The 144,179-nt window shown below is 42.3% G+C and overlaps 1 protein-coding gene across 1 annotated transcript; it reads right to left on the reverse strand.

Annotated features, from left to right (window-relative positions):
* Positions 1 to 23,656: 23,656 nt before the first annotated feature.
* LOC139657807 (zinc finger protein ZFPM2-like) lies at positions 23,657 to 95,019 on the reverse strand (the record flags this gene model as incomplete). The annotated part of the gene is made up of 6 exons (XM_071535736.1): positions 95,013 to 95,019; positions 94,179 to 94,307; positions 63,220 to 63,378; positions 55,962 to 56,063; positions 40,588 to 40,712; positions 23,657 to 23,768 (listed from the first exon to the last, which is right to left on the reverse strand). Coding segments are annotated over exons 1-6 (634 nt in total), but the record flags the coding sequence as incomplete, so codon positions are not given.
* Positions 95,020 to 144,179: the final 49,160 nt, after the last annotated feature.

The following is a 144,179-nucleotide window of genomic DNA, read 5'->3' on the forward strand; positions in this document are numbered from 1 at the left end:
TCTAATTAGCTCTCTAAGGGCCACAGTTAGTGCAGCACTTTTCACAACAGCAGTTGGGAAGTTGTACACTAACTTGGAGGGCTCCATATGTTGCCCAGGAGGCCTGAGAGACAGGCTGATCTTGTGTGTTTCACATTATGAGACACTGTGTTCACTCCTGAAAACTGCTTTTCATTGTTCTGTAGATGGAGGGAAAAAGGTAGCCAAACCTACGAATGGATGCTGTGTTCAACATTATTTATCTATCTTTGGGCTGCCTTCATGTCAAATATTTCCTTTTAAATATGGGGGACTTGATGTATAGTAAATTGATTCAGACAAAGGTATACAGGAAAACTATACATGCAGTACATGAATATATTCATTCTGAAATTCAATTTTAACTCTGATAGCCAAAAAGCTCTGACTGAACATTTACCTACACATAGAAATAAAAGTAGTAAATTTGCATCATGTAAGCTATTAGACATGCAAACCACTGTAAAGCCACTGAGACCACTTAACAAGAAGTAATGCTGTTTGAGCATATGTAAACAAATGAAGTCTAATTTGAGACTGACGCTGCCAGCTCAGTCTGTATAGGAACATGGGCTACAGCATTATTCTGCTTCAGCACTGTCCATTTGAAGGTGCGGTTAAATCTACCTGAGCTAGACAAAAGACCTCATCAGCAATATCCATGTAGAATCAGCGTCTCCCTTGTAGGCCTTGGCTAACCTTCATCTCCAGGCACTTACTGGGCTTCTATTTCAAGGCTCTGATGATCAAATATCTCCTTCAAAAGCATTAAGCTCTCTCTTTTGCTTAAGAAAAACCTGGCGTATCCTCCCTCTCTTTTCTCTCTTTTTCTGAATTGCCATCTCAGTTTTTGCTCCCTTCAATCTCAATCTGTGCGCGTTCTGCTTTTGACCCCGGGAGCGCAAAAAAGACGATGTGCCTCATTAACTGAGGCATCACACTGGCTTTTTCAACTTATTGTCTCTCGCACCTTATCCAGCCCTTCATCTTAAACTTGGAATAAATTAGAACGATAACGATCGCGCGTGTGCCATTAGTCACAAATGAAGTGGTTAACGCAGGGGGGGTAAGATAAGGCTGAGATCTGATGCCGATTCATAAAAGGGAAGGCAGATTGTTGTAAAATGGCAGATAGACCGTGCAAATTGGGTGCCGACATCACGAGGCAATGTTATTACCAAATTAGCCTCTGTTTTTTCCCGCCCATCCTCATCCCAACCCCAGGAGGAATAGCAGAGAAAGGACACTATTGTATGGTGTTCACAGACATTATTCTTTGAACAAATAGTTCAGATTAAACAGGAGGCACTGATGCTGCCTTTACCTCCAAGATGTATTTGCTTTTAATTCATACATTCGATTGTGACATTTTAAACAATTTCTCTATTGGGACTCAAGGCATTACGGGCCAAATGACAGTACTGAGTAAATAGAAAATGGAAGGGGATGGGGACTTGATAAGAGAATACAGTGTTTGTTCAAGTTGAGGCTGCGGCTACTGTTGGCTCAGGAATGTCTTTTGTTCTGAGGTGAAGCTTGGGCGGTATCTAATGTTTAGTGATGGTCCTACAGCTTAATATTAGGTCGTTCCAATATTTGGTAGCGCAGGAATAATTTGTCCTATCACAAAGTGAGTTTCAACTTCATGTTACCATTTTCAGAGGAGGATTTTTTTGTCGCTAATATCACAAAGGAGAAAGAGGGCGATAATTCAATTCAATGCAGTCGACAATTATCAACGTAGGAGGCAACCAAGTGATACACGATAGGCTGAGGCAGCATTGCTGCTGTCTGAAGAAGACAAAATGGTAGATTGAAGGTCTCTTGAATCCGGGCTATCGCTGGGGGTAGGGGAGCTCTTGTAATTTGCAGAACTGAATCCATGGAGCGGGCATAAGGGAATAAGTTGGAAGGGGAAGAAGACAGAGAACAAACCTGGCAGGCACGTTGAGGCCATGCCAGTCCTGCCTGCGCCACGCGGTGTGGCAGGGGGGCAGTGCCAGGAAATGTGGCAAGAGGAGGAAAGATCAAACAACAAGGGCTGCAGATCTCCACCAATCTGCTCTGTATTAATGTCAGAGCCAAGGAGCAGCTGAACCAGACGTGATCCACAATGTGTGACAGTGATGCACGCGTGTATGTGTGTGTGCGTGTGCGCGCGTGTTCCTGTGTCTATATGGCCATTCACCACATACTGGACCAAATTAATACTGGCCTGACTACTGCACCTCAAAACTGTCACAGTATCTGAAACATTTGTCCAACTTGTCCTCACAAACTTAAGGAGAAAGGAGAAATTTACTCTTTTGATTGCATTCTTCACTCGTGTACAGCTACATGCGACAACAGTTGAGTCCAAACACTCGCTCTGCGGTATTGTGTGTGTGTGTCTCGGCGTGTCAGACAGACAGTAGCCCATGATGGAGTGGTGGGAACCTGGTGCCTGTATCGACACGCCTCTCAGCTCCAGTGGGCTGCACACCCGGGCCTGCATCCTGCTCCAAAAACTTGTTCTGTATAGCCGCAATAAAGCAAGCAGACGGCAAATGAGCTCCACGCTGCCATCTCTCCCTCTCGGACAGATGGCAAAATTAGACAATATGCTTTCCAAAATTACACTGAAATCACATGGCTGCGGGTCTGTCTGCCTGTCTGCCTGTCTGTCCCTCCGTCCGCCCGTCCGTCCGCCCGTCCGGCACGGCACCACGACCGTCTTTGCCGTGGCGCTTTGCGGTGTTGGGCGCGGCGTTGTGTCGGATGATGAGGAAGCCGGGCCAGCCTCATTGCTGTTGATTGATATCGGAGCGCTGCGATGGGATGTAGGGCCAGCAGGAGCATCGGTGGACATGGGGAGGGGGAGGGGGGGTATGTGTGTGTGTGTGTGTGTGTGTGGAGGGGTGTATGGGCGGGGGGGGGGAAGCGGGGGGTGGGCAAGGGGGGGGTAGCTGGGGAATGAGCCTGTTCTATGACAATGCATGATGAACAGCCTGCTATTTGGAGTGCATCTGCAGGAGCCAGTTTGTAGTGCGAGGTCCTTAGAGAGATGTGGGAGGAGAGCAAATGTTTGAGGAGCGGACTCTGCAACTGCTGAATCTCCCACCGCTCCATGTATTTTGGGAGTGACACAGAGCGTCTTATGACAATATTAGCCTCTATCGCTCCTTGTCTTTTTGAATAGAATCTTGAACTGCAGCCTGATAATGGTATCTTCCCTGATATGGGAGTCTCTGCTGCGAACTGGGAAGGTCTGCTGTTTTGGAGGAATCTCCGTCGAAAATCTTGTCTGAGGGAAATTACGTTATTCCTCTGCTATATGCAGCCTGAGATAGAATTGCAGAAGTTGGCAGTTTGACTATCTTGTCATGTAAATAATTGAACAGAGGGGCCATTCCCTCCCAAAAATAACTATCCCTTTCATAGCTAGCTATAACAGAGTAACAGAGTAGGCTACTTATAGCCTAATTTGGGTATTTTTGGAGTATACCAATTACAGATGTATGGATCCACGAAAGGTATAAGACTTGCTGGGAGGAAATAGTCTTTTGCCAACTTTCAGAACCAGAGTAACTTAAAATACAGGATCAGCTTGACACAACGTTTCCAAATAACAATGATGCAAATGAACTCTTTACAGCTTCAAAATACATTTAAAAATCACATTAAGCTCTTTCATACTGTCAGCTGTAAAGAATAGAGTATCAATTTGAGAGTGAAAAATGTCCTCTAATTAACAAAATAAACATAAACACAACCATTAGTGGGGGTGAATGTAGTACTACAGATGGCAGGATGGTCTGATTCTGGATTGAGTCATGAATGTAGCAGCCAGACATCGCAGCGTATAAAAATTAGGGAGTTAGAGAGTGCCTAAAATAGTGAGCGGTTTCTATATGACAGTTGGGAAGTTTCTGAAGAAACTAATGGTATATATTTCAGTAGAATGATCACAACCGCAGACCGCTCATCGCTGACTTTGCTTGGCCTCCTGGTCTGTCGCTTGGGAGATACCTCAGTCCCCTCGGTGAAGACTCTGTCTCCGTCTTTGTGCCCCGTTCAAGCAATTACGGCCGGCTACATGTTTTCATAGGGGAGTGGATGAGGAAAAGTGGGGGGTGGGATGGGGGGGGGGGGTGATGGGGTGGTGGGTGGGGGTGTCATGTGAAAAAGTCATTTTGGCGCTGCACTCTTCAGTTCCGGTCATGCTCTGTACCGACGCAAATTAAAACCTCCCCAGTAGCCTATGTAAATATGCTGCCTACTGCGCTGCGCTTTAATGAGCCATGATATGAAAGACATCTAAAACCAACGGAAAATAACTGGCCACTTAAAGGTGGGGTGCGTCTGACAGGTGACAGGTAGAACCAGGTTTAAGACAGGGTTGGGTGGGGGTTGGGGTGGGGGGTAGGGATGGGGTGGGGGTGGTGTGTGCGTGTGTGTGGGGGGGGGGGTGCAGGATGACGGGGGCAGACCAGCTCTGGCATTCAGGAATAATCTGGAGCTGTGAGCTGCAAGCCAGGGGAGAGTAACCAGCTTTTTAGCCTCAGGCATTTCAAAGAATTCTGGGTGGCGGTGGTGGAGTGGGAGAAGGGGGAGCAGGTGGGGAGCGTGTGTGTGTGTGTGTGTGTGTGTGTGTCTGTCTGCGTACTTGGTGTGTGTGCGTGCTTGCACATTTTGTAGGGGGGGGGTGGGATGTTGTTGGGAGAGGAGTGAAAGGAGACAGTTACTATGTCTACTGCCTTGAGACACAGCTCATTGTCACCAACTTAAAAAATGTACATAATTTCCCCCGCCACACACCCAGTCCTCAATCCTCTAATAACCTGTCTTCTAAAAACCTTACAAGGATTACCTATCAGGAAATCTGCTTTGTATGCAGAATGTGATGGCGGAATGGAAATGAGCGACTGTTCAAGATGGCGCCTACCAAAAAGAGAACCACATCTGCACCGACCGATTAATCCGAAACATTCAGAGGAATCTCAAGTCATTTACAATATCACAGAATCCATAATCAAGATTCGCTGCCAGAGCCTGAGTCTGCGGCACAGAGTCAATGCCCAGTTCAATGAGGGCTGATGGAATGTATAATTTCATGACAGATGCACGCATTCACAGGGGAACATGGGGTCATTTTAACATTCACAAGCAAAAAATACAACAACTTATCCCAGAAAGGAAATGCATACCCAATTATTATTGGGGAAAAGAAGCAATAGTAAATGAAATGTGTGAAATGTTTGTTCACTGATAGCACAGCATTCATACAATGCAAATTTTGTATTATGTACAAATATGTATGTTGCTTTTAATAGCAACATATCTATTTAGCTATTTAGAAACATGGGGTCCTATGGATATAAATATGCGTCTCTAATTGGACAAATCCCTGTGTATGCATAACATTAATTAGGATGATTATGTTTATTGTAAAGCTTATGGGCTTATTTGTTCTAACAGGTGACTCACAGAGAAGACACATTAGGAACAAACCACTGTGGTCTTGGACACATGGAGGGAGGATACCAATTTAATGTGTGTGACAACTTGAACGCAATGCATTTCAAATGTGAAAATGGGGCGAACAGATATGTAGATTTCTGAAAATCGGTGGTGTGGTTTGTTGGTTTGAGCCTTGCCAAGCCATGCTAAATCCATTCTTTAAAGCAACGCAGTGAGCTATAAAGGTAGGAGCTGGCTGATAGGCTGGTGAGATCCATTGTTGTTGGGCCATCTGACAGTCTAACTCATGAGGAAGGGGGAAACAGAGGAACGAACCAGTGGGGTGCCTTATGAATTTAGACTAAGTTGAGATTCGACATTTGGCCAAAACACTCTCTCTCCTGTGAACTGTCAACGAATGCAAACCAAACCCACCAAGAACCACACTGGCGAAAATGCATTCTGCCAGCCGCTCTTTGTAATCCGTCGTGTGGTTTTACACGGGGGCCACTTTGACAACATGTGTGAGCATCAAGGATCTGGGGTTAATGAATATAACAATATGCTGCGGAGGAATAAAAATACTATCATGTTCATAATATGTGTAAATCCATGTATATAGGGAAATGGAAAAAATATTCTCAAAAGAGTTGACACTGAACAACTCTGACAGCGAATTCGCTCTCATAGATATCAGTGAATGCACCGTCTTTTCTTGTCAGCCTCCTTGCCTGCCATGAATTTATGACATTGGTGAGAAAAGTTCATGGTAGCTGCTATGTGAAGGTGATGGGACCCCTATCTGACCAGACCGGGTCTCTTTTTATCCAGCGCCCCCCATCCTGATCGCGGGAGCGCTTTACAAGGAGCCATCTCTCGCCCCGGCAACTTTGTGTGACCTTGTGGGGCTGAATAAGACTGTAAAATTGATTCAGCTCCTGTAATAAAAGAGCACACACATTATCAGCATTCTAATTATAATTAATACAGGCAGCAGCGGCGGACCCATTATTTACGATGGGGGCCCATGGTAAGCAAACACAATAATAATCTGCTCCATATTTTTATTGATATGTTGATGAATGGCTCTCTTTCACACAAAACACCAATGGAATGTCTCAGTGGCCGATCATACAAGTGCTGATTATTTTACTGGCATTTTCCTTCACCCCCTCCTCTCTCTCTTCGCCTTCCCTTCTGCCTCTCCTCCTCAGTCTTTCATTAGCCCTTTGTTTGTATCACCTTAAGTCTCTGACTCCAAACCTCATTACTGAGAGCTGGGTCAGGTGATAGAGTCAACTAACCTCTAAGAGGTGAATTACTGTCAGAAATAAACAGTCCAACAGCAACCTCGCACCAAGCGCTGCCTGCCCTGCATAAGGATGTCTGTACACACTTCAAACTGCAAAACTGTAAAGGGACGCAGCCACAGGCGTTTCAAACCTTGTCTAATATTCAAATGTGAATCAATGACGGCTAGATGCATAATGAAGATGGATCCTCTTTTGAATGTAACACCAGCAAGGCCAAGCCACAGTCAATTGACAGCTGTTTTAAATAGTAGAATTGAAATATTTTAGCTTTCAAAATGTCCTTCCGTGACTTTTCCCAATACCATTTTCTGTACAAACCAGTGTTGTTACATTTTCTAAACCACACAAGGAAATGACACTCATAAATATATTCAATTAATGGCTTGTCGGCCTTCTCTTCGGCCCCGAAAATCCTCTGGCCTTTCTGATGTTAAAACATTCATCATGTGGTTAAAAAAGAGCTTGACTGAAATCTGTGAGATGCCTTGCAGTAAAAAGTTAAAATCATACCCGTTCTCTATGGAATATATAGCAGTTACACAATGTAGAGTGTTGGCAGAAAAAAAGAGAATACTACTGTGTGCAACCACTAAATAGCCTGTGAGGAAGACATCAGTGCTTTCTCTATCCAATGAATATCTGGTTTACTAGGCACAAAAGGACCCTACTGCCTCACAGTCAAAGTGTGTAAAATAAAAAGACAGCAACCTCCATATCTAGGTTATCCTTTATAATTAGGTGTCTATGTAGCTTATGCCATTTCCCCTGTTTGATAATTGTAGTCCATCCCTCCTAATTTTGCAGAGAGTCAGAAAAAAAATGCTTATTTGTGCCTATCTTCCTTATTAATTCTCCTCACAAATCCTTGATTATTTTCCAATCCTTTCCTCTGATATCTCTGGCTCTGTTTGTCTGTTTCACTCACTCCTCCACTGAGCAGTCTGCCTGCCTTCTCAATCGCCTGTTTTGTTTCCCGTTTTAATGAACAGTTGGATTCTTTTATTTCTCTACAAGTGCTGGATTTGCCTTATCACCCCCCGTCCCTTTGAGGGTTGCCAATTGGTTTTATCCATGGATGTATCATTTCTTAGGCTTCCTCTTTTTTTCTCCACAAAGAGAAAGAACCACTCCGTCAACAAGCCTCTCCGGAGCCAGAGATTAAAAACCTCAACATCACCTACCTTCCAGCGCTACTCCCAACTGGTTTGTGTAAAACTCAATTAAACTTGTCCCCACTGAATTTCACATTACAGTACATTAAAAGGAAATTCTTCAAGCGTGATGACAAAGCTCAAACCTAGCTTCAGAGCCGCTATTTAGGAGCTTTCCTAAACGTTGTAGTCTTCGGGGTTTTAGCCTCATGTTGATGCAAAAGGCAAAGACAAAGAAAGGTTTCTTTTGACTTGGGAGAAAAACAAACTTTATGATTTATTTATTTACAGACAAACTAAAAGTCGCAGCCTCCGCTTGATACGCTGCATATAAACAACGCGACAAGGTCTCAGTCTATCAATTAGCTCGCAACAAAGGTAAGATGCGGTCTTTTGACGATTAAAGGTAAATACTCTCACATGTAATCACAACATAACGATAGTTGTCGACCGTTTGACATTAGCCGTCTTTGTAAAATCAGGATGTTAATCTTTGGGGGGTTTGCAGATTTTTTGATCTCAATTTCAGAGCCCCGTCGAGTCGATATCAAATTATTCCGCCATCTTCATACAATCTGTCGGGGTGAAAAGGGAGTGTTCAGTCAAGCATCACGCTGACGGAAGAGAAACACTGCAGGTCGATGTGTGTGTTAACTTCATTCACATGTGATAATGTGCTTTCAACCACATGATAGTGAACCTGAGAATTTAGTGGGGGGGGTGTTTCTGTGGTGTGTGTGTGTGCGCGTGTGTGTGAGGGGGGGGGGGGGGTATTTAAGACATTGTGTCTTTGTGAAGAGCTTGTGTCTCTTCTTGTGTCTCCTTTGTAGCCCTGCTTTCTTAGTGAGAGGGAGAGAACAACCACAGCAGTAAATGTGGAGGGTTTTCTACAAAGCAGAATAGGAAGGAGACGGGGAGGCTTGGCTCGGCTCTTCACTTCAGCCAGGTCGGCTTTACAAGGGAGAATCTAGAGATACACTCCTCTTCTCTTCCCCTCCCCTACTCTCTCTCTCTCTCTCTCTCGTTCTCCCCCATGGAACCATTCCTCCTCATAGCCCAGGAATTTAAGGGCAGCTTTGAACCCTCTCAGCGCTGGGCGTTCCCTGACATTGTACAATGTGTGTTTGTGTATGTGTGTGTGTGTGTGTGTGCGCACGCGCCTCACGATCAGCCACCTAAAGGTGTTTTCGTGCTGAGATTAGTGGATGAGGTGCAGTCTGTGTTTTGGGCCAAACATGCCCATCCTTTGACACAAGGGCGGACTCCGACTCTGACTGGGCTACGGACCAAGATCACTCCCTCTTGTCTCCTTTGCTTCCTCCCCAATCCTCTCCAACACATGACATGTGTCACTGCCATAGATCTGCACTGGAAGATACTAGCAGTTCAAGGTCAGGGCAAATCCCCAAAGGAGAGAAAAGGGGAAAAAAAATCTCATAGGCCCCTTTTACACTGATCACCTATTTAAAAAGTTCATTTTTCTTATATGCTTAGCATATTTCATGGTACTATAATGTGAGCGCTATAATGTGAAATCTCCATTAGCCAAGACGGGCGCTGCAGTAATGCAATGGATATGTCAATTTTCTTGTTCTGTAAAAAAGATTTTTTTGGGGGATTTAAAATCCATGTAATATTCATATTTTCTATTCCACAGCACAATAGCCAATGAGGAACTAAAGTGATTATACATAGCCAGAGTCAAATTCCAGGGCTGTTATCTATTACAGTTAAACAAATCAACAGAGGGAGAGCAGGGCACAAATATTCTGTAACCACATTTCAGCCCTTTCCTCCCTCAAATATCTGTTTGATGAGATAAAACATGGAACAAAAAAACTATATTTAATATTTAATCAGGGGATTATTTTATAAGGCATTACATGGAGAGATGAATCAGAAAATCCATTGTCTACAATATCATCATGGACCCTACATGCACTGGTCTCTTTCCACATGTGTTTGTCATCCATCTGGCCCTCTGTTGCATGTCCTCAGCAACAAAAGTTCAATTAAGTTTCTCCAATAACAAAATGTTATTCCATCCAAATGCATTTCTGGGGCCAGGTTAACTCAAGAGAGGAGGGGACGGGGGCGCCATGTAATTATTTGGCACTTACAATGTCCTACACTTCAGATTTGTGAGGATGGTGAGCAGAAAATCTGTTTACTATGGAGCAGAATTCCCCACTCTTCACTCTTCTGTGGACGGAGCCTTTGAATAATTCATAGTGGTAGCCATAGGCATATGCAATGGAAAATGTTTGTGAATATCACACTAAAGATGGCATCCTCCATAATGCTCAGTGTGCCTGCCATACCCACAGACCTCACATAATGTAATTGGATAAAAGTCAGATGCTGAATATTGAAAAGCTCCATATTCTTCTGAGTCTCTGAAATGTGCTAATTGACTCAAAAGCAGCTACGGGAAAGGATTGCATGGCTTATTGTCTTCATATATTTATCTCCAACACCTCATTACTTTTTAGTGCAGTTACAAGAAATAAGTGGAATAAATTTACTAACTGAAACTTGTGTTCAAAAACCATGACCTTTCCCAAATAGAACAAGGAAGAAAAAAAAAAAAAACTCTTAAATTAGAATTTCATTATTCTGATTTGGTCCAGCAAAGATGTTATTGTTGTCATTTTACTTCTGTTGACAACTTGTCTCGTTGGGATATTACTGACTCAAACACTGTGACATGCATTTTACATATCAAAACTGCCAAGCCTTTCATTTAAAGGCACTTCATCTTCGGTGACAACACTTTTATTGACAGGTAAAGCCCCCGAGATTAGACACGGTGGTCTAATTAGTCCCTTCCTCCACTGTCGTATTTACACACCCAAACCCTCTGAAAGGAAAGTGGTACAGACAAAGCCAACACTTGGAAGTGGAGACGATGATGGATGCGGTGGCCATCTCACTGTAGAAAGGAGCGGGTAGGCTTGCTTAATTCCTGACATGAAATATTACCTGCGGCGCTCGACAGAGCGGACCTGCTTGGATGGCGGGAGAGATAGCATCCATCCTTTCAGTATAAGAAACAAACAAACAAACAAAAGCTCCAAGACCCCTGACCCGACACAGGAAGTACAACTGATAAGTTAGTACCAATTTCTTCTTCTCCTCCCGCTTCTCTCTCTTTCCTTTGAATAGCATTCCGCTGCCTTTGGCCCCAGTTTCACCTTGCTACGCCTGTGCCCTTCTATTAAAGGTGGTAATGGCTGCCAACTTCCCTCGGGCCTTTTTTTTTAATATTTGTCACTCATGAAAGAAAGAGGGGGGTTAGGGAGATGATAAATCTTACTTTTGCCAGCTAAGGGCTTCTATCTCCCCAACAGAATAAAATCCGGTCCAAAACACTGCTGTGCGCATTAGGAAGCTGTGGGTTTAAGCCTTGTCCGCCATGATCAAACCAGGATTTATGAAGCATCATAACTCCCGACAACATCCAGCGGCTTATTAATTTTATATATTTCTGTCCATTCCCTGATATTCCCAGCCTTGACAGTCACTCAAGATAAGCCAAAAGCGTTCTGACAGGATGGAGTGTATATATATTTTTCACTGTTCTGCCGCTCCCCTCCAGTTGAATAGGTTTAGTAGAAACCTTGAGACTGCTGTGGCGTGATTTGTCTCTGGTTTTTGTCTTCACTTGCAACCTTCCCATTTGTAAGGGCCCTTAAATCAGCCTTGCACTCTGCTGAGCCATGAGAAGAGGCCAGACAGGGAGGGAGAGAGGAGTTGTTTGTGTGTGTGTAAGTGCATGTGGCTTTGTGTGCATGTGTGTGTGCACATGCATGTATGTCTCAATGCATGTTTTTTTTGTGCAGTGAGAGAGAGAAAGAGAGGGAGAGAGAGAGAGGGAGAGAGAGAGGAGGTGATTGGCTCCAACTGAGTATCACACATGTGGTTGAATTTTAATCAAAACACTCACTAATCACCATTTACAGGCCGTCTATATAAAGGCCTGTTCTCCGATATGAGAGGGCAACATGCTGATAGGGTTTAATTTAACTAGAGTCTAGGTCGAAGGCTTGATTTAATGTGGCCCACAGGAAAACTGAGCAGGATGGAGAGAGAGAGAAATGGTAGTTCTTTATGCAATGATCACATAAGTTCACATCAATAAGGCCCTAACCCATTACCAGAAACACTACATGGAAGAGGAGGGGCGCTGTGTGAGAGCAGCTGCTCTTCAGTATAACGACAGAGCAGCTCTCAACTCTCCTGACGGCTTCTTTACTTTGTTGACAAGCTATGTAGAACCAATACAGGATCCTGACATGCTTTGTCAAGAGACCACCCACAAGACGAAAAACCTATGAAGCTAAAAAACTAAAAATAACGGGTAATTCCATTTTGCAATTATAATCACTGATGCAATGTAATTACGTATTTAGAATGTAATTAAAAGTAACTATTTAAGTATACACTAATACAGAATTGGCATTATTTTCAACACTATTTTCAACACGTCAGATGAACTTTCAAGTTTGTACTGTTTGAATTTTTGAAGGACTTCATTACCCATAAATCATGTGATGTGACGGCAGTTAATTGCGCCAGATAGAACTTTTTTTTATCCTTATTTAAGCGGGAAGAGTTGACTGAGCACTCTTGCTCTTTTTCAGCAACATCCTGCTTCACATTCACACAGTTCAAACCCATTCACACCTGGGAGCTGCCCAGTACACAGTCTTCTACTGCAGATGGCGGTTCAGTGCCTTGCCCAAGGGCACATGGACAGTAGTTGTCGAGGGAAGTAAGAGCATTACTCATTCACTTTCCCTACCTACATTTTTTTTGGGGGGGGTTTAAACCAGCAACCTCCTGGTCCATTTTCTCTACCCTCTAGGCTACCACCACATCCAAACTGCCCAAACAGAACTTAGTGTTTCTTTCACCCAAACAAACTTCCTTTTGAAGCGTGAACTCTCCTGAACTCTCAGGACGGGCCTCCTGCTGGCAGAAGCCTCTGATGCTGCTCTGATTTCCTACCCAGCACGTCTCCTGCTCGTCCTCGCTTCTCTTCCATCCCGTACTAAAAGAGAAGCCGCCTGCATCCCGGCCACGACCGAGCTAACTAGCCACAGCGGCTATCGCGCCCGGCAGTGTCCGACTAAGACCCTATAGCGCACTAGCCGGCTGCAGCCACAGTGACTGAAGCACACAGCAGCGAGGAGGCAGGCAGGATGTAATCTCCAGGGGCTGTTGATACAGGGAAACACACAGGGTTTGGGTCAAAGGGATTAAAATGGTGGAGGTGCTGGATGTAAGAAGGAGAGGGGCTGTGAAATAGTGGTGGGAGCAGCGGGCGAGCCACCCCATAACAGAGAGGAGTGGGGAGATTACAGGGAAAATGGCGCAGGGGGATTCCTGCAAGGAGAGGGGAAGCAGTGACTCCAAACGGCATTGGAACACAGCATTAGTAGCCACTATTCAACAATATGCAGGCTTAGCAGGACCAGGGCATCAGGAGAGGTGGCCATGTTTTCTCTGCTGGTCAAGTGATGCTCAGGCTCCTCCTGCAGTTTCTATAGGTGAAGGGAAGGACTAGCCCAAATGTCTGCAACCACATATTACAGCTTCACAGCCCACTTGAAGACTTTTGTCTCCCTTACTAAGTCCCCCTTTCTGTGAGTAGGACTGTCTAAATATTGTCAATGCCAAAAAAAAAAAAAAAAAAAAAATCTCAAATCTCAAACAAAGGAGGCCAAGTCTGCTGTGTAATCTGGAGAGAGGTGGTTTGAGGTTTTGACTGAGCCGTTCATGCCTATGCAAACCTCACATGGTTTGGATAGAGTTCCATCAACAAAACATGTCAATCACTCTCCGTGAAAAAGCGAGAGATATGAGACTGAAACATATCTCGCATAGACCCAAATACTGTACTCATGGCTTCCATTTCACAGTCTGTGGGAGAGCGGGTTCAAAAAATCTTACATCACATTTTTCAATCCAGCTATCCAAGGGCTCAGATTACGGTTACATTTCACATTGAATGGACTTGTGTTTCCAGCAGTCTAGCCCTCTTCTAGTATGCTGGCTAGTGGAGCGATGACAGATTGGTTTCCACTCACTGCATGGGGGAGCACAATAGAGTGGCTTTGACAGAGTAAGAGAAACAGTGCATCAATGCCCCCCCATCTCTCTTTTTCCCTACACACACACGCACTTCTCTCTTCAACTCTCTCTCCCTTTCTTCTTTCGCTTTCTCTCTCTCTCTCTCCCTCTCTCTCTCTTCCCTGGGGCTTAGAGAATGGATGGCCCTGTCTGACCTGGACGACACTGATGTCTAGTCCTCTACACTACTGTACCTACAGCACGCCTGTCTGCTCGCTCGCTGCTCTGTCCACTCTCTCTCTCTCTCTCACACACACACACACACACACAATATGCACCCACAAGGAACACAGGCACCCATCTCTGTCACCCGGGGCCGACAGGCAGAGGTCACCAGAGCTCAGCCTCTAAAGCAACCTGGGGGAGGTGGGGTCCAACATCGGCTTCAGCCCTTACTCAACCAATACTGCTGTCATGGCTAAAACAGAGACTTTCAAAATGTATAAACAATGCTGCTACTGTAACTTACAGTAAAACCACAACTGGGAGTACAACCTGGTTCTTTTGTGAGCAAAACATAGGGAGTTTTCAGGGTTGGCATCCCCAGCCAAGAGGGTCTCCACATGATTCAAACATGAATAAAGATGAAAGATGTTTTTTCATGCTTCTGGCTGGCGATCACACCGGTGTGAGTCAAGGTGCAACCAAAAACAAAGTTAAATAGGTGGAGTTAAGAGGCGCCACTCCTGCTTGCAATATAAATGTGTTTATTTCATCTGAACTATTCAAATCATTGACGTTTCGGCCCACAAACGCCTTAATCAGGATTACTTATAAGTTCACCAAATGCACAAGTACCATATGTCCTGCTATAAGTACACAGCTCATTGGGGAACCCACCTCATGCATCCCTGTGTCCTTACCCATGGCATTGGGCTTTAAGAGTCGTAGAATAGCTAAGATCCCTTGACCAGATCGCATGATAAAACAACCCATAGATAAGGCAGCGCCAGAGGTGGCTCGCAGTGTGTTCTCCCGCGCGCCGCAATGAGAAAAGAAAAACGGTGATATCACACTGATACCGCGCTCTAAAGACTATGAGGCTATGTGTTTTTTTGGGTTTTTTTGCCACGCAGGTGGATGTACAATCAATAAAATGGATTAGCTGCAAAGGTATGTATAAAGGTTATCGCCGAGTTCTCCTGCATGAACACAGCGGCGACCCCACAAAACAATTTTGTAATGTGTCTACCTATTTCTTCAAAGAAAATCTGATTATGTTTTGCCCCCCTCCCAAAACAAAATTGATTTGCAGGGGTATATATATTATGAATTCTTTGCCACGCGACCCCATAACGCCTTAATGGAATTGTAACTCTATTCTGTACGATCATAAGAGTCAATGCTGTATCTTTTCCTTTCAAAGGTGCATCAGTGTTTGTCTTCCACTTCATCTTTTCCCTCTGTCATGTTCTCTTCCCCTACTTTATTGTTTTTTTTGTATTTTTTCACAGTCCGATCGCCGCCTCTCCCCCTCGGCGCGTCGGAGTTGCACCTCGACTCAGTTTCACTTGTTTAGTTCCAGTCGCTGCAGTCCTGTGTCAAACCCTCACACAGACTTTTAACCGGGCGCTTTTCCATCACGCTGACTGACGATCTAAACACCCCTCCACCCCAGTGATTCTTCTATCTATCTCTCTCCCTCCATCTCTCTCTCACACACACACACACACACACTGTGACCCCCCTCAAGCCTGATAAAAAAAAGCCCCCCCCCCCCTCTTCCCAAAAGCTGTGTGGATGTGCAGAAAGGCCCCTCTCTCCAGCTCTCAGCTTTTGTCTCTGATTATCCCTGCACACACACACACACCCCTCCACGACCCCCCACACCCTCCCCCTACACACACATACACTCCTTCTCAAACTGCTCCTGGATCTTGTGTGTGTGTGTGTGGGGGGGGGGGGGTTGACTCTGACCAATGGCATCCAACAGCAGGGCTTTATCCCAAAGCACATTGACAATGCTTTTCACACCTACTTACCACAGCAGAGATGGGGGCGGTGGGCTGGATCATACCCAGGCCTAAAAGCAGGCTAAGGGCTTTTAGAAGACACACACAGAATGGACTCTTTAATTACTGACTCGAGATCCTGCAGTAGATTAAAAAACCTCGCGGAAGCTTATTTTCATATCCGAGGAATTTTTCAATGAATATAAAAATGGTCATTGATTATGCCGTTAAGGGAGGGAAGTTAAGAAGGGAAATATAAAGTACATATAATCACATTAACTTGCAGTGATTAATGGAATAAAAATGTGATCTTTTTTCCCATCTGTATTGAACACATTCAATACTGAAGAGACATGCTCCAAATATTAAGAAGCAGCTCCTCAAAATCCACTTAACCAGTTCAATGTTCAAAGACATCTGCGAAGGCAATGCAGAGAACTCATATAACATGCTTATACAGAGCAGATAGGGGGGAAAACGCACATGCGCACTGGCACACATGCACGCCGCGCGCATGCCCACGCACAAATGTGAAAACACACACTGAAACAAGTCTCTAGACAAGTTCAAAACATTACAAAAGCAATCACTCGGTTCTACTTTGGATGCCTGCAGCTCTGTGTACATACTGGGCGTGTGACTCAATTTTGTCCATGAGTGTGTGTACATGTATGTGTGAATATGTGCACCATTGTGAGTGTGTGAGTGTCAGCGTGTGACCGTGTATGTGTGTGTGTACCCCTCCTTTGCTCCCAGACACACAATCAGCCTTCCTGCCTGATCGATACCGAGGCATTTCTCATCATTGATTATACAATTATGGAGAAGTTAAATCAGTGACACGCTCTCATGTACAAGCACATTAACCAATCCAGCCGGTGGATGGAGGCGGAGAGGAGGCAAGCAGCTTCCTCTTCACCTTTTTTTTTTTTTTTTTTTTTAAACGTGGTGCTTAAAGCGAGCTCAGTGTAGTCCAGGTACTTCACTCAGATGATTATAATGCCACGAGGGTGCAATACATCACTCTTATTAGCCACACTGGAGCACAATGGTATCATAATTAATGGTCGCAGCAGGATTGAACGCTGCCCTGACATGGAAAAGTGGGCCTACTTAAGCTCTACAAGGCATTTAAATATGCAGAGTGAATGGCACAACCCAAACCCTCCTGCTCTAAGGACAGCCCACGCTCATTAGCCTGACACCCTCTGTGGCATTGATACAAGGACGACCGGCTGCACTCGCACACACACAAATCACAAGCACGCATGCATCTACACACACACACACACACACACACAAACACATCGAAGCGCACACTTAAAAAAAAATGCACACGCAGGCATACGTTAAAGCATGAACACGCATATACACACACGGACTCCAGCAACAAAATGTTAAGTACTGATATATGAAAAGCTTCAGTATAAGGCGCCTTGTCTTCTGCTCCTCATCAGTGCCCATCACTTCTTTTACATTCTCTCCCTGTATTGTTGTTTTTGTCTCAAGGCTTAGGCTATAGTGAATGCAGATGGACATATATGTGTCAGCAGCCATTATGTGAATTTTTGGTAATGGCGTTTGGTCTGTTTGTGCTGTGTGTGTTTGCGTGTGTCTTGTATTGTCTGTGTGTGTGTGTGTGTGTGTGTGTGTGTGTGTGTTTGCAGTGAATGTGGGTGCTGTGACAGAGTGTGGTGTCTGGTGTCTGTGCTATACTGTCTAGCAGAGGGAAACTGCCTGCACCACGAGAGAGAGCGAGAACAATGCACATAAAAGGCTGTCGGAGGAAGCGTCTGGAGCTGACGTCTTTCACATGCCTCTGAATGGAGCAATAACAAAGTGTGTGTGAGCGCTGTGTGCGCGGACGCCTGTGTGCGCCTGTGTTTATGCACGCCGGTGCGTGCGTGCGGGAGAGAAAGAAAAAGGAGAGTACGCCCTCTTGTATATGTTTGTGTACATGGGGAGAAAAACAGGGAAGAAGAGAGAGAGAGAGAGAGAAAATGTGTATGTGTGCCCTTCTTAGTCATGTGTGTGTTTTCTACGTAATCATGTGCATGTGCATGAATGCCCGTGCTCCTAAATACATGTGTGGGATGGTTAAGTCCTCTCAGATCGCCATATGATTTGGATTCTGTTGTCCTTAACCCACCACACACCCTCCTTCTCCTCCTCTCTCCTCTCTGTAAAGCCAGCTTTACAATTTCTCCTCAATTGGTAATGTGGAAGCCGCCGCTCCAACAACACAACGCCACACTACAGCTGCCAAACGCCTAAACCAGCCGCTCCTCGCTCCCCGGCTCACTCAGCCTGACCGTACCGAGTTATCGCGTGGCTCAGTGCAATCAATTATTGTTGCAGTGGAATCATTAATAATTTCCTAATGAAAACGATTCTGTTGATCTCTGTTGTATTTTAATTAAACATAATTAGTCCGCTGCTTGGAGCTGTGGTGGGGACTCCTTTAGGGTACAATTTTGTTTTAATACACTGATAATGAAATTTTTACATTGTGTCAGTTGTTTAGTTATTATTCAGTCACACTATTTCGCTATGTTCACAGATAACAGATAATAACCCTCGCACCTCCTATTCGCCGTAGTCATTTTAAAAGAGGAGGGTTGAAATGAACAATTACATTTTGAACTGTAAGAGTCCTCTCCTCTCACCGTTTAACGCTGCATGCTGCCACAGAACAGGGCAGAAAAGAGTGCAGTTTTATGTTTTAAATTCTGTTTAAAAAAATACAAAAACGAATGTGTATGATGCTGCAGTTGAAACAGTACATTGCAGTGTGGTTTAAATTCTGGTTTGATAAAACAGTGAAATAGACCTTACATCTATCCAGGCAGGTCAGGCAAGTTCATCTCATGCCTAAGAGGTCTGCAGCTCTGGAGCAGCGGACGGAGGAAACACAGGCGTAAAAACGGATCTGATGGTGAGGACTTAGAGAATATGAAATCATACAAAGACACAGTGAGTTAGCTAATTCTGCACTGTCCGGGCTTATGTAAAACGGCCTAGTTACATTGGTCAATTTCCGCACGAACAATGGGCTAAGTTGCTCTGGAGACTTATTGGACATGCTGTATCTGAATGTGGTCTGGCTTAAGAGGCTTACTGGTGAAAAGTTTAGGTGACCTCTGAATAATGCGACATAATATGGTCACACTGAGTGTGTATAGTTTCAATGGAGTCAGATACCAGGTAACAATGGCGCAAGCACAATGAAGGCTCACACTGAGAATAAATGGAGTCATATCTTATGTTAGCCCTCGACATGACACTTGTCATTTCTTTAACTGTACGCTCAGATCTGACTCATCTCAGTCAATATGCACATTTAACAGGGCCATATATAGGAATTAGAATTTTTGTCTGTTTATATACATATATGATCAAATATATTTAATGAATCCATTGTTAAAATTTTATTTTGTTTGAGTGGTTAAATTAAAAGTCCAGTCAACGCATCACAACTGGACTTGGATTTGATTGGCTCCCTCACTAAACAGTAACTAAAATCCTTCCAATCAGGCAAGTTTGCAGCATATGAACTGCACCTTCTCCCCAGTACTGTCAAATTCCTTCATTGGTAATGTGTTGATTCAACTGAATGACATTTGAAGAAAAAAATCTAAATGGTGTTGAATGCATTTTTCCTCTATTAAATCTCTCCTACTCTCCAACTATGTTGTTTATCAATCTGTTGTTTATCTGTACAGAAAATTCTCCACTGGTTTCTATGTCTCACACTCTCTCTCTCTCTCTCTCTGTGTCCCTGTCTGTCATTCTCTCTCTCCCTCTCTCTCTCCCTCTCTCCTCTGTCTCCAGCGTTACTGTAACATATAATTACTCTGCAAACTTGCTGCCTGTTTCTAGAAACTTCAGTGGTTCAAAGAAACTGTCGGAGTGTGGAGGAGAGCATTGTGGGAGTTCCAGGTGGATTTCTCGATAATGAGTTAGCGCAGTAGTAGAGTTGAGAGTTTTAGTAATGGCTGGCTGCTAAGGCTCTTCCTAGGAGTTTAATGTAAAACAAATAGGGCCATGCTGACAGCCTGGGAAAAACAGATATTGCACTCTTCCCTTCCACTTCAGGGCTCTCGCTGTCTCTCATTTTAAGAAAGGAATTCAAAGAAGAATTTATATTCATGAAATGACTCTGTGACTCATAATTTGAGACATTTCTACTCTTGTTCGTCTACTTCTAATTTTTTAATGGGAAAATGTTTCTCTCTGTCCATCTGGGCTAAATGATATAGACAGGAGAACCCAATGCTGACCGACAAAAAAAGCCAGAGTTTTGTCAGTGACAGGAACTGTAGTAACCCCAAAATAGGCAAAAAAATGAAATTTGTCATTTTACACTATATTGTTAGCTTGTCTTGGCGCTGATGACCAGGGGCGCCCCGTGGGGGACTCGACTAAACCACCCCGCCGCTTGTTACACACTCCACTGCATGTATTATACATTTCACACTGCTGAGATACAACTCTCACAGGAATCATTTTGCCGCATCCTGTCCTCTCTTCCTCTCCACACATTTTCCCGACTTCCTGAATGACAAGCGTCGAGGATTGAGGATGTGCGGCTGTACATAACGGCGTACACAAATCAAATGGCAGAGTGACCAATGCTAAGCTACAGCGTGAGCCACTCAAACCAATCACCAGTCCCTACACAGAGATACTCCCCCATAGATTCACACTGGCAGGCGTCCAAACCGAACCGCTACTATCTTTTCAGGCAGCCCTAAAGAAAGCCGAGACCACTGAAACGTGAGCCAAAACATATTCTGCAAACATACTGTGCATTGAGATATTCACTGTTTTCCATAAGTGAAGCATCTCAGGGAGCGACGGAGCAGCCCACAGAGGAGAAACAGCACAGGGGTGAAGATATAAACAGTCAGGGCCTCGGCTGCTCTAGGTGGGCACCTGCAGCAAGTTACTGCTGGACTCTGAAGCACTAAGTCCCTTTAGTCAGACAATCTGAACTGGTGTTGTCGCGATAAACAACACTTCGATACAAAAGATTGAATTCAATATTGATTTTTATCGAGGTTTGATATTTTTACCAAATGCTGAAACTCCATTTCACCGTCACCACCAGAGGGCGTATATGTGCAGATTGGAATAGTTAAATAGTTAACGTAGGATTGGAATAAATAGAGTTGCAGTGTGTCTCTTGACAGTGGACTGTAGCAGTCAGCGCAAAATTCAACCGAGTCAAACAGCTGAAAAACATTCAACAGCGTCAAATGGTCCACCACTTCTTGAACTGAATCCCAGTCCACCTAAACTGAAAGTGGAGCCGGGGGCGAAATGTGGAACTATTTCAGTTCCAGAGCTGACAAAGACGGACACCCAGCCGACACATCAAAACCCTCTGTGCAAAAGTTGCTACAAAGCTGCTCAAGTCAAGAGCGGCAACACCTTGCATGATGGTTTTTCTTGTGATATCATAGTAGTATCAAATTTTTTTTTAGATATTAAACATAGCTTTTGTTTCAAAGTCAAAAATTGTGGTAGTTCTGGAGAAGCTGGGAAAATGTGTTTTTCTTGTATTATTATTTGATAAAATGATCCATTTGCCTGGAAAAGCCAAGCTGCAAAGTATATATTACATCCATGTCTATACATGCTAAAAATATAGCAAAATGAATAGAACTGTATTGAAAGAAATAGTATGTTTTTAATGGTGTCTTTTTCATGTGCGGCAAACACACAGCAGTTGGATCCTCAGCAGCCATGACTGTAAAGCTACAGCAGTGATTGTCTCAGTTACTATGAGGTGACAAGAGATATTTAACTTCTACTCCGAGATTTAAATTAATTCTTTGTATTCAACATTCCCTCTATTATCGTTCATCATCAGTTGGCAAGCATGCAATGATTATTGTGGAGGATTTACCGTAATGAACTTATACTAATACACTAGAACACAGAACAACTCTCACAAGGGGACGACTGGAGATGTTATTCTGTTTAATTTAATAAGGTCAAATGGGAAAGTGACAAACAAGGAGAGATGGGGCTGTGAGTGATGCACAGTGGAGGTGATGCTGCGACTCTAAGGGAGAGCTGTGTGGCATGTATGTGCTGCTATCTGGAGGATATCTCTCCTAACATGTATGAAGAGTGGGAGAGGAAATTATACAGACTTAACAAAAAGTGAGAAATCCTGTTATTGCCCTTTTTTTTGTTTCATACAGTCAGTCTCCTAGCAAAAAGATTAGAAGATTTTAAAGAAGTGCATAATCTTCTTTAACAGCTTATCAAAACTTTAATGATTTGGTGATAAAGAGCACAAAGTTAAGTAGCCGGTTAAGAGGATAACTCCCCAGTGCAGTCTAGTGATTAGTAGATGAGAATTGGGAGACCGAAAATCCGGGTTGCAAATCCCACTCCTGCCACTTATTCACTTTGAGGGAGAAGAAGCTCCATTTCAGCTTTGGGGTATTGTCACGGGGTAATCATTTTGAAAAGTGATAAATGGAGCCCCTTTCCTTCACCCTTTGGAATCCAAAACACATCTTTATTTACTTATTTATTTTGCTGTGTCTCCCTGGTTAACACCCGTCAAGACCCAATTATAGCTGGAGAAGCCTTGTGCTTTCATGAGGAGTGAAGACACAGACTGTAGTGTCAGTGGCTCATACAGCGTAAGCATCTCCTCATACAATCTGCAACCTTACACCAACCAAGCTCTCTAGACATCCATGTTGGGCTTTTTTAATGAGGGTTTTCTTCTTCTCTGGACACAAATCAGCAGATTTGAGTCGAGTTTATCTTCATGCCAGTAAGTCATTTGGGTTTTTTACGAGTGCGCTTTCAGGGTCGCAGTTCATTCGATATTTGAATAAACAACGTGGATTTTTGACGGAGCTATTGTGGTTTTTGCGCATATCCATTTCTGGTGGGGCTTGTATGAATATGTCTAATTTATAAAAAAAAAAAAAATACACAGCTTAAGTTTTGCTGAATTAGTTAGAGGACAAATGAAGCCAAATGGCTAACCCGTCTCCACCCTCGCTTTCCTTGCTATCTATGTTGAGATAGGGATTCACTTAGTATAAAACAGCAAAAAAAAAAGGGGCATTATTTACCTTGTGAAATCTAAAGACCATTAACTTAGTGTGTCAAGTGATGTTTCTCTGTTCCTAATCAGAGTTTTAGTGATATAAATTACTCTTCGGATGAGAAAAGCAGATATGGTATGGGAGCGTGTGCATGTGTGCATGCGAATGTCTGTGTGTGTATGTGTGTGTGTGTGTGTATTTGTGTGTGGGTGTGTGTGTGTGTGAGTGTGTGTGTGTGTGTGTGTGTGTGTGTGTGTGTGTGTGTGTGTGTGTGTGTGTGTGTGTGCATGTGTGCGTGTGTGTATATGTCTGTGTGCCTTTGTATGTATTCTTGTGTGCATGCATACATATGTGTGACTTTGAGAGGCAAGTAGATTAAGAAGGAGAGAGGAAAACAGAGAGGGAGAGACAGAGAGAGAGAGCGAGAGAGGGAGAGAGAGAGAGGGAGAGACAGGCAGAAGTTGAGGGTATGGAGGACTGTCGGTGTCTTTGCTGTGGTGCGGTGCGGTGCTGTGGCGTGGTGTGTTGCGCGGCGGAGAGATAACAGGATGCCGGCGCTGCTTGCTTACCTTTGCTGTACACCACACAGTTGTTTTTGTTGTCTTCCGCTCCCTGCCAAGTCACATCCAGCAGCCACCTGGGGCCGGCGCTCAGCACCACCGGGACCGAGCTCTTCGTCTTCTGGACGGGGACAGATAACACACACTAATCATTTGCTTATTTTGGTGATTAAAGAAACATTAATAACCCCCGAGTTACGCTCTTCCGCCGCAGTGAATGGCCATAAACAGGCAATTTCAGAAACTATACAGTATGCAACTCAAGCCCTCTTCCCTCCGTCCCAACATCCCCTCCCCACCCCCACACACACACACACTTTTTTTTTTTTTTTTTTACATCGCTGAGAAGATTTGAGAATCACGAGGGCTTGTGTGTGTGTGTGTGTGTGTATGTGTGTGTGTGATGATATGTGAAGACCAGCAGGAGAGGACAGAGAAAGGCTGTAGCTGTGGTTGGAGTGCTGACAAATGGAGGGCCGCTGCATTCTAGGAATTATCATCCAGGATTGAACCCAGTGATTCAGCATCAGATCTACCAGATTAAGAAACATCTCAGGTGTCTGGGAATTACAAAAAAAAAAAAAAAGAAAGAAAAAAAAGAAGGCCGATGACTTTCAGAGAGAACGAAGCAAGTGTTCAGCGGTGAACTTTGGGCACATTGTGCCTCGCTATCGCCAGGATCTCACTATTTCCTGAAACAACCGGGGAAGAATTTCAGGAATCAGTATCCATTTCAAAGGGCGATTGAGGTTAGCGTTTTATAATATACCGGAAAATTATTCTGAATGTGTAAGGTCATTTTTCTTCTCGGTCATAGGTCGAACGTGGAGTTTTATTTCTATGAAAGGCACAAAAAAAAAACAAAAAAAAAAAAAAACAGGGAGATAGAGCACAACATCCACCATAATAGATTCACATGGAGCAGGGTCACCAGATTGTGGCTTGCTCTATTTATTCTCATATGATTTTCTATTCTGTTTTATTTTATTTTCAAATGGCATTTTTTTTTTTTTTTTTTTTTACAAAGGGGTAACGAAAGCCAAGAATACACTGTCACTGCTCTTGGAAAAGGGGGTGTGGGGGTGGTGTGTGTGTTTGTGTGTGTGTGTGTGTGTGTGTAAAAAGGGGGGGGGGGGGGGGGGCAGCAACATCTCAGGCAGCTGGGTACAGTAGCCTATTACTCAAAGGCAAAATGTCAGTATTTCAAGGCCATTACTTTTGAACCCCCGGGCCCTCCTTCATTAGGATGTTACAGAAATAGTTTAGCTAAGAGAAAATGGGTTGGGGTGCAATCTCGACACTTCATTTCTTTTTCCATCTGAGGCAGGAGGCGACAAGACACTGTCCATCTGCCTAATGCAACCGAAAAAATACCGGTCCTCGCTTATGCTTTTCACTTATTTCCCCTCCGCAAAAGGCAACAACCTTCAAGGATAAATGCAAATGTCACTTGAGCATGTTAAAGGTCTGAATTGGCACAGATATGCACAAGAGATGAGCACCGTGCTCCGGCAGCGCGTCCGCATGAACCCCCCCCCCCCCCCACCCACCCACCCATTTCTCCTTCCATGAACTCTATCTAGTCGGAGACTGGAGGACAAGCTGATTTTTTTTTTTTTTTTTTTTTTAGGAAGCATTATTTACAAACAGCAAATATATCTCAGCGAGACGATACAAATCTGATTTTGTCTGCAAATTTAACAAAACAAATGCACACACTAAATAAAGACAAATTTAAATAGTCCTGATATAGCTGTGCACATTGGCGAACTATACTGCCAGACTGATCAAACACGTTGCAGACAGTAAATTGTGATCGCTGATATTCTTATTCCTTCTCCTGGCATCTTCTTATCCCACCCTGGCAGCAGATGAGACAGAGTGAAGACCTCTGTAATTTAAGTCATCCTCTATTTCACATTTCAAATTAGCCTCACAATAAAGTCTTATATCTGGCTAACCTGAAAATCTCACACCCCTGTCAAAGGAGCAGAGCAGACCGGCTGATTGTTGCTAGGACGACTATCTGAAATGGGAATCGGATTAACCCTTTCTTAGATCTCCAGACTGGAGCCATCTCTTATTCAGCAGCAAGAGGCCTCTCTCCCGTCCCTCAGAGCCTCTGGGAATTCATGATATTCCAGCTGCACTTAATGTTCCCAACAGGGAAAAAATATCACATTAGCCAGACTTCTTCCCAATGTTAGGAATCACAATAAAGAAATTTGATAGACTAGTCATAAATTACTGCAGTTATCACCAGTACTGTTGTTTTTTTCTTTTTAGCTATTTTTGTGATATAAACTTTTGAAATAATGAAAGAGTAAATTGTTATTAACTAAAATTTCCCCTAAAAAGTCCTTTCTATATCGCTTGAAACTGAACAGAAACAACCCAGTAAGCCTGTATAAATTTACATATTGCATATTTATATACTGCATACTATACTGCCGATGCTTTATATGCATACTGCATGTGCCAGCCGTCCCAAAGACAAAGAAAGGCAGAGGAGCAACTGCGCACAACATATTTGGGATTAAGACACGATGGCGTCACTGCAGGGAGGAGCGACTCAAATGCAAATGAAAACATTTCTCTGTACAACCAAATCAGGAGGCCTAAGTGGCCGAGGCCAGAAGAAATACAGATTGACAGGCAGAAAATTACGATTTCCTGGAGCGAGGGAGCATGGACCAACTGGCTTATATAAACAAATCCTCTTCCTAACTAACAATCACAAGCAGGGATGTGACGTACGGGAGCTCTTTCCGGTCCAAAACACCCCATCGAGGGGACTGAGTGGCACTAGCAAAATATGCTGACCCCTATTGGATACTTGAATATTTATGTCAGTTCCAAAAACATAAGTATTCATGTATATATGAGTATATATATTTACTCTTAAACCATTTTATGTTTTAATTCCAACCTCCATGATCTGCAAAAACAAAGTATTTTCCTCAAAAAACAAGATTATATTCATATTTTTACTATCATATATTTTTGCAGATATTTAAAGTGAATATTCAAAGTGCAAATAAATATAACTGATACAATATTTGTCAACAGTTTATAAATATCCTTGTCAGACCTTGTAAAAAACCCTCTCGCCTCCCTCACTATGTGGTGTGTTATGGTTTATCCACCCTCTGCCTTCACTCCAGTGGTTTCAATACTCTCCCAGTTTTTTTTCCTCTTTCCTGAGCTCTGTTACCGTTCATCGTGTAAGAGATACAGTGACCAAAACAGTGTAGTCAGCGAGGAAGTGATTACAAACTGATGCTCCAAATTCGCTATAAAATGAAAATCAATATTTCCACAAGTTGCTGCAACATAAAAGATAACCTTCATTGATTTTTCTAGACTTAGGCCTCTGTGATAAAATCTAATATAAATTTTCAGCCACACGGATTTGGATCAGAGCGGAGCAGGAGCTGAACGATAAGTTCCGTGCACATCTCTCAGAGTTGGATTTTTTCCTCCCCTTTCCTTCTTCCAAGGCAGGGCTGTACTATTTATAATTGGCCCTGTGTGAGCAAAAGCTTCTATCAGGAATCTGTTCTAATTTTTATTACTGAGAAGCTAAAGCCTGTTCCAGATAATTTGGAAATTTCAGGGGAATTGTGATAGAGCTGATGGCACAGCCGGACTGACTCCAGAAAGGAGCTAACCTGTAATAGCCTCTGTGGCTGCGCTGATTAAATGTTGCCATAGATGAAAGACCTGCCATCACCGCAATAAATTAACCAATCACACAAATCCCAAGTCGCTACTAATCCCTCCTTGATACCATGATCCTCTGATCAGCTGAAGGAGGTGAAGAAGAAAGTGGCTTGTGACACTCAGCCTTCTCCTAACTCCCTGCTTCCCTGTGTAAACAACAAGCTAATGATATCACCGCTGACCATTTCACCACCACTGGCTACTCTTAACCCGCTTCATGGTCGGGGCAGGTGAAATCGATACAAACCTTGGTGGGAATGATTCTTTTCCTCATCCCTTTTTTTCCCTCCACCAAGGTCACTGACTGGTACTGTATCCGTCTTGATCCCACAGCTGCAGGATTTAGACAACTGAGAGATCAAAACCACTCCGTCTGAATATCTCAACACATTCATTGGGTTCATACATTCCGTTTCAACACCCACTCGGTATGAAGTAGTGCCATTTTGAAACAAAAACAGCAATCTAAATCTTAATAATGTCACAGCACCAAAATTATATAAAAATCTTCAGAATATTGCATGTTTTGGCTTTTTATATAAACCATCTGAAGCATTATTTTCTTGTTACACATATTTAAAAGATCTTTCTACAGTGTTTCTGTCAGTTTTTGCCAAAGTGAATTACTGATAAAGCACATTTATTTATTTCACTTCAGCACCGTCTCGCCTTTCTCTCCCCTACATTACATCTGACCCAGTATTAACACGCTGGCTCCACGTCACAAACAATTTTGATGTGCCATGTCCTTCTAAGACGATGTTAGCGGTATAAATATAACAAAAAAACAAGCTTATGTATGGGTTATGTCAAGTTTATATGTTCTCTGTTTCTAACATGGGAGTGGGGATAAAGGATTTGTACCTGTTTTACCAGTCAGTTTACAGCAGACAGCACACTCACACCTTGATAACGTCCATTGCAATTAGTTGTTCACTGCGATGAAACAAATTGCATGTGGTCAACTGGAAATTTCATTAAGGGAGATTTTCCTCTAGCCCTCGTTATCGCGCTGCGTATTAATATTTTCTTAGCCTCAAGGATGGATGGGTTGCAAGGGTCTTTTTGTTGAATAAACGGCCAAACCTACCTCACAGTCCGTGTTTGCCACTATGCATGTTGGGAAAGCGGTGTGTTCAGTGTATGCTTAGTTAGGTGCTGCATATTTTTCACTGCACCCTGAAATAAGATTCTCTGTCAACATCCTACATAAACTGGGAAATACCTCCATTTCTCAAGTCATGCTTTTGTGTCATTTTCTCCTCTTCTAAATGGCCGCGGTTACATCTGCTGAAATGAAAAGATACCTATACTGCTTTCATTCCTTTTTTCCCCCTCTCTCTCTCTAAGGCTATAGCATCTGCTATTGGGAGACTAAATAACAGAAATATGCAGGAATTGCACACTAATTCCCTTTAGAGATAGATCTTGGCTGGTGCCCTGTCATAAATCAGAGAATTTCGATATGAAATGAGGCAAGCTGCTCTAATCATTTCTGCATTTCAAATTGGATCACTGGCTCAATCGCTTGGCTTTTAAACTGCTTGCCTAAGAGCAAATGTGAGGTGGGAGATAATTCAGCTGAAATCTCTGCCTGCTCTGTGCGGCAGTTAGTTTACTGCTTGAGTGCAAGAGAATGCTTTTTTCTTCCCTTAGCCCATCTTTCTCTTTTCAACTTTGTTAAATTGACTTTTCATTTTAAAATCGATTAAATTGAGAGAGTCACTGCTGTTCCCGGAATCTTTAAAGGGACACCCATCACTGTGCGCATGTGCCTTTATTTGGCTGCCGCTATCATGGCGGCGCTATGGGGAATAAATATTTTCTCATTTAAATGACCTTTTATCCTGCTGACTGGGCTGTAAGCATCAAAGTTCATGTGCTGTATTAGCTATTACTTATTTCAGTCCATCGAAATGGTCACGGTGGTTATATTTATACTGACTATGGGTGGTATTGCATGATTACTGTATGTTCAGTAGCTTGTTTAAGATATACTGAAGTGATAATAAAGCTTTGTTGTCCGTATTTTGATTAAAGAGCGATGCTAAATGACATGCAACATTTACAATTCAACAAGCAATTATTTTGTGATGTTTTAAACACTGAAAAGGCTTTTGTTGCTTCCTAAATCTGGTGAGGAAAAGAGTGAAGACGAATAAAGATTCAGGAGGAAGGGGGGACCGGGGAGCTCCATCCATCCTCCATTCTTCCAGACCTTCAGGCACTTTGAGGTGCTCCAACTCTAAAGCCATCCAGTTTAGTGTAAGCTCTACCTGCCCCGAAGACAAGCACTCCCCTCCTTTCCTTTCCTTTCCTTTCCTTTCCTTTCCTCTCCTTTTCTTTAATATTTATACATCACCTGCACCGCTGTCTACTGATTCGGTCACAAGTTACACTATATGCATCATCTTAACTTTCCTTTCAATAAAACACCTTTCAGCATTTCCCGACCCTTCAGCAACATACCACAATGTTCCCAATTTCTTTGTAGTGCAGCATGTTTAATTCAACTTCACAAGTAAATGCATGTATTGCTGTAACTCAGTATAATGTGTATGTACTGAGAATTATTTGAAGTTGTAAACAAGAGAAAGCTTGAATTTGTAATGCATCTGCTCCAGGACTTAATCATGTCTTGGAGGTACGGCGCACATATGCACACATGTACTTCTTGTGTTTGGCTTTGGTCAGGGGACAGAGCAGCCCCTCGCTTCACTACTCACTGTTTGAATTATTTGAAATTTCCCATTTGAATTCAATTGGGTAGGACTTGTTTGATCTTTTGCATGTAAGTTAGGGTTGACTCCTGGAGCAGCGAGAAGCTGTGTGAGGGAACATAATAGGGAACCTGGAGCCAGTAATGTTCACCTGTATGGATATTACCATGGCCCTGGGGGTCAAGGTGGCAGGTGGCATATTCTCTGGACAGCTCCACTCTTTCTCTGTCAGGAATAAACATGCGGAGGGGGATTTCTTCAAAGAGGGAAGAAGAGAACCCAGGAGTCAATCAGTCAATAGGGTCACAACAAATCCCTGCTCTCATAACCACACATGGAAGACTAGGATCAGTCAGAGGCAGTAAATAAAGACAAACAATAAAATAGTAGGCATGATGCTTGAATAAAGCCCCTGACTTTAGATAAACCTATGTGCCCCCCTTTAGGTATTGGATTTTAATATTCTTTTGAACTCCTCTCTCTTTGCTGGTGGAGTCATAAATTTCATGATGCATTAGAATAGCATCGACTGTGTGTGGTTTTATATTTCAAGCGACTATCTCTGCGCAACCCACCTCACCTCCCGATTCATAAACGGGGCTCTAGCCATATCTTAAGTATACCGAATAATAATTAGAATAAATATAAAAGTCTGATGCAAAGTACGATGAGGTAGAAATCACTTGAGACTATATGCACAAGCACAAGAAATGCATTTCAAGCAGGACTTTGCTGTAATGAAGAACAAATTGAACAAAGGTATCAGATGATTTGCATACCGGCTGATCAGCTACACATGCCGCAGTGTTCAATAGTTTGATCTTTGCGTGGACTTCAGAGAAATGGGGTCTTACTAAATCCACTTTAAAGACCAACAATATTTACACCAAGTTAAGTAAATAAGATAAAGATGGTGAACTTGCCCCTCGCTAAATGCATTAGACGTGAACTCTCTTATCAGAGTCTCAGCACACGGACTGTTAAAAGATGGGTTTCCTGAGCTGGAAATGGTCTTTGTTACCCAATTAGTTTGCTGACGACCCCGTGGTGTAATATTCCTGCTTTGACAGCCTCATACACATACATCTAATGCGGCTCTGCTGGACCACCGGGCCTGAGGAGGGAATGGACACTGTCCAGGCCTTCATCTCCTCCAGCGCCTATCGGGTTTCTTATCTTCAAAGCTAACCTGACAGCATGACCAACCAAACCAGCGATTTTCCATTGTTTTTGCATAGAAAATAATTTTTCTAAGTGGCTGTTCGTCCATCTGGAGTCATTTGGACGGGGCTTTGTCTTTTTGGGCTTTGGCAGGCCCGGAGCCAAGAACTAGGCTGAGGGTCTGAGGGCTAAGGCCAGGACAGAGGACAGGGGGGACTTATCAAGGTCTAGCAGCAGGGGTTTGCCTCCCTGTAGGGCGGCCGTCCTTCTCTCTCTGAAGGAGGTGAAGCAAGCAAAGCCTCCGTGTTCCTCCACTTCCCCGGCCAATGTGACCGAGAGGGAAAGAGAGAAAAAAATGAAATGTTCCTGAGACTGACCGTGCTTATGTAAAACGGAGATGAGGCACTTTGCTGTAAATAATGTATGGTATTGGAGGGCGTTTTCAGATTTCAGCCTGGTCTCGTTCTCGTAATTTCTAACAAGCGGAAGAAACGTGGAGGGAGCCCATGTGCTATGAAGGATTCAAAATTCGAATCTTAAAACTTCTTCTTCAAAAAAAAAAAGAGATGATGAGGATGAAGGCAGCGTGTTTCTATGATCACAGACTGTTAGGGGGAACGGCCAGCCATCTAAAACTCTCACCAAACACCGCTCTGAACTGACTTTGTGCTGCAATGCCAGAGGACTATCAGGAGCTTGCAAATGGAAACAATCGAGGATTATCTCCACCACTTCTCAAGGAAGTTGTTTCAACATATCACAAGTACAGCCATGACAGTGACAGATGGCAAAGCAGCTGGCACCACTCAACTTTGTTTCACTTTTCTCTTTCTTTCTTCTTCTTCTCCTTGCTCCTTTGCTGCAATAGAGGTCTGTTGTGTATTGAAGTGTTGGATAATCATTCATTTGGGAAGACATATTGCGTACTGTAAAACAAGGCAGTATGTGTGAAGCCAGGGAGTTTTGAGCTTGACTATTGTTGCTTGTCAGAATAACATACTGTAAAGTCTGACTCCCAGCATTGCTTATTTGTTGACACCTTTGAAGCGAGGTATACCTCAACTAAAGGAGCATCTCCCCAAATCTGCTGTAAACATTCATTGACATTCAGAAAACTCTTGAGATAAGTGGGTAAGTGATAGTGTGTGACTTGTTTAAGTCAAGGTGTTATGTTGTTATCCCAAATGGAACATTTGTTCATGAATGTTAATGTTTATATCAAGCTGTTCGCATTGGGTTTATTTGGGACTTACAGAAACCATATGCATGCCGATGCCACATCTCTTCAGTGTGACAGTTTGCTATCCAGACTGTATCACTCAGACGCATGTAATTTGCTCCCTGATGGGTCCCTGGCAGACAGCAAACACCCAGAGGGTTGCAAGGGGACAGGGACACCCAGCTCCCACTCAACCCCGCGGGTGTGAGGAGTGGCCCCCCAGGACCGGCAGCCTCACTGGGGGTTTCAGCCATCACTGGTCCTGCTCTGCTGCCGCTGCCGAATGGCTGAACACACACTGCTGCAGGAAGACAGCTGACTGTCAAATACTATAGCAGAATGGCTCAGGCCACATCTGCAACGTCTGCGAGGACACAGCCATCTCATTTAGGAGAAATGAGCAATGTTTCCTAAGTGTGAAATCTGCAGAATAACCCATGTTGATCTCCTCTCTATCTATCTGTGTGGGAACAGGCGGCAAAGAACAACAAAATTACCGTATAAAGGCATTTTTTTTTTACTTCTCTTTTGTGAAGAATTCTCAATTTTATATTACACCTAGTGAGAGGAATTGAAATACACTTTTTATCAGGTTTTACAGCACATTTTGTTTTACAGGTGCTAGGTGCAGCATTTTAACAACAATAACTCATTACCACATAATTTTGAGACATTAGTATAATTACCCTAAACAAACAAGACCATCAGCGAGAAGATTGGCAGCTTCTACCAGCCTCTACTGTGCATTACACATTGTGTGGCACCAGGTCGGGTTTGGCAGGGAATCTGCTGAATTGCTTTACGGCACAAAGGGAGATTGCTTCATGGCACAAAACAGGAAGGCGCTCACACAGCTAAGGCTAAGATTCTGGCAATGGCAGACGGTGGAAGGAGTGAAAGGCAGATGGGAAAATCACCAACATGTTTATTCTCTTCAGTAAAGCCAGAGAGAAAAGCTTTGACTGAAGAAGCAAAGATCCTCTTTGTGACAGGAAGCCACAGGGTTTATGGGAAATGTGGTCTTAATTTTGAAAACCACCAGCAATATCACTGACATGAGAAAGAGGCTATCAATTGTCTTGACCATGGTCTCATTTGCAATACTGTTTACGGTAATCATACCAAGGCATCAATAATATAGTGATTTTTAAATATACTACACTTAGCACCTTTAAAATATGCAATGAGATTTTTTAAAGCAATATAACATTCAAAGCAAAACGTTAAAACCAAAAATGCAATGATATTTATAGCATGAATTTCTTAATGCTGCAAATGAATTACATTATCACCATCTCTGTGTTTGTGTTTCGATCTAGTCAGTGCATCCTTAACATGTTGGAGTAAAGCATGCAGCCATTACAATGAGCACAAAGCAAGTCAGTGAGTCCTGCTCTGCTTATCGGGGGACCTGCCATATCGGTTTGGGTAGTTGTGCTGTGATGTCAGCACAGCAAAATGTCAGGTTCACTTGTAGATCAAGTCAACCATGCATTATCTCTCAAACAGTGGAGCTCAGCTGTAGCCATAATAGCACTGACTAGCTGACTGACTTACTGACTGAGCGCTCCACAGCTAATACATGCAGCTGTGGGCGGCACCGGGTTCCAGCCGTGCACACGGAAACTTTTAAAGAGAGGGCTTAGAAAAAAAAAAAACAAGGGTGTTGAACATCCCTAACACCACAGGTCACGACCCATTCCCCATCTGACTCACAAACAGGCGTTATTGTCATGTCTGTCTGTGTTAATGAGTTGTAATACTTCAGCGGAACATGCTGAGATGTTTTCCCCCCTTTTAGCCTAATGTGTTTAGAACATGAACTCGTAAAAAGGGCGCAGCAGTCGATAATACCATCGATAAATATATGGATGACATTGAGTGAGGGAAAGTAAGCCAAATAATTACCATTTTACCCATCTGAAGAGACCCCAGTCCTGATATTGGTTTAAACCCAAGAAATAATTGATGCATGCAATCACAAATTGGTTCTCCGCCTAAAATTTGGGCCCATTATTTCATTAGACGAAGCCACATTCTTTGTGCCAAAATTATTTGTGTGTCCAACACAGAAATTCAAATCCTGTTAGTCCTGATAATGTCTGGCGTTTTCAAACCATATCCAAGATGGTGTGACTTTCAGATAGAAAGGACAGGCCACCTTTAAATGCAAATGTATACATAAATCAAAATATTTCAACTTCATTTTGTTGATTTTTTTTTTTAGTTCACTGGTTTGTTTGTTTGTTTATGTGTATGTGCGTGCGTGTGTGTGTGTATATGTGTGTGTCATCTGCCAGCTATGCTACAGAGAGGTCCTATCCTGGGGTGCCTTCTTGCATATGTAATTGGATGTTACTGTAAATAATTGCCTGGGCATGTGCCAGTGTGATGATGGTGATGATTTGTGTGTGTGTCGGCTCATGTGTGACTGTATGTGTGTAGTACACGTGTGTATCTTTCTGTATGTTTGTGTGTGACTCTGTACGTATGTGTGTGTGTCTGTGTGTGTGTGTGTGTGTGTGCGAGCGCATCTGCCCCATCCGTACTCCACTCTCAAGTCCCACTGATTCTCCTTTCCAGCCATGTTGAATCCTCTTTTCCTTATCAGGCGAGCCCAGGCCTGCATCAGGCTCTCCTTGCTATGACAGAGGCTACAACAATAGGCCTGCGATACCGCTGCTTAGCGCTGCGTTTCGGAGGGGAAACCTGCCACGGGCGCAGATTAACTACAACACACACACACACACAAAATAGATTGCAGCCTCCAAAACAAAACATTTTTCAGAATGCCTCCTCTTGATTAATGAAGCAATGACAAGAAGAAAAATATAATTTCGGAAACAGAAAAATCCGCCACCACTTGTTAAAGTTTAGGGGTAGCTAACAATAAACATATTGGAGGGAGAGGGTGGGCAAAAGGGGCGAGATAAATGGCTTGAGTGATGGGTTGAATAATTTCTGGAGCATTTTTTGGTGCACAGGCCCATATTCCTACCCTTGTACTAAATTACACAATAATCACACTCCATCGGTTGACAGCCTATGCCTCTCTCTCTGTCCCAGGTGAAAATTAGGACAGTATCTTGACATTTTCCCTCTTCTGTAGTCTACAAGCTAAGGCTCTCTGTTCACAGCCAAAAGCAGCACACAGTCTGCACACACACATTGAAGCGCTCACACATGCCCTCCCACACACGTGCACCCATGTGTATGCACGGGCAACACACACACACACACGTACAAAGACACAAGCACACAAAAGCACACGTGCACGTACACGCACATGCACAACATTTTGCCTAGAATATTTTTATTTACTTCATTTTAGTTCTAGAGTTACCTTCCATGTTTTCTTTTTTTTAATAAAGGTATACAGCAATACACCATGACAGAAATATAGGAAAACATGACACACTGTTTGTCTTCCTAAAGCTTCACATGCTACTATTCTACAAGCAGCTAATTCCCTAAGGTGACTTCCATCTTGTGTATAGATTAAACCGAATGCACTGAATATTCCAACTAACCTTAGCAACTGGCGAAACAACACAGCGTCACTATCATCGTGTACAGTGCATGTTTCCTAACCTGATGTGTCAAGGGTAACACTGTGGGACAATGTAAATTTTGTGCTAAGAATTAAGACTAAGTCTGTTTTCATTCTACTTTTTATTCCCTGAAGCTTTTTGTCCATGTTACCTCTTCCTGCAGCAGCATCCCCCCCCCTCCATTACTTACATGAAAAAGAAGATGACTTCAGTAGGTTTGTTTTGGTCATCAACCTCTAGTAACAACTAATACACAACAAATATATCAAGATCAAAGACAAGATATAACACTGCTTGGTAGATCTTCTCCAACAATCTATCAACAACTAAGCAAGTCTTATGCATTTCAATTACCATCTAATTTGCACTAAAAGGCCCCTAAAACACTTAAAAGACAGATTTCTATTGAATCCAGCCTCATTACAGTGCACCTTGACTAAGCCCTGGTAATTAGCATCGGTAAGGCATTGAACAAGAGGCGGCAACACCCTCATCAACACACATTTACAACAGAGCCCTAAATCTGCTGCTCATTAATAGCTTGCCTCCCAATCAATTATTAACACCTACAATGGGAGCCGGGCTCACCGGGGCCAGGCCTCTCACTCCAGGCGAGCCACGGGCCACCTTTCTCCTCCCGGTTCTGTCCGGCACAGGTAATTACCGCTTTTAAAGACACCTGCTACTCAATAGCTTCGACCCAGACTGTTAATTTAGCCCCCCGATTGCAGACATTTATGTCTGAGTGTCACTATTAATTTGCGTTAATTTGGAGAGCGCGAGGAGCTGGGCGGAGGCGTTGTCGGCAGCCGGCTGAATGTGCTCGTCGCTCACCTGCGCCGGGGCTGCGGCTGTAATTGGAGTCTAATGGTCTGATTGATCAGTGAGAGAAGTGAGGGATGAGACGGCGCTCTGGCAGCTCCATCAGTCAGACAGAGAGAAACCCAGAGGAGAGGAGAGAGGAGAGGAGAGGAAGAGGAGCAGAGCGGGGTAAAGCGGCTGACAACAGCAGCACAACGCCAAGTCTTGGCTTTTCTTTCTTGTGTTTTTCTCGCTCCCATTCTTTGTCTTTCTGTCTCTCACTTGCTAAGCCCCCCTCCCACCCTCTGCCTCCCTCACCTTTCCCTCACTCACTGCAAAGTGCTCTGACCCAGGCCAATTACTTTGTTTTCAGTTCAGACTCTGGTCTCTGTCCTTCACTCTGGTTGAGAGCCTTCTATTTCTGCGATTGAGGCAGGGCCCAGCATGCTAGCTACTCCTTGGACGTTTACAGCAACACACGCACGCACGCACACACACATGCACGCATGCACACACGCACACACACACACAAAACACATTCAGTTTTTTTTTTTCATCTTGAACACTGAAAAAATCTGAATTTAGAAACTATATTTGGAGAATAAACTATGCAGTGTACAGGTCATCTCAGAGTGATACAGTGTCCAGGCATATGAGCCGTCCAGTACAGAGCAGTGTGTATGTGTTAACAGGTCTGCAGCAGCAATAACTATAACTCCAGTCCCTCACGCCAAGCTGAGCCCCCTGGGGTCTGCAGACCTGCCACGGCCGACCCATCAGCTGTGAAATCTACTTTCCTCTTTGATAAACGGTCGAGATGTGACCCTATCTCTGTCCTGCAGATGCCCAGATTTCCTGTCATGCTTTTCTCCCCCTCTCTGTTTTTTTTTCTCCTTTTGCTTCTCTGTCTCTCTTTCTCTCTCTCTCTCTCTTTCTCTCTCTCTCTCTCTCTCTCTCTCTCTCACTTTCTTTCTTCCTTTCTTTTTCTCGGCTCTATACTTCTCTTTCTAGGCCTGCCTGGACAACTGCGTGTAACGCTCCACTCGCCGCTCTCTCTCAGCATCATCCATCACTCTGGTCAGCCACTGAGGCCCGTCGTCCACCAACAGCCAACCCACAGCGGCTCCACACACCGCAGCAGCAGACGTAGCTAGGCCAGCAGCAGCCGCGGCTCCCATTTGCTGCCTCTGGGGACCAGCATCTCTCTCTCCTCCTCCTCCACACCCCCCCCCCCCCCCCCACCCCTCCTCCCATCAGACTCCACAGGACTACTCCCCAGGCACCGGGACTCCGCACAAAAACCAGCCGGACCTAACACACTCTCATCGGCTCTGTACGTGCCACAGTGCTGCTCCCGTTCTGTAGTGTAGTGCAAAAGTTGCTTAAATTTAATATATTTTCAATTATTTATGTAGCTTTAGGGAGTCATTATGCTGTAGCCCGTCTCTGGGCACGGTGCCAAGAAGTGAGAAACAGACCTGTGCACTGTACGTGGCGGCTATACAAGAATAGCTTGACCTCTAGAAAGTGATATCTTAAAGTGACGTGTCTAGATGAAGGTATAAAATATCTTTTTGATTTCAGAGAGGGCATATCAATATCTCACCAGCGGGTCATGTGTTTCCAGCATGAGAGAGGTGTCACTTCTGCCATATACCTGGCTGCCTTGGGGTAATTCATTCACCTCTATGGTTTCAAAAAATCTAACGGAGTAAAAGGAGATTTAATAGTCTGTGGAGGTCATACTTCATGAGAATGACTGAGAGTGCCTCCTAGGTGAGGCAGAGACCCATGAAGCAATGAGCCTTTATTTCTACCTCAAACGCTTTATACCGCCTCCTGACCCTGCGCTGCAGCACCGGCCGCCCTGACATGCATCAAAACTAGCCAAGCTTTTTCTCTTGCTCTATCCTTTCTTTCTCTCTCTCTCCTCACACTCCTTGTTATTTTAACTTTCTCTCTCCAGGTGAGGCATTAGGGTTTGTTCCTGTCTTGATGTGTCAGTCTTTGAAGACTTTCACAACTCCCTCTCCTCCCACTGAAATAACTGAGATGAATGCAGCACCAAATTTGGGATGTTGCCAATGGCTGTGTTTAACAAGGCAACAGCTCAATGACTAGAAGTTTGATAAAAAACGATGCTAAATGAGACGATTCCCCCGTGATGCAAAAAATGCAGGAGTTGACTGATAGCTTCTGAGTTTATTCAACGTCTAAGAAACAAAGTAAAAAAAAAAAGAAAAAGTAGCATTGAACCGAAAAATGTGGCTCAATAAAACAAAACATGCCAGTTAGGTTGACCCAGCCTTTAATGAGAGATTGTGAGAAGCTGCTAACAGCCAGTACCCCATTTGAGAGATGAAACTTAAGAGAGGAGGAGGGCAAGCAGCAAAGCATTGAAAGGGCCCCCAGGAGAATAGACACACATGAGATCCTTAAAGGCAATATGCCAGAGCTTCTTCCTCTGCCTTTAATTGCGAGGGAGGTTTGGCATATTCTCTAACCCCTCCACAGCCTATTACAGGTGATGACCAGCACCTGCTCACTTCGAAAAAAAAATGTAGAAAGGAGGATGTGGAAAGTAGGAGTGGATTCCACAGAGGGCAGTTAGTTAAGAACTTATCACTCTCGCCAAGAGCGATCCTAAAGAATACAATCAGTTTATGTATTTAGTTCGGCAGGTAGTCTGGTGTATTTGCACAAAGTTTCTATCCACTGTAAACACTGAACAATTCAAAAAGGTGTTTCGTACGACATCACTCACTAAGTCTGAGGGTCATTTGAGGGACAGCTGAAGGTTGGTTTTGGATGCCTTTCAGGGAAATGCATGCAGAGATAGGTGGGGAAATATACGAGTTTGTTACTTTGCAAGGCAACTTGAGGTGTTGCTCTGTCAAATCACTTTTCCGCCCAAGGATAACTGGCTTTACCCCGAGAGAAGCCATATTTCATGGCTATAATACGGCCTGAGTTATTTAAAGCCACTGATGACTTCAAAACCATGAGGGGAGCTTAGAAAACAGTTGAAACTGCTCAGAGAATGATTTAATAAAGTTATGCGTTAAAGAAATCTGGGCGAACGGGGGGCCTCTGAGTCCAAAATCCTCGTGGACTTTTCCTTATGTTTCTTAACAGGATGAATGTGAGATTGGTTACAATTTTTAATAAGAATTTCTTAATTAATCCAAATGCAAAATGAAATATCAAACCCGTGGAGGACTCGTCGCTCCAACAGAGCACCGGGTCAACACAGGCTTCTGCTGCTGAAGGGAACTAAACTGGGATCTTTGAAACAAGAGAGGCCAGCAGACAGATATAAAGCTGCTGGGTAGAGAGTAACATCAAAAATAATGGATTGCGACTTCATTCAATTGAAGCCTGGATTGAACTCAAAATCCACCAATTAAAGCATTTTGTCATAAAATATGCAGATTAAATGGTTAAAATGGATGCACTTCAAAGGCTTTTGTTGGGGGCCAGTTGGATCCCAGAAGATTCCACTCAACGGGTTCGAATGCCATGGGAATTTGCTACCTCTTTCCATTAATATGGTCTTTATACCTAGGACTTTCTAGTAATCCTGTGTCCAAGGCTGCTAAAAGCAAAATTTTGACCGAATGAGACGATTTCACAGTAGCTCTCTAATGATTCCGGCAATTTCAGGAAAGAGGTTTTAGTCCAAACAAACAAAAATAAAAGGTGACCAAATAATTTCATCTTGTAAGGAAAGGCAGAATAAGAGGGAAGACAAAAACAAGGACGTACCATGCCACTGCTGTCAGTGCTCATCTCGATCTTCCCCTCGAAGGGACCCCACGTCGTGCCCACGGGGAGCTGCTGCCGGCTGTGGATCCGACGCTCGCCATCTTTAAGGAACGCGTCCAGCTCTCCTAAAAAACACACAACCCAACCAAAGCAGTCAGCCATGGCGCTCTACATAACGCACAAGTCCCACATCAAATCGTAGTGACGTTTATTCATTGTCCCTTCCCCTGAAACCTAGATGTGCTATCACATTACTGCCTCAAAGCCCCGCAGTAAACAGTGAAGGTTAAAGCCAACCAGTTTCAAAATGGATAAGCAAATCAAGCGAGCATCCATCTGATGGTGTTCCTCAGACACATAGCGCGCTAACCTTACTTGAAAGGTGTCTTATGTCAAGATAATCTCTGTGAGACACTGCAGGCTCGCTGGCTGGCTGGCAGCGGCAGTTAGCGGCAGGCCTATTTCTGTTGTTCCAGGAAGGCTGGGCCCTTGTTAGTGCTGTGCAGAGCCCCAGTTAATTAACAGTGAAACCGGATAGCACTGTTAGCACTACCGGCACTCACCTCCCTGACACCCCCGGCTATCTTATCTCTTAGATTCAGTGTACTTTTTTGGGACGGTGATTAATCAAATAGTTATGATAAACCCCATGGCAGGCCATGACATAGTTTACCGAGGAGGATGTTTGTGTGTGTGCGCGTGTGTGTGTGGAAAGGGGAAGTTATGCAGCTCTCAAGTGTACATTTCCGACTGGTCGCCTTGACAACACTGACAGGCCTGTTGGAGGAAGTCTGAGGCTTCAGACGTCTAACTCCATGTGGTATCTAGTTTATCTACTCTCTGGACACAGCACTGACTGTGACCGATCCCAAGTGCAAGGACTTCAACAGTCTTCTACTTTTATTAGGCCTGAGTCACTTTTGGGACCTTCTTTATATGTGACTGTTTCATAATTGGAATGCAACATGAGGAAATATAAGGATAGTAATAATGTGATACTGTGAGAGGCTTTTCCCCCTTGCACAGGCAGGTCAAAGTTCAGGGTCAGCTACAGTTACCCTAGGGATTCAGTGTCTTGCTCTAGGACACTTCATCAAGGTGGAGACTTGCCAACATGGCAGGTTAAACCTAGATCCTCCCACTGAAGGCTGGTCTCTTTAACCACAAGGCCACCTTGCCGCCTAAATAGTATTTCTAGTGAGGCCAATAATCATTGTTATTATGCAAACAAACTCTACATGTGTTGTTAACATCGTGTCTCTTAACCTATTTGTGCACAGTTGTGGCTAATAGGTATTCAGGGTATTCAGGGCATTCAGTGCGTTGCTGAATGGGCTGAAGTGATCACTGAACTTTCTGATGCATATGTGGTATAATGACCTATTCAGCCCTGTTCTACTCTGTAAATATCAGCCTTGTATCTGCGGCACGCTACTGTGTCAGTCTGTTGTGCTGGTATGGAAATCTGTGCTTATGTGCTCCTTCGCATGCATAAACATCAATATAAACATCAGGCTAGTGACTATGTTACTGCTCGCTTCAAATTGCACCCCAGTGATCACATATACTCATCAGTGGTGATTACTGTTCAAACAGTGAAAAGCAAAAAGTCACTAACCCCCATGATGCAGGTTAGAAATCACTCCTTAAACCAAATATATAATATAGCTGGATATAAAATCCACTTTATAAGCACAAAAACTTTGTCTCTGAAATACCAACAGGACACAATGTAATCATTTAGTTATATTTTGGAGAAAATCCATGCACAATTTTGGAATAACCCCCAAAATAAGATAATCTGAACTTCATTATCTCCCTCTCTGTCTTCCTCTGCCTCCTCTCGCTCCCCCTCCCCATCTTCCTGCTGTTGCACGCTGTCTTCCTGGTGCTGCAGTGGAAGGTGGGTAAGCTCATTACAGAGAAATAATTAAACATTGGAGCACAGCTGGTCGTCATCACTGAGAGCAACAGCCACCGCTTGATGCATTCTGTTTGTCCTCAGATAAGACCCACGGCCTTTAACCGCTTGGATGCAAGTTCCTGTTTAGCCCCGCTTGACACGCGGCTAAAGCCATCCGCAGCCAATGACTCTCATTTCTTTCCTTTTCCTTTCTCTTCCTTCATTTTTGCGGGGCGGATGGTTCGAGAAAAAGAGGGTACAGGAGCTGGTATACTGAAGGTGTGAGAGGGGGACAAATGGGTGTACGATTCAATTTGTGGTCCACCATGTTTAGGTGCCAGTTGTGTGCATCTCACACCAAATGTTGCCTGAGGACCTTGGCTCCCAGATGGCTTGTCACATCTGTTGCAGATACCAGTGGAAGATCTCCACAAAAACACCCATGGATGAATAATGGGCTCTCTACATACACCGTCTCTGTGTTCTCTGTGTGCGTTTACAGGTTTACTAACCATCGCAAAATGTGTTCTGGTGACAATTTCAGAAATTATGGATGCAACGCCATGGCGATAATTCAATTCCATACAGGCCCCAAAATCCCCACTCTATTACCTACACAACACAAACAAATTTAGAGGAAATAAAGTAGTCTAATTAAGTCTATTTAACTCTTTAAACTGCAAACTACAGACAGGACCAGGAAGAAAGCTTCTAATGGGCTATTAGAATATTTGACAAACCCGGCGCCCCCTGCTCTCTCTTCCCTGCTCCTCATCATCCAATACTCAAATGCCACAGACTTGGCAAAGGGGAGCCGGTGATGTGGCTCAAGAGCTGTACCCCCCCCCCCCCCCCCGTCTAAGCTCACCCCTGCTCCAAACCCCAACCAACTCCCCCTCCACCCCGCTCACCCACCCCACCCCCTCCCCTCGATAAGATCATCATCTGTCGCTAGACTCTAGGGTCTGTTCCTGCACTCCACAGATACTTGGCAGACCAATGAATGTCCCTTTGTGTGGAGAGATCCTCCTCAGATAGCACCCAAGATGCTCCACGCTGGCATCTGTTTGTTTTTTTTTTGTTGTCTTTTTTTTTTTGTGTGTGTGTCCTGTCTTTCTTTTCTGCTATGGTGCGGAGGAATAGGGAACCTCATCTCTCTCCCTTCACTGGCATACAACTGAATACTAATGAGTTTCTCAGTGGCAGGGTGCCATCCTGGTATGATTTAAAGAATAAATGGGTGGGGACCAGTGGCGGAGACAGACAGATGCCCTAAAAGAGGTGAACAACCCCCCTGCTACTGCTAATTATTATTATTAGATATAATGAAACGTTTGACCTAATGATTTTGAATGTAGAATTATATTTGCCCTCACTTTTATTTTAACAGTCTGCTGTACACAACTGTTTTAATCCATTTTGGAAGTTACAGAGAAATTTTGAAAAGTTCAAAAACACAACTCTTTTAAATGAAATGCTGTCAAATCCAAACAGATTCTGACTCTATTTAGGACTGAAATAAAAAAATTCTTGCCCTCTGTACTTCGAAATGCCAATAAGACTCCTAGCAACCAATGATAGATACACGTTTCACTGCAAATGTTTCTATTAATGTACATGAAGTGTGAGAGTGAATTTTCCCTCATATAATTTCTGGCCCAGAGTAAGAAGTCTGCTAATGGTCAGAAATGACAAATGACATCATCAACTTGCTACTGAAGATTAACATTTGTTAAAGCAATGGATTTGCTCAAGCTATTTTCAACATGAATTTCACTTCTACAACTAGTTCAAAGGACAAACTCCAAGAAAAAAAAAACTTGCCTGCAGCATTTCAAAAAATATCCTGATTACCGGCCCGGCTTACGGTTTACTTAACCGTTTTCCAGTTGTCATCACGTCGAGCACAATAACAGTAAGGGAGGATTATATGAACACAAAGTATGATAGAATAGACACGAGTGGAAAAATATGCTCGAGCTTCACGTGGCGGTCTAGCCCTCTTGATATCACACAATACCTTCGAATCAAAGCAAATAAATGATTGCTGTTCAAAGTTCAATAACCTGTGCGTGGCAATTCAGAGATGACCTACTGAATCCCAGTCATCTCCGCTGATAGGCCGCGTTATGGAGCTGCCAAATGGGCCATAAATTAATATACCATGAGAGGCATATGGGGTGAAATGGAATGCACTGTATCGGTTCAACAAAAGGTGCTACATCTTTAAAGCAGATATGTGATATGAAATTTTACAGCTGAAGGAGAAATGTCACAGAGCCTTGATAAGAGAGCGATGAACTTTCCGCCCCCCCCCCACCCGCCTCCCCCCACCCAAACCGCTATTATCAGGTCCTGCTGAGCAAAATGCATCATTTATAACCCAGAGCCCACACTATTATCTCCGGGCAAGACACTTGTTTTAAAACAGTGAAGGACCCCCCCCCTAACCCTAACCCCCCCCCAACCCCACACACCCCACCCCATCTCCTCCTCCTCTTCTTTTCCTCTACACCCCCCCCCCCCCACCCCCTCCTAGACGAGGTCCCTAAGCTTGTGCTCTGGCCCTCGTCCCTTTGAACAGCGGGAGAAAGTTGACCGTGTTCTGGAGAGCAAGTTTCCAGGCAACCACAGTTTGGCCCATGGGGTGGGGGGGTGGGTGAGCGGGTTTTGGGGAGTGGGGGGGGGACTCGCCCCTTCAGGTCAGGCTTGTTTTCAGGCAGTGGAAGGCTTGGGGGGAAAGAGTTAAACAAGCCAAAGGGATTAGGGCATTTTAGCTCTGACACTCAACACACTGAGCAGGGGGCTGGGGGAGGGGGGGAGGTTGGGTGAGGTGGGTGAGGGGGTGGGGGGGGGGGATTCCTTGGCTGAAAGATTCTCCCCCTCATTGTAGACAGATCCAACAATGCCTGCAAAATATTGTTTTCATAGAGGCCGATAGAAAATTTGTATGGACTGGGAGTTCCAAAGATAACCCCAGATGTTTGCATAACATCTATGCATCTGAACTGCAGTAACTCAACATAAGGAACTGAGAGAAAGTGCAAAATAGTACAGCTGCACACACACACACACACACACACACACACACACACAAAAACAAAAAACAAGTAAGAACTTTGTCCTGCAGTGCATTATCGACACGGAGACTGCTGTTGTTTGGTGTCATTGAACAATTGAAATATACCAGTTGTCAAGCGCTCCATTTCATCAAAAGCCTGGAGAAGTTAGCAGCAGGCGCGCTGACAACAATCTCTGAGGCATCCATCTTTAGAGAAGCACTGCAGTTTTTATTGATAGCATGTAAAGGGAGACAGGAAAACTTAAAGAATGATCGTGCTCATGCAAAGATATCGCCATATCACCAACAACATCTAGAGGACACACTACTCCTCTTGGAATCTGATTATTTTAAATGTTTTATTTTGAAATTTAAGAACCATCAAAAGGACATTACTCCAGCTGGGTGTGTCAGAATGAATGAGTAATTGATGGTATGTTCATTGGTAATGTACACACGTATCTGAGACGGATGGTTGAAAAGGCGAAGGCTTTAGTTGCAGAAGAAGTTGCTATAGTGTCGGTGCAATCTTGTAATAAATATACACGGCATGACACAGAACATTGATATTTGACAAAAATATATAGGTTTAAAATCCCCAAATGACTGTGTCTGTATGAAAATAACTAAACAAACAACTCTTTAGTAGGGAACGCCTACAGTAAACATTGTTACCTCCGAGTCTTGCAATGTTGCAGTTAATTCAGGAAGAGACTATTTTTAAAGTACTCCTGAATCTCCTCCCAAGTCAATTACCAGACTGCAACTTCCCCTGGGTAACGGGGAATTCTGTTTTTTTCCTGGGTGACCTAGTTGTCTTTTGTGAGTAGGTTTTAGCCGGAGCAGTTTGACAGTCAACAGATAAGATGGATTAAGCTTTTTTTCATCCAGTTTTGATGTGAACAGCGTAAAAGCGGGTTAAATCATTGAGTTTCAGGAGTATTTTTAAATGCCTGGAGATAGTGTGATAAAGGAGCTAAACCTAAGACTTGGGCTGGGAAGGTCAAGGTCGAGGTTTTGTGGAGCAGCTACCCGGCGACGGGGCCAGCTCTCGTCTCACTCGGAGCGAGCTCGCCGCCGCAGCCGAGCCCACCTCTCATCACTCCCAGAAAAGATACATGAAGGAGTGAAACAAAATCCAGCGAGCGCTCTACGGGCGGCATCAAAGAGCAGCGCACCCTTGCCTTGTGTGTGTGTGTGTGTGTGTGTCTGTCTGTGTGTGTGTGTGTGTCTGAGTAGTTGGGTTCCTGCCTGCATTTGCGTGCATGCATGAATGAGATGGGAGTATAAAAGTGTGCCTGTGCATGTGTGTGTGTGTGTGTGTGTGTGTGCGCGCGCCTGCCTGTGTACTTGTGGGTGCGCCTGTGTACGTGTGCATGCACACTGTAAAATGATGTTGAGTGTTCCTCCACGAGCAACTAGCTCCGTAATTATGTTTTGATTATTTTGCGAGTACTAAAATAAAATAGCAATTAATCTGTTGATGTAACAGGGAAAATAGAAGTGCGACGTACATATTAAACAACCCAGTTTACAGTACGATGCAACATTAAAACAAAATCACATTTTGAGAATATGATTTGCTTAACAAGAACTCCCCCCCTCCACCCCCACCCCCCCCATCCTCCTCGACACCCCCCCCCCCCCACCTGATCCCAGGCATGCTTAACATGGGCATGGGAGCTGACAGCCATACAATCACGTGACGCCGCTCAGCCAATCCTGCATTCATTTGAATTTTAAGTCGCATGGCGATGAAGGCACTCGAAAAACCTATGAAAAGGTGAAGGAGGCGACCGAAAATAACAAACAAAATCGGAGCCTTATAGCGGTCAAATGCTGCATGTAACGCGCTTCTATATCGCATGTCACATCGGTCCAACGGGGAGACATGTGAGGTTGGGTTGGAAACATTTTGGAGGGGACATATTTAGACACATTTTGTGGACGTCTATTCCCCCACTGCTCCTCATGTCGGTGACAGGGGAGAGTAATCCTATACACAGGCTGCTATTGTGAAATGAGAAACTAGCCTCCTTCACTGCCAGAGACCAGATGCACCTCTCTCTCTCTCTCTCTGTCCTAATCTGTAAACGACTTAAAGGAGCCTTATCTCCGGGCTCTTCTGCTTCATTTCATGCTTGATTTACTTTAATTTGTCTGATAGGGCACAAGGATTTGGAAATGGCCCATCTTTCGGTGGAAAATGTTCTGATTTTTCTCCGGCATTGTTATGTGGAGGTTTTTGACTTTTCTCTCTCCCCCTCTCTCTCTCTCTCTCTCTCTCTCTCTCGCACTCCTTCTCCTCTTTCTCCATCTCCATCTCTCTCTCTCTCTCTCTCTCTCTTTCTCTCTCGCTCTCTCTCTCTCCCTCATCTCTCTTTTTTCCTTGAGAGGGGAATCTTGCTCCGGTGCAACAGTCTGTTTGAGTGCATTTAGATTCGAGCTAACACAGCAGAAACAAGTTTTCCATGTGGTGTGATTCTGTGATGGGCAACGGCGACACTGGAGTCGTGTTTGCCTTTCAGATTCACATTGGGCGCAGTGCAGCCGAGTGCTTCAAACCACAAAGATCTTATGTTTAAGTTAAGAGGCGACTGGCCCTCCAGTTTAGCAAGTGGGTGAGCGGCTGGCACTGATAAAGTTGCTCCACAATGAGGGACGGGGACAAGCGACATGTCTACAGATGCCTTGAGTTCTTTTCTGCTGGCGGAACTCAAGTGCCTGCATGGCTGTCTGGCTGCTCCCGTCACCAAGACATTTTCCCCACTTCTATTTACTGACTGAATGGCAGCAGAGGCAGTGAGCTATGATTAGAGAAGCCATATCTTACCAGATCCTGAATAATCTCCATCCCCACCCACCAATGAGCCAGGCATAGAAGCAACACAAAAAGCCACAGAGAAAGAGACAAGGAGAATGGGCAGAGCTGCCTGAGTGGGCTGCTTGTCCTGTGTGTAGAGAGATGTCATATAGTGGCACTGGCCTTCTGCACAGAGTCAATGTGGCCAGTGATAGGCAAGAGAAAAATCTGAATCAAAATCTAATCTGTACACTGGCAGTTATTACGAGTGAGTGTCCTTCATTCAAATCTTTGCCAAAAAAAAATGGGATATGAGAAATTAAAGCCAAAGACAAGTCTAGGTACATCTATCCTATACAAATAAATCAGTCTGTCTTTTAAACAAATAAAATCACTTTTTAACTCTGAGTTACATGTATGGTGCTCTATTTTTTTTTTTTTAAATGAGTTACAACTCAGCTTCCCACACACACTGACATGCAACGTCACTAACTCCACCTCCATACACAATGTGCATAAATAAATGGCTAACCACACACACACACACACACACACACACACACAAACACACACACACACACAGAGGAAGAAACAGGGAGACCATTGAAATTCATCTCACAGCCTGAATTTACTTAACTGCGGGTCTGTGCGCAGTGATAAACGGAGTGATGATCCGGCAACACGTCTTTATCCATGCTTTGCTTTAATTAACGGCGGCTTGTTTGTTGAAAAGATGATTAATATGCCAATGAAAATTGCATAATTGAATACCACAACACTCACACAATCAGGGAGGAACATGCCATTTTTTATTAACTTTTTATTATCGTTTTTATTACTATTATTTGGTATTTTAATTCACTTGACAAGCGGTCCCCACCCCCCACACCCTCAAACAAAAAAGGAGCTGGAATTGGCGTGACCAGCGGGCCAAGCTGGGCCCAGCTGTTCATCACCAGTGAGAGGCCGTCACAGACAGGGGCACTGTTCTGATATCAATACCTTTCACTACGAAGGCTGCTCGTGTGTGTGTGTGTGTGAGAGAGAGGCGGGGTAGGGGTGAGGTGGTATGGGGGAGATACGGGTGGGATTGGGTGGGGTGGGGATTCTCTATGCATTCCTATGGCCAAATCCTGTGGTTATGAGGATACCAAACTGAATGAAAGTAAAATAGGACTGTGCACATGCATATGAAACTAAGCACTATCTCAGACTCTGGCATCCAGATTTTGTAAAAACCTTCACACATCCATGCATGGAAAAGAACTAAGAAGCAAGTCACTCAAATATACTTGGGAGTTTTATGGAAAAAAAAAAAAAAAAAAAAAAAAAGAAATGAAAAATTCAACGCGCAAGTAAGTTTCACTTGAGCAATTCGGAGTTTACCCAGTATTATATCCCCTAGCACAACTTGCATGAATGTCTCCATGTTAATGCTAAATACACACATCAAATATTCAACCAATTACAATGATACCTCTTAGAAAAAAAGTGCACAGCGACAGCGCCTGGGAGGGTAAGCATGGCAGAACAAACATATTCAGAGAGCTAAAGAAAGACGCGTTGGGTGTCAAGTCCCTAGGGGCAGAAACACTACCACCAACCGCGTTTTAAATCAGCTTCATATTTAGCAACAGCTCTCATTTTCACTGAATTCTTTACACTTGTGCTCTGAAATAGTACTCACAAGAAAAGACGGCATTGTGAGTGGACACAAATTCTATTGAAATGCGGACAAAATGGTTGAAACTGAATTATCTTATTAAGGCCATTCTCCGTGTGCCACATCCCACATATCCATACAAACACTAAAACTAGAACTGAATATAGTGACATCTTCCTCAGATGATAAGAACAGTGATTGCATTTTGCCCTATTTTAGATTATATAACTAACAACCATGAAGTTCCATCATAAAGCCTCTTAGTATAGCGGATCAGTGTGACTAAATTTGCATCAAGGCAATGCAGCATAGGAGTACAGTGATTTGTCTAATCTCTTGTTGCATATTTCATCATTATAATCACACATTGTGAAATCGTGTGTGTGTGTGTGTGTGTGTGTGTGTGTGGTGGAGGAGGAGGAGGGTGTTTTTCTATGCACACAGGTGAACGTGACGCATATACACCAACCATCAAGCATCTCTTAAGTGAGAATGTGGAAATAAACGTATCAAAAAAAAAAAAAAAAAGACGGACAATGTTTACAGATAACGCTTTGATTGCAATTTAATTTTACATCACTCAGGGCCCAGAACTCACAGAGAAGCTGATGATGGACTTTCATCATCAGTATCAGCAATCTCAGTGTCATTCATGTTTCGCGAGACTTGTCAGAAGACTTTGAATAAACCCCTGGAGGAGAGAGATAAAACCCTCCTTTTTGAGAGAGAATTGCCATGATGCACGTCCAAATTTCTTGATTACAAGACGAGAAAGAGAAAAAAAAAAAAGAAACCTTGAATGAAAGCGTGCGCCGAAAGTTTTTCGGTTTGCTGATATAACAGTCAAGTGTGTCTATAAGTCTACTTAAAACGCTTAGGTATCAGTCGAGACAGCTGCGACACCCTCGTCTTATGATTCTGTCGAGACAGTACACTATCAAACCTTTCATACCATTCCCAAGCTACATTTCCGGTGACAAAAGCTCTGCGAAAGCCTCCTGAAGGATTCATCTATATCCTAATATTTCCAATCCAATTTAACTGGAGCAGCCGGAGTGGTCTGAGCACTAGTTTACCAATCTTTGCTTTCCAAGACTCTGTGTGCTGAAGGCTTGAGGGGTTCAATCAATGGCGCTTTGATCTCGGCTGGAACCATAATTATTTAACATTGTTACAAGGATTTCTCTAATCCATCCTACCATTAAATCCCTTTTACACCCTCATCTTCTGCAGCCTAATCTGCATCTGGGTGCTCCGTTTGTCTCTCTCCCTCATTTCGGCTCGCCCCTCCTTCCTTGACGACACCCTGACTTTATAATGGACTTGGGTGCCGAGTTAGAAAATGCCTTGTTTACTGAGAGGAACCTGACTGAACCGTGATCAATTGGACCGTCGCTGTGCAGGAATATAAAAGTTTCAGACTGTATTTGTGCTGGTGTTTGGGTCAATCCACTTTCATTTCAGTTAAGACCAAACACTGAAACGCTTTTGCAACAAGACGCCTCTATCAAGAAGCCCCAATCTAAAATGTGAAAAAATGTGAACAATCATGAAATGCACATTAAACTGACTGAATTGAAACTGCAAGTGAAGTGAGGCTCACACTATACATCAGGTGTAGCCCACAATAACCTTGCAGGCTTCACCTCCATTTTAGCATCTTCTTTTTTTCCCCACTAAAACAAGAAGTTCCTTTAGATGAACTAGAGTGAATCCAAAAGTTCAGGTGACTGCTGCCCAAAAGGTTTAATCCCATCTGTTTATTCTGGTGATCACTTTGACTCACAACAAAAAGGGCCCACTGTCCTTTTGCAAATATTTGCGTGTCTGTGTTTCACCATGATATAAATAGCAGCACGGGCAACCGCAAACATTTGTTGAGGCACCTGCCACAGTATCGTGGCCATCTGGTCCTCCAATTCTCCTAGCATGACATATGTGCATTAAACCTGAAATGGTTATTGTTTTTTTTTTTTCCTTCTGTAGACGGGAAGAAGACGGATCGGCCGCGGACCCTTCTGGGTTGGCTGGAGTCAAAACTGAGACTCGAGAGTTTTTACGTCTGAGCGAAGCCATGTTTTCAGCGCGCCCGTGTTTGATGATGTCTTGAAAGGGGAGGGAAGGGGGTAGACGATGAAAACGGGTGGGGATGGAGGGGACTGGGGGGTGGGGGCGTGGGGGGTGTCGGGAGGTGGGCTCTGCTTGTGCCCAGCCGTCAGGTAGGATCTCAGATGGCCACTCCTTCAGCTGACCCCCGCCTGGCCGTGGCCCGTGCCCAGCTGGCACGGAGCGGCGAGCAGGCCGGGCCACGCCGGCCGTCAGGGACGGCCAAGAGAGGAGATTTGCGGACAAGGTGATCACATCACTTCTGTTACCTTTGTGTTTAGCACTCATCTCCTCCTCCTCCTCCTCCTCCTCCTGCTACTGTCCTTTGTGCCTTTTCCTGTGTTGCTTTGTTGCATTATCTTAAATCTGGATTTTCACTACTGTATCTGGTGCAAAGAGAATGATGTAGTGTCTTGTTTGCAGTGAGATAATACAATAGTTGGCATTAGAAGCTACAGAGTAGGGTTAGGCTGATGGATTTTTGAAAGCTGAGTTTTTGTTTGAAGCTGCTGATATTTTGTGCCGATATTTAGTCTTGAAATTTGACCATTTTCATGCTAAAAAATTCCAAAAATTGTTTTAGTATTAGGATTCGGTGTTTCTTGTCAGAGTGGAAAGGCCTGTGAAACAGCATTTAGACAATGGGACACTAAAACTCTCTATTGAAATTCCATTGATATCCATGCGTACTTGTGTGGAATCTATTTAAACTGTTACATTAGAATCAATTCAGGTTAAGGACTTCCCATAGACAACCAGTGTAGTACTGATCAATTACACAATAAATGTATAATCAGTCAAATTGCATTATATTAGAGGTGGACAATAAAGACTGAGACTAATATCCAGTTTTTGATAAAAGGCCAATATCAGGCCAATATCAGCCCCTAACCCTGCTATAGAGCTCCATTAGTTTACAGTAGATTGACATACGTAAAACCAAATACCAAATACTATTTTGTAGACCAGCTACTTTTTCAGCAGAAATGACAACGCTGACAACGACAGCGCTGTCAACGAACCCTGAGTTTCCATGAGTTTCATCAGGGGGTGTGGTTTACATGAGCAGGCATTTAGATAAGGCTGAGAACAAGTTCATTAGCAGAGTTAGCTAGCTAACACCCACCATTCCCAATTAGCCTAGAGGAGAGAGAGAGCGAGAGAGAGAGAGAGAGAGAGAGAGAGAGAGAGAGAGACATACAGAGAGAGAGAGAGAGAGGCTCAGATTGGTATCACTACTAGTCCATGAAAATGAATAGAATAGCTTGACATGCTATCTCCCATATCAGCGGCTGATTGCGAAACATCCGTGACTAGAAATGAACATGAGAAAGGAGATCGCTGTGCAGATTTGCTTAAGGACATACTTGTAGAGAAAGAGAGAGATGAAGAGAGAGAGAGGGGACTCGCTGGGTGTTCCACATCAGAGACCCAGCACTCTGAACAACAGAGAAAAGCCAGCTATCAGATTAATAGTGAGTCATTCTGTATGGTTCTCTGCTGTTCCAGACAGGAAGACAATCAGAGAACAGGGGGCAACCGTGGACAGCACTTGACATGAGTTCCTACAGTGGAGATGAAATACAAGGACAAAAAAAAAGTTCAATTACAGGATGTAGATTGTAAAGGCTTTTGTTGTTACTCAGCAAAAGGGAAACGGTATGGAGGTGCTTCAATAGAATCACCAAAGCAGGTGGGCATGTTCCGAGTTAGCCCACCTCATTAAAAGGCTTCACTCCCTTTTTATGTAATGGCCATTACACATCCTATTCAGATGCACACGCAGAGTGATTAAAAATTATCTGTTGGTGATCATAATCACACCTGCTTAAACTTAAGCCAAAGAATAACAAAGAACTTTTGAATGCTGCCCTATCTGAACATTTACAAAGAGATTAAAGGGTAGACAGTCTCAAACTAAATAAATTTGCTTTTAATCGCTTTGAACAGGAAGTCATGTCATTTCAAATGTCCCTATCTGATTGTCTGATTCCCCTCTTTATTCAAATTATAACATGCCCATCTGACTTTTCCAGCACAATGGGAAAAATTAAAAAGGGAAATGACCTTTCATGGCAGCCATGATGGGAGAGTGAATGGCATTATTATGCGCCAAGATTAATTTCTGCCCATTCTATGCTGCCCATTGAGAAAACAGAGGGATGGGGGGCTGTAACTCACTGTAACTTTGGCTGACTAATTGGTTGGTATATCATAGAGATGTTGAGATGCTTCCATTTTGGGTGATATGTTGATTACAAGCAGCAGTGTATTTGATGGTCCTGATAGTATTCTATTCCCTCAGGGGGCCTTACATACATACATATAGGAAAACGTGTTCCTTTGAACCAGATAGAGCCATGTGCTAAGTGTCATGTTTTAGTGTGTATTACAGTAGAGCTTATAAAACAGCATCGAAGTCTTCAAACTGGATGTCACTTGATAACTCTGAGGCTCTGGTCCTCAGGCTGTGGTTTAGTAAAACATGAAATGGTCATCATGTCCCACATCATCTCTTCTGCAGTTCAACCAACCTTACTGTATGGGAGAGACAAATCCACTACTTTACTCCCATAAAACTCTCTCTCTCTCTCTCTCTCTCTCTCTCTCTCTCTGCCTCCCTCTCTCTCTCTTTCTCTTTCTCTCCCTCTCTCTCTCTCTGCCAGTCCAGCAGTGTGTTTCTGAGCCTCTAATTCTCATTCTGATGGCTAAGTAGAAGGGGGAGCATAATTACAGTCAGTCATAGATCTAGTCATAGTACATCCATCCCGCCTTTCAAAGCAGTATTTTTAAGCTCAGCATTTTCTCGCCCAAAAGGGCCTTTTCCGCATGTGATGCCTTCTTTTTGTCACGGCCCCCATAGTTCTGAGCTGACCCCCTCAGCCCTGTCTCCTGACTGATCACAGTGATGGTTTATTACTGTCGTCCCAGAGCTCTTATCTTTAGCCAGCAATGCTCATTTCCTTCCCCAGATTTAAATGCAAATGTGAAATTTAATGATAAATGCATTATCTGATAGGTGCGATAACACTGATTCACTGTCAGTATAAAATACACACCCCGGGGGGCTTCGAGCTAGCAAGCACAACTTGCCCAAATCCACTTTTTTCTCTCTCTTTTTTATAAATGCATGTACCTGCAATAAATTCTCGAGGTCATTTTATGCATTAAAAGGAATCATATTTTGTGCGTTCAGCAGTGTGGGTGTAGGCTATTGCTGAGCAGTAATTGCTGTGTAACTATCTTGTTCAATGTATTATCCATCACTTTGATGAAGTGACTTTTATTAAAGGGGGCACAACAAGATAAAAATATTTTCTAAACTCTTCCAGAAAGCAAGGGGAAATCTGCATGGCATAATGAGATTTTCAAAAGGAAATGATAAACCTGCTTTTTTTTTTTTAAACAATAACTGTAAGCATTCTTCTGGGGGCTAGTCTATTTTCAAGCACATATATAGTACAATAAGATTAACAGCAAAGCAATTACTCTATCTAATTCAACCCTGGTAATTCAATGTAGTGTAAAATGAATGGTGGGTGTACACACACTTGATCTCATCACACAGACACCCAACCCATCTGCCACTCTACAGTCGCTATAGGAGACATAATGCATCCTAACTTTAGAAACACTGTCAATCTTCTGCTTTTTCTTTTCTGTTTTGGAAGTAATGGCTTTCGATGGGTTGTATTATAATTACAATGAATATAAATAACTTAATCCTAAATATCCAGTAGTTTACACAGTGAAGCATGCATTCCTGCTCAGTTAACTTTGCCAGCTGGCTCTCTACTGCTCAGGCTCTCTAGGAAAGTGATGTGAAGGGTTTGCTTACTTGGTCCATCCCAGTCCTCTGGCCCCGCCGCTGGATGTCTGGTCTTCTCGCTCTGTCCGTCCATCTCTGACTCTCCCGCTTCTCGGTTGCCATCTTCCTCTCCTGCAAAAGCAGAAAAAAAACGGTGAGTGCCACAGAAGCGCGGGGGGCGCACACCGAGCATCATTCAATCCAAATTTAATGTTCAGACACCTAATTTAATTAAACTCTGCGTTATGGACTGCGCTGTCCTTCCGAAGGGTATATTCTGATAGACTTTGGACATTATCCCAGCAAAAGAGGTTAGAGAGAATACATTATCAAGCCAAACAATCACCTGGTTTTATAACTCCTTCCATTCTTTAATGTTTGAGTGCGTTTCTCACACTTGCAGTGATGTAAGCTATTGTCAAGTGTTTGTGACTGCATATAAGTACTGTATGTGTTGGTGTGTATATACTGTATATATATCTATCTACAGTATACATCTGCCTGTGTGTTTGCATGTTTGCTGCGAGCTCACCAGGTCCAGCTGCACACTTTTATGTAAAGGAGTTCCCATGAGTGCTTGCAGGAACAAGAGGAAGCCCCGTGGAACAGGAAGGAAAGCAATGTGTGGGAGAGAGGTGGCTATTTATTACCGTTTGATCTATTGTGGAGCGAGCTAGAATGTGTGTTATAGGATGTAGAGCTGATTTACAGTCTCGGGGCTCACAGGGGCCATGCTAGGGGATATTTGGGTATCTCTTCCCAGGATGTAAGTGCTTAAAGACCTTGTTAAACAGACTCCGCCTTTCCAGTGTGCAGCCGCAACACTGATGGGAGCGCTTGTTGTGCGTGCTTAGATGCACTTTCTAAAAAAAAAAAAAAAAAAAAACACGTCTATTTTTGCACGCCTACAGTAAGTCCAGTTTATACTCAAAGTATATAGGCACATAAATCAGTGCTAAGTAGGTGCCCCTAGTGTGGTGCTCTAAATAAATCCAATGTGGCTGACACAGTGGTTGCTCAGACTGTCTCTTCAAACTCGGGCAAGTTAGAGCGAACCTGCTTGGGGCATGTAGTGGTAGTTGGTAGTTTTGCGGAGGGACATTTCTATCACTTTTGTCACCATATCTTCTTCATCCCTTTGATGTTTTAAACCCAATAGTGTACGGTCAAGGACAGGCCTGGATTACTACAATGGATTATTACACTTCATACATTCAACAAGGGGAGGCAAGGATGAGTGAAGAGTTTTTTTTGTAAATATATTAGGATGATGAAGACAATATCATTAAGATGTGGATTTCTGGATTCCTAAAGTACATAATAAAAATCATAAATGTCACCAAATATGATAGGACACAGCTGCCATATGGTTGTTTACCACGGCCATATCAGATTTTTTTCCCCACAGCTTCCAAAAGGCATTTCAGAGTGTTAGTTATCACACTTCCAGTGACAACTGCCACAGGACACACACCACTCAGTCCAGCCCCGTCCCTTCTCAGTTAGGTTAATCTCCAGATCAAGCACACACACCATGCTTGTTTAGCTTTTTTTTTGACATGGCTCACTTCAAAGAAGGTAGCAAACATTGCCAAAAGGATGGCAGCTTTCTGCCTCACGCTGAAAGAGGAGAAGTAGAAGAAGAAAAAAGTGATACAGAAGGGAAGTCTGCAGAAATGTCCTACTTACAGTACATGAGGTCATTATGACCCAGTTTTGCTTATGCAAGTGTCTGCTTGGGCTGGCGATTTTTACCCCCCTTCCTCCCTCTCCCAGTATATTATCAGTGAGCCCACTCAACTAAATTCCCCCACTATTTATTGTTGGGCCTGGAGAACCTCTTTAGCATACTAGGCTCGTATTATGACGAGGATAACAAAGGCGTATATCAACAGTTCCTTCCAATGGAGCGGAGTTTAAAAAAAGCCGGAGAGATAACATTAAAGGCACTACCTTGATCTCAGGCGAACATGTTAAGCCCTGTAACGAAACGTATTGGAAGTGTTTAATTACAGCCCGGGAAATGAAGCTACAAGATGATTCCTTAATTAAGCAGTGATTAAGGATTTTCTGCCTTCTATCTAACACAGTTTGCAATGCATTTTAAACACAATCGCCCAGGCAACCTCACAGGGAACAATGTCACAGGGCTTTGATGAAGTTTCCTGCACAAATGTCACTAGGAAAAAGCACGGCGGAGGAAGAAGTGCTGCACCAGCACTCCTTTGCTTACTATACAGTATAATAAAAGGAACCACTTAGAATACATAGGAATATAGTGACCCATCTTTATGGTTTCCTACCACATAGGTATTTTGACCTTTCTGTTATAGAAATAGATTGATTGAGGCGCTCCATTTCATTCAGAGAGGTCTACTATGAGCAATAGAGACTCTACCTTGTTTCATCATTTGAATGGAAACCCACTGCAGTCTTATCAAGGGAGACAGATTGTCAATGATCATCCTCTACATTATCGCCTAGATCATAATTTACATCTGGCTTAGGTTCCCTTCCCTGTGCAATCAAATGGAGACACTTAAGGGTGAGTGAGAGAGGCTGCAGAACAGAAGGGATGGGGAGGGCTGGGGAGCAGCGGCCTGCTGGGTGCAGGGTTGGCGGGCATGCAAGAGGAGCCAGTGAGCTGTTAAAATCAGCCCTATCACTGCTCTATCAAAGGACAGCTCTCTAGCCAAATCGCAGTCACACGCAGCGTGCCACACATTCAGGTCAATAAGCTTATAGGCGATTTACACAAACAACTCCTCGAGCAAGGTAGCAACAAAGTCATATTGGCTTTTTCTCTCCCTTTTAGCATTGTCTCTGCCAAGGAAGCCCTTGAAAATGTCAATCTCTCGTGTGCGACTTTAAGGAGCTCAGAGCACTCTAATCCTGACCATTGAGCCTAGAGACAGGTCGCAATTTCCGCAAAATGGAGTACATGTAAGTATTGCTAACTCTTAGACTGTAAGGGATTGCACATTTCTATATTATATGTTTAGAATGATTACTGCATTCTGGGCTAGTGCTAGGCTTTAGAGATGATGCTAACCCACTGCCACTTTTCTAAACTCATCACAATCTTGCTATCCTGATATTGGAGCCATGGCAATGATTTTCAGAATCTAATATTAGGGGGATGCCCGCCATCCCCCCAGCAGTAGTAGTGCTAGTCAGTTGATATTGCATATTTGGTTGTTGATACAGATTATGCTGCAACAGATAAAGTCAATTCCAACAAGCAACCTTTTTCACCAAAGTCAAGCATAGCTGTAAGACTTCTCTGCTATCTGAAAAATAGGTTTGAATTGCATGCAATTTGTGGCAGGCAGAGCACTCCAATGGAGGGAGGCTATTAGTGAAATGCCTTGCCACTGTCTCTTTAAATGCCAATAAATTCCCATCATTACAGAATCTGGCAGTTTTCCTCCCTGTCTGCAGCCTGGGTCTTTATCTCACTCTGCCTCAGTCTCTGAGCATGTAGATCTGGCCCAGTTAGATTGTCATACTTAACAAACATTAATGATTAATTTCCTCCACTGAGTCAAATGGGGCTAAAGGGATGACTCGATTCATCTTATCGCACCACAAATTAGCATTTCCCCATATTCTCCAGCATCAACTGTGCATTAAAATTCCACATTTACCATCTGGGCACTGGCAGCTGTGGCGAAAGTGCCAAGGAGATCTTCCTCCTCTGTTGCTGGAGATTCTGATTACTTCTGTGTTACACAAAGAGTAGCATAATTAATTCTGCCACTTTCTGTTTATTACTGTACGCCTCTGACCGCTGTGAGTTGAATTACTCACCGAGAGGTCACTTCCAGGGTCAAGGTGGGTTTGTTATTTGCTATGTTAAGTCCCGGCTATTCAGGTACTCTTCAGCTGCGATAAAGTAAAATGTTTCTGCCCGCATTGTAATTTTGTAATTTGAGTCTATTAGAGGAGAGTGGTGCATAAGAATGGAAACGTTCACATTTAGTCATGCTAGACGTATTCTGACTCATATACACTCACTAGAGTCAGAATCATACAGTACAAGCTGGTGTAGCATTATTTCACAAAAGGTATTTTACATCTAGGACATGAGATGCATGACATGTAAATTTACTGTCAGAGCTAACTAAGGAAGTCATTTGTCATCAGAAAACACTTGGAACGCACAAAGGGAACAGCTTGTGGCAACACCCTGTGCTGAACTTCACACACACCCCCCTTGCTCCTGTTTCCCCCAACAATAAAAGAAGGGGTAAAACAGCAAGGTGAAGTTTCACAATTTCAGTAAAAAAAAAGATGGCATTCAGTAAATAAAAAAAAATGGTATCTCTCTTACAATTATGGAGCTAGGTGTGTCAATAGAGTATAAATCTTGGCTGTGGAGTCAGCGTGTTCATCCTGTGCTCTTCACAAGCAGGGCTCCATAAATGTGAAATTGACCGAGCAAAAGAAGTTGTTTGAGGAAAGATTCTTTTTAATCGCAAGGAAAAGCCAAGGTTATTTCTTAAGATATGTGGCTTTTTTTTCCTTTTTCTTTTTTTTTGCACTGAGCACTCAATAGGTAGGCAGACCCCCCTAATTTCATGTATATTAAAACAGTTTCTTTCTCTCAGGGTCTCTCCGATCCTACCAAGCTACTTCATTTCACACCCATGTATGTTGTTTCAGTGCCATTATGTGTGGTGTCACTGACGGGGCCCCCTCAATCATTTCATGGTAGATGAGTGTGGGTGTTGCTAGAACTGTCGCTGATACACTCCAAATAGTTTAAGATGTACACACACAGTGGAAAGCTTGCACAATTTGCTGTATTATAGATTATATAGAGCATACAGTAGGGCATTTCAGAAGAATGTGTATAGGGATTGGACCGAGTGTCAGTTCTCTTTGTCTGAAGAATCGATTTACACAGTTTGGCATCAGTGACATTTTACAAAGCATTATTGTCATTTCTGCAGCCAATTCAAGACTAACCGGCTGACAACAAACACAGGACATCAGTGAAAGACAGCAAAGACCAATGAGAGTCATGACACTGAGGACTAAACAGGTTGTGGAGTCAACCATCGCCCGATTCATAGGTCCCCAAGCCTGAGGCCAAGATGGGACGTCAAGGTGCTCCATCCACTTATCTGGGGAGCCCCTTTTCTGCAAGGGTAAGGCAAATGGCTGAGTCTTTGGTGGCATTCAACTTCTTGACCTTTGCGCCTTTAAGCGGCTTTGCTACTTCACCGCACTCTGATCAAAGTTAATAAGTGCTTCATATGTTAATGAAAATTGGTACTCCTCTTTGTGTTCCTACAGCTTTTTAATACCTATTATAGGCTGAAACTTTTAATGGAGGTTTTAGGTCCCCCTGACAAGCCCATTTCAGAGAGTGACTACACAGATACAAGGCTAAGCTAAGACCAGAGAGTCACTGCTCAGTGGAGGAACCTTACACGGGAGACCTTATTCTCCGGGAAGTAGCAGAAGATAAAGGCCATGGGATGAGTGGCTGCTTTAAAACCCACGTTCAAGTCCGCACAGGGCTAATTACAGCACGCCATCACATTTGAGAGGGTTTAGTTAATCAAGGGGCTCTCTTTTTCCTCCTATAGTCGAGGAATAACACACTTAAACCATTTAATGCGGCCAGGATTGCGTCCTGTTTAATTCACGGCAGTTTCACATAAGTGGGGTAAATTTAAGCCACTCAGACATAGGTTTAAATTAGTTTTAAAGAGATCTAATTGAGGAACGGATCATGGGGAAAATGGCTACACCTGATGATTGCGCACAACTTGCCATGAGGAAAAAAAGAAATTTGGATAGTACATGATTTGGGTCTTAGGAGGCAATGGAAGACTTAGCTGAGCTTAGATAGCAAAAGTAATAAAAAGAATCTGACTAGTAAGGCATGTATATGACAAGGGACAGATTACTAGTGTCCCAGAAAAGCAGTATTTGACATTTTGGATTGCTATTTAGTTTGACTTTATTCATAAACATGGGGAACGGAAAGGAGATTTGAGGCAGAGTCCCTCACATGGTTTTATCCGAGACAATGGGAATATCAAATGGCTTTGACAAGGTTCTTTGAAGATTTTAGAAGTTGTACTTTTTTTTCTTGCTGTACCCACCACTGTGTACTGCACCATCTATTTTATAGCTACTGGGTCATTACACGACCATGCGCTGTAATTTGAAGTTTGTGTAGGGATACATTATGAAGGAGACAAAGGCTAAAGCGAAGGAGGCTTTGCTGGTAATTGCAATTTTCAAACAATTGTGCCTTTCAACTTTTTCTTGAGAACAAAAGGAAAACATTATTGATACGATTACCGGGGCATAGCCTACCTGAAACATAAAAGATTTATTTTTTTCTGAGGACGTCTTCAATAATGTAATCCCACGAGGCACATCAGTTTAGAAGTGTGAAAAAATAATTCAAAACAATTTCTCTTTGAAAGGAGAGAGGAGAGACAGACATTCAAAGCATTGGTTCTTCATTAAAAAGTCAAATTTATGGCATGCATGCGGCAGCGAGAGTGGGGACACCTGGGGTAGCGGAGCCATGCGACCGGGGGGTAGGATGGGGGTGTGTGTGTGGGGGTGGGGGGGGGTGGGACAACTCTGTCATCTTCACACTGTAACCTGGAGCAGACCACAAATTAGCTCCTGTGATGGCAAGGTGTGACCAAAATGAAACAAACATACAAAGAAGCAATCTAATTGAATTGGAGTTCAAAGAGGACTTGGGCGCATTTGGCGATGCGAGGCGCTTTATAGTGCTGGACCTCCGAGCAGTAGCAGGTGCTGCTGAGTGTTCAGAGAGCTTTAGCCGGGGCTCAAAGGGAAGTGCTACGCTCTCCAGTGCATTGCCGTAACTGTAGCACACCTTCACTGCGCTATCACAGAGGAAGAGCCAGTGTTGCTGATGCCATCTCTCTCTCAGATCAAACCACTGCTCTTGGGTGGATTGCGGGGATCAAATATCAAAATGGATAGTTTCAACTCTAGGCAGTGATGCAGGAGAAATTCTGATACGGTTACAAGTTCTGCCAGATTGCTTGGTGTCCAGGTTTCATTTAACACAAGGTTTGAACATGTTGAGGAATTTTATTAGATGCCATTGGCAGGATTTTTACTTATTTTTGATGCTTGGCATAGGGGATGTTTAACATATTGTCTCATATTAGCTATTTGAAATACAGTTTGAAAAGAGCACTGTGAAATGCGAGCGCACAATGGCAGAGTTTAGGTTTAAACAGACTTGAGCGGGTTACTAAACCAAGTAAATGATCATTACCTTTGTTGCAGAAGTACTCCATGTCTTCACAGCTCATGTTCTCAGTCTCAAACTCGGCGGAGAAGTTCTCCTCCACCGAGAACTCGTCTTTGGCCAAGAGCTCGTTCTCCTCGGAGACACACTCCTCCTCCTCTTCCTCCAGGCCATCCTCCAGAGGACCTGAGGGAACACACACACACACACGCACGCACACACGCACGCACGCACGCACGCACACACACACACACACACACACACACACACACACACACACACAGGGGAGATGTTCAGTAGTTTCATCACATCCTTCAGGCTTTCAAGAAAAACTTCAGTCTTTCCTTGTTTCCTTTGTTGAGATACTACAAATGCAGATACAATACAAAGCACAGCACTGCGCTGTACTGTCTATGCTCTACATGCTCAGATACTCAGTATAGACAAAGATAAGGCACATGTCAATAAAGAATGTTATTATACCATAAAAATTCACAAAGGTCCTTCCATAATAGCTATTGAAAAAGCCCTTTGAGACTTTGCATTTTGTGAAAAACAAGCTGACATGCAGCCAAGGTGAGCGTTGATGTTAATCCCACCACCTGCAAAACAAAACCTCACAGAGAGGGAGAAAAAAAAAGTTCCTTTCCAGACTTTTCATACAGGCATCAGCATGGGAGGAGGAAAGAAAATACTTTTATTAATTTGTTAGCCTTATCACAGGGTACAATGTTGATTTTCCATTTACATTCCATGCCTCCGGGTAATACACCAGTGCAATCTTAAAGGAGACACTTTTCCGTGTGATTAATTTTTCCCCCCTCTGTGCAATATTATTTCTTTAAATCTAAATGATTTCAGAGTTTTGCTTGTAGCTGTACATCTCTTTTGGTATTTGCATATTACCATTTTGCTTCAATCAAGGGCGTTGATGGAATTACTGTACTGCTACCTGAATTGTATTAGTTCTGAAAAACATCTCACCCGGCATTTGAATGTTATTAAGATAATGTGCATCTTGCACACCTCTCTCTCCCTCCAAAACATGTCTCCAATGTCTCCACGAATTACCATAGTAAAGAAATGATGGAACATTTCAAGTTTAAGCTTAGTTTATATTTGAAATGATACACTGCTGGCAGTCCTGCAGAAACCTGCATCATTTTCATAAAAAAAATCTCCTTCTCTTGCTGTGACTGTGTTTAAACTGAGAGTGAATAATCATATCAAAATTGTTGTTGTCACTGCCTGCTAGATGTGAATGCTCTCTCTCTCTTTCTGCCTGTCACACATGAGCTATGTTGCAGCCTCTTGTGCATCATCCTGGAGCTCAAACAGAGTATGTACACTGATATCCTCTCGACACCTTTCAGTGTGTTTGTTCTATTGTAGTGGGAGTGAGCCCCTCAGCTTTAATAAAGCAATAATTTCAGTTCAGAAAGTGGGGCTGGTGCGCCTCTCCTGTTTCTCTTTCTTCCCGCACAGAGCCTCATAAAAGACCCCCTGATCTCCACAAACTGCTTGCTCTTTTCATTAGTCTTATAAATTACTCCTTTGTAGAACCCTACATCTGCAGGAGCCCTGGACATGAAAAGAATTAGCACACAGATCTCTAATAGACACTGTGGAGGGAGAGTGGTGCTTTAAATTAGGATACAGTTTTATGATCTTATCTGATGCCTTCTGCTGATTCGCTGAGGAGTGAAGTGAGGCATGAAGTGACTCGATGAGTCTACCATCGCTTAAGATGATACTGAGAGATAAATATCGCAGTATCAAGGGGAGATTGCATGACTGGCGTTAAATGCTCCTGCCAAGGCAATTGAAGACAGTGTGAAAGACGGGGGGAAAATACATTTCTATACACACTCTGTACACATTCCATTACACAGCTGAATAAGAACTGTGTGTACAACTAAACGATTCTTCCTCGTTGCCGGCAAATAGAGCAACACTATTGCACCATAGAAAATAGACCTATAGTGTTGTGCGATAATAAGGGTAAAGGGAGATTAAAGATAAACTTCATGGTCAATAAGACACAAAGATTAGGTAGATAAGATGAGATAGAATTGGGGTTTAATAGACTCAAAATAAGGGCATCTCAGTTCCCCACTCTAACAGATACTAACTAAAATGGACCATTTTCAAACCAATAGAGATACTCTGGGCCTTACTGAATATGGAAAAATGAAATACTCCACACAGTCGGAGACATTAAAGTGGGTCTGATGGCTACTTCTTGGGGACCGCGTAGATTACCAAAGTTTGTTCGCATTCTCACATGTTTAGTTTATTATACAGTATTCATTGCATGGAGAGACCTGAAATTATTTCAGAGACAGCAATGATAAGAATAATGACTTTCTAAACGACTAGCACCACACTCCTAACTCATTTTCTGATAGTGGCGTTCCTGCTATATTTAGTTGTGTACTGTTTAAAATCCTGTCACATTCACTGTGTGACCCACGCTTGTTGGTGCATTTCTATAGGCGCTGCTGACGAATGGGCCGGAGGAATGCCTGCTGCTTTACCCTCTTATCAAGCCTCCTCTGGAGTTCAGATGGCCAATGACACTGCGGAGAGAGCGTCTGCATTTCACTGCTCCGCAGAAAACAACACGATCTGCTCTAAAAGGGGGCTCTCATTACAACGTACACAAAAGTCTGTAAACCCAAAGAATTTCAAAACTCTAGTTGGGGAGGTGACTCTGGAAGTAACCATATGATGCAGCTGCAGACACACAACCTTTTGGAAATCTGCACAGAAATATTTTGTTATTGCATGCTTTCCATCTATTGTAAGCGCCTTGTCTTTGTCAATATAATCTGGGAATACTGCTCTGCTCCATGCGTGTGTCTCACACTATTACACACTATTAAGGCCAAGCTGCCCAATTGACCGCTGTTTTGAATTTTTGGCATTGTAATATCTCAGCTTTCAAAATGTCCCTACATGAATTTTCCTAGATGCACTTTCTATATAAACCAGTGTAATTAGATTTTCAAAATAAGGAAATATTTGTAATAATTATCTTTACCATCTTCTATTTACAGCTTGTTGACCTTCTCTTAGTTCCCCAATATATCTTTCTCATGTTAATTCATCATGTTTCTTTCTCAAGCAAGCTTTTATAAAGCATCTCAGCACCAAGACTAATCTCTGCTCAATTTAAAGAGAAAGTTTTGGCAAACTACAGCCTGTCTGAACCTCCTCTCAATCAGGGTCAGTGTACAGGTATCCCTACGCCCCCACAACCCTGTCATCCACACCGTCCGCCCTGAACTGTATCGCCCACATTCATCAAGGTCTTCCTCTGCCGACTAGAGAAAGAAATCTCAGCCCTGTTCAAATAGTCATGCAGCAGGAGCAGAAGGCAGGAGCAGCCAATGCTAATAGAGACATTGGTGGCTGAATGCAGGCTTGATCACAGTGGCTCTTTTGTTCATGGCATGGCCTCTGTCTGATAGGGATCGGCCATGCGGAGTGGAGCTCCGGAGAGGGATATGGTAATGCCCCCACTGAGTCTATAAAATGGGGTGATACTCTGAGACCATATGATGGACAGAGGATTAATGAGTCACAGAGGAAGGGGAGCAGGGAAGAGGAGAGTATGGACAGAGGTGGTGGAATGAGCATATCCTTCATGAAAATACTAGTCAGTGAGCTTTATTTTAAATGTGCCTCACTGAGCTAAAACAGTAAATGGAGGAAAGAAAAAAAAAAACACACAGCACAGATGCGCCGATCTTGCCTCCGAAACTCACACTGAAAAAAAAAAAAGAAGAGCTCTAAACAAATATGTGTGTACACGAGCGTCTGAACTGTATGAGTGACTGCTAATTTCATGGCATGCTTTTCCAGCCGTCCGCAATGTGGGGAGCTTGTGGCCGGGCTGTGATAGCGATACCTCACATTATCAGCAGGCTCCACAGTGTGATGTGCGGATCACAAACCCAGCCTCCTCTATAGCTCCCTAATTAGAGGTGAGGTAATTGAATCTGACAGAACAAAGCGGCAGATCTCTATAAGCATGGAAATCATTTTTGCTCCCACCTATACAGTTTTTCATCCAAAAGGTCCATTGAAAATGTGTCCAAGCTGGCCTGGGGATAAAACGTAGCACCTGAGACTAAACATGAATGCATAATGCAGCCCTAAAATCCAACAGGGCCACACGGCTCAACCCCTGCCAACTCCGCTCCCTGTGACTGGCCCTTTGTGCCAACACTGATACTGGGCCTTCCAGACTTCCAGGTTAACACACGCGTACTCCGCAGGACTCTCCTAACTTGTGCGGGGGAGGAAATATAGAAATATAGACTTTGTCTCAAGTTACAAAGTGGCTGCTGCACTCTTTACTTAGCTCTACACTGTGAGCCTCTATAAACAGGTAGACTTAGGTACACATTCATGTGTTTACCCCCGCAGCCGCAGAAAAGAAACGGATACACACCCGCTCTCTGACAGCAAAGTGTGAAAATGAGAATAACAGTTTTGTCTGGTCTTGCACGGTGGGGTTGGGAAGTCTGAGAGGGAAGAGAAAGAGAAGGAGGAGAAAGTGGAAAGAGGCAAGGGGAGACTGGGGGCGATATTCTCTCCTCGGCTCTAATGACCTTTGGGAAGCTGAGGGCTCCCTCAGCCTTGGAGGAGACCCAGTGTATACGTTACAGGGCTCAAGCCTCTAATTTAATCCTTGATCACTGTAATAAAATAGATACCATTTACGCAATTCTTAATAGCTTAATATGCTACAGAAACCCTCAAAGGAATTTTTCATTTCAAACACTTTTTCATACTGCGTAAATCATAAGAAAAAAAAAATAACAGTCTTTTTCCAAGTTACACACTCTGTGATCAAACTAAATGTGGAGCTAATGTCGCAACACAAGTCAAAAGTAAATTACCATTTGTATATTTTGTGTCTGTGAATGGCTTTGCTTGTGTGTATGTGTGTGCATGCGTGTGTGTGCGTGTGTGTGTGTGTGTTTGTGTGTGTGTGTGTGTGTGTTGGGAGGAGCGTGGAAGAGCTTCAGTGGAGACTGATGTGTTCTCAGCGCTGCAGTCTGTGACCAAGAATAAGCAATGGTATTGTTTAACTTGATTTTCCGGTTGCTAAGCAATGTAATTCTGGTGATTAGAAATGGCTGCCTTCCTAAATTCGGGCACTTACAATCAACAGTCAACAAACTGCTTCAAAACTCAGCACCAACGCTCGTCTGGAAATTGTGGTGAAAAAGAGGGAGGGCGAGTTCATCGAAGGCTGAATAAATGTATTCACATCCTTGTAGAACACACACACACACACACACACAGACACACACACACACACACACTTACACACAAACACAGAAACATACACACACCCGTCTGTGAGGCTGCAGCACCACAGATGACAAGGCATCTAAATGCATTCTGATGACATCATGCATTTAGATGGCCCACTAAGTTTACATTACTGTACATTCATGGTTCATGGAGTAAGACTGAGACACACCCATTGGCTGGGAAAAAGCGACTGTATCAGTATCACTATCTGCTGATCCCTCATGACAGCTGGTGAAAGTGTTAACCAGATGCAGAATAATGTTATTTCTCTAAGACGGGGGAATTTTCTTTTTTTCTTTTTTTTGCGGTACAAATTTCTCAAATATTGTTGCAACATAATTCGGTTGAGTATCTTATTCCAATCAGACACAACGTTGGATCCCAGCGTGGTTGCTAAGTTCTGTGTTGTTGCGCCCAGTGTTTCTGTCAGGACTGTTGAAGGGGAATAACACACTCTTATTTCTTTATCCAATGAATTTGAATTGGAAAAGCATGAAAACATGCTGGCATTTGACTATGCCATTAAAATGCTGGAGGCACCTCTGAGCATGCCCGAGGGCTTCAGCAGATGCCAGCCAGTTTCTCTGTGGAGTTAGCTGGGTCCTGCTTCACTCTACTGTCTCTACTCGTCTCTCTAGACTCTACACACACACACACACACACACACACGCACACGCACAGGCGGACACTGGGACAATGTCTGGTCCATAAAAGTCACGAAGGTAGTCCTCCAAGTAATATGGGGTACACTAATGGATCGTACCATTCTCTTTCAGTTTGTAGGGGCAGTGAACAGAGTAAAACCGGTGTTAAAATGGCTAACATCAATACATGCTGTATCGTATTATGCATTCCCAAGTGCGTCCTGTTACACCCTTGCTGCTGCTGTGGCTGAGTGATTTATTGGTGTCATTCTGTTACTTATAAGGAAATAAAAGTTAACCATGTGCCTCTACACCGGATGTGACAGCTGAAACAAAGCAGGTAAAATATGTGTGGTCTTAATTACTGGTTTATAAGCGAGCTTTTCACTAGAACGTTCACTTTTAATGAAGCCATTGAGTGAGGCTCCTCCAGGGAGCTATCATGGTTAAGTGGGGGCATCCATCTTCAGCCATTGGCTCGTCTGCAGAGGAGTGGAGGCTCTGTCTACAGCGCGCTCACCTCATATTGGCTCACTTTATCTCCACTAAGTAAAGTCTGTTGGAAGGTGCTAACTGTGGCCAGGAAAGACTTCTCCCTACCAGCTCAAGAACCTCAGATGAGGCCGAGGGGATTCTGATCCCGTAAAGGCACCAAGCACTTTACATATGTCTTTAGCGCTTAATGTGATACTGCTTTTCAACCTAAAGAAATTCCCAAGTGAACTATTCAGTGGCCTGTGATTCTGTGGGGGTGAAATAGCAATAATGTAAACGCTAAAACTGCTTCAGCAACAATTAGCTTTTAGTCGAGCATCATTTCAAAGAATTTAATGGGGAGCCTTCAGAAAAAGGAAAATGATTACTGTATCAAATAATGTAGATAAAACAATATTTCCCCATCAAGGAATTTCTATGAAATGAATATATCTAAGATGTCAATTTCATTCCAGCATTATGAGGGATGGGGGGGTCCTTTTGCAATAAATTCTTCATTAATTCAATTCTAATTTGCCTCTGGTTCCTATTTCTACTATTGATAGTTCCACTTCTTAATACCTCGGATAAGGGGGAGAAAATCATTGCAATAACTCAGTGGAGACTGTGAGCTGCAGATATGATCTAAATATTACCAATGCCAAAAGAAGTGTGAAGTCTGATGAACATTTCAAAAGAACAATTCTTTATGGATCAGCTAAATCTTTTCCACTTTTTAATTAAAAGTAAAGAAAATAGAAGTTAATTATCCTGTAAAGATTAGCTGGTGGGCATCTTTCTGTAAATTAGTTCTAATTAAAAGGAAATTGTCAAATGACATTCAAAGCACTGTCCTTTAAAACACAGACCGAGATGGGCTTTTTTTTCCCCCCAGCCTCCCTCCTAATTCTTGATCTGGCCATGTGAAGCTTCTTGCTGAAAGATTAGGATTCTGCCAGTGCTTCAGAGAGCACACACTCCCTGCTCCCTGGATAGCAGGCCTCTAGCACACTGTGAAATACTGCTGCATCAATGGGGAGCTAGTGGCTGCTGGAGATAAATACTCCTCATTGATATGTGATTGCATTGATTACCTGCTTGGGTTAACATTAGGGTTAGACAGATATATCGAGCAGATATTGGCCTTTTATTAAATAAACTATATGTGGTCTGATGGATGTTCCTCTCTGATCACAGCTACATAAAAACACTCTAAAACGTGCAATGAGAATTTATTTTCTTTGCAGATTTTATTTATTCATTTTACTGTTCAATTGTATTTTTTTGTAATTTAATTCTTTATTTTAAGGCCGTAATGCATCTCAGAGTTTCCCCCTACTATTGATCAGTGGGGTGGGTCACCCCTTAAAGACACTAAAAGAATTTCATTAATCTGGGTTTCAGTGGAGAGTTTTAGTGTCCCATGATGGTCAAAATGCTGTTTCAGATGTTTTTCCATCCTGACAAGAATAAAAATGTAGGGCAAACACTGAATCCTTGTAAATTTCTGGCGTGACAATAGTCAAATTTAAACATCAGCAAAATCTCAGCTATCTGCAATATCAACACAAAAACATTGCTACTGGTATCGGCCTAAAAGAATATCGGTCAAACCCTAGTTAGCATGTTATTCCCCTGCTCCCTAAACACAGGCACACAGACACACATCCACACACACACACACACAGTGCTTTAACAAACCTCCACTATTACCATCACTTCAGCAATAAACGATGAATCATCCATTATTTTGTTTGGGGTTTTTTTTTGTTTTTTTTATGTGTGTGTAACTTTCATCTGATTTCATGTGGATTTCATCATTCATTGTCTGGCTCTGCGTTGCTCTCATCCACTCCCATTGTATCAAACCAGATTCCAGCAGTAGTCCGACAGAAGAGAGGAGAACGGAGCTGAAGCCCCTCCATCTGCTCCGGCTAATGATGTTGCTCTGCCTGGCCTGGAGGGGAACTGTGTGAAGGAGATTTACACCCATAATACCCCTGGGGCCCCGGAGCCGCACGGCGCTCCAAAACACCGTCACTCCATCACTTTCTATATGATAGCTGGCAGAGCAGGTGACAATGGACCGGCAACAATGTCTTTTTGTATTACTGACAAGTGCCTTATTTGGTTGACATAACCTTCCACGGTGTGTGAGGAGTGGCACTAAGCACACAGCAAAATGGATGACAGCTAAACCATTGAGACATTGTGCAGTTGCAACAATCATACCAGACTATGTTTTTTTTTTTTTTGTTTTTTTATATCCAATAATATGCCTATGATATGAGGCAACAGGGAATTGGAATATTTGAGGGAGAGGTGGCATTTTTTGCGATAAACTAATTGGAATGATGACAAGAGGGGAAATCAGGTATCGCAGTGAGTTGAGGTGAACTGAGTTGCCTTTCCCCATTTACTCTATTACAAAGGTTTATAAGCTGCAATTACCCTTCAATTTGGGAGCTTTAGACCCACTATAAAGCTCTGTGTGGGACTGGCCTTGACATCTATCTCCTAAAACAAGTGATTTAAATGGTGAGAGGCTGAAAGAGAGAGAAAGACAGTGTGTGTGTGAGAGAGAGAGACAGAGAGAGAGACAGAGAGAGAGAGAGAGACAGAGAGAGAGAGAGAGAGAGAGAGAGTCAGGCAGGGAGAGATGTAGAGAGCTACACTCCTCAGGGATTGAGTGTTCACACACAGTAAATGGAAGTGGCACAGCTCTGACCTTTGAGCTGAAGCATACGAGTAAAGTGAAGGCGCTGTCAAAATATTGCTTCAGAAATGACAATCCACCTCGCCAGTCCCAAGTCTTGACATGGCAGGCAAGTGGAGAGCCGTAACCTGCTGATCCCGACATTACAAATGAGGGGATTATCATGACAACAAACCACAGCTCGACACACTGCATACCCTAAAGATATTCTGGCATTGCCCCTTATTATCAGGAATGTCCAACACAGATAGCCAGCGATGACACTTACAGCAGGGACCCAAAATCGAAAAAGCAAGCAAAGTAACATCATTAATAATATTTTTCAATTCAATTTCAAAAGTGGTGTTTACAAAAAAAACTTTTATTACCAGCATCCACTTGTCCTTGTCGTTGCGATACCACGCTCACACTATTTCTGAAGTTGGAATTTGGTTGTAGAGCAGCTTCTCCTCATCTCCATTTACCGCCATGTAATACTCAAGTCCACAGAGAATAACTCAATTGTAAAGAATACCAAAATATCACAAGCAAATTACTAGTGCTCTGAGAGGAAGCTTGGGAGGAACAAAGACAGGCAGCCATAATTATATCTTGGCGTGTATAGCATGTCAATGGGCCACCTTCGTTCTGGAGGGCATTCCCCTGGGCCCCTCAGGCATCAAAATGATGTCCAAATTATTTTGTGCTCTATTGCAGCACGACGCGATTATCATATTTACTGGTGGTGCATTATGACAACATTGATGTTTACACCTGTCTCCGTGAGAAGGCAAGGTTTACACTCTGTAATTTAGCAAATGTACAGTATGCATATGAGCTTGTTGGCAGGGATTTAAATTAGGTCAGAAATGGAATACATCAATAGCAACCCATATGTGCATCTTTCTTTTTCTTTTTTCTCCCTCCCCTCCCCGGCCTCCTTTGCTCAGAAGCTTGGCGATGAAGCAGCTTGACGACTGCAGAAGTGTGATATGTGCAAATCACATTTGCAGATGAGCTTGAAACTCCCTTTTAATATTCAGATATCAGACATCCCGCACTGAGAAGCCCGCTAAGACGCGATTCGGGGGAGAAAAAGCAAGATCCGCGTCATTAAGGGAATCGTTAGAGGCTTGGTTTACATTTTACATATTTCACAAAAATGTACGACCAAGTAAAAACATCACCAGTTATCTGTGATAACAATGCAAATTTTTGTCAGAGAGCGCATGAAGATTCTGTCAAAATCCAAAGTCGTCGCTCAGGTCTTTCTTATGTTTTTTTTTTTTTTTTTGTCGGGCTTAACACCCTCAGCTTATTGGCGCTTTGATTTCTTTCATATTTTTTTTTTTTTTCCCTGAGAAGTCACACAGGCTTGTGGAGTCAAAGACGGTGAAAGGTATGTTTGCCACGAGGCACGGGAACACGTGTCCCCACAGCCTGCCAATAGCTCATCAAACACACACAGGGCCTGTGGATGGATGGAAGCCCGGCTGGCGTTTAGGACGTCTAAACAGCATCCGCTCCGCCACACACACTATTCCTGACTCCTGCTTACTTGCTTCCCTCAGAGCCACAAAGCACAGTCCCCGTTTCCTGACAGTTTTCTGTACATAAACGCACCGCGATGACAACAACGCCACCACAAGGTGACACGTTTCTCTTACACCTGCTCCTTTGTGGCGTACAGTAAGCGCTCTGACAATAATTTCTCTTACCGCTTTACAGCTTCAACTTTTTCATTGGATGACAGAACGTAGCCCCTGCAATTTCCCCCTACCTCCTTCATTTCCCCGTGTCTTAGCCCTGCGCCAAATTTGTCTCTGTGCCATTTTAATTACAGCCAAGGCAATCTTTATGGTGGTATTCTGCGAGAACACCAATCTGCAAAAAAGGTGATAAGTAGAACCGCCACCCAGCTTTGGTATCAGTAATAAACAGACACTTAATTGAATAATTTGACCTAAGAGGCTGATCCTGGGAAATAGCATGTTGGAAAAATTATTTTGAATATTGAAGACAGTTCAGTGTTTTGCATGATGCCTGCAGTAGGAAAAAACACAGTGGATTTGGCTGGTTGCCCGCTCAACTCGCCAATGTGGGCCATGGTGAGTCTTTACGGAACAGATAAGTGAGCCTTTGGTATCCTGGAAGCACTGAGATGTGTGTGTGTGTGTGTGTGTGTACTATATATATGTGGGGGAGGGTAAGAAGTGTGAAGTGTGCCCACTCCAGGTCCATCTCCAGCTACCAGCCACATGGGCACTTCCCCCTGCATCCACCTCCCCCCCAACCCCCATCCCTTTCCAAAAACACACAAACACACACACACACACACACACACACACACACAGCTTTCCGCAGAGCCTTAGAGACAATGACTCCCGGCCCCTTCCTGTTTAAGGATAGCTGTCAGAGGATGATGGCTCAGATTCAACACTGCAGCAGGTTTGCACAGAGCTCCCTGATAAAATGGAAAAAAGGAAAAGCCTCAGCTCTCTCTCTCTGTCTCTCTCTGTCTCTCTCTGTCTCTCTCTCTCTCCATCTCTCTCCCTCTTTCTCCCTCTCCCTCCACAGTTCAACACTGATTTGACTGCTAGCATAATTTTGCGGAGGAGACTATTTGCAGATGCAGCAGAGTTATCAATCCGAACAGACACACAATCCGGGTCCAATGTCACTTCTCCTCATTATGTTAATGGTTAATACATGCAAATGAAAACATTCCGGCAATTTGATTTCTTTGAAGATAGTTTGCATATTGTCTTAGCCATAATGATGGTACACTTTCTCCCCAGCTTCGATTTATGCAAGGCTAGTTAGTTCATTTTTATCAGCGCTGAGTTCATTTCTAGGGCTACTGGAATGTGTTTTCCCCTTCCCCTCACTATTTAACTAATTAGGATTCAGGTACCATAAGCAGATTTTTCACGCTATTGGTGTTTTTCTTAATTAAGAAACAAATGAATTCTCCCCAGCAAAATAGATGGAACAACGGGATAGGGTGCCAGGGGCCAGATGCGGCGCTTCTTAATTAGAAGTCACTCCATTGTCTGAGGTTTTTTAATGAAGCTCCAATCTAAATGGATATCAAAAAAGCTTCTAGAGAAGAAAAAAAACACACACACCGGCCATTTAAAATAATAAGGAAATAAAGATAATGAAAGACAAAAGATATGTACTGGCAGCCCCGGCTCACACCTCCAGTTCAGCGAATGCGGCGCTCTCGTCACCTCTGGATGAGACCTATTTAAACAGCTCGATCCCCCGCCTGCCCCTTCCTGCCTCCAGCCATGTCTAATGCTCTGCCAAGCCAACACTGAAACACTCTCTTTTCAACTTCTCATCAAAGGTGGAAGTTTCATTACCCCCGTGGATGGTTATCATCTAACTATTTCTGAAAACTGTTGCAGCTGTCAAGTTTCTGTCTTGGCTCGAGTCGACGAAAAAAAACAAAAAACAGTGGAGGCTATAGCGGGATCCATGATTATCATATCAATGTCATTGTGATGCGCTGATGTTTTGCGCGTTGAAGGCCAACGCAAATTTCCAATTAGCTGGAACAAATTGTCACCTCAATGCAGAAGACAGAAATGGTGGTGTACGATTAAACTTGCAGCACCTGGGCTGTATATATCCTGTAAAGCCAAAAAAAAAAACAGTCAAGAGAGAACAAAAGAAAACTTCTCCCTCTGTTTTGAAGCTAATTTGTGGGAGGAATTTGTGTGAAGCTCAATCATCTCGGTCAGCCCCGGTGATGCTGCTGTGTTGGTGGCTGAAGGCGATAACATCGGGGCTGTTTTGACTGAAATAAAACCCGTAGCATGCCCATATGTGCTGCCAACCCCATCAGTTCTTCTTCAGACGGCATGGCTTAGGAGCTCCCAGAGGATGGGCCAGTGCCCACTGATACGGGCCCAGCAACCATCTTGTCCAGGCCAAGTATCCCTGTGCCCAGGGGCTGTGCCATCAATGCCATGACTTGTGCCAGACTGGATCCCACCCAGCAATCCATTTCAAAGGCTTTTTTTTTATGGATCAGGTATGCAGTGTGATTTTCCTTTCCCTTTGTAATGTGCCGTGTCAAAGGCGAGCTAGGCTGACTTTAAAGTCATATACTAGTTTTTTCCGCCTTTCATTTGGGTAGGAGACATAATTGATTTCTGACTTTGTGTCAATGTCAAGTTGGAAGAGATTAGAAAAAAGAGAAATGTCCTAAAATCAACTGGCAATATGGGTGTGTTGATTTGGATGCATTTTGGGCTTTTATTGATAAGTCACTCATTAATCGATAGTGAGCAAATATGGAAGTATCTACTGTATTTCAACAAAAGAATCCCCAAGGGAATTTCACTTGTGTGGTGCAATACCTTCTCATCATTAAACACTTAGAGAACTATATTATAACAACATGCTTTGTTGTTATAGAGAAATTAACCAACTTCCAAAAAATTTTAAAACCCTATCACTACACCATTTACTCATGCAGTCTATTTGAGGAAAATAACTTGTATACCAATTAATTTCTTCTTACAGTACACAGGTTCATAGAGTGCAAAATAGATATTTTTTAGGAAGCAACTTTCTTATTAAAAAGTCACGTTTTTTTTTTAAACACCTCTACTTATCCACAAATTACCATAATCCTCTGGATGTTCACTCGTGTGCTCTCTCTCATTTGGAGCATTACTTGTTTATTTATATCTGTGAATGAGATTAGAGGGGAAGATTACCTAGCGCAGACACATGAATAGCGATCAAAGACTGGAGGATAATGTAAGTCTTTCAGTGATTGCTCAGCTCTTTTCAAATCTACCGGTGGAGTATTAGAACAATGCGAGTGGCTGTGCTCCATATAGTGTGACAACAATAATACAAAATCCTCGGGGAGTGAACCGCATGTAAACACTCCAGATCAACACACAGTACACTAGCGCGAGTGTCCTCTAATGCAGCGAAAATTAGCTTTGATCCTGAGGAGGGCACGGCCGAGTGGCAATCAGTTGGGTGGAATGACATCACTCGTCGAACATAAACGTGTGGTTGGGTATCTGCGCAGAGAAATGTGTTTTACAGCCATGCACTGTTCCTATAAGCTCAACTGGGAAACATCAACCGGGAGGAAACAAGCAATATTATGTCCCTCTGATTATTCGAAACAAAAACAAAAAAAACGTGGACACAAATATGACACGCTCTCATCCAACTGATTTATGAAGAACATTATGACAACTGAATTGTCACTGGCCTTCTGTCTGTCTGCGCTGCACACATTCGGAGGAAGCAGTGGTCTGGCCAATTATCGGTGGCAGGACAGAGAAGCCTGTCATGCGGATATTCGTGACAAATGAAGAAGGGACAACAGAGCAAAAGAGTTAACGGTGAAACGCAGTGAGCACTGTCATAACAACGCAGACAAATAAAACTGAATCTTGGGAAAAAAAAAATAAATAAAACACACACACATGCATACACAACCGAGAGCAAATAGCATCAGCCTTCCAGTTTTGACAAACAACGACAAACTTTGCGAGGAGAATTTATCGGCGGCTGCAAATGAAGGGACGGATCTTAGGACCAGTTGCCTAATTATTTATCCTGCTGGCTTTATGGCTCTCATTAATTTCCCCTCTCTCTCTTTACCTTCCATTGAAAGTCTGAAGTCAACCTGCATCTGGTGCTGATAACGCTAGGGTCTCAGCAGCCTCCCAGCCTCCCCTCTGCACCCACCCACCCACACCTCCACTGGAGAAAAGGAGCGTGCTTTCATACAGACCCGCTGGATAATGGCATTAGAAATAGCACTCCATGCTTCAAATCCACAAAGATGCGCTTGCTCGAGTAGGAGACCGTGTGTTTGGGAATTTGTTGAGCTGCATCTCTTAATTCAGTGGGTTCTGTGGCGGGCTTGCTGTGTGTTACAACGCAAAGGAGGTGTTAGAGAGGAGGAGCCTGATGGAGATGGACAATGCAGGCAGAGAGGTATAAATAGAAATGGAGGGAGAAAATATGAGGGAGGGCAAAGACAGAGTGAAGTAAGTTGGATATGGGGCTAGTGAATAATAATACTAATGTTGCCTGTATTTCACTGGAACACCTTTCCTCTCTTGTTTCTCTCACACCTCCCTGCCTCCCTTGTCTTCCCCTCTCCCTCTCCCTCTCCCTCTCCCTCTCTTGTTGGCTCTGTCAAATTTAGGGGGGCGGAAACTGGGACTCTCCCGGTCTTGGTGGTTTGGTGAGATCACACCCCAGCAGGTCTGAGTTAAGGGTATCTGCCACTCCCTCATGGTCCAATCTGGCTTCCTGCCCCCAGTGTCCTGCCTGTCCAACTTCCCCCACACCCCCCGCCCCCCCGCCCAGAGCTGCCCAGCACACTCACTCTGGGACAACAATGAGCTGCAACCCGGAGTTGCAAGGAACTCATCGACAATCCACCAATGAACCGCCCAATATGAACCGTTCCTTCCAAGGCGCCGAGCGCAGTGAACTGATAGAGGCTCCATACTGGTCACACTTTCAAACGCAACAGAGAGACACAGTGGGAGAGAATTGCTGAAAAGCAAATATTGTCGAATTCTGCTGACTTCAAAAACCAGTCAGATGGCAGAGACTACCTAGGCAGTAAAGAAGCTGCATTACACACAACACAAGAGAAAAGGTCTAAAGAACTCTTGGTGATTTCTTTCATGTTTGTCTTTACAGGGAACCCAGAGCATTCATTTTGCTCTTCTTCTATGCAAAGCAAAGTAAACACGGCACTCTTTGCCAGCTCATGAAATTGAACAGTTCTGAGCATATCGGGCAGTCCTTTCTTTCTAGTGTTTCAGAATTAGATGTGTTAGGTTTACTGCAGCTTTGGCAGGTGGTTTCAGGCATATTCTATATTCTCTTAAAACTCGCTTCCCCAAATGTGAATTTGCATTCAACTCATGATACATATTTCATGAAAAATCTATCGCCCTCCTTATGTGCCATTCCAGTAAACTCTGTTTGAGGTTTGGTTTTCACGGGGACTGAACTATTGCTCAAACAATTCAAGAGAACAGACACATGCACAGGTAAGCGAGCGAGCGCACATGCACATGCATACACAAACACACAGGTGCACACTCGCAAACTTGATGTGAGAGAAAACTTAACCCAGTTAAGTAAGTAAGTTCTGTTTTCGTCTCCACAATGTGTTCTCTTGCAGTCCCATGGGGCTATCAGTGCTCATGGGTCATGGGCCTGGCCAGTCAAGATAAAAGAAATCCTGATGAAATGAACCATGTGGGAGCAGAGAGGGCTGCCTCCAACTGATGGAAGAAAACCAGTCACTTTGAGAGGTGAGACTGTAACAGTGCTGTATTGACCTAGGTCACCTGGCTGGCTGCTTGATCTCCACCACGCTCTGTTTGGAGAGGAGGGGATAGAGGCGAGGGTTCAACCGGCAGGGCTAATTGGAGGCCGATACAATACCAATATTTTTATACTGAAGTTGCCGATATATTCAATATCTTTAACTTTGACCATTTTTATGCCCAAAAAATGCAAGCAATCACCTTTTCTTGGCAGGGTGGAAAAACCCTTGAAACAGCATTTAGACCATGTGACACTAAAACTTTCCATTGAAACCCACACTAATCAAATCCTTTTAGCGTTAGCAGCAAAGTGACCCAACTCACCTATTCAATGGTAGAGGAATCTCTGGGATACATTACTGCCTTTAAATGAAGAATTCATTTTTCAAAAACCTTATTGAACAATTAAATGAATAAATAAAATCTAAAAAATAAAATCTTTCACTTCAGATTTTACACACTGTTTTTATGTAGCTGTGGTCATCATATTGGCAGATAACTGGCCGATATCCGATATTTAATAAAGGCAGCTGCAGAAGCCTTTTATTGGTTGATTTGATTGATTCAATCATTCATTCATTAAATCATTAATTCACTCACTCACTTACTCACTCACTAACCCAGTAAGCACAAAAACAACAACTCCCTTTGGTCGATATCTGTCTATATATCGTCACACCTGGCTGCGACAGTGACATTATAAATATTCAAACTTGGCCCAGCCAAAGTTGGAGACTGACAACCAGAAAGGGCAGTTTTCAATATTCCATGCCGTTTGATTGAGCAGACGACACAAATCGTTATTCACCACTCTCAGATCGAGAGACATGCACTGTACGCTATCATTGAGCTGGTCAATATACATCACTTCCCCCAAAGGATTACACCTCTTATCTGAAATGATATTCAATAAAGTATGACCGCAGAAATACAGAGTGGAGTGTTCTTGCTTGGATCTGGCTTATGCTGTGAAAAAAAAAATAACACTTTATTGGAATTAAGATCCAAGTCAAGATTACCTGAGGAAACAGCAGTTAGATTTCTGTTCCAGCGCCACGTCCTACACTTTATTCTCTGCTGCTTGGGGACTAGACCACAGTGTACTGTTCCCCACAAGCCATGGGGGTGTAATAGGATGCCTTTATGAAATATATAGAGACGCCCCAACACCATCCACAGATCATAGCTTGGCCAGGATGTTTGGAGAGCCTTGCAGGAGTCTCTGTGTGTGTATGTGTGTATGTGTGTGTGAGTGAGAGAGAGAGAGAGAGAGAGAGAGAGAGAGAGAATAAGTGTGTGCTATGTCTATTTGTGTGTCTTGTGCATGGCTGTGTGTACTGAAATGCCCCCAGAACCCAAAAAGTCAGTGATGCAACAGCAAAACTCTCCCCAAGTCCCTCTCTGATGCTCCACAACAGTAATATCATCAAGGTGCACAGAATGATACCACTCACTCATTTGCGCTGCCTAATTAGCTGCTATAACTTCCCTCCCCACCGCTGTGCCATCCATTCAGACCTTCGAGCAAAGCAGCCATCATTACCTACAGTGGGAGAAAGTTAACTCCGGTGCTGCCAGTGTGATAGAGGGTACTGGATACGGTCTGGAGCGGTGGCAAGGTGGCTTCTTCTTTCAAACAAAGCGATCGCATTCCTTTTGTAGTTCAAACTAAACAACCATCAGTCGATTTTCTCTATACAATAGCATCTATCTAATGGGGATCTGGGGAGTTTCCACCCAAAATAACTGCCATTGTTATAGTGTATAGTGAAAAATTGTTTACCTACGGGGAAATGAGTTTGTCTCAGTTAAAATTGTTCTTTCTTTCTCTGTGTTTTATTTTTCTCTGACATCAAATCCCCCCCCCCCCCAACCAACCCCCAGCTTTGCACTGTATAGCTTTTCTTGTCGGGAATTTGATAAAGCCTTTAGCAAGTGTGGTTAGAGCACTTGGGCTGAGGATCTGATGAGGAGTGTGGGGTCTGTGTGTGCTGTCTCACACACACACACACACACACACACACACACTGTAAGTACATTCTAATTAGCTGATGTATGCAGGACCCCGTCCACGTTGGAGGGGTATCAAAAAGCAATCAACGCCCCATCCCTGATGAGCTCAGAGAGACACAGAGATTCACATTGTCTATGGAAAGATGATGCGCGGCTGGACCTAGACTCGGCTTTCCAAACCACCATAATGCCATGCAATCACAAGACATTATGCACAGATCTGAACCCCAAAGCCACAGGATAGAGGAAAAAAAATAAAGGGAATATTGAGTTCATAATTCAAAAGCCTGATTATGATGGTCGCTCTTGTGAAAAGCTGCTGTGGAGAGCCAGAAGTGGTAGAATTGGCCTGCGAGTGTCACAAAATATGGTTATAAATGCAGAGGAGATATGAAATCTGTTTAAAAAACTGTCATGAATCAAGAGCAATACAGCGCAGATAGCAGAGAAATCAAATAACGTCGTTAAGAGGATGACTCGCGGCCCGTGGAAAATAGCAACTAAAAAATTAAGTCAGCAGTGAGTGTAGGAGAGGAAATTATGAAAGTGATTTTTCTCAGTGGAGTTCTGGTGAACAAACACAATACCGGCCACGGCAGCTAAGAGCTCCGTGTTATCACCACGGTTCAAGCGGGTGAAAAAATTAACCACTAACATCCTAAACACACGATCTCGGATTTTGTCACCCATTCATAATCTAATTTGACCCGAGGCCGTACAGCCGATTCGTCTCAGTCAAGACCATAGGTGTTTTAGCTGCGGGCTCCGACAGAGACAGGCATGTGTGTCACACAAAGACCATCGGTTAGCAACGTACCGAAAGGGACTCTGTATCACCATCTTATCTTCAAAGGACTGGGCAGGGGCTCAGGGGAGCTGTGCCACCGCCTCGCCTCCACACAGACACACACAGAGGGGGGATTTGGACCTGCAAGCAGGAACCAGAGATCTCTCGGCCGGCACCCAGGCCTGGACCCTCCTCCAACTCGCCCGCGGAGAACAGGCAGGGTTCCTGCACACGCGGCACGACATCAGTGAGCTGATCCCCCCCCCCCACACACACACACACACACGCACACACACCACCCCCCCTCCCCTCCACCCCTCCTCCTCCCTTCGTCGACTGCCTGCCCATTTGCTTCCTGGCCCCAGCTTGACGGAGGGGATGGGATCTGAACTCAACTTAGACACAGAGTTTCCACATTTCACAGATGGCTGGGAGAGGCTTTGCATGGAGGTGAGGAAACAGAGAGAGAGAGAGAGAGAGAGAGAGAGAGAGAGAGAGAAAGAGAGAGCCTCATCGCCGGCGCCGAAGCAGGGCTGATTTCACACCGCGGTAGAGTGCGCTAAAGCAGGCCGCCGTTAATCCACTCACTGAGGGGAAGGCCTGGAGCTATTCCGCTGCCCGACCGCCATCTCCCCCCACAAAGCCATAAATGGTGCATTATACAACTGGGCTTCAGAGACACTGCTGATATGCTGATAGGTGGCGGACAAAGACCAAAGCAACCACAGGACCGGAGCCACATGCAGGACTGAAGGCCTTAGTGCAGGAGCAGAACAGCACACATGCATTGAGGCTTGAGCTCTCACATGCTGTACCTGCTGAGGTGTGGACTGTTAGAGTGCTATATCAGTGCTTCTGATCGGGGTTTGTTCAACCTCTGGGTTCAGCCTTGAGACACAGATGGACGTGCAGCAACACTCCCTCTTCTGCTCTCCAACAAAATAGCTTCGTTTTTTTTTTCCTCCCACTGTGAATTCATATCTATAAAGTTACCAAAAGTCTTGAAGATGAGTCTTTGAACTTATGAAAGGCAATCATTTTGAATGAAAGGAGACAGGAAATATATAAACATGGTTGAATTTAAATAAATTACCACAAAGAAAATCACAGAGAGGGCAGTGAATTATGTAACGATAAGACAGCCACCAGCCTAAGCCACAGAATGAGATGTTTTACATGAAACGAACAGCGGTCTAGATTAGAGAGCCATCCTGTTTAGACATGAAGCCAATTGGGTTGATATCACATGTAGAGAAAATTTGAAAGATAAGTGGGAACTATGAGAATTGTTATAATCCAACTGTAACAAAAAGCTGAAGTATATTGGCTTTTCCCCCAGAAGCACTGCATGATAAACATCTTTGATGAAAGAAGTTCATTACTTCTGCGCTGTATAATGTAACATGCTGTATTATGAGTCTATGCCAACCTACGCCGAGGCAGTCTCTAAATGAAGCCTCAGGCATTCAATGGACATCATTAGGTGAAAACATATAAGAGATAATTATGGTAATTACAAATCCCTTTTATTCGCCCTGAGTCTTTGACAAGAAGGTTGTCATATCAACCACTTCAAACAAACAAAGAGTTGTTGTCTCTTCCCCTAAATGATGTCCGGTTCCATTTGGATGGAATTGTCTTCGGATTATCCTTTTTATTGTTTGGTTAGTGGCTGTGAATAGAGGGTACATTTCTTTCAACGGAAACTTGATTAAAACAAGTGATTCACAATAGTAGAATTTGACTTACATTTGCATAACCACTTCATTAGAAGTGAGACCTTGATCTTGAAAGCACCCCCCACACAAAGCTAATGGACATGTCTATTATGTCTATTAGAGATGGACGCCTCTGAAGAGCCAGGGCCTTCAGTGGATTTCAGAGACAGCACTATGGGTGCCGAACACCCATCTTATTGAATTTCATATCCAGCTCTGTAACAATGGCTGAGGAAACGAAATGACAAATACTGGCGTTATTACGGCTTGTTCTGCCCAGAAACTAGAGCAGGCCTATTTATTTTATTTTGTCTTCCAAGAGTTTGCTTTGGTAAAAAGTAATCCAAGTGTTACTGTGCCACATGGGGTCAAATTAAAACAGAGAGCAGCCAGCGAACCCCTTGTCACTTGTATCTTTGTGATACACAATCTAGGCAGCAACAAAAGATTAAACGTTGCATGGGACGTCTTTTCAAGAGGTTCATGGAGAGACTGAGAACGAGAGGCAATCGTGAAAGACTTGGGTGTTTATTTACAATACGCATCCAATCATACTTTGTCACAGTTCCATGCTCGTCTTTTTCCGAAACCACAGAGAGACAGTCACTGTAGATTCCATTTCTGGCCTCTTTGCTACACAAACTCATAATATGGTAGCGTCTTATCAGATCCTGCTTACAATAACAGATTCACGTCAAGTCAAAGCTGTTGTTTAACTTATTCAGTCCCATGGGAAAATTCAGTTCAAACAAGTAAGGAGACATCTGCCAGTCCACAGCAGTTGATGATGTCAACGGGTCCTGCTGGTACCAGATTCCTCCACCACTTTCAATCATTCCTTGTGAGATTACTGCAATAGGATATTACTGTACAAACTATGACCATGTGTCCTGTTGCCACAAAGCTTAGCAACATATTACAGTTTGTCAAAGCAAGCTATTGCGAGGGAGAGATAGATACAGAGAGGAGGAGAGAAGCCATTGACCTTTGTGTCCTTCATATTTGCCTAGCTTCCCCTCAACCCCAATCTTAAGAGTGAAATCATCTGATCCCAAACTAACTGTCAACTGGCTTGTGATGGTGGCAAAGCCAGCAGACATCAATCAATCAGATTTTCTCCTCGTCTATCAGAGGAGGCTTTTTTTCCTGTTTTGCTCCAGCTTATCATCTGACCCAGTTGTTATCCTGTTTCTGAAGCTTAAAAAACTTGATTATGGTCAAATGTATGTCTCACAGATTCACAGCCACATCCTAGACTAAGATGGGTGTAAACCAGCAGGCAAAAATCATCAGTATTTTCTTTTTTTTTTATCACAGAAATAAATACTAATGGAAGACTTTCATGCAGGATACAATCAATGGAGTTTTTTTTAGCTTGACTAAAATGAGACTCTTAATTCTACAATCATGCCTCCAATAAGGAGACGCTTGAGCCAGTTATCTTTGGTTTTCAGGAATGCCTGATTGAGTGAACCTAAGATAAAAATGTGATCAGATATCATAAGACAAAAAAGGCATTTTGGTTGGCTACAGCACTTGCTCAATGTCAACAGTTTTTAGTAATTACTAGATAAGCATTCTGTGAAATACACAGAGAAGGAAAATTGGCTGATTGTGAAATAATAGCGGCTGCATTTCTCTCTGGGTGTTTACTCTGTCGCTTTACAAAGCCTGGTGTGAGATAATAAGGAGCAGGAGACATGCACTTTGCAACACGTCACACTTTCGTCACTGTCAAGTATCAGACACACTTCCTCTAATCTGATTTGCATAATCTAGTTTAAATATAATCGATCAACATCAACCAGTGTCAATTGGAATATCGTTCCATTATGGCTATTTGCGTTGCGGTGCTCACTCCTAATCACATGCATGCAGATATGGCCTCTGATCACATGATGTGTAAGCTGTGCTGTCAACAGCTTTACCAGCTTTGCAATGGTGCAAATCAAAACATAGCCTCTTTAAGGTATTAACATGTTTTGAAGTTTGTTTTATATTTTCAGCATATTTGACATAAATTGTTTATCTATTTACAAAGCTTTGTCATTAGTGATTTTCCACTGAACCCTTAAGATGGTATGTGTTTTGTGCCGTTCGTCTGGGGGAAAATGCTGATGTACAAATTGAACTGAAAGGCTTGTTACTTAATCCTCTGTTGCCACCTATCCCTTAACTATGGAGCCGGGTGCATTTTATCCTAATGCAAAGTTCTGCCTCGCGCTGCCCCCCACAAACACATCCTCAGTAATTCCTGCCAAGCCAGAGATTTAGACTGAACAGCTATTAGGGCGTCACTTTCTGGTGTGCCAAATACTATCCAGGTCTAGAAATGGTGCTCACAAAATTATCCCCTTTCAAAAAATAATTTACCATTGAAGGTAAAACAAATAAAGTTGTTTTTTTGCCACTATGTGGGTGAAATCAAAAGCATGGTTTGGGCAATAAATGTACTGTATATTGTTTAGCACATATTCTGACAATGCCTGCTGCAAATGTGAGTCATATGAGCAAGGAGTCCTTTTCCTTTCTCTCATCCTTTCCTAGGGCCAAGATTCAGTCAAAACCCTCACTTCAATTATGACATGTTCTTTTTCCATGAACATTTTTTGATTAGCTGTAGCTAATCAAATTGAAATAAACAAAACTGATCTTAATGGACAAATAAAAGTTATTTATATCACTGCAATGGAAGATTGACAGAATTCCACCCCATGGACATTATTTCTTGAATGTGGCAGAGGCAAGTTCCTGTTGCAGGCGCAGAGCCGTTTCTCTTCTGGGCAATGGAGATGTCAAAGCATCACACAAATGTGATGAACCCAATATCCATATCCATGATACATCAAAACCTCGAGATGGCACAAAAATAACCGCAATACCTCAGGAGCAACCTCAGATATTCCCTTAATTGAGCAATATCTTCATTCCTGATCCATGTGCATCACCAAGGTGAAAAGGGACTGTGCAAGTTAAATGAAAGAAGAATTCATGATGTGTGGCGGCCTCTCTTACTCACCCTGGCTATTTCCCCTCTTGGCAGGGGCCAAATAGAGAATGTTAAATGAGGCAATTGTGTCCCGGAGGCAAAAAGAGGAAGAAAAAACGCAGGCAGTGCCCCTGCTCTGTGCTCCAACCCTGAGGAGCATTCTACAGCATGATGAGGTACATCCAAGCACCCAGGCCAGGCGCTCCCCACACAGTCTAGACCAGACCCAGCTTCCCATGAGAACACACACTCCACTCTCCTCTATGTGACATACAGCTGTAAAATGACTACTCATTAGTCAAATTCATAATCAAGCTACTGTTTCATTCTGAACATGTACACTGCACAGAAAAAAAGGTTTGTACATATTATTCACTGCAGCTAAAATAGAAAATGCATTCTGTTGTAAGCTTATTCAACACCAGTATATTCTCTGATGTGTAATGCATGCCTAGAAAAATAGGGACTCAAAAATCCAATTTTCTATCAAATTCTACTGATATTTCAATTAATTCTCAATATGCGATGACAAATAGCACAAGCTTGCATATCCACTATATCATGAGCGTCATAAACAGCGAGTGCCAGGATATACTGTAGGTTCAGGCCTGTAAAATGTCAGGATGTGGAGTGCGATCTGTTAACATTCTGTGGCGGTGGCTGCAGGAAACTGATCTCCCCTGCAGTCCCACACTGTCAGCTATACAGACATACTCCACGGTGACACCTCTGATAATCAAAGCTTTGTCTGGGTCTTAAAAGGACGTACTTGAACAACAGCGAGACCAGAGGCCCTCTTTGCTGTAATGGCCTTTGGACATCAATATTTAAATCTTACATCTCTGTTGTGATTAGAATGCTGCCTTTCTCTTTTTTCCCTCTCTCCTGAAACAACAAGGTGGGGGTGAAAAAAGGCTTAAATCGATGATCTTTGAGTCTAAACTAGATTCCTAAGCAGTTTGCCACTCTCAGCAGCAAGATAAGATAAACTCTCTTTGACCTAAGAGATGAAGTTGCCATGACGATCAGGGAGTCCACTTTCTCTATTGATATTTTGCTGATGTAACAACAAATGGAACTAGATCCTGCTCTTGATAATGGTGATTAATTAATACCAATATTGATCCCTACAAGCAAGAGACAAGGCTATTAACTTAAAGTGGCCTGAAAGTCAATTGTTACCCGGGGGCTCAATGGGCATCATTGATATAAAATCTAAATAAACTGAGGGGAACATGGTTAGGGACTGTGATGTAAAATTAGCAAATAAAAGAAAATAGAAATACACATGCAAACACAGCCAGCAACAACAAAACCATTAGCAGATGCCGTGTATGATTTTGACAAATATTTCCGAACTGAGCACACATGCTGTTCAAATCCGGGACAGTCACAATGCATGAATGCGAACACAATGGTGACGACTTGGAGCGGCGGTTATTGGAATAATGGCAGTGGAATTCAGGAAAGAGGAAGATAAAGAGGAAACTGCGTGAGGAAGTGACCTCCACCTTTGGAAACCAGCAACCCTGCCCACATTTCACACTGCTGTCCGGGCGCCGCAGGCTACAGCGACAGAGAGGGCAGGATCGGGCACCGTCGGTCCATCGGCTGCCAACCCCCAGCTCATCCAGCACATCACACAGCAGTGTTTTCGACAAAGGAAACAGCAGCACACATCTGCAATACATTCCCTTCCCTATAGCTGTAGAGCGCATGACATAAGCAATAAGAGCGGCGCTACACCCCGCTGTTAAGTACACCCAAAAAAAATGTGCTTGCTCCATACAAAAACATTTAACTCGGGACACAATCGGAGAACATTACAGGGAGATGACATTCATCTGCATTGTTGTTTTGTGTCAAAAGTGAGGAGGCAACTGGGGATCCTTCAGCTAAGACGAGGCAACAACACAAGCTGTTATTGGCAGGGAACAGATGTTTGAGGGAAAGTTGGCATTCAACAACCATTCTTCTTCTGACAGAAATCGACGAGAGAAACACAAGAGACGCGGCGTGATTGTCACCCGATGAAAGAGAGACCCTTAAATGTACAGGGAGGCTGGCATGCAAACATTTTTTTTTTTGATTTTACACCCCCAAAACATCTGACTGCCTGAGTTGCCAGTTGGTTCAGCTGTGGACAAGGGTGAAATGCAGTGTATATACCACTTTGACAGTAGCAGCAGGGTTTCCCTACACAGGGAAGCAAAAACCTGCTGTAGGTGTTGAGCAAAGTTACACACTCTGGGAAATGGACGATGATGATGAGTCCTGTCCTCTGCTACCAACTTAAAAGCTCATATCCCTTTAAATTGCATAGCTCCACGCTCATCGCACATACTGTAAGTGTACTGATGCATACACATATGCACAAGCATACACGCACACAGACACACACAAATTCAGATACACACACACACACACAGGATGTTGGCAGTCAATTCAGTAAACACTCCCCTTATCCCTTACTACTGTAATCTGCCTCTGATAAATGCCCCTCAAAGATAGAAATGTCACCTGATATGATAAACAGTATGCTGACGTTACATAAAGTGGCCTTATGCTAAGGAGTTGGAAAGATTAACTGTAGAGCAGAGATGGAAAAAAATGGTTGCAACCACAGAAAAAAAAAAAAAAAGACTTTCAGCTCCACCAGAGAACGTTGTTTAGCTCTTGTTCAGACATCCAAACTGACTGGTTGAGCAAAGCAAGGACCTTATTATAGTAATGTAGCGGTTTACATACAGAACATGGGACTTTGAGTAACTTAAAGGGCTATACATGCAGAGGCAGTGAAAGTGATTACAAGCAAATAACTCCCAAAAGGTTGCATGAAATCTATTTCTCTCATATCATATTCCTCAAAGCTCGGCTATCAATATGACAAACATATCAGTAAGACAATGCATCTCTAAATAGACCGCGGAGGATGAAATAACAAATGTGACGGGAATAGCAGTGTTTACCACAGCACCACTGGCCCCTGTTCCAACTTCATCCACCGGCTATCATGGGTGACAACAAAAAAAAGAAAAGAAAAAGGGAATTACTGTACACTGCATTGGTCCAGCTTTACAGATGTAAGATCCCTATCGCAGGAGTAGATCAGGCATTTTGACAATATGACATAGTGGCATGCTCTGGAGACGGGTGCACTTGCTATACAAACTTACAGTAAAAGATTGGTATAATCACTACAGCAGTGCTTCATTCACGTGAGTTATCAGAGGCGCAGTCTGCTTGGACAATGTCGAGTAAAAGGGCCAAGAGAAACAACATGAATTCTCAGACGGTCTGTATGGTGAAGACAACAGTAAAGGGAAGAGCACTAAGTCAGTTTAATAAGCACATTTGACATTAGATGTCCGCGCATGGCCTCAGAGGGCCGCTCCAATGTGTTCCCATAAACATCGGTGGAGGCACGCTCCCTACATCATCCAGATTCCCCTTTGCGCCATGAAACTTTGGGGGGCAATTTTACAGAAAAATTACTCTGAAAGGCCTGGTTTCAATTCAGCCTGTTCATATCTTTCCTTCCTATTAAGCATCAAAATGTTCTCCTCTCAGTACGAATAGAGGTATGGACACCAGCAGCAGCCGGGGAGAGGTGAGGGGGAGGGGGGGTAGGAGGAGAGGATAGAGGGAGCTTGGTGGAATTCACACATCATATTACAGCAGCTAATCGCAATCCGCAGAGCATCAGCGATATTTTCATCATCCCTGTCAAATTCTACTGACCTGCCTTGGAACGGCTAACAATCTGGGCAATTTATTGGCATATTGGCACGAGGTGATAAGGCTAAAAACAACAGCAGCTAGCAGCTGGCCCTGGGAGATGAGCTGATAACATTGATATGTGCTCCCACACAAAACACCTCCACCACTATCTCCTCTTTCTATCAAACTCTTATTACAATAAAAGTGTATGGGGTTTTTTCGCTTTCTTGGAAAAGCGTCGAGGGGAGGGGGATACAGAAGGGGGCCAGAAATACAGAAAAAAAAAAAATCAGATGTAACGTTTCACAGAAAAAAACAAGGGGGGAAAATACATAATTTATCACTGTATTATCGGGATATCCAGGCAGCCTAATCAAGGAGCACTGAGTGACTATTTTTTGCCTTATCATCCAAAGTGGTGGAAACGGAGAAGGAATTATCAGCCAGCTGCAGATTGCTGGGCTGGAATTTTAATGGTAATAATCGGGTTTCTGATGGTATATCTTCTCTGCTTATCTTTCCCATTATCTGGCCTTATCTCCCCAGTCATCGGAGCAAATTAATGGTGCTCTTTCAGCATCGCCTTTTTATCACCGCTCGGAGAGCACCCAAGGGGAAAGAATAAGCAAAATATTAAAATACTGCATAAATCACAATTTTAGATAACGGCCCAATGTATGCAGGAGGGGGGAAAACTGCGCCCAACAACCTTTTTGTCCTTTAGAATGACTGTCTGTGCTGACTTTCTGTGCAATGCCTCCTCGGCCTTTTTCCCAGAGTTCCCGGGGTAGGAGAGAGGATCTAGGCTCCTTGTGACCTTTCTGTTTCTAACTAGGGCTTGATTCTACCGCAGCACACTCACTCCATATTAACAAGATCTTACACATGACATACTAATTCACACAAGGCCAGGTCACAGTGATGAAACCATAACACAAACGCTTTACTTCCTTTGCTCGACAACAAAATTTGGATGCTACTATGGGATTGGTCCATAGATGAGTGGGCCTATCACGTCATACGTTGTCGTGCCTCTGTGTCGATTAGAAATGGTTGCTCTGTGGCGGATGCCAGCAAACACATAACTACAAACTCAGAAGTACTTACGACTAAAAATATTTTCTCCAAAATGATTATTTCACTCCAGTAGATATGCTAAATATATCAAGCTATTCTAACCAGTATGAAAAAGAAGTGGAAAAACAATGTTCATTCATACAAACATTTTCCCCAGAACAGCTATTCTGCATTTAGAAACAATCACAAGATTTTGAGTACAAGCTGAAAAAAAAATCACGGATTCAAACATGAAACCTTCCTTTGATGTTAAAATTGTTAAAATGAAATGGTCATTTCAGCCTATGAAATCAGATTATTTTCAAGAATTTTGTGTACTGTACTAAAATGTACAGTATTAAAAAAAATGTATAAATCCCAATTTTCTTTAGCTGCAAAAGCGAGAAAAAAACCTAAATATGTCCTGTTCCAAAACAACAAAATTGCTTTAAAAAAGCTTAAAAATCTCCATAACCCATAAACAAATTAAAACGTGAACAATTAGAATTATGTGTAAAATAAAACGAGAAGAAGACACAAAGGTTCCTCAGATTTCCTCTATATTACGGTCTCACGTTCTCTCATATAAATGTAATAAAATGCTCTTAGGCACCAACATGCACATGTTCACATGAATTCATGCATGTGGGCACACATGCGCATGTAAACACACACACATGTACACACGCACACGCGCGCACACACACGTACACACACACAAACAACATTGCCTTAGTTTTGAATTGGCCATACTGACTTCAAGCATATAACATACTGACATGCTTTCTCTTCGCTACAAGACAAACTGTGTCTCTAAGGAGCCTGAGACTGTTGCCCCAAACTAACCAAAGTCTGCAGCCACACACTCTTTCAGCCAGTTACAGTAAAAGCTATGTAGAAATTATTTCTGCCTAAAACACGAACAGCATACAGTGGACACACTAAATCCACAGACACATGCTACATACTCAGATGTCAACTGTATCTGAGATGTGAAAGTGTGTTTATGTCGATGTGCATGTGTGTGTGTGTGTGTGTGTGTGTGTGTGTGTGTACAAATCCCTTCATATTTATGGATGTCATTATCCTACAGGATTTTAAAAAGGAATAAAATTAAAAAACAGGTTTTTTTTGCCGCAAAATAAACCTTTTAAATTTTAAAAAATGTGTAATATGACTCTAAAATTCAACAATGGATATGACTCACTTGAATGAGAGTAGGCCATGATATTTCTTAATTATAATTTTCACTGAATTAAAATCAAATTATAATTTGCCGGATTTCAGGGGGAAAGCAGTTCATAAAATTCCATCTAAATTTGAAGAGCAAATATGTACAAACAAATATGTTGCTGGCAGGCCAGTTAAACCTTTTCCCCAGAGCAACGTATAGTCCAGTTAAATTAAAATGAAAACATCCCATCATGTGCCATATTTCTACACTTTCACAGCAATACCACCATACACAGCAAGCTAAAACTGTGCTAATCAATATTAATGCCATCCTCATATCATCAAGTTTGAAAAAGTGTGTGTGTGTCTGTATGTACACATATGTGCCAGTGAGTGTATGTGTGTGAGAAAAGGAAAAAGAAAGAGAATACATGGGGGAGTGTGTGTCAGAGTTGGAGTGTGTGTGTGTGAGTGTGAGTGTGTGTGTGTGTGTGTGTGTGTGTGTGTATACATGAGTAGGCGGATGTGTGTCTATGTGTGTTACAAAAAACATTAAATTCAATAACAAATTGTCCCTTTAAACTTTGGCAGTCAGTCTCTTAATACAGCTTCATTATTTATTATTATCTTAGAATTTATTATTTCTGCAGATTCCTTTGGCAAACAAAAAGCTTTAGGAAAAACAGTTTGCACATCCATTCAAACTGATGCATTGATACATAAACTATAACAATTTGGGGTACAAAAAAAAAATAGAATAGAGAAACACCAAACAAAACAACATAGTAAGTTAATTTTCCCATAAGTTGGCAGCAGCGGTGAAACTTTTCATACAACGCCATGGGATTTGGGATTGCAAATCGTCTCTTCATAAAGACAAAATAACTGCAAAGAGAGACTATATGGACCGTGACGTGCAACACTTCAGTGGCGGTAGTTGAGCGCTGCTGAATCAGCTTCACTGTGGTCAATATCATTACAATATTCTGCAAACTCTAATAAGCTTGGAGATGCGGTGTAGCGGCTAGACAGCATAAGAAACTTACGTTTGATCTGCCTGGGGTTGCTCTGCTTCCTTCGGGACATGCCTGCTGTGCGGCTGGTCAGTGAATCCAGGTGTAGTACTGACAGATCGATAGGTTTTGGTTCATCCAAGCAGCCGGTTGGGGTTTTGTCTGATGGAAATTGAGAAAGAAAAAGAAGAAGAAGGGGGGCACCGGTACTGGACACTCTTTTACGCACAAGTCTATCGTTCCGTCTCTCTTTCCTTTATCTTTCTCGTCTCTCTGGCTCTGGCTTTGGCTTTCTCTCTCTCTCTTTCTCCCTCTCTCTCTCTCTCTCTCGCGCACACATACACACCCTCCCTCTCTCTCTCGCTCTCTCTCCCTCTCTCTCTCTCTCTCACTCTTTCTCAGTACTGTTCTCCGTGATGAGGCTGCGCTTCGCCGCGATCCGCACGGACTGACTGAGGAGGTGAAAGCGTTTCGCGCTTTTGTTTGAAGATAAGGTTTGTGCCTCCCCGGGTACCGTAGCCACGGCTTCGTGAACTTGACTTGATCCACAATTACTTTTACTCCCACTTATTAATTGGCGTCGTCTTAATTAGTGCCTTTATTTGGGTGGGGGTTAGTAAAAAAAAAAAAAGGGGTATGGGTAAACTCTGACCTCCAGTCGGTGATCCTCATCAGGCATCACAATAACAATATAAATAAAAAAATATTATATTTCAGAAAAAAATGAATTTACACGATTTTCTTCTTAAAGGACCATATTCCCCATCAGTTGGGCAGTTACTATGATGTATACCACGCATTTACGTCCTAAATATTTATGTCAATATTTATGCAAAGGGGGGTCAGCTGAGTTTTAGATGGGCTTACCCTCCATGACACCCCTATCCTAATATAGCTTGCAGTCATTATCATATCAGCAGTAAATCTGAACCAGTACTGGTTGAATACATCGGGATTAGCCCGGTTGCAGCTGGGCCATTCATTCCCCCTTGACACACACTGAGAATTGATCTGGATTCAGATGCCATGACCTCAATGGCTTGACCTCTTGGCCATGAGCTAAAAGAAATGTTCTATATTTTTTTAAAGTCTCACAAGGTCTCCTATTCAAAATTATAATATACAAACGACTGATGTAGATTCTCTGTAAATGATATGAAATACTTAAAAATGTATCCAACCTTTTACTTAAGAATTTATTCGAATTGTCTATCATTACACACAATGAGAAAAAATGTTCTCAGCTTTGCACAGTCTGCATATTTATCAATATTTGATGAACTGTCAATCAAAATGTGATGAGCAGCTTTTTTTTGGCCACAATTAGTCTGTCTCAGAAAGAGAAAAATATTTGAAAAGGGAAAAAAAAGAGAGCCTTGAAATCATTCAGATTTTGACTGCCATGTTCTGAATAGTTGCCCAAACTGGAAATCACTCTCTTCAATTAGCCAGTTGGACTGCCAAGTAAGACAAGCAAGTGGCCTGTGAAATTATCTTGTAACCCAATTCCACAACTTTGGAATGGAGTCTGAAACTACAGAATAATTTATGTGGCAAACGGGTCAGCGGTGGTTCACCTTGAGGAAAGCATCTGTCTTCCCAGCCTCCTCAGAGTGTCTCTTCCTCCGCTTCCCGTCCTCTGGTGCCTAAACTTTCTTTCTGTCTTTCTCTCTGTCTCTCTCGCATACAGCTTTGGTCATGGTCCAAACACAGTGATGTCATGGGATAGCGGCAGTCATAAACAGTGAATCATTTCAATATCTAAGCTCTCAGCATTGTCATGTACACCCCTAGAATTGCTGTTAAAGATTGAGCTCTGAGTATTTATTAAAAACAAAGGAAAAGTGCAAAGTCCTCATAAAAAAAACAAACACTTTTTTTGAATATGATAGGTAGACTTAATGGTATTAATATGCTTTTTTGTGTGTGTTTTTTTCTGTCATACAAGTTCATGCACACTGGATTCACTCTTACAAAAACATCCATCGACAAAAAAATTACATTTAACTTACTACAAGGTGAGTAATGAAGAAATCAGACAGACTCTCTAAAATTACCAGACAAAACAACCATAAATAGCATTTACTGGCCATATTAGGAACCCAGCACCAAAATCAATAATGATTTGTGGTAAGAGCAACAACATAGTGAGAGAGGAGAGTCAAATTGCCAGCTGAAGATTAATTTAACGCCACTCCTAAATCCTCTGAGACTGGAGCGTGGTTCTTCTCTGCTGTTTCTGAGCCCCAGTGGCTTGTTTGAAGCTGCCTTTGATTGACAGGTACAAATCTGTGAGAGGAAGAGAAAGCTTTTTTTCACTGCTCGGACCAGATGGTTGTGATAATTAACATGATACTGTTTCCATCGCAAGGGAAATCACTGACACAAGGTTGGTCATATTAATAGGTTAAGGTATACTGTATACTGTGGAGACGCTGTGCAGTGCACTCACATAATCTGATTAAAGGGGGAAAGGTTGATTTGATGTGATGCTAAATCATTTGATTAGAGCTGCCAAGTCACATTTGGGGAACGCCATTCACCGTCGGGACACTGGAGGTGGGGTGTCTGCTGGCTTCATAATGTTCATTCTTAAAGAAAATGCGCTGCAAAACAATCAAGTGTTTCTGCGGCTCATTGCTATGCTCAAGAAGTCATGTGGCTGAACACACATCAACATGTCTATTACCTGTGTGTCTCATTCACTAGGTTTACAGCCGGGGAAACACTTTGTGATAGCAACTGGTTGACACTAAATAACTGGCAAAGCTTTTGTACGGGTGTTGTGATTACTTAGTGACACCACTGTCACAAGAAATGACTGGGTTTTTTTTTCCTATTTAAAAAGGAGGAGGTGTGGAGGTAAAACACTGCTTTCCTTCAGTTTTACCTACATTCTGCAGTTAATTAGTGTTGGGGATATGAATTTCATAAACTGTGTCAGCAATTCATGAACACCCCCTGGTCATAACATGTGATTGCATCGTAACAAAGTTGAGCATTAAGTTACAGTACAACACACATGAAAACAATTCGGTCTTAAAACGTCCAACTCACGCTGTAACTTCAGCAGGTGTTCACAGCTGTTAAATGTAAAATGGTGCTATCCCACTATTTTGTGGAATTTTATAACAATGCTAAATCATAATCCAATTATTGCCGTAATAACAGTTGCAGTATTCCACGACAGTGTTTTTCAGCGAGGCGGTTGTGCTGGAAACTCCTCGCTGGACGGAGTAACATCACAAGACCTGCGTGCTATGACAAATTACTAGGTCGATTTCTTTCAAGGATCACACATGTCCAGTGGCGCTGGGAGTGACAGCCATCTTTCGGATAGCAACTCTATTCTTAAAGAGCAGCATCAGCAGCTCAACTTGGACATTGGTGTTATGAGTTTGCCTGCTGCGGTGTCACCCTCTGGCTGTTAGGGATTGGCTCGCCTCCATAGGAAGTGAGGTGTATGTGTGTGTGTGTGTGTGTGTGTGTGTGGTGTAGAGTGAGGTGGGGTGTGTGGGGGGAGCACATATATAAATGTTTATGTCCTCTATGCATATATAGAGAGCGAGAGAGAGGAAGGAGAGAGACAGCTTGGACGTTACCCATGGGCGACAATGCCTGTCCTTCTGGATACAGAGGCATCCAGGGACTTAAATGGGTAATCGCTTAGTACCAAATAGGAGCTGAGGAGTTTTCATAGTTTTTGCAGTGCTCCGTATATACTTGGAGATTTTCATTTCAAGTGTGTGTCCTTGAATGCCCTGGATGGAGTGCTACGTCCCAGTGCCGGCGTCCGCAACATCAAAAAAATCCCTCTTCAGTAGGCTTTGCCCCAGAAATCACCCCCTCCTATAGATGACATAACACTAATTCTTGATTTTAACAACAAATTCACTGTTATATTGTAATGCTGAGTTGCTGCTGCTGTTGTTGTCCGTCCCTGGTAAGGTGCTGGTGCTGGTGCTGGTGCTGCTGGTTGTGGCTGAATGCTCCAGCTCTCCAGCCCCCATCCAGCCAGCAGCTCCAGCAGCAGTGAGCAAACAGATGTCTGAGAGAGTGCCCACTCCGCTGGCTCCGCTGCCAAAACCACCCGCGGCCCTGGAGGCCTCACCGCCAGCTCCGTCCAGGGAGGCTTCGCTCTCCACACCGCCATCCAGATTCTGCCCCCCCCTCCCCACTCCCAGATCCCCTGTTTACTAGGAAGACATATATATATATTTTGTTGTCGGCGCTTGTGATTGCACCGCGCTTTGAAACAAAGCAGAACAATCAACAATACATAGACAAAAAAAGACGGAGCGTTCAAAAAAAAAAAAAAAAATGAAATCAAAATGCCACACAACCCCAAAGCATCTTAAGATTAGACCAAAATGTTAAGTCTAGGGAAGTGATGAAAGTACTAAGAGAGGGCGGGATGAACAAACTATGCTCCTCCCAATGGGAGTGTGTAAATCTGTAAATAAAGACTTTTTTTGTAGAGGAGGAGGCGGAGGAGGAGAGAACCACGGGGCAGTATATTCTCACTGTTAATCTCTGTTTCTTTTTATGTGGTCAAAAGCTGAGATTGGGACACCTCCGGGGACAACCAGCTAGCCTTTTATGGATTAAAATCATAAATATTTCTCCTACTTTCAAGGAGTTCATTTCTTAAAATAATAGCGTTACATTATTAAGAAAGGAGAAAAATTGAAGTGACAGTGGAAGGTGAGGGAATGCAGCCTGTAGAATGGCTTTACCCCAAAATGACCTTATAGCCCACTCTAATATCCATGTAGTGATATACAAGCTCCCTTTGTACTATAAATGTGTCATTTTAATGATGCCAACTGAATAAAAGTCAGGGAAATGGAACTGAGTTCATGCACTTGCTTACAGTGTTTTTTTTTGTGTGTGCCTTGTTATTATGAACCAATAGAGATTTATACAAAGGTGAAAGATCCAGTGTGACGTGGGATCATTTTGGGCTCATGTTTGTAAAAGTAAAATGATAGTTTTCATGTGAGAATTACAAGATACAGAATGCTTAATTAAGTTATCCATCTGTAATGGCATGAACCATTCATGTGGATATATAAACAATTTCTGCATACAGGTTTTGTATTTTGTCAGATTAGATTTCACTAATTGTAGCTGAATCCAGCACAGGGTGAACCTGAAACTACTATGAAAATACAGAGATTATTCTTTTTCCTTTTTTTGTTTTTTTTTAAGAGTTAATTGGTGTATGCTTATTTAAGTAGTCTTAATTACAAAAAGTTGTGTATCTGTAATATGTAATTCTAGCACACCAGTAGCTGTTAATTAGTGGCTGTTAATCCACTAACCCCACCTTGTTCCACAATGTCAGGCAGTAAAATGTCCACTGCATTACAGGCTACATTATAGCCTGCTGCAGTGATCATGTCCATGTTCCAGTATATCACTATTTGTAAGTCAGAGGTTTGTATGCAAAGTGTCTGCTTACCTTTTTTGTCAGTTTATACATGAGCACCTCATGTGTTTTGACATCTTGTGATTTAACATTCTTCATTTTTATGAGGTCAAGTAATTTATATTTGATATGTGTGGTTGATTTTTTTCCCCTTTTCCTATATGTGCACGAGTAACTGAAGACCCACATCTAAACGCAGCATTATAATACAGTCTGTTGGTGTATTTTATAAGTGTGTCTGCTGGTTTATTACATATGCAGAGGCATCAGTGCACAGCAAAATGGAAAAATGCATCAATATATTCACAGAAAGGCAGGCCGTAGACAGCTCAGAAAATAAATCTACATCTGCCAGGCTCCATGCAAATAGCAGAGCCATCCTTAATGGTGAAACCATCGATGAAAACAGATAAAAATATTAAATATTCAGACATTCCTTTCACCCAGTATCAAAAGCGTCCAGATGTGGGAAGCTGAAGTTGTTATCATGAAGCCAACGACAGGCATTGAAAGAAATTCCTCTGAATTTTCAACCATATAAAAGTATTTTATGGCATGCAAATAAATGGTAATTTTTGACTATGGAGAAAAAAACATGCCAATAAACCCTATCATTTGGGACTAAAACTCCACAAACAGGAGACACTTTCAATTTGCTTTGCCTGTCTCCCCGCGTTAGATGCTTGCGATTGCCGCGAAATTAATCCATTTAACAATCTGTGGCTTAAATTTGAGGATTTCCAGTTTTTTTAGAATATCAATAAGTTCCAATTGAAGAGAGGATTCTTTTGCAATTCAGGCATGTGCAGGCGATAACGGCAGAGTTGGCATGAAGAGAGGCAAAGATGGATTAATTATGCAGAGAACATGGAAATTCTGCTTATCATCGCTTAGCAAAGGAGCCCAGCTCACATAATCAGAAAACGAGGATGAAAAAAAATAACAATGCAATGGCACCTTCCAGCCCATCATCTTACAAGTTAGATTTTTCCTGTAATTAAAAAGTAACATACAATTATATTCATATCTCATATGCAGACTATGAGTGGGTGTATATTAAATAATTGCATTGGGATATAAGGGTTGAGCAAAAAAGGACAGAAAAAGAAGTTAAAAAAAAATCTTGTTTCACAGGGGTATAGCTCCCCTGGGTTGGATTGAACTACTTAGAAACTGAAAAGTTAAATTATCTTTGGAAAGCAAACAAAGACAAAGGCTAAAGAGAGAAGACAGAAGCTATATTTACTTACAGTCTAAACTGTGTTTTGAAACATGCTCTTGGTGCATGTGCATTTTGCAAACGAGAGTAATAACGTCTAAAGGCAGTCGTGGTAAATCCCCTCTGAGGATGTATGATATGGAAAGATATATACTGCATTTTGTTTCTCAATTCATGTCTACTTCAGATTTCGCCATCATGCTTATTTCAGCATGTGGAGGAGCTGCCTTTAGCCTGTCAGGTCTGTGAGCAGCCTCCAAAATGTGCTGGGCTTATGCATGCATTTCCCTTATACCTTCATAACTAAAGTGTATGTGATCAAACTATTGATGTAGTTGGATAGAGGTGGACGAGATGTATAAATACATCATTTTTTCTGGGACACCTCTGCCAGTAAACCCTCTGCAAAAAGGTCAAAGGTTAACACTGTAGCTGCCTTTGCTTCCAGTCCAGCTGCAGATGAAGCCATCATAAGTCTCAGTATTTACAAGCTTGCTGCACTGTTGCTGCACTCCAACATGAACGCTGTGGGAAATTTTGCAGCTGTAATGCAGGGTAGCTGCAGGGTGAGTGGGCTGATTGCTGCTGCTGTGTACAGTATGTACTGTAGCTTTGCACTGAGACTGACAGTTGACACTTGCAGGCAAATCCTTACTTTTTTTTTTATACAGAAATGCCTTTGTACAAGCCCTTTGTGTGGATTTATAATGCTGAATTTTTCATCCTAACACTGCATAGCAACTATAACATATTTGTCATGTCCTATAGCAATAGCATGTTAGATGGCACTGGAAATACCACATAACACATTCCTTACTTCTTGTGGTTTTACATTATTCTGTTCCGTTACAGGCATGTTTTCAAGTCAACAGCAGACAGAAAGTATGGTATGTTATCAGTCATATGTAGACTTAAGTCAAACCACAGTGTAATTCTCATTTCAACTGCTATTCCATTAGTGTTCGGTCTTATGGGCATTGTTGCTTTTGGAGAATTATGGTCATACTGTAGCATCCCACCCTCTACCTCATCATGACAGTTTCAATTGACCCTAAGAAGCAAATCCCCCGAAACATCTCAAATCAGCCTTTTCATCCCAGATAGCTTTCCAGTTCACTTGCAGATTCCGGCAGCTTTTCAGACAGCGCACCTGTTGCTTGAGCCTTGATTTCGTTTTTTGATCAGAGGGCCCTTTGACAAAGGAGGGAAAGAAGAGGCCGAAGAAGAGGGAGAGGCAGGAGAAAAGATCCTTATCGAATGCTCTCCACCGGACAATGAATTTTCTCCACCATTCAAATGTATCTGCAGAATGCTTGAGTGATTCATTACAGCAGATTCTGAAGTGTGACAATGGACCTCAGAAATGAGTGATGGTATCTTTTTGCTGATTTCATTTCCCTGATCCTCCTTATCCCTCTGGCCTGTGTACCTCTATTAATTAGAAAGCAGGGATTTCCACTCATCAACTGATGGGTTTCATGCTCTGCTCTGTCACAAATCTCCTGCCCACACTATCTCTCTTTCCAACCCATGGCCGCCTCGGAACGTACTCTGCTACAGCTTCAATCTCAGCTGCAAGTCGGGGTGGCTTTGGCGATTCATAAATATTTATAAACCGATTAAGAAAGAATAATAAAGTTATAAGACAGTGGTTGGTTACCCTTGAACAGTGCAATGGATGACTTCCTGAGGAGGGGAAATGTGATCAAATGTGCCAGCTAGCCCCTTTGTGGCTTTTTGCTGCTGTTTTATTAGGAAATTGTTCTTCCTCACTTTTTTTGGATGACAGAAAACATTATTTTATTAATCACTTGAGTAACCTCATACAAACTACTCTGTGTAGGTAATTTAGAATGATTAGCGATGTGCTGCCTACAAACACTATTGTGCAGTCCCAGCAGAATGGTGCTATGGAGAATAGACGTTATATAGTTAATCAGAACTAGCTTACCTCAGTGTAACTGAAGTCATTTTATACTATGAATTATTTTTTAAGGCTAATGTATAATTTGTTTATAGTAAATTCTAAATGTATTAGTTATTTATCACAGAGATGTCAATCAATATTGCCTTATTCGATTGGGTGAAATGTCTCCTGTAAATGATATTCAGAAATAGTGGAATGAACTCCATAATATGATGTGTGCTTCATTTGAGCTCATTACTTACCTACTGTGGGATAGTTAATTGGGTTTTTGGAAATGTGACAAATCTCAAGGCAGCAGTTATCTCACACTACAAAACGTCTTATAAAATAAAAAATACCATTCATTAGAGAGGCAAAAGGACTGAGTCAAAAAGCAAAAAGGGCTATATTTGCTATCAGAGCAAATGACACATTGCGTCGTTCCCAAAGCACCTCTTGCTAAGGTTTTTAGGGACAGTCTAACTCTTGAAAGTGCCATTAATTATTAATGATACCCAGCACAGCTGAAATGGCCAATTTCCCTGTTGTCTCTATGACTAGAAGGGTGCTTGAGGGCGAAGACCTGCAATTAGCTGTTATATGTGGGTGGCCATTCTAGACAGCATCAACTCTTGTTAGTACCATGACTGCAGAGGAAAGGAGACTGAACCCCAAGACTAATTATCCTATCCCTCTCCCTTAAATATGAAGACATTAAAGTTGATTAGTCTTTCTAATTAGGTTATGCTTTTTGATACCACTTGTGTTTTTTGCTTCCGGCTTTTATGTATGATAATCTCTTTTCTGCATACTTGCATACAAAGTTATTCCATTGTAGATATGTGCATAGTGGTATCACAAACGTGGAAGCAGGAGTATACTGGGAAGAAGTATTTCCAGATCCATGTATGTAACAAATATGTCCCACATGTAGCTGCTCTGGGAAAAAAAACATGCACTTCTTGAAAATACTTGGCATACTTGAAATACTGCAGCATGTGAAATCGTGTAATGTTTCTTTGGAACAAAAGGAACAGTAAGTAGACTTGTTCATGTATTGAGTTTACAGAGAAATGAAACCACAAGAGCCACTTAACCCAAGATGCTGCCTTCTAATAACAGCTAAATCTGATATCCCAACCCCTTTCCCCCTTTGCAACTGCACACAAGGACATGACTGGGCAGAAAAAGGAGAGTCCTCATCTGTAAGATTAGGTTTGGCAACTCTACTCCTCTCCTCTGGATGTCAGATCGGCAGAGTAAATTATATTGAGATCCTCTCAGAGATGACAGATGAAATCTGTCTCTTTGGGCTTGACGTGGAGCTGCAGGTGATACATGATATGCGATAAGGCGGTGATGTCACGGCCGCAGGTGGCTCCCCCCCCCCCATATCCCCTCTACTTGTGTGGAAAATGGCAGCACTGTGAGCGGCTCACAGAGAACTTTTATCTCTCCCCATCTGTGTGGTCTCAGGCGCGATGATCTTGGACTCCAGCCATCTCAACCTTCATGCCATTTAAGAAAAAAAAAGGGGGAGGGGGCAGCAGGATGGAGAGAAAAAGAGAGGGAGGGACGGGGGAGGAAGGGAGAGTGGGAGGGAGAAGAAGCCTGTGCTACCCTGCTTTTAAGTTTTAGACAAGCAAGCAGCTGTTTGTCATGTTTTTGTGTGGCATATAGCTCTGTTTGCTTTAAAAACCGGGAATCATTTCTCAGTTTCTGTCATTGTGCCATATACAGCCAGAGGAAAATGAATTACGAAAGCAATGTTTTAAGTAATAGACCAAATATTTAATATTATATATGATTATTATATGGTATTAGATGTTACATTAGAGAAGCATAGATATATTCACTGAGAAATATTGAACATGAAGATTCTGTCAAAAGTTAATGCAAAGTTTCTGAACCTGTGTATTGTTAAAATGAAAAGCTGCTGCTCTTGTTCTTATCAGAAATAGGCACTTGAGAAGGTCAAAGGCAACTCCTCTGAATCTAAACCACTGAAACAAGGATAAAAATGTCTTTGTCCAAAGTTACAAGGCTCAGTGCCTATGTTCATTTCCATCCATTCCCATGAAATGAGATGTGGCGAGGCACAAAAGGAGCAATCGAAAATGTGATGTATAAAAAAAGGAAAAAGTAAGTTTAGTTAGTTAATGGCCTCACCCAATGCTCTAACAGAAGGGAGGGTATTTTCTTGCCAAGCTTCCCAGAACAAACAGGTATGCCTGTAGTTTTTGATAGGGACATCTTCACATTGCAGACACTGAGCGGAGCTTGAAGGACTTATCATTTTGAAATGAGGAAAAGTAAATATATGTTGCTTGTCAATAATTAGGAATGCCTCGCCTTTTGTTTCTATGCAGCAACTATGTATGTTGTTGTCAATGTGCCATTTCGGACTCAGCTGCACTTCAGAGATATAGAGGCTGGGCATGTTGTCTTCCCTGTATTGTGATATTACGGCCTGGCAGAATTCTTTCATGTTAATGGATGAACACCGGCTAACAGTATATCAAGTCTCAGGTAGTGTGTATTTATACATAGAATTACTGCTTATAATATGGGCTATGACATCAAAGATTGTTTTGAGGTTATTCCATACAGTAATGCTAGAATTCAATTAATTTCTATGATTGTCTAAGCAAAATGAGACAGAAGGGCAACGCTAAGGCACAACATTCAGCTAAATAGCTTTGAACTACAGATAGTTTCCATTAATTAAACTGGATTGCAAGTTGTTTAATCAATTTCAGAGCCCCAAACAGTGACAATCAACTGCCTGCAGTCGGTGTGTGTGCATGCACACGTGTGTGTACGTGTGTGTGTGCGAGCGTGTGGTCAAAAAGGAGAAGAAAACGAAAGCATTTGTCTGTTTGCAATGCTACTAGTCGTTCTGGCGTATAGGGTCTCACTAATTAACCTCGACGTTGATAATGTGCTTAATTACTTTATATTGTGATTTAGTTTCTTTCTAGAGGTTATTCTTTCTTTCAGATTGCAGAAATAATCTCACATGCCTCAAAGGTGTTGAGCGGAGAATGCGATGCCCCAGTGAAACGGTGGTGCAGGCAGGCATCTGTGGATAGACTTTGAGATTACCACCGCATTGACATCAATGGAAACCGTTTGACACCTGGCCAAGAGAGAGGGCAGCATCAGACTGGAATAACTTTGATTAAATAAAAAAAAAAAAAAAAAAAGACAAGCGCAGTAGAGGGGGGAAAAACTTCATGTAATTTTGTCCGATCACCACACTGGCCCTGTGTCCTATCAGGCAGAGGACCTCTCATCACCTTTAAATTTCTCTGGGCTCATGAAAAGACCAGACACAGGCTTGATAAAAAAACGAAAGGAAAAAAAAAAACTATGGCAACAAAATAGAGTGGAATGAGACTCTGCCTCGTTCCTCTGCCTTTTGATATCTGGTGGAGTCGCTATGCAACAATTTACTTGCAGTACAATTTGAAGGCCTTTGAATTTGAATTCATGCAGGCATATAGAGGGAGATACAGCAGAGGAGGTGAGAGGACCGATGCTGAACTTTTTATTGAAATCATCAAATTGCAAAAACTAGTATGCTATAACGATGCTACCGTTACATGTTAATAAGACCGATAATTTGCATGTAGAGTTTGAATACATTTTTTCCCATATAAAATAGAATATTAGCATGTATAACAGTTAATGAGATGATCTATAAATTGCCATCCAGTTTAGGTTTGACAAAGGCAGTGGCAATAAGGAGGAGCTTCATAATTACAATGGTTTGCATTGACAGTCTCCCAACACTGCATGTAACGGACCTATTAGTTTATTGCAGCATGGTTTATTTATGGAACAATACATCACAAATTACCACAGCACTGAAACTGAGGAAAATCAGCAAAATACACCTTCACTTAGAAATGACATGGGATTGTTCATAGATAACAACACACACACACACACACACACCTGGATCCCCTCCTCCAAGCGTGCACACACACACACACACACACACACTCACACACACACACACACACACACACACACCTCCCCCTCTCTGTTTGTTTTGTTTTGGGCAGTGAGGATAACACCTGCCTCTTCCCAGTTAATGGTCTTTTTAATTCATGGCTCAAACCCATTTAAAGGCAAACCCTTTCACAATTTGCTTAATTTCTGATGTCATTTCCACCCTATAATTACTGTTCTCTTCCTCATATTTATCAGTCAATGTACCTGCAATGAAAATATAAGACCTTGACACCACTCTTGCAGAATCAAAATAGTATTTAATTTGATGTCTTTGGCCGTCAAACAACATTGTTCGAGGGACGTAATTAGGACAAATTTATCATTTTTTTTTATTTTGGGGATATTGCTAAGACATGTGGGACCTTTATGATAAGAAGGGGGAAGAAAACGTTTGAACACCGCTGCCCAGTATCTCATGGTTATGTGAATGGCTTTCAATAAAATTAATGGTGTAGGGGAGATTGCAGTGTGGCCATGGTAAAACAGGATGCAGATGTGGTTACAGGGCATCCAGGTAAGGAAGCAGTCATTTCCTAAATACAGCGCGTAGGCACACACACACACACACACACAGAGTCACACATACACACACACATGCACATAAAGAGTCAAAATAGGAATTTGGATCATTGTCATGGTGTGTTCCTATTTCCCCCACCGTTCTCTCCCTCTGTTTTCCTCTTTTGCCCCTCGACCCACCTCCCTTTTCACCTAAAATATGGATTTTTTTGTCGTTTTTCAGAATCCTATCTGAGCATGGCTTGCTTAAGTACATTGTTGACTTATTATGTGTCCTATTTGGGCTGTGACTGCGCCACGTGAGAAGTAAAGAGGCAATATGAAATGCCAATCATGACACCACATTGTTTTTGAAATGGCCTCTGCATTGAGTGTTATAGACATTGTTAATCAACACTACACAAAATAACAACAATTATAAAAAATCATTCCTCCTTGCTTATTATTCTCGTCAATGACACTCACTGCCTCATCCTGTATAGTGTAGATAATAGGGTACAGTCCCCACCTTACCTCTAACACTTCATTTGACTGCACTGATCTATATGCACATGAGGTGGAGTGTGTGCTAGACAACTGCTCCCAGCAGAGTGAAAAATTACTCTTGGGGGACAAACAGATTTTTGTGAGGTTGTTCTGGTTCTATGTACAGCCAGATTTTCTGTACACAACCTGCTATACGTTATGTTGTCAAGACTGATTTTTTTTTTTTCCTCAGCAAAGGAAAATTAATTGCGGAGAGGGCCGAGAATTTGTTTTCATATTGGCTTGGTAGCGCCGAGTGCCAGGATGGAGGAGGACAGCTGTGGGGGAAGGCTGGCCGACCCGCTGCCTTCTGCCTCTCCCATGCCTAGCTGCACAGAGTCTGTGACAAAACAAGCCTCCAGGAATACTGGGCAAACACTGAGAGCCTCTCACTGGGATCCGCACTACTTCCTGAGAGCGCCACAGCCAAAATGCTTCACACATCCAACACTGTGTCGCTACTGCTCGATTTTTCTTTTTTTTCTTTTTTTTCTTTTTTTTTTAAAATTGAGTTGTTGCTTCCGTATCACATTGCTGTCATGTTAGTTGCATTGCTATCAAAGATACGGAATAGTCACGATCACAGCAAATGCTGTTCAGTCAGTGGCTTACAAATATGAACACAGAGCACCACGCAGTGAGGTGCTGAACTTGCAAACAAACATGTTCTTTTAACACGCTTTAACAACTCACAACAAGAAATAAGGTCAAGCGTGCTGTAAGTGATTCCACCTCTTCTCAATCTGCGTGTGCTCTCACTGTACGAGGCTGTCGAGGCTCAGCCAGCAGAGATGAGGGAGATAGTGGCGGCTGAGGTAGGAACCATTTTCACACCGCCACAATTACAGAAACCGTCATTACATTGCTCACTCTTACTCAAATACAGATAGAAGCCCCAAAAAATTATGCGCAGGCTAGGAGGAGAAAGTGGCTCACTTCTGTTTGCTAAATTAATCGCTTCCTAAATGGCTCCAGGCCAGGCAAAGTTAACATTTGCAGTTTCAAAGGTTTTCAGCGCTTGCAATGAGCCATGAAATTACTGCATGCCGTCGAAAATGGCAGCTGATGAAAAGCCCAAGGAGCAGGTCCCACAGGCAGAGAGAGCTTGGAAGTGAAATCTTAAACACAAAGTCTCATTTCTGATTCGGATCATGGTGAAATTCAGAACCAAACTTAAGAATATACAAGCGCATGTGCAAAAGCAGGACAGGTTGTGACAAGACAGATGACGAACAGCTGTTTGCGGCCTGGCAGGCTCGTCCGGGCCGCGCGGAGGCAAGGTGAGGACAGAGGTTGGGTTGAAGGACCGTAATGATGATGTTGAGGTGCTCAGCTGCAGCCAAAATGGACTGACCCAAATTAGGTTTGATTAAATCACAGGGGTGACTCTGCAGATCTGCAGACATCATTAACATCAAAATGATTATGGCGGGGCATTTTGGCACAGCTGAACCCAAACGACTCAAACCCACAATTTGATGCTGGAATACTCAACTTTGCATATTGTCTACCAGTATTATTGAATAAAACTGTAAGCATTTCCCTGTACAACTGTTAGAAAAAGATATGAATTTAGGAGCTATATTGATTCTGCCTTAGCTTTGTTACATTTGTCTCTCAAGACCTACACTTACAACAACATACAATAATATTAACAAAATGCTGCATGAATCATCCAACAGAAACATTTAATGTGAGATAATAAGGCCTATAAGAATGCAAAAACTCCATGTAAGTATATCATTTCCCTTCAAAAATTAGGTTCCTTTTTTGACAAAAAACGGATAAATCCTCATGTAGAATTTTTGTCATCAAAATGTTAAGATGATCTATTTTGTAAATATATTCTAAGTGGTGAATTTTGCTTTCCCGTTCCTCTGTGGTTGGGTAAAAGCATACCTTGAAGATTAGTGGTTCCTGAAAACTCCCACTGTGCCTGGACTCTCTGCTCTTTGCCTGGCCAGGAAAAAACTCCCCTACATATCAATCTGCAATCATAGAGCCTAGCGGACACTTTGGATTGCAGAAACTTTGACCTATTTTCCAATGTTCGAGTGACCAACCAATTTATGAGCCAATTTTATTTTTTTTATTTGGCATGTGTGACATGAAATTTCATCTTCAGTTTGTTGATATCTGGAAGAGCTGAAGATAATCACCTGATAGTATGGGTATCTACTAAATTAACGACAGAGTAGATACTCTTATAGGCCAAAAATACTCATTTTGGAATGTGCAATCTACTACTACTGAGCTCCAATTCAACCATAGGCATGTCATTTCTAATGTTAAACTAATTTTGAATTATTTGGTCAAAAACGGGGGATGCTCTCTGCAAAGACACCACCTATTACTGCTAATAGAATTTTTGAGTATGTTTATCTTGCTGTTCATGTATTAATGACATTTAAATATGTTATGCCTCTACCATAAAACATTAAATACTCTATTGTTAGGTCAAATTTGGAGTGAGAGAGAAGTGGTGGATGTTTATAAATGAGTGCTTAATTAATTAAAGAATGCATTACATTTTAATGTGAATTGTTAACTCTCAGTGTAGCCTCATTAATATGTGCCCCTTGGGGATTTCAATGCTATCATCTCACCAGCAACCTGCTGGCTGCATGTCCTATGGCTATTTTATGGTGCCGTAGATTGATAGTTGACAAAGTAATTAATCATATGGAAGAACTACCATCTCCTTAGCATGTGCTGTAGGAGGAGGAGGAATGGTCTTTTGATTTTTCAACATTGATGAGCTAATGCTGCATTTTATCCAATTTCAAATAGTTGAGGAAAGTGTGGTTTTCATGTTCTTGGGGACAACAGAAAGCATCATACATGACCAAATAATTATTTATGTGTTTTTGAATATATTTATGAATAAATCATTTATAATTGTTTTAAACAACACAGTCTGTGTTTACTGAAGAAATGCACATGATCTAAAATGTATTATTATTAGTTTATTTTCAAGGCAAATGATTTATGAATTGAAGGCCAAGGATGATTATTCCATTGTTTTCTCCAGTATATATTCCCTGAATGGTTATACATTAAAACATTGATCTTGTGGGGAGGGCCTCACAGCGTGTGAAAACATGTTAACATGAACACAACAATGCCATGTTGACTGGCCAAAGGGCATACAAGTCCCTGCGCCACTAGAATAGTGTTGTTTAAAGCTTCTCCCTGAACCCAGTAGCTCTGAAGCCGCCATTTTCTCTCCTTTCGCTCCTAATTACCATAGCCTCTCCAGAAAGTCCTCTGTTGCTCCATCTGTCCCCTCAGCCACTGACAGAGATGCTCTAATCACCTCGCATAGCAGGGCTCGCATGGGAAAAGACTACACAACCACCATACTGTCTCAGATATAGAGCCGCGACTGGATGCCAATACCTCACAGGGGGGTAGGCTATAAACACTGGCCGCAGCCTTGTATGGGATATGTTCAGTGATGTGCGCTGAAACGGAGCCATTTCATGTTACAGATCTCCCACGCAGTGCGACAACACTTACGCCAAACAGGGTTTTGTATGAAGTGTATGTGACATATGCCGAGTGTGCGGACAGTCCATCAGTAGCTCACATCAAAATGACACTGAAGGGATGAAGCTCTGTCTTTTTGGAAGGATATTGCAGGTTTACGTTGAGCCACATATGCGGGTATGGAATATCATAGCACAAAAAGGCATTTCTTCTGGCTCTTGGAGGGATAACTATCAACGGAGCTATTGATATTTTAATTTTAAATAATTCATATCAGTAAAACAGATCTGTTGTCACTAATTGAGCGAGAGAACGAGCGAAAGAGGGAGAGCAAGTTATGATTGAAAAGAAAAACTTTATTTTAAAACCCTGCATGTGTTAAAAAGACATGCCTCTACTGATCCATGCATTATTTAATCTTATTCTGTATGCCCTGCAGCTTGATATCTCGCCTTCCTTGTATTTGATTCTGTTATTCTCACCCAGGTTGACACCTCCTGACTTCTCATTTTGGCTTTACCCCTTCTCAACAACTTTCATGTGTTCCTTTGTGGGGCACTGCAAGTTTTTCTCCCAAACTTTTCCTGAAGCAGAAAGAGAAACTTTCCGGGTCTGCCAGAAAGCCTTCTCATCTTGGCGGAGGAGCAGCCGAGGGAACTCTCAAATGATGACAGCCATCGTGAAAGGGCAGATAAGCCCGTGTGGCTTTGCCTCTGATTGTATGTTCATCTCATTCTGATCCGGCCGCGATTCTAAGCCCCTGTCTCGCAGTCCTCACTCTCCCAACAGTTGATCTTCTGCATGTCATTGAAATCGTCTTATAGTTGATCCAGGAGACAGGGGGAAAGTGGCTGTTTGTCACCCAACTTCCGTCTTGGCAGAGAGGACAAGTTCTGCTGTTTTTTTTTCTCTTTACAATGCGACTGCCTGACCAGTGGCATAGTCGTTCGTTTTCATAGTTTGTTCTGTACTGATGATTAGAAGAACGCATGAAGGAAAAATCCAAAACACTGTTAGAACAGCTATTGATGATGTACCTTGCATTTCCAGGCCCATTTTGTTGTTTGGTGGTGAATTTTATTATTCCTGTGCATAACTGGCCAAACGTAGACGATGTGATGTCATGCTGAGATATTTCCAATGCAGCTACAGTGGAGTTTGATAGCAGAAAACATTTCAGCGATCTAAAACATCAATGGTAAACATCAGGTTTTTGGAGTCAGTCCCTCAGAATCAAAGAGCGAGGGCTTATTTCTAGACCGTTTTGCATGGACATTCAACAATCAACAATCATACAGGGAGAAATCCATTGTAAAAGTGGAAGAGATACCAATTTCTCCTCAATAGACCAGAGCCACAAGGCATGCTGCATTCTGAGTCAGGGACGAGACTCTCAGTTTTTCATGCTCTTGCTTTGCTATCGCTATCTCTCCACCTACATGTATCACCCACATCTGAATTCAACGAGTTCAGACACTTTCTCTGGGGGATGTTGAAAGTCATTCTTGGAAATGTAGGGAATCACTAAATAAACTATAAGTAGATTAGCACCTACTAGAAGTAGGTTGGGGCAAAGTGGGTACAACAAAAAAGTTCATTATAACACTTCATCACAAAAAAACCCTGGAATGCAATGAACATCACAGACTGATGATACATTGTAAGAGGATCCGAGGATGGATTTTTTCTTTAAAAGAACTGGAGAAAGCAGCATTTTGGTAGCAGTAACAATTTGTGGCTCCTATGTTAGCGTAAAGCGATGCAGTATAAAGGAACCTGAAAGGCTTTTTCCACTTCAAAAGCTACTGCTCTTCCACCACGGTTATCAAAGCTTAATATTTGATTTTAGTTGTCCGGTTTCCATTAAAAACATGATAGCCACTGTAAGAGTGACAGACCCAGGCAGAGGGAGCATCACACTTGCACCCCCCGCCCCACAGGGAGGTGCGTACCCTGCTTGCTAGAGTGTGCAGGCCGAACAGTTCCCTTCACTTAACTTGACATTTCCAACTGCACTGTCTGTGGCAGGTCCTATGTGGTGTCACTTCTATAGCCCCGGCAGTATGCACTGCTGAACGCTGCGGGTCTTAAATGAGATCCCAGAGGGAAAGCAGGAGGGTGTGTGCGTGTGTGTGTGTGTGTGCGAGCGGGGAGGGGGGGAGGTGGGGGTGGGGGCATTATCTTAGCCGCTAATGAACAATTGTATAATTTCTATCAAAAGCAGTCATAAGGCCTGCTCAGTCTTACGGTATCTCCTCTAAATACTGTCATGATAAAGGGACTGTTAAAAGAAGAGGGGTGGTGGAGGAGGTGGGGAGGAGGGGCTTAGAGCTGTCAAGAGGGGCCACTGTGGTCAGGAGGAACGCTGGAAAGGAAAGTCTCTCCGCCTTTATCTGCCATTTCCTGCTCCCTTCCTGGCTACATTAATAATCTGTAAGAACAGACAATCACGCACGGCCGTGAGAGATAAAACACGGATGACAAAATATCAACTTCCTGCTACAAAACTCAAAGCCGTTATTAGAATATCAGGCACAGACGGTAATTAATTTCAACTTTAATTACTTCCACTGTTCCTGCAGATTAGATCACAGGTTTGAGATGGGTTATTAAAACAACTGGGGAAATCTGCAATATAAAAAAGGAAAAATGTTAATTTCTCCAACCCCGTCTCTTAACCTGCTTGTTGAGTGATGCAATTACATCTTTGCGGTGCAGACAGGGGCGATACGATGTAGATGAAAAAGACACCCGATCACTTTGCGTGGAAGCTGGAAGGTTGCACTGCTTACAGATATTGGAAAGGCGGTGATAGTTATCATCTGATCATGTGAATGTGATGACCTTATTTTTTCATTTTTGTCTGTGACAGGCAACGATTCTACATGCAGCACCAACATACACCCTGATAAAAATGATATGATCCATAAAATCTTCAGTGGAGATGAAATGACGTCCTCAAGATAACAGCACGGTTTCAGTGCTGCAATATGCGATCATTTTGAACCACAAATGACCTCCACATGTTACAGTAGAAGGAAGACACCATACTACATTTCTTGAACTAAAACAACCACAAAGCAATCATAAAGCCTTCTCAATCTGCCATCAGTTGAAGGTTGTTTTGACTTTTAGTATTGAAATATCTCAGCTTTCAAAATGTCCCACCTTGACTTTTCCTAGACCCACTTTCTGTCCAAACCAGTGTTGTTAGATTTTCAAAATCATGCAAGGAAATAGTAGTTATAATTATTTTTAAAATAATGCCCTGTTAGTGTTCCATTGGTGTGTCTGGTGTTAAAAGAAGAAGAATAGTGGTAGAGGTGGGGAAGAGAGTCAGGTGGGGAAAAGAACCATGCAGCAAACAGGCGGTGATAATTCACATGGTTATATCAAATCAAAGAGTAAGAAAAAGTGGAATCAGAGAGTAACACTCCACTTGTTTATATGCTGTGCTGTAAGTTGACACCCTCTTGCCTCCATACTCATGGATACTTTTAACTGTCCCTCTAAGAGAACGCTGGGGGTATTAGAAAAGGGGCATTCAGGAGCAATCCTCATCTTTCAACACAACTGTATGATTTATGTGTACAGTAGATACGAGGATGATGTGGCCTTGATTTCTTTGCAGTAAATAGGGAGCCGCATTCATGTGCCTTAAATCCCAGGCAGGCAGCCAGGCCCTGTTCTAATAGGACGACTCCATATCAGTTGATTCAATGCACACTTTTCTTCATCAATCAAAATACCATCAGACATCCTTTCATACTTTGCATCCTATATGCAAATAATCTGCTCGGAATGGTATAATATCATATGGAGGAGACAGGGTATTTGCTGTGGGATTATAGAATGAAAAATGCATTGCAGATATGCCATTTCAAATTAAACGCACAGCCCTTTCTGCTATCTTTCTCTAGATAGTCTAATTAATTTACTTCAACTATAAATAAATATTTAGTTGCTTCCTAGCACGGCACACAGACCAGAACTGGTTTGGTGCATCAAGGCTTCATTATACAATAGTGTTAAGGGGTATGTGGGAACAGCTAATCTTAAAATCCCTGCCACACAATAAACAGAGTGACAGAAAGGAAGGATGTATGAGATAAGTCGGCAGTAATGAAACTGGATGCCAAAAGGAGAGGACAGTATGTAATGAAGAGAGAGCAGAGGGGAATGTTTAAAATAAGTTCAAGAACAGAGATAAAGCCCAAGGATGATGTTATCTGCAGGATTGAAGAAAGCATTTCAGTAACAGAATGGTCACAATCACTTAATCAGCCTGGCTCCACCCAGCGCGGTCCCTGTCTTCCATCATATGCTATTTCCCCCGCTCTAAACAGTCAATTTTCACTCTGTGTGTGCATCTGTGTGTGTGTGTGTGTGTGCATGTGTGTGTGTGTGTGTGGCATGTCTGGGTAAAAGGGTTACACAAAGGGTTGATGGCTCTGTCATAGTGGAGGGTGGCCTTGCATTACCAAAGCATACTACTTCAGTAACTATACCGCCGGTGGGTCTTACTGCAAAGATGAGCAGTTTCAAACATTGAAACAAATGTACTTTAGCTTGTACTGGAGAGAGATGCGTTCATAATGCATGTCTGCAGTCAAGACCGCTTCAGTCACGTTCAAAACGAACCAAGACTGGGCTAGTGGAGTCCGAGTCAAGACCAAGACCAAAGCAAGTGGGAAAATCTTCAAACATTGCTACAATACTCATACTTAGTCATGTTTTGGCAGATTTCTATAGAATGAACAATATAGAGAGGTCATCTTGTGATTTCCACATAATTCTTGGAGCTCCTGGGCAGAAATGTGAGACATGACACAAAAATGTACAAGACAAGATCAACACCAAGACAAATTAGGCCTGAGTTCAGTATGAAGGCTCCGGACCAATGCCAGACTGAGGTCTTCATACATCACATGAACAGAATAAACAATGTAGGCTATAATGTATGGTTCTGACCATATCTAGGTGTCATACATGCGGTAGCTGGCGCTGATAAAAAGCGCTACATACAGTATATACTGTATTCTGAATAAGGCTGAGGCTCCCTCTAAACTTCCTTTCCTTTCACTGTGATCCACCGCTGTACTGTACAGCGTCGTCGCCCCCAACAAGCTTATTTCCAAAAGCTGCCGAAGCTCTACTCAAAGCCTCTAGATCCCGGTCCCTGCTGGGGCCAGACCGCTGGCCAAACCGAGATCCTCAGACAAAGACTGGCCCGAAACTCCTCTCGCTTTGGACGAGGCAACCGTTCGCCGCGCTCTGCAAACACCATAACACCATCTCTGCGCTCATTTGCGAGGCCTTTAGCCGCTCGTGAGTTTGTGATTAGCAGCGCTTTGGTTTGATGGCAGCTCACCAGTTGTAAAAGTCGGAGCGGACAGTGGACCCCCTCTGAGAGCAGGGGGGGGAACTTGGCCACTAATACAGCGACCCCACATGTACCAGGCAAAACCCTATCCTGGTTACAGGACCAGGCACAGTAATGCGGGGCAGCAGTAGAGGTTTCTTCCAGCTTGTTCCCAGCAAACATGTAGATGTTCAATAGATGTTAAACCCACCAAAATAAAAGTTGAGACGTCTGCAGTCGTCCATAGCTGCTACCTGCATCATTTTGTGAAATCGGGACCTAAACATCTTTCTGATATCAGTTCCAAACAGTTTCCCAAGCTGTATTGAGATGAATTTACCATGCCATTATATCATATTATGAAAACGCTGTGCTCGTTTGGGTTGACGTTTAGCTTGGCCCCCTCCTGCACGTCACCATCCGTCGACTGCTTGCCAGGTTGTTACAGCAGAGTGAATCATGGGACGTATAAATAGACACACTGAGACAAGGAGGAGAGAGTACACTCATATCAAAAAGGTTCTATATAGTGCCAGAAAATGGTTCTTTAGGCTTGTACAATAGCTGAACACTTGTGCTAGAAAGAACCTTTTTAGAAAGGTTCTCTATAGCACCATATACTCATATAGTTCTATATAGCCTCTATGGGGCTATGAGGAGCCTTTTAAGAATGCATAATATGCTCTAAATCAGCAGCATTCAAATCACATTTTAAGAACCACACTGGGTTATTTATTCTCATCTGTCAGCTTTTTATTTTTTTTTTCAACAAAAAACAAATCAGAGGGTTCTTTGAGTCATTACACTTCTGTATAGAACCACCACCCAAGCACAGAACCACTGAAGAACCCTCTTTTTTCAGTGAGACAGAAAATGATAGATAGAAAGAGAAACAGACATGATTGTAGGAGAAAAGGGAGAACAGAAAATTAGAAAAGCAGATAGAGAGAAAGAGAGGCTTGGAGTAAGAGTGACAGAGACAAAGAAAGAGGAAGAGACCTTAGAGTCCGTTGGCTGGACCAGCAGTTGATGGGACTGTGCAGAGATAGAGGCGTTGTGGGCCAGACCGCAGCAAGAGAGAGCAGATCGTGGTGTTTATAACTAGTTTACAACCCTGGGCTCCATTTGGCAGGCCTGGTGGAGGGACTGGAGGCCACCAGCATCCAGGCAGACTTCAGGCTGTGTGCCTGAGGCTGGGTCCTCCAAAACATGAGCTCCAGTAGAGACGCTCTGTGCTGCCATTCAGATCGCTTACACAACTAGCCACAGAGGCACCATTCAACTGATTGAACTGAAAAGCTGCATAGGTAATACTTGTTTTTGACGCATCTGTAGTTTGGCCACATCTTGTGTCATTTTTCATCAAGTCACTGAGCAAAATTTCCTCTTTCATGAAATACACTGTTGAGGTGAATCCAGGTAAAATTGATTCCCTTATTAAATCTATACCAATCACAAAAGAGGAGATGTAGGTAAAGAGAAGCAGACGAGTTAGAGAAGGGTTTTTAAGCTTTGAGACAATTGAAATGTGGATTATCCAAAAGCAACTCAATATCAGAAATATATCCCTATTTTGTACATTCAGTGTATGTTAATGATGTGTTAATAACAGCACACACTGACACAACATGCACTGCTGTTAACAATGGATGCGTTCAATCTAAAATCTAAAAGTGATGTACATATTTCTGATGCGTTTAGTACAGCAATACCACACTGGAAACACTGTGCATAGCATGTCATTAAGGATCCAAATTTCTTCATTTTTCCGTTGCTTGGAAAAGAGACCCAGCTGATTATGTGAATGCTGCTTGACAGATCTTCAGAGCCAGGCCTAGTGGAATGTCTCCCCTCCTCTGTTTAAACAAAGCCTGAGATAAGATTTAAGGAGAATCCTTAAGGTGATCCAGCTGCCCTCCTCCAAGCTGCAGCAGGCACAGCGCCATAATGAAGACTGAGGAGAGAAAAAAAAAAACACAGACCCACCTCCAGAACGCAGGGCTACAGATGAATACATTCACTCTCACATTTCCTCACAGCTTATTCCCTCTCGATAAAGACCTGAGGAACCTTAGAGGAAGAGAGAGCAAGAGAGAGAGAGACAGAGAGAGCTTAAGAGAGATGAAAAGAAGAAAGATGACTGTTTTAGTTTGTCACACACCTGATTATTGTTTCCTGGTTTGTTTCAAAACTACAGGATAACCACCGCTGTTGTCGTACATCAACAGTTAATCATGAGTCTCTGTCATTTTCATTGGCATTTTCTGCTTAGGATTTACATGTGAATTAGTTGGAGAGCAAATCATTTGTATGTCACATCCATTTCTTACAGAACATTTTAATGATTATTGTATGTCTGGATTTTCTCAATTATTCCACATCCCTTTTTCCCCTCAGCGTAAGCAGGCAAATGCATTTTTTTCCCCATTTAATTGCATGCAAAACTAAAACTGGAAAAAAAACTGCCAACTGCCCAAATGCATAAAAAAAAGCAATGCATGCATATAAATGCATTTTGTCATATGCATGATTATGTTACATCAAAAGCGCGTTTAACATTTTGTCGCATCGCATTGTAATTAATGCAAAACATATTTGCAAGAACAACAATTTTCAATAAAATATAAAATCATTATTCACTCTACTCTACAACTCTTGCTGCACGTTGCCCAGGATAATCCAGAGAGAAAGAGAGAGAGAGAGGGAGAGAGAGAGAGAGAGAGAGAGAGAGAGAGAGTGAGAGAGAGAGAGAGAGAGAGAGAGAGAGAGAGAGGGAGGAAATAATTAGCAGAGAGAAGCGATTGCACTAATGAGAGGAGAATTTGACTAGGATACTTTACTTGACCCCCAGTGTTCCTTGGCTGTCCAAGAAAAAAAGGCTGATTTATAATTATACTCTGCAATGCACCATGAAATTGTTATTGTGGAATACCTTTTTGAAAATGTTATCAAACAATTACTTTAATTTTTCCCCCTGGAAACTGTTGCACATGTCTACCAAATGAGATGGTGGAGCAGTGTCTCCTGCCTGTCATCCACTGCTGTTCATGCAGATGAGCTCGTTTTTTTTTCCCTCCCCAGAGTCTCTGTTCCGAGGGATGCTGTGGCAAATAAAATAATACTCTGATAAAACTGAAATATTTTATGACAGAGTGATAATCATTGCAAGCATACGTGCCACTGATATGGGGCTGTTGCAGTTGGGGGAGGAGAGGAAATAATCCTTTTTGTGGGCTTTAAAAAATGAATCTCAGTTGAATCACATCAGAGAAAAAAAACTCAAAGACAGTTCCAAGATGAGCCAACTCCAGGAGAAAATGACCTCCTCGTTTTGGTGATAAAGTTCTAGCCAAAATATGATATCAGCCTGCGACGTGACTCATTAGAAATGTGTGTATGGCGTGGAGGCAGCTCTCCCTATCTGCCAGTGCCTGGCTTGCCGACTGATAAGAGGCAAATGCAAATGTCCTGATAAGAACTGAATGCAAATATTTATGATATGATATTCCCTGGGAATTATGTGTGGATAAAACAAAGTGTATTATTTCCCTGTATTTCTTTCAGGTTTGCCAAAATGTCCCTTTTTTGCTTTCGGAATTTGCATTTCTTCAAAATTGATTGGGCCTGCGTATTATGTTAAGCTATTTGTTTGCTGAGGATGGTAATTAGTTACTGTAATTACAGCGATGACAGTTGCTAAATTGTTTTTAAAGCATTACAGTGTGTCTGTGCCAGAAGATTGCAGTACTTATTTTAGGATTTAAGCATTTGCTGGAAAAACTCCCACTCTAAGGCCAAAGTGGGAATTTTTTTGAACTACAAAGCAGCCATTTTCTAAGCAAAGACATTTTTGAAAATGTCTGTTAATTTGCACTAATTGCTGGGTTGACTGTGTTGTGCAGTTGCTTTTCCGATCAGGGACTTGTTACTGATAGGATGTCTTGAGGGATCAAAATGGGCTTGAAATAGTTTAAATACATGTATTTGTTAGCTTTGTATGCTCATTTTAAGTCAGACTTCTAATGTTCTCTGTCACCCAAGAAACAAATTGTTGTTGAAGGCACATTTGTAATTATGGTTCCCAGTGTAGCCTATACAGGCTTTCAAGTTTAGTAAACATTAATTAGTGTGGACACAGACAGTTGGGTGTTTTAGAAGGCGTTTCATGTACAGCATAAACAGCGAATGTCTAAATCACATGGATCAGGACTGCCAGAGCTGCTTATGCATATTTCTAATGCAGTAGTACAAAAACATACCCAAAGTATAACATATTGCAGACCCGAATATTAAGTGTATAACATATTTATTGAAAGATGTATTTTGGATAAATCACAGTCTATAGCAATGAAGGCAGAATGTGGTAATTTGTAACAGGATACCAGTAAGATGATTAGACATGCACTCCAAACTGTCCTATAAACTGTCCTGTATTATGGGGAGTTATTTAATGAGAAATAAATTAGAATTCTCCACTTGGCCCACAATTCTTACTGTTTTAATTAGCAAGTATGACACTGATGTCAGTTCTGAATTGACAACATCGGCAACGAACAGGGCGATTGAGGTAAGTAAGAAAACGCAGTGTATTTCTCCTGAACATGAAAAACTATTGATTCCACCATTTTGCAAATGAAACATGCACTGGTTCCACTTCTCGGAGACCCCATGGGCAACGAGCCTAGTTCCCTTCTCAGGCATTATGCTATAAGTGCATAATTGGATTTACTATTAACATAATCGGACAGCGTGCATGTTGACTTCCATATTCCCCTATGAGCTGCATTGCTCCTCTAAACCTTATAGAAGGAGATGGTGAACGCACATTGAGGTCCCATGAGCTGCTCTTTGTCTCTGTGACTTCCACTCAACTATTGCAATCTCTCATACATGTTTAAAATGGAACAAAATATACATTTTCTAATGGCAGAGGAATTTCTACACCAGAGCGTCCTATAGAGATAGTTCCTTCTTGTTGGATACTTTTGTCAATGTTGTAAAGTGCCCAGGCTTCATTGTTAATAATAACATGTTGGACGGGAGTTGATTTTGGGGAATAGAGCCTAACAGCATAAAACAAAAGCTATTGTCATCATTGCAACCATGGCCACATCCTTCACATGGAAATGTTGGGTTTTGTGGAGGTGTTTTTTGATTGTCAGCCAAAGAATTAAAGAATGTGGAGGTACACTTGCACTTACATTTTCGGAAATTAAAAGAAATATAGTGCAACTCTTCTTTCTTTAAAGGAAACAGTTGCCTTACAATATGTAGCCTTGAATATTTAAAAAAAAAAAAATCTAGCTATCACTTCATTGCAAAGGTAAATACATAAAACAAGCGTTCAACTGTGAACAAGGGATTTGGTTGGAGGTGTAAGGACTGTGTTTCTTATTGCCTGAAGCCAAATGGAAACTCTACCTCAAAGATACAGATTTAAGAGAGCATACAGAATAAAGCGAGAGAGGACACTGCAGATAGAAACATACAACTCAAGCAGCATAGGCAAGTACCGCTCTATCAGTGAACTAGCTAAAACCTCCTATTGGAGCAGAAACGTGGCCTTGGTGTGCGGGGTGAATTCCCATGTTGTCCCTCTGTTGCGTAAACACCCAACACCCCACATCCCATCTCAAATCCACGCCTGCTGCAGTCCCCCAACACACACACACACACACACACACACCATCCATATTAGATGCACCCGCTAGTTACTTCTTAATTAACACCTACTGCAGCCATAATAATAGAATCGCTTTCCCCCTTTCTGAAATCCCTTTGAAATTACGCAGGATTAAGGAAAGTTGGTTGCTAAATTGGTGTGTGCATCTTTAATTTAATTGCATCTGAGGCCATTAATTAATAAGGTGCCTCCTTTAATAGTTAATGTATAATTGCTATTAATTAACAGCCAGTCTTGATAAAGTGTCACCAAAATCAAACAAAAACAATTAGCTTTTTGAGGTAAGTGTCTTTTAAAAGCCTCATTATTAGCACTAGAGGTAATATACAGTAGTTAGAATGATAAAGAAGCCAGCGTAGATTTTAATTTGGATGGGGAGAGAGAAAAAAACACAGTTGACATCCATAGGGGAATTACCATGCGGTAATTATGGGATAAGCTCATTGTAACATGATAAATAATGCTGGGAATCTGTCCCCTCCAGTTAGGTTCTCTTCCTTTTTATTAAGGTGGACTGCGATGCCACATCTCGTATTGTACCAGCTAATATTTAGTCGCACTACACTTCCAACTAATATTTCTATGCACTATTATGCAGAACGAAGTGGAAAATCACTGTAGCCTCTCTTATCAATGTGATAAAGACTGAATACTATAGTTAGTGTACTTCTACATAGCAACTGTATTATTGCTATTAGGGCTAATATTTTGATGCACTCAAGTTGATCCTGTGTGGATCGGCTGTGTGTTTTTGTGACTTGAGTTGGGCATTTGAAGATATGTGACTTCTGCTAAGTCTTTGTTGCTTTCACTTCTTGTGGAAGAGTTACGTTCCGTGATGAAAGCAGTCATCTAGAGTCCCTTGTGTTTGAGTCTCCCTTGATCACGGTGTCACATGGCGTAAATATAACAAGTAATAACTTAGACGCCAGGTACAAGCATGACCAATATTTTAAATACACGGTGTGACTAGCAGCTTTAGTGTTTGCACTAATGTCGGCCGAGGCTTGTTCAAGGAGAAATAGCACCAAAACAATTTGGTAGCTTTGTTCATCTTATCTGGTATAAATCAATAAGTTGTGGTTTTAGCCGAGATTTACAAGCAGAGTGGTCGTTCATGCAAAATGAATTGGGTGTCAGGTTGAGAGGCAACATACATCTGGAGCATGGAACTTTAAACAAACCCGACTATTATTTGCAGTGCCATATTACCATGAATACAAATGACAGCATGACCTCAATTTTCTGCACTGTGTGAGAGAGTGGAGAGAACCAATGGTTTAAGTGCTATTCCATCCCAAAGTGCTTGTTTGGTCTCAGTTTCACTCCTATCACAGAGTCAACAATCATGCTGTTTAGTGTTGAATTGGTAAAAAATAATATTCAGCTTCCCTGTCCACAGGCAACGACTGTAAAACCCATTTTTCCCTCAAATATTTTTTGTTGATAGAAATACGCCCCTAACATTTCTGCTAAACAGCAATTTTAGCCTGTTTTACCCTTTATTTAATGAGGCATCAGCAACAGACAAAAACCTGCACTGTAACAAACACTTAGCCTAAGAAATCATTTTCACCTTGGTTCACTGTGGAGAAAAGCTCCAATCCACTTGCTAAACAATTACGGCATATTAGCTACTTGTCAGTCAGACCTTTTGGAGACAATACATCTCCATTTATTTCCTCTCTACATTCTCTTCCTCTGCTTCCTCCTCTCCTCTGCTCTCCTCTCCCCAGACAGGCAGGGATGTGTGGTGAGTCCACAGGGAGCTGTGGAATATTTCACTCCGCCAGTGAGGGACCCAGTGGGAATAGGGGTTGAAACTGTGTGAGTATGTATCTCATTAGTTCAGTTATGTAATTTGGAGCACTGATAATCCTCCAGGACTGCCAAGTTGCGCACCTCAGAAACAAGAGTCGGAGTCGTCAACATGCAGCCAAGTACAGCATAAGCTGCTAATTGCTGGGTGTGGTAATATAGCTGGTAATGTAAGCTATAGTCCTCTATGGTATTAGAGGTTAAACACCCTGATACAATTGGTGAATGAAATGCTTTAGCACCTGCTGTGGTTACAGGTAATCAATGCTGAAGATGAAAACAATGAAATGCTAATGGGTGCAATGTAATTTGTAATTAGACGGCCAAAGCCTCCTCTAAAGTAAAAGCTGCAGCGCAAGTAGTGAAAGCATCCAATATGGATATACTGTGAAGTTCTCACCAATACCCCCACCTTTAAAGGGGCATTAACCTATGACTTTTATTTGCCTCAGTTGGTGACCAAATAATTGCAACAACATTGACAGGCCTCTGGAACCGGCCTGGTCTCCTGAAATTTTGTGAAATAGACATGATGTCTTAAAATGCAAATACATGCTCTGTGCATGAAAAGTGAGAGAAATATCTTTCCTCTCCACGACAGGATTAAGTGAAGGAGGCACGATTAGAAATAGGCAGTAGTTTGACATTGAAACATTGAAATAGTGTAGTGAAAAGTAGGGTGGAGGTCGGGGGGTGGATGGGCGACAACACAGGTTCAATTCCCAACTCATGGTAAGACGAGTGAAGATTTAATTTTCTTATTTAACCATGACCAAAACCTTAGCCTAACCTTAACCAACTTGTTTTAGTTGTCTAACCTTAACAAAACTCTTAGTTGCCTAAACCAAACAATAACCTTAACCAAAGTTACTCTTTTCTAGCCATCCAATCAGGGAGTGATTTTACAGCTGGGACACCAGGTGAATGCAATTAACTAGCGAATGCAATTAACGAGCAGTACTGTGGATCCTGAGGACCAGGATTTAAAACCACTGCCTTAACCACAGTTTTAGTTGCCTACTTAACTACAGTTTGGTTTTTTGCCTAAAATGAACCATTAGTTAACCTTTTCACATGAAAAACACATGAAAATTGTGTGTCCAATTCTTGCTATTGTAACATTATCCTTTTGTGGAGGAGGAGCGTAATGTTCACATTATTTACGGCCACAATACCTAATGTGCGCTTCAGAATTTGTGCTCATTCCACAAAATTTTATGGAACTGTGTTGCTGGAACAGCTTACAATGGCCTCTAATTGACATGAATAATAAAGTCACATTTTTAAAATGAGACAAGTAAGATAGCTAATTAAAGCAGAGAGGGGGATGGGTAGGGGAGTTTTTGTTCTTAAACATAGCATGGGCCAGAGATTGAGTTTTGAAAGGCAGAAATCTCAGCACCTGGTGAAGTAATCGATGAGTCATTGGCACTGATAAAAAACCCTATCAACCCCCCACAGATATATTATGGTCATTTTGTACTATGGGGCAGTAAAAATCATACTTATTCCACCTTTAAGCTGCAGCCTAGAGGAATCACCTTGGTCTATTGGGGCGGTTAACTGGCTGACTAGGTGCCGGCTCAGGACTTGACCCTCTTCTTGGGATCATCACAGGGCCTCAACCTCAACCCAACCTGGAGCAGGGAAAAAGGAAGGGTAGAAAAAGGTGTCAGTATCATTCAGTGTGACATGCCATGTCCAATAACAACGAACAACATAACATCATTTAACCTTTACAACACATGTATTGATCCATCTGGTCGTTATCATGCCACGATCACAGCCCTGGTCTTGGCTCAGCTCGGCTTCAGGGGCCGTTTGAATTCACCCAGCAATATTACTGGGAGACAAAGAGATCCAGTGCTGTTATTTTTTTAACCCTCTCCTTGGATCGTCCCTTTCCCCCCCACTAGTTGTCTGTGGAACAGTGGGGAAGATATCTCTCTAGCTGTTTCTTGAGATGACTGAATGTACAATCGGAGGAATGAGATGTAATCTTGGCATACTGGAGCAGAATGATTAAGAAAAAACGCCCCCACAACCCCTTGATGATTTTCTGGTGACGCAATGACAGTCTCCATACTGAACATGTAAAGATGTTTTTTTCTGGTAAGATATCATTAAACAATGAGTTAATTAAGTGGTGTTTGCCTTTATTAACATATTCTCTGAATAGATGCGGCATTACAGAACATATCAATGGACATGCTCAATGAAACGTCATTCCCTCTACCTGTTAAAGAGTATAGTCTTATTGACAATGGTGTCGATTGTTGTGGTGAGTGATGGTGGTTGTTGTGTGATGCTTTTAAGCAAGTATTCTCTGGTAAGAAAAATATGTAAATACAGCATCTTGTAACACCTTCCAATTAATAAGAGAAAGACACCAATGATCATAAAAGAAGCACAATGAGCCAAAGCCAGAGTTCTCAAATTTGCTGTGAATGCTGATAATAGATATGTACGCTAAGGAAAATGGTGCTTTAATAGAGTTTTTAACTGTAGATCTGGAATAGAAAATTGGACATACATTCTAATTGAATACCTGGTTGAAAATGCACCCAGCACACCGTTATAAATCATTTGGAATCAGTTTTCTCGAACTGCTCTCTCCCTCTCACCCACTTTACAAACACAGAGCAAGGCTTTTTCAGCCTCTGATAAGTGTTAATAAATTACCTGAATTTGAAAATTAATGGCCAGCCGCCTGCTTCAGGGAGATATCATTGTGTTTCATGAATATTTTGATTTTGTGATTAGATCAAAATGCAGTGAATTCCTAAACAGCCCCATGCCCAAGCTCCACTGATCATAAACTCTTCCCTTCTTAAAAAAATTCTATTCCATGCAAATGTGCTGATATGGAATAATTAGAATGAGTTTTGCCAGTATTTTTCTGCTGTAACATTTGCATGACTTTAGATCTCACCCTACTGATCTCCTCCAAGCTGAGGGAAAATGTATGTTTTTGTGCGGCTCCCCCCAAAATTTACCTTGCCAGGCGAGATAATGGCTTATATTGTGATGTTAAAGAGGCTTGTATTTACAAAAAGAAACAAAGGCGAGGCGGTTGCCAGTCCTGGAGGACATTGATTAGGCTCTTCCTGTCATTTCCTATTCACACGCTGTATCAGTGGCATTCCAGCTCATCTGCTTTTGTGCATGATAGGGATCAAATAGATTTCTGCACCACACATTGTCACAACATTTACTGGTATGGAATGTAAGGAAGGGAAAGAGTGAATAGCCATGCAAACTTTGACTTAATAACATATTCCTGCACTGTCTACATTCCTACAGCTTAAGTGCATTAACTCTCTCAGTCTGTCTGTCTCTCTCTCTCTGTCTCTCATACACACATATTCACTCATTACTGCTCACAAAACACATACACACATGCGTATACAAAGACACATACACAGGAGGCATCACGTTAAATAATTTATCTAACGTCTCTGCAGATAACACTCAACATTTGTATTATACCCCTGGCACAGCTGAAGCATTATGTGCAGCATTCGCTTTTTGTTTGGATAAATTTTGTTGCTTTCCTTTTACTCCGGTGTTGGCACTTTCACGCTCTGTGGTTGGCACATAGGAATGTGTAGAGTGCGAGAAAATAACAGACACAGTATGTGAAGTTGTGCGACTTCAGATCTTAGTTAGCCAAAGTGTACTTTCAAACGTAGAGGGATGCTGGTGGCTGTGTGTGTGTGTGTCTGTGTGTGAGTGTGTGTGTATGTGCATGTACATGAGTGTGTGTGCCCGGCAGCTGCACGGGGCCCCAGGGACGGGCCTGTGTAGATTGGGTCTCCTCAACCCACAGCTCATTAGTGGAGAGTGAAAGGAATCCACACAGATGGCTGTCAACGTTCAAAAAAGTCGGCTGCGTGAGACATGTCAATTGAGGTTTAAGTTCCTTCTGCTCATTTCTGTGACATTGCAGTATTCAAGCAATATTTGTTTATTCCTCCAAAAAAGTACAAAAACACAGAAGCCGGGTGACATCTGAAAATGTGTTTTCTAATGAGCGCTCAGACTACTGAACAGGAGTCTGCACTTGTCATTCATCACCACAAATTACTCGCTCTAACTTGACATGTTTTCAGTGCTACAGATGACGGGCTTGTCTGTTCTGCAAACAGTGGGAATGGTCGGCGTTTAAACTGGAAATGTGGCATTGAACAGTCCGGCAAGACGCCATGGAAAATCAATTAGATTGTTTACCTGTCAAAGTTGGAATGGAGGCCACGCCACTGTAACGGTCGCTCATCATTTTCACTCCAGCACTGTCACCTGCTCTCCTCCTGTTATTCAATTAATGCAATTGAATACACAGTTCTGATATAGCGTCTTTATACAGTAGGGCTTTACTGACTGTGTGTTCACTCTCGTAATGTGATGTACTGTAACCATATGGACACCTGCCTTTGAATCTCATGTAAAAAGGGTTGAACTAGCGAGATAAAAGCCCTGCACAATGTGTGATATTTGCTGGTTATGACCATAGGCCAGCAGTATAGAGTAGATACATTAGACATTAAAAGAAAACCCTGCATATGCTGCTGTAATTCAAATAAACAATGTATTGACTATGCTACTGTAATTCAAATAATGTCATGACTAGAAACAAAACAAATCAATGCACTAGGGTGTACAAGGTAAACATACATGTATTCAACATAGGGTGTAGCTACTCGCCGTTTGCTAGAGCGATGCTGAAAATCATTGTACTGCGCTTCCAGTACTGTAAGGCTGCTTGAGGTTATAGTGAGAGAAACGTACCTAAGGGTTTAATTGTATGAAATCTGTCCCCAGCAGACGGGAAAAGCCACGGCAACTGTACAAATTTACAGCAGCTGTTTTTGACATAACACTCATGTTAATGCACAGGTACAACAACGAAACCAACTTTTAGAACAAACTGTTTTGGATTAGGGAAGATTTAAAAAGTTGGTGAGGGAGAGTTGACTTGTTCATTCAGTTGAGTGTGGATTAAAAGTTTGTCTGGACCAGAGATGCTACTTTTCAGTAATTGTACATAACAGCAATCTGAAAACTACTCAAGCTGACCTACTTATGGGGCTCAGAAACTTTTTATCCTGCAGCCAACTCTAAAAATAACCCTGTGGCCAGTTTTAGATCCATCTCAGTGGTAACCCTGACAGTTTTACAGAGTGCCAGTGACAGAGTCCTGTTAAGCAGCAGCAGTCCACAGCAGCTTAAACACTGTTCACCGTATCAATCCTCATGAAATCTCTTTCCATTATAACTACAGTATTAGTTGAACATTAGTGGACAATTGTATGCCTGTCCTAATGATGCATGACAATAAACATGCATGGGCACGACTATATAGAGTACAACATCACTATTTTGATTATTTTCCCACAGATTATGCAACAGTAAAATGCTCTATATGCAAAATAATAGCAGTGCAACTCAGCTGCTGATGCGGAATCTTTGCATTTCCTTGTTTAGCTACAGTTGGTTATTGAGCTTTGTGAGGAAGATCAATGTGAAGTAGCTCCCCTTTAATCATTTACTGTGAATGGCAGTAAAATGATTCTCTGAACAAATTGGTTTCATGTCCAGGCAAAATCACATGGAGTTTTTGTGTTCTCTTTTCTTTCCTCCTTTTCTTTTTTTGTGTCATTGTGCGGATATTCTCTCTTGCTGTACGCATCGCTCCTTTAAGATGATTTGGAATTAGAGGCTTTTCATACAGCACATATTATGTAGCTTGGTGGGACTCCATTAGCCTGAATCAAAGAGGACAGCAGCCTGCGTGGAGCCACACAATACTGTGGCAGCCTGTGTTTCAGCAAATAAATAACAAATCCGCCGCTTACTGTACCAGCCAATGCAAACTAACTAATTAAAAGATGAAAGGAGGACATCTTCCTAGCAGTTTGATGATGCATTTTGGTAGAATGGTAACATTGGGATATCGAGCACTTGGCCAAAATTGAGTCTGACGCTAATAAGGATCTAGACCAGCTAACAGTCTTCATTTGGGCGTACAGGGGATGCCCAGCCATAATCTGCTGGTGAAGGGAGTGTACAATTAGGGCCAAACTCTAGTCCCAGAACTGACACTGGCCTGTGGGAAGACTAAACTGGGGTCTTCATTGAGTCTGCGGTGCCCCCCCCAAACCCCCCCCCCCCCCCCCTCAACCCCCCACCCCCCACCCCCACCTCCACCCCCCCTCCACAGTATTCCTTCTCTCCTCTCTGAGCATCTTGGGAGCGTTGAGCTCAGACAGCGGGATTAGTCAAGGATCCATCTTGAGACGCAGATAATGTTTTGCGCGCAGACTCCCCTGCTCTCCACTGGCTTCTGCCTCGCTGATTAGAACTCCAAACTGCACCAGAAATGGCTATTTGTTCTTGAGCTGTTTTTTTTTTTTTTTTGTCTTTGTCGCGCTGTTTTTGTCAGCTATCCCTCTAATTCAGCTCAATAACGAGTCACAACTAGGTCAAGACAATGCTGCAGCCGGCAGTGTCTCAGTCTCAGGGCGGACTGACAGCAACATGGAAGAGCCACAGGGCTGTTTAAATATGCCCTCTGGTCTTTCCCTCTCGCTCTGTCTAAATGGCTAAAAGTGGGTGGCGCTGCTACAAGTTTTCCTACTCCACAATGCAAAGCACTTTCAGGGTTTATTTGAGTAGCAGTGCCTTTACCGAACACGAACAACTTTTCTTTTTTTTTTCTTTTTTTCCTGCCACTCGGAGAAGCATAAGTTCAGTGCGCGGTTCCCTTATGGCATGTGAGTAACACACACCTTAACAGTTGTGCGGTTGTAGCTGATGTGAGGGAGTGTGTGCTTTCCTGCCTCACCTGCCTGTCATTCTGAGTGACAGAGGAAGTGGGGGGGCGTTCAAGAGCCCAGCAGCTGGCTTCACACCTGCAGAATCTCACACACACTTGCATTGGGGACCATCACATTCTCTCCTCCTTTGTTAGCATACAGTGACGCTTAACAAATAATTCATTTGTTACTCTTCTTTTTGCCATTTCCTTCTGGCGATTTGTTGTCGCTCATTTCGCCTGAAATAATTCATATCCAAAACAGCACAGATAGAAATTTACTAAGAAACTAAAAAAGTCTGACATGTTCCCAATAGCAAATTGTCTCTGCACCTTATTATAGTCTAAGGGAAGTAGGCAAGTATCGCTGTAAAGATAAAACACACTATACATAAATTTAAAGAGGCAGGTTTTTGGCCTACACTGACATTCCTGTTTATTCTCCACTTAAACTTCACAATTATTTAAATGAAGCAAGTTGACATTTAAATATTACTAGTCTCCATTTGCGCACATGAAACAATTACATGTTTTTGTGTGATTGTCAAGAGGGGTGAAAAAGAGCCTCAGTTCCCGCTGTTACACACACACACACACAAGCACACACACACACACACACACACACACACATATACGCACACACAGTGTTGAGGCAGGGCCTGAGCAAATTTAATTTAGAGATGTTCTCTCCTTCCCTCCACATCCTGGGCTTTTAAGACACTGAAGTGACTGTTCTTCGCCCGTGTAAAAGAACCCCATTATCAAAGCATTAAGATATGATTAAACTGACATTTTCTTAAGAAAACGAAAAGAGTTGGGAATAAAGGGAAGGAGAGAACTACATACTCCAGATCTTATCAGGGAGGAGGGGCGGGGGGTATACATACTGATCTTTGAAGCAGCTTATTACAGAGCAAGCTAAGAAGACAAGCACAGTGGTGTACTGATCAGAGGTATGCAAGGCAAATGCACCTGCTAGATTTCACTATCATTCGCAGGGTGTCAGTCAGTGTTGAGGCCCCTGACGCCGGTGCAGCCTGAACGCTGCAAAGACCACGCTGCAAAAAATATCCACCTTAACAAGCCACTTAGACCAGTATTGAGTCTGAAAATCCGGTTTTCTTAGAAATCAGTGAAAGAATCTGCCAGTGAGGTGAGATCATTGCAGTTGTTCCAATGTAATTTCACTTGTGTCAAGAATTTTCTTGAATCAAGTGACATATTTTGGAGTGATCTGCCTTTATTTCATGATATTGACACTTTCTAGAAAACTGTCAATTGTCAATATATTGAAATAAGGCAGATCACTCCATTAGTATAAAGAAAATGTCACTTGATTCAAGAAACAAGGGGTTTTGTATTCCAAAAAGGTGAACTTATGCCACCCTATTAGCAGATTTTGTCACTTGATTTAATAAAAATAAGATGTTAAGACTCAAAACATGACTAAATGACTTCAGGTGGATATTTTTTGCAGTGCTGACCTGGGAGGGGAAGCGGCAGCCCTTCTGCTTGTCTTTCATCATCTCCACAGACAAAATAAAGCCTAGATATGGGGCCTAGTGGTGGTGAGCATGAATGTAAGGATTTTCTTCTGAGGCTTCCCACTGAAGCGGAGGTATGATCAGCATGTGATGCGAATGCGATGTGTGTAATGTTTGAAAGGCATCACATAATCAGGAGGAGTCAAAAGCTTTCTGGCATTATTGTCTCTTGGCCACAGACAGAATGTAACACTTTGCAATCTTTCTCCTACAGAGATTTCTAACAAATAAAACCCAAGAATGACAATCCCTCCCCGGTTCTAGCCCACTTTGTTCTCTTAGAATTGTATATTTGTCTCTCTATATTTACACACTAACTGAGTCACTGTGTCGTGTATTTGTAATCTGTATCTGACTAATAAGCTATTTATTGAGCATCATCTTCCTGGGTTGGTTTTAAAGTCAAGGATGAAGCCATCTGCGAGAACAAAGGGGTTTCTAAAGCGCCAGAAGTTTCCGCGGCCAAAGTCCTGCCTGAATTCAACTGGCTTGATAGCATTTGTGTTTTGTTTTAGATTGCAGCATCTAAGAGGAGGCTGAAAACAGAATCTTTATTTACTGTATTTATCTATCTACTTGATGGGAAGCCAGCTGCCATGTTGCACGAGGAAAACAAGCAATATACTGTCAAAAGATCTGAAGCGAGATATAACAGAGACATTTTGATTTATAGTCTGATCAGCTCTCTTCTGTGTGAGCTGGAAGCCCCCCTCCCTCCCTCTTTTATAATTATCCCATCTCTTCTTCTTTCACACCCACCCCTCCCTTTCACTTCTTTTTTCATTTCTTTCACTCCTACTTTATTTCTCTCTCTCTTTCTTTCTTTTTCTCTCTCTCTCCCTCATTGCCTCAACTTGTCTCCCTGTACCCCCCCCCCCCCCCAACCACACCTCCTAAATCCAGTGGAGGAGGATTCTCTCATCAGGGGTCTGGTTTGAGCTGTATCATCATCCAGCTATTGGGAGGGGGAGGGGGGGGGGGACTAAGGGGAAGACGGCATCAAATAACTAATCAAAAGGAATCAGTGAGCAACATAACATAAAACAAAACTCCCCCTTCCCCTCCCAGGACTCTCTTCCCTCCTTGTTCGGCAGATTGGCAGGAGGGGAGGGGAGATAAAATGTGCATCGGCGCGATGAGTGGCACAATGTGTAGCGTTGTTGCTGATTTCCACAGCTTCACTCGACGCACTCCTGCTGAGTTAATAAATCTGACCTCTGCTTAATTAAAATAACAGACCATCCTCCACTGAGAAAAAAAAAAAGAAGAAGCAGTTTGAGAATTATTCCAACTAATCGCTAATTAAGATTTAGCAAGAAAACAACAAGAAACCTGTCGAGGAAGATATATCTATTTTTAGAGAGGCAGGAGCAGCCAGAGACGCCCAGTCACAACCAAGTGGAAGCTGCCTCAGGAGGGAGCGATGTTGCTGCTGCTCTCTGAGGTTGAATGGATAGAAACCTTGTGCTGTGTGTGACAAATACAGGCAAACCACTGTAGATAATATACCTCTATTACTGCTGTTGCCGTACCACAGCTGTGACACAGAAACAAATGTGAGAAGCTCTTAAAACGTCTCACCCAACAAGAAAATAATCACATATACAAGTACTTATTTGGGATCTGAGGGTAATGCTCCCTTTTCCGAGGAAAGACTCATAGCACGGCTTCATTAATTGCTAATTTTGTTCTGTTGCTCTTTTGACCAAGTAAGGTGAACGGGGCCAGAAATACAGTCACAACATAATGATTGTAATAACTGCGGCTGTCTTCTCTCTAGTCTTGAATCTTGGCCCCTGTTGCCGTGAGGGCTGTAATTCTGCAGCAAGGAGTGTTAAGAGGATATCATTATCATGTGTTTTCCGAGTAAGCTGCAGATTTGGTTAAATATAGTAGCTTTTTGTTTCCTCTTCTTTTCATTTGTGCATTAAAGCTGGGTCAAGCCGACCCCTCCCATGGCAATTCTCTCAAATCGAGCCGCCAAAGCGCCTCCTCTGCCACAAATGTAGCCAATATCGATGCCATGCTCAAAAACTGATTGAAAAGAGACTTACATGTTTCAAAGCATGCTGGGAATTGGGGGCCAGGCGAAAGCCCAAAGTGTTAAAGCTTAGATAGTCACCAGTATGCTATAAAAAGGCAGCATATGCCCACAAGTCCTACAGTGCACAAATCAGTGCATGTAAACTGTGATTCTGAACATCTTTTTTTATTAAAAAGCATTTTTGTAAAAGATGCAGTGGATTTTTGTATTTTTTATTTTACTTTAAATTTTTTTGTGGGACTCAAAAACTAAATCTCTGGCTTCTATTTTATACAAAATGGATTCAGGACAAACGAACGCACAGCATTCTTATTTTTACATTTTGAAATGTCATGAACATAGCTTTAAAAACTGAATAGAAGATAACTTAAGGTCAGCTGCAATACATTGAGATGCAAATGATTATAATACACTTGAAAATGGAATTTTGAATTTTATATTCATTTGAATGAAACTTTTACCATTTTACCATTATTAATGAATTGGTTTAATGATGCGAGTCCTTTCAATTCTTCAAAATCCTCTCAGGTAATTAGGTCAAGGCAATGAAAACATTTGTGATGTGATCACTTGATCTTAATTTCAAATGAAATACATTTTGAAGGACACAGGAGAATTAGCACAGAGTAAAAGAGATGACAATGCTGGGTAAATTGCTTAGTGAAAGTGTGAATTTATGAATCCCATTTTATTCTGTGATATTCATAGAACTCTTCAGAAAGTATCAACAACTGATTTGTGAAAAGAGATTTTTAATTAGTGTAAATGAATGAGCAAAAAGTGGCTCGATTTTTTGAGTTGATATCCATAGTTTATCAAAAGCTGATATAAAAAAAACCCCATTCATCCAAATCCCCGAAGAGTCCCATTGTTATCTCAATATACTGTTCTTCTCTAAATCTGAGTGCATGATAGAGATTCTGGGGTGAAGTGTGGAGCTGCGCAGTACGTTTGCATATTTATTCAGCTGTCATATCTATCTGAGCGGATCATCAGAGGAGATAAACTAAAGAGATGAGGGAATAATGGCTCTTGCTGAGAGGCTGTGGAAAGATACAAGCATATTCCTGAAAACACCAGGAACTGGGTAAACAAAAATGTACTCTACAAAGCCAGGGAATTCAAAATGAGCAGCGGTTGATGATGGTGATGATGGCGATGATAATGATGATGAAGATGCTGGCGAATAAAAAATGAATGAAGGAAAGTTTTAAGAACCAACAATGTCAACAAAGCAGCGTTTGCGAACTTTTCTCTGTTACTGAAATAGCTGCTTCAAAAATTGAAAATTGCCCTGACTTAGTTTTTTGGCAGGATTCCTAAGCATGCTATTCAGAGCAGAGGCATGCATTATTTACCAATGATTTTACTGCTTTATGCCAGACATAGATACAAACATTGACCTGCTTGTATGGAATAAATAGTGTGAGGATTTATTCTGAGGTAGATGCAATGTCCTGCAGTACAGAAACGGGAAAATGTGCTCCAAACACTACGCAACCTTTGTAGAATATGTTCCTGAAAAGAACACAGACCCTGACATTTAGTGAAAGAAGCCTCTAAGGTCACACTGTTGATACCTCTTGTGAAAAAACGAATTAAACATTATCAGGGGGAGCAAGGAGACACACAGAAAATGTTCTCTTTGATTCACACCAGATAAATGTAAATATCACTCTTTCCTTTCTAAACAGGATGTACATTGCGCTCAGCACTTGTTGAAAACACTGACCTTTTATTTCACCCTCCCTTTGGTGGCTCGTCACCGCAACGCTTAATAGACATTCATCTACAACTGAGGGTGTCATCGGTGCCCCGTGTCACCCATCCCTCAATGCATATGTAAACCCACTCAGTGAGGACAGTATAGGACAGTTAATTGAAGCAATATCCAAGAAGTGACAGAGGACAGCGAGGGAGAAATGCTGCTCAATGGTGCCATCTAGTGGCGCCCGAGACGAGCACTAAGAGCTCTCCCTCGCTACTGAGGAAGTTTGGATAACAATTATCTGTTGTTGTATTTGCATTAATGTGATTGCTTTGTCTGCAGACTCATCTGACTGCAATTATAAAGAGAAGCATTAAAACACTAATTAATTAACTCAATTGTGGGTAGATTGATTAATTCTAAACAAACATGAGATCGTAGCAGCAAATGAGCTCTGGAGTGCTGATGCATCTGGGAGTGCTGCTGCAGAAGACATTTTGATTATCTGCAGACACATGTAGTTGCAAATCTTTTAATTAACACAAATAGATAGTGGGAGTGAGTCTGTTGTGCGACTACCCTGCTTGCTACTTCTAATCATAATTTGGTCAGTTTAAAAGACTGAGAGTGTGAATATGGACTACGGGTTTGAGACAGTGATCGAGAGGCAGCTCAATTATTCGGTTTCAAAGTTGTGCGCGTGTGGGTGTGCGCACGTGCCTGTGAGGGAAGTGTGCGTGTACAGTGTGTGTGTGTGTGTGTGTGTGTGTGTGTGTGTGTGTGTGTGTGACAAAATGGGTCTTGACATCTAAAGTCATCACACAAAAAGAGATAATCAAATTATGATCAAAACAAAACAGATGGTCACATAAATCATCCATTCACATGTTGGACTGGTGCCCCTCTTGCAGAACAATGAATCACTCCCTATCAATGCTAGAATCAAAACATAAGGGCTGCTATGAATACAAAATGCTGTTCATATTATTATTGTGCCCCTTCACATATCACATCGTGGACACATGCAACATATTTTCAGACATTTTGCTTAACTATTTTTTGGGAGACATGTACTATAACCTGCAAGCTGAACCACAGAAAGTTTTGAAAATACAGTTATGAACTGGAAATAGTGGAACATGATGATAACTATTGTTCTTTGAATCCTGCTGATGCCTTGGTCATCATAACAGTTGTCTGTCAGATGTCATGGGCCAGCTTTCCTATTTGATGAGAGTGACAGAGAGTCAAATGTGCCATTTGAGTTATTGTTGATTTGTGTAGTTTAAAATGATTTCCCCATATCAGAAATCTCTCACAGATTCTAGACTTTAGTGAGTAATATTCAGTTTCTCAACGGAGATGCATGCATGCACCTACTGTATCCATAAAATCCTGAACTCCTGAACTAGATTTAAAAGGGAGCAGTCAGTCAAAGCTCCCTTTCTCAGTGTGCTGTCAGCATCTGCACATGCAGAAAAGCCTAATCAGAGAGATACCAGTAAAGTGCATGTAATACTTTAGAGATTTAATGCAGTTTTTAATTGGATAGAGGCCCATTATTTTTCAATACAGAAGGGGCACTGAGGCACATAAAGCTCTTGAATATTTTTGCAAATCGTGTTCAACAGCATAATGATTAACCATGGCACTAAATTTGCCTCACAAAATGAAAAGCAAACTTCATGCAAGGCGTAATTTAATTGTTTCCCTTCACATTTTCTGCCTCCCATTGTTGGAAGCTTAACATTTTTAGAGTCTGCTTAACAGCTGCCTTGTGATGCTTGAGCTGCAACAATGTGACTGACAAATGTTTTGAAGTAGCTGCAGACTTCCTAGTGTCTTTTCGTAAGCAAAGTGCCAGGGAATCTCACATCAGTTCATGTCACATTTGATGCCTTACTACATGGATATTTATTTCTTAATTCAAGGCTGCAAATTACTACTTAACATATCAATCAGTTACTGTCACATAATTATACTACTATTATTTATTATTATTTATCTCTGTTAACCTCAGTCTTTGTCTATTCCAGTTACTCTCAGTATTATAGAAATATCCAGGATATTTTCAGATGACAAAATATATTTCAGAATGGGCCTAACCCAATACCTGCAACATTATTTAGATTTGCTGAGAAATATTTCACCACATTGATAGTGTTTTGAAAATCAGATAAAATTCTGCCTTAAAAATTCTACCTATATTTTTTATTCTAACATACAACATAATCATGTAAGCTTTTTCTTTTTGTTCAGTAAAATATTTTAGCAATCCTAACTGCACAAGTCACATTTCCATTTGTCTGCTCAAACCTGAGGAGAACACTGCCATCTGGGCTACAATTAGTGGAAATGCAATCTTGAAGCATTAGTTGGGATGCATGAATATTCTGCTCATCTTTAACTCTTACTGCACCGTCCGATGAAAAGAACAAGGAAGATGTCAGGTAGAAGATGCACAGCAGGACACTCACTGTGATGCATATCTCTTCATCATTTGTTTGAAGACATAGTGGGGGGGGGGGGGGGGGGGTAATACTTCTTCAGACACACAGTGATGTTAAAATCCTCTTCCTTTAATCCAGTTAGATAAAAAGGGAAAAAAGTAAAAGGCATTTTTGTTTGACCAAAAACAAGGCAAGCAAAAGAAAAGGCTGACAACATTTAGATTGACGTTAAATCAAATTAGATTACAGGGCAAAAATGGAGAGATAGGGAATGCTTTCATTCCCCAAATGAAAAAGTCTGTTCTGGTCTACCAAAAGAAAACAATTAAAGAGGTTACTGAAATGACAGAATGATAGATGCATCAAAATCATAGGGTCTATCCTCTTACTTGTGTTTTTTCTCTCTCTCTTTCTTTCTAACTCTAGCAGCATTAATGTCACATCTGCTGTAGCTGCAGTGCGAGGTGTGAAGTTTACCACAAACGCAGCACACAAGCCTCTTTCTGCCTGAGCAGTGAGCACTGATAATCTGCTGGAACATTATCTTATGTCACTTTCCACTTTTTTTCTGCATGCTATGCCCTTCTAACGCCAGAGTTTTACCATGTCGACACTCGGAGTTGCGCTCGCCGGATTTCATTTCAGTAGAAAAGCAACTGACATCTGTGCTGGTTTCTAGTGCTGGTAGAGGAAATAAAAATGATAACAACAGCCTTCCTCTAAATCCAGCGGAATGGCAACTTTCCTCATTCAGCAACACAGAGACTGTTGAGGAGATGCCATTGCTGCCTCATTGGTTTTTCACTCCCTCTGATTACTCCTCTCATCTTATGTAAATCCTCTTAAGTCACATGTTATTGTTTATTGCAACTGTGAAGGTTAGGTGTTCCTAAGCCCTGTGCGCTCGCTTATCTCACCAGCGCATGCATCTTTGTCTCTCCAATGTGTCTTGTTTTCGTAATACACTAATGGATGAGAAAAGTTGTCTGGACTGATGCGGTGCCGACAACCAATCCACTGCAGTAAAATGCTAATCTCTCCCAGTGGCTAACAACTCTTCATGAAAGAGAGGCAGTTGCATGCTCTAGGGATATCACAGCGTTATCTGAAGTCTGCTGTTTTTTGGGGATTTTTTTTGTTGTTGTTGAATACTAAATTCAAACAATTCTGACATACACAATCTGTTTTTTTTTTGACCAGTCAGTTCCCCTGCCTCTAAATAGTGATCATAAAGTCATGCTGTTTGAATTCTTGTGCTGAAGCGGTTGTGGTCGCAGGGTCACTGAATGGCCAGCCAGCCATCTCCTCTTTATTTATCTGTCCAGGATTTTCCCCACTGGAGCAGCAGAGTGTGAAAAATATAGTTTCCATGGTCTCTGTGGTCGTATCTGGCTGTAGGTACACAGGGCAAAAGACTTAGGATAGGCTATAGGTTACTGTCTTTAAGTTCCTTACAGGTTCATATTTCACTGTGCCTGGCATAAATAAAGACTTTCATGCACACCAGGTGAAACAATTACATGAAAAATGTCTGACTGACTGCAGTGGAGGAGAATTCAAGAGACACTGGATGAAGTTTGCTGATGCTCCACTTCTGTGCATCCCCATGAGTAGGCATACAATCATGGGATAAAGGGCTATTATTTTAAAATCTATGCAAAGTGATAGTTCAAAATTCAATGGTTTAGCATGGTATAGTATTTCTGATGCAAGTTACACAGCTTGACTTTTAGTTGGACTACATGTCCTGTGTGTTGCTGCACTTCTGTCGCCCTGTGCATCCTTCCAGTATTGGGACTGGTCAGGTCTAAGTGAACATCAGCACTCCTGAGTGTTCAAAAATATACAAAGCAGGGTTCGACCAATAAGGGTTTTTGAATGCTGATGCTGATACCATTATAATGAAGCTACCAATAAACAATATTCAACTATGGGATAGATGAGGCCTTTAAATGAAGAATTAATTTACAAAAAACATTATTGAACGATTAAATTAATAAATAAAATATGCAAAGAAAGTCAAATGTCATTGCATATTTTACAGACTGTTTTTATGTATCTGTGGTCAGGGAGGACAACATGACTGGCTGATATCAATATTTAATAAAAGGCCAATATCAGCCAAATATATTGGTCTAATCTTAGGCATCATTCTTCTCACCAGTTTACCACTATTCTCGCATTGATTTCTTCCTCACCAGCAATTCAATTATATCTAATATTTCAGAGTCAAAGATCCACCCCATCATTATTAGCGACCATGCTAACATAACATAACATTTAAATGTAATAGAACCAGTCTGCATAAACCCATCACCAGATGGCGCTTTAACACATCTCTTCTTAAAGATCTCCAACTCTTCTGTGGGAAACAGGAAAGGCAGTATTAAGAGGAAAAATAATCTCATTCTCCGTTTATAAAAGAAAGAAAGAAAAGGAACAAGAAGCCGAACTGGTACAAAAAATCAAACAACTCGAAAACATTAATGCAAGTAACCCAAAAGAGGAAACAGAATGAATTAAGAAAATATAAATTCCAACTAAATGAAATTATGAATAAGCAAACTCAATTCCTGATACACAGACTTAGACAAGAAAATTTCCACCATAACAATAAATCTGGTATGGCAAATCAAATTAAACGAAATAAAGAAAAAACAACAATGTCAATCATTAAGGACTCAGCAGGGAAGCCCACACATTCACCTGAAGAAATAAATAAAATCTTCCAAAATTTTTATGGCAATCTATACTCATCAGAAAAAGACCCAAGTCAAGAAGACATCAACTCATTTCTCAACAGTACTGACTTACCACAACTTAGTGAAGACCAAACCATCATACTTGATTCACCAATAACACAAGACGAACTTCTCACTGCCCTCAATCTTATGCCTAATAATAAAGCACCTGGACCTGATGGCTTCCCTGCTGAGTTCTATAAACACTTCTGGTCCATTATAGCACCACTCTTTAACCGAATGATAACTGAAACAAAACAAAATTCAAGACTTCCAGCAAACATGAACACAGCCACAATTTAATTCCTCCTTAAACCTAACAAAGACCCAACCCTACCATCAAGTTACCGTCCCATCTCTCTCATCAACGTAGATATAAAAATCATCAGTAAGGCACTAGCCCACAGAATAGAAAAAGTCACTGCATCCATAATCCATCCAGATCAAACCGGTTTTATCAAAGGTAGACACGCATCCAGCAACACACGCAGACTGTTTAACTTAATGCATTATTCATCACTACAACAAGCAGGAACCATCATAGCCACCCTAGACACAGAAAAAGCCTTTGGTAGGGTACACTGGACGTTTCTGTTTGCCACATTAGAGAGATTTGGCTTTGGGGAATCATTTATTAATTGGATCAAGATTCTTTACACCTCACCTTCGGCCACCGTCATCACCAATGGACTAACATCACAAAGCTTCACACTGCACAGGGGGACTAGGCAAGGATGCCCACTCTCCCCCTCTCTATTCACCATTTTCATCAAACCGTTAGCAGCAGCCATTCATCAGAACACCCGCATCAAAGGAATCCAAACACTAAACACGCATCATAAGATCAGTCTTTACGCAGACGATATACTGCTGTTCCTACAAGACCCTCCCTCATCACTACAAGCAAACAATAAAACTTATTGAAATATTCTCCAAAATTTCCGAATATTCTGTTAACTGGAATAAGTCTTCTATCCTTCCACTACACAGCAACAGCTGGGATGTGGCAGCCCATACACCACCATTATGCACAGGTCACATCACGTATTTAGGCATCAATGTTTCCCCCAGGCTGTCAGAGCTGTTCGGGCTCAACTTCATTCTGCTACTCAAAACAATAAATGACGACCTCCAGCGCTGGTTGAACCTACCATTATCCATTATGGACAGAATATCCACCATTAAAATGACAATACTTCCTAAAATAAATTATCTATTTTCAATGATTCCGACTCAACCCACCCTCACCTGGTTCAAATCTCTAGACGCAATCATTCCAAATTCTACTGGAAAAACAAGACACCGAGAATTAAATTGACCACTCTACAAAAACCAAAAGCACAAGGAGGCCTTGAAGCGCCGCATTTTTACCATTACTCTCTGGCTAATCAGCTTCAATATAACACATCAGAAAACACATGGTTAGATATAGAACAAACAGTTTGTAAAGACATTCCGATTTCAGACCTACCATTCCTTAGCCAGACAATCAAACGCCATCCTTGTTTCAAAACATTAACAATAGCAGCAGCTCTGACAGCCTGATGGAAATTCCACAAAATCACAAACACCACCTTGGCACCATCCAAATTTACTCCCATCTGGAATAACCCTGATTTTGCAATTAACAAGAAACCACTTAACTTCTGCACATGGATTGAAAAAGGCATCAGACATCTTCAACATATCTTCCATAATAACACCCTGGTCTCATTCTCCCACTTGTTCCAGAAGTACGGCATCGGGAGTAAACAGTTTTTGGATTATCTCAAATCATCCATCTAAACAAAACTTAACATTATGACCATTAACCTAGATCTTCCTCCTTCAACTTCAGAGTTAATTAACATCCCTTTGTCAAAAAAACTCCTCTCCAAAATATATAGAATAATATCACAATCTGACAAAATGCTATCCATACCATCAATAAAATGGGAACTAGACCTATCCATCACTCCTGATGCCGACTTCTGGAACCAAATTTGCAAAAACATCTATTTCATGACTAAAAATGCCAACCTACAACTCATACAGTATAAGTTACTCCACAGAATTCACTTCACTGGGCAAAAAAAGTTTAAAATGGGATTTGCATCAGAAACCTGTCCACATTGCACACAAAATAACCTTGATAGCTATGTTCACGCCACCTGGCACTGCACACCAATTTGGAAAGACATCACTAAATCATTATCCCTGTTCCTGGGCTGCCACATCCCACTACCCCCCTCCCTTTGCTTACTAGGAGACATATCAACAATCAACCTGAACGCAAAAAACAATAGATTACTCCTCGTGGCTCTATCAAGAAAACTATCCTCATGAACTGGAAATCAAGGAACACCATACATATTACACATTGGAAAAACTTACTTATAGATTACATCTCTATGGAAAATTTCAAAAACACTACAACAGATCCACACTCCACCTGGTCATCTTTCATTAATTTCCTACAATCCTGATTCCATTACTCTTCTTGCCTGACTAACACGTTTACATCTGTATCAATATCTACACCTACACTCTCACCTAAACCTACATACATACACACATAAAGGGAGGAGGGGGAAAAAGAGAAAACAAAATAAAAAAGAAACAGAATATAAGGGAAGAGGAAAAAAAACCTTTTACTTTATTATTTTATTATTATTGTTATGATGTTATTATGATTATCATCATTTCTTTAATCTTTATTAACTTTGTTCTTGTTTATTTTATTTTATTTATGTTTTGTGTCTGTCTTATTTATTTATTTACT

The sequence above is a fragment of the Centroberyx affinis genome, unplaced genomic scaffold (genome assembly GCF_046629955.1).
Source record: "Centroberyx affinis isolate AG114_WGS23_722 - 3 ecotype Tasmania unplaced genomic scaffold, CSIRO-AGI_Caff_v1 ptg002760l_1, whole genome shotgun sequence".
Lineage (NCBI taxonomy): Eukaryota > Metazoa > Chordata > Actinopteri > Beryciformes > Berycidae > Centroberyx > Centroberyx affinis.